Source organism: Manis pentadactyla, chromosome 4 (genome assembly GCF_030020395.1).
Source record: "Manis pentadactyla isolate mManPen7 chromosome 4, mManPen7.hap1, whole genome shotgun sequence".
Classification (NCBI taxonomy): Eukaryota; Metazoa; Chordata; class Mammalia; order Pholidota; family Manidae; genus Manis; species Manis pentadactyla.
Window position 1 is genome coordinate 76,802,526 of NC_080022.1, and position 144,179 is coordinate 76,946,704.

General features: G+C 38.0%; 1 protein-coding gene, 1 long non-coding RNA gene and 1 other non-coding gene across 4 annotated transcripts; 2 read left to right on the forward strand and 1 right to left on the reverse strand.

Moving 5' to 3' along the window:
- Positions 1-14,183: 14,183 nt before the first annotated feature.
- Positions 14,184-90,228, forward strand: ZNF326 (zinc finger protein 326). 2 transcript variants are annotated; one of them, XM_057500403.1, is made up of 14 exons: positions 14,212-14,390; positions 16,701-16,745; positions 24,928-24,963; positions 25,059-25,170; positions 27,284-27,444; positions 27,573-27,689; positions 30,066-30,264; positions 47,044-47,155; positions 50,942-51,089; positions 52,136-52,235; positions 54,209-54,339; positions 55,658-55,753; positions 59,906-60,095; positions 89,151-90,227. In XM_057500403.1, exons 4-14 carry the CDS (start codon positions 25,131-25,133, stop codon positions 89,339-89,341), a joined length of 1,485 nt encoding a protein of 494 aa, XP_057356386.1. In that variant the 5' UTR covers positions 14,212-14,390; positions 16,701-16,745; positions 24,928-24,963; positions 25,059-25,130; the 3' UTR covers positions 89,342-90,227. The 2 variants fall into 2 exon arrangements, with proteins under 2 accessions (XP_057356385.1, XP_057356386.1); XM_057500402.1 differs by having other exon boundaries at positions 14,184-14,390; positions 27,284-27,689; positions 89,151-90,228.
- LOC130683379 (uncharacterized) lies at positions 84,109-88,932 on the forward strand. Its single transcript, XR_008997060.1, has 2 exons — positions 84,109-87,772; positions 88,736-88,932. It is a non-coding gene; the product is annotated as an uncharacterized LOC130683379 (long non-coding RNA).
- A 7,211-nt stretch (positions 90,229-97,439) lies between the features above and the next one.
- LOC118928803 (U6 spliceosomal RNA) lies at positions 97,440-97,546 on the reverse strand. Its single transcript, XR_005031353.1, has one exon. It is a non-coding gene; the product is annotated as a U6 spliceosomal RNA (small nuclear RNA).
- Positions 97,547-144,179: the final 46,633 nt, after the last annotated feature.

Genomic DNA, 144,179 nt, shown 5'->3' on the forward strand with positions numbered 1-144,179 from the left:
TTGAAAAATGGGAAAGAGAAGATTCTCTTGTAAATGTTTCATCACATACTTGAACCCCTTGCTAAACATTCAATAGACTAGTGTAGATTCTTTGTAAATTTTCATGTATATACATATACACAAGTATATAAATATATACCATGCATATATATATAGAATATATATAAGTATATAGAATATATACAAGTATAAGAATATATAATATATACTGTCGAGTAACCTATCTTTCTACTTCAAATGTTGTAAACATCCATATCAAATGTGTATATCTATCCTAACATTTTTAATGGCTATACAGTGTTCTATAGTATAGATTCATCATAACTGATGTGACTAAAATCTGTTAATGAATATTTAGGTTGCTTCCTGTTATTTGCTATTTTTTATTAGTTCTTCAATAACATCTTAGCAATTCCCCGATTATTTTTAAGAAATAAACTGTATTATTGCTTCTTTTTAAAATTAACTTTATTGAAATATAGTTTATATTCAGTAAAATGAACTCACTGAAAGTGTACAGGTCCATGAGTTTTGACAAAAGTATCTGTCCATATAATAGAAACCACAATCAAGCTATAGAAAGTTTCCATCATCCACATTTCCTCATGCTGCTTTCCAGTCCTCCACCTCTGGCAACTGTTGCTCTACTTCCTGTTGTTATAGATTAGTTTACATTTTCTAGAACTTCATATAAGTGGAATTATATAGTATGTACCTTTCTGAAACTGGCTTCTTTCCCTTAGCATAATGTTTTCCAAATTCATCCCTGTAGTTGTTTGTATCAGTAGTTATTTTTATTGTTGAGTACTATCCCATTGTATGGATGTACCACCGTTTCTTTATCCATTCACTTACTGAAAAATATATGGATTGTGTCAAATGTTTGGCTGTTATAAATAAAGGTGCTATGAACGTTTGTGTAAAAGATTTTGTATAGACATGTTTTCATTGCTGTTGGATATGAACTTTAAAAGAAACTGCCAAACTATTTTTCAAAGTGATTATACCATTTTACATTCCTACCAGCAACGTAGCAAGGTTTCAGTATTTTTGCCAAGATTTGACTTGTCTCTCTAATTTTAGCCATTCTATTAGATGCATAATAGTATATCATATGGCTTTAATTTGTATTTCTCTGATGACTAATTGTGTCAAGCATCTTTTCATGAGCTTTTGGCCATTTGCATATCTCATTTTATGATGCGTCTTTTGAAATATGTTGCCCATTAAAAAAAATTAGGTTGTCTTCTTATTACTGCATTGTAAGAGTTCTTTATATATTCTCAAATAAGTCCTTTGTCACATCTGCATTGCAAATTATTTTCTTCCTGTCTATGGCTTGCCTTTTCATTTTCTTAATGTGTTTTCTAAAGAATGAAGGTTTTACATTTTAATAAAGACAAGAGTAATTATTTGAAACTTCAAAAAATAAAAGTAAAAAGAGATTAAAAAGTGGTTAGTGTAGATTCTGTATTAAGTGCATACAATATTTCAATTCCTTGGAAGAAACTAACTTTGTGTTAATTAGCGTATTGGACTAATCAAAACACCCCTTTTTCTTATTGCCTGGGGTAACAGAATTTGCCAATACTGCCTTGAGTGACAGAATATTTTTGTGTCCTCATGCAGTGATTCTAAAATGTCATCTTAAACCTTTTTTTTTAAAAGTAAAAGTGACTTAATTGGGAAATGAAGAGAAAAAGGAATCAGATTTCTATTGACCATTTGTATCAGAATATTTTTTCCCCAAATGAGTAATACAGAAAATTCTGTCAAGAGTAATATATGAAAACATATACTGAATGCTTACTAGATATCAGGCACTGTGCTAAATGGGTTACTTCATGTAATCCTCACAACAGTGACCCTATGATTGATTGGTCACCATTTTATCCCATTTATAGATAAAGAAACTGTTCAAGTTCACTCAACTTACTGTAGATCTAGGACCCAAGTCCCAGATGTATATTTGCCTATATTTTTGACTTCACTCATTCTGTGAGTTTCCTTTGGTGCATTAAAATAAATGTATTATAGGTCAATCACACAATGTAATTTAGCAATGTACTAAATTGTTGCACCCTGAAATTACTACCCTATTCATATTTTGATTTCCCAACATGTCCCCCAATGTTTTTAACACTCATATTTAACATTTGATATGGAACATGTTAGTACTAGTGCTCTAATGACTGGATATTGCATCTCAACCATATGTTCCTGATTTTTTTTTTTTTTTTTACATATGTTCCTGATTTTTTAATATGGCTGCACCATCATCCTTATTTAAGCATTGGTTGGCTTTCAGGTTAAACCATTTTTAGATTTTCAAATCATTTCATCCTCAAAAAGAATTGTTTTAAGATGGGGACTTCTACACTAATCAAGACAATTTGGTACTGGCACAAGAACAGACCCATAGATCAATGGAATAGAACAGAGAATCCTGACATAAACCCACACACATATATGGCCAATTAATATATGATAAAGGAGCCATGGACATACAATGGGGAAATGACAGGCTCTTCAACAGCTGGTGTTGGCAAAACTGGACAGCTACATGTAAGAGAATGAAACTGGATCATTGTCTAACCCCATACAGAAAAGTAAATTTGAAATGGATCAAAGACCTGAATGTAAGTCATGAAACCATAAAACTCTTAGAAAAAAACATAGGCAAAAATCTCTTGGACATAAACATGAGTGACTTCTTCATGAACATATCACCCTGAGCAAGGGACACAAAAGCAAAAATGAACAAGTGGGACTATATCAAGCTGAAAAGCTTCTGTACAGCAAAGGACACCACCAAGAGAACAAAAAGGCATCCTACAGTATGGGAGAATATATTCATAAATGACAGATCTGATAAAGGGTTGACATCCAAAATATATAAACAGCTCATGCACCTCAACAACCAAAAAGCAAATAACCCAATCAAAAAGTGAACAGAAGATCTGAACAGGCACTTCTCCAAAGGGGAAATTCAGATGGCCAACAGGCACATGAAAGGATGCTCCATATTGCTTGGGAAATGCAAATTAAAACCACAATGAGATATCACCTCACACTAGTTAGGATGGTCAACATCCAAAAGACAAACAACAACAAATGTTGGGGAGGATGTGGAGAAAGGGGAACCCTTCTATACTGCTGATGGGAATGTTCAACCATTGTGGAAAGCAGTATGGAGGTTCCTCAAAAACATAAAAATAGAAATACCATTTGACCCAGGAATTCCACTCCTAGGAATTTACCCAAAGAAAACAGAAAACAAAAAAAGATTCAAAAGGACATATGCATCCCTATGTTTATTGCAGCACTATTTGTAATAGCCAAGACATGGAAACAACCTAGGTGTCCATCAATAGATGAATGGATAAAGAAGAGGTAGTACATATACAGAATGGAATATTATTCAGCCGTAAGAATAAAACAAATCCTACCATTTGCAGCAACATGGATGGAGCTAGATGGTATTATTAAAGTGAAATAAGCCAGGTGGAGAAAGACAAGTGCCATATCATTTCACTCATTTGTGGAGTATAACAACAAAGCAAAAACTGAAGGTACACAACAGCAGCAGACACACAGACTCCAAGAAGGGACAAGCGGTTACCAAAGGGTAAGGTGGTGGGGAGGAGGGGCAGAAAGAGAGGGAGAAGGGGATAAAGGGGCATTATGATTAGCACACATAATTTAGGTGGAGCTTGGGGAAGGCAGTATAGCACAGAGAACACAAGTAGTGACTTTATAGCATCTCACTATGCTGATGGACAGTGACTGTAATGGCGTATGTGGAGGTACTTGATAATATGGATAAATGTAATTACCACAATGTTGCTCATGTGAAACTTTCATAAGATTGTATATCAATGATACTTTAATTAAAAAAAAGGGCATGCCAATCTTACATAACATTAATAGTTTTCCTAGCAAATACATTAAAAAATTTTTTTTTATTTTGGTATCATTAATCTACAATTATAGAAAGAACATTATGTTTACTAGGTTCCCCCCTTCACCAAGTCCCCCCCACATACCCCTTCACAGTCACTGTCCATCTGCGTAGTAAGATGCTGTAAAACCACTACTTGTCTTCTCTGTGTGGCACAGCCCTCCCCATGCCCCCCACGCACTATACATGCTAATCGTAATGCCCTCTTTCTTTTTCCCCGCCCTTACCCCTCCCTTCCCACCCATTGTTCCCAGTCGCTTTCCCTTTGGTAACTATTAGTCCATTCTTGGGTTCTGTGATTCTGCTGCTGTTTTGTTCCTTCAGTTTTCCTTTGTTCTTATACTCCACATATGAGTGAAATCACTTGGTACTTGTCTTTCTCCACCTGGCTTATTTCACTGAGCATAATACCCTCTAGCTCCATCCATGTTGTTGCGAATGGTAGGATCTGTTTTTTTCTTATGGCTGCGTAATATTCCATTGTGTATATGTACCACATCTTCTTTATCCAGTCATCTACTGATGGACATTTAGGGTGCTTCCAGCAAATACATTTTTAAAAGAGGAAAAGAAAAATTAAATGGGGACTTTATTTTTGAACTCACATTTGCCGATATACTTAAGTAAAAAATTAGAAGATTATAGTATGAACTTTCTAACTCTCTGGCAAGGTATAGCTCAAAAGACAAGACTTTTGAAGGATGGAGAGAACTTGCCAAGGAGATGAGGGCTGTCCCTCATCACTAAGACATCTGGCTGAGTTGCAGCTGCCTTATGTCATTTTCAGTTAAAGTAAAGAGAAGTAGTGGGGGCATGCAGAGGTGAGGCTTCAGAGGAGCTCAGAGCTGACTCCTGGGAAGGCACCGGGCACTGGCCACATGGGAATCGCAGGATGGTGATAGTATATTAGTACTGTGGTTTTTGATGGTGGAATATGGCTTTGTTATTAGGTTCTCCATTTACATCCCCCCAGAGGTACACTACCAGTTGCTCTAGGGGAACATGTCTGAGTAGGGTAACAGAAGACAACTGCAGGACACAATGTAGGACCTTTTCCTCATTACTCTGTGTTTTAAAAATTAAATAAACAGTCAAATTTACTGTGAACATTTTTCTTCCTCCTCTTAAGTTTCCTGAAGGAAAAAACAACAAAGATATTAAAGGGTATGGAAAAAAATTTCTTTTGCCTCATATCAATTACTGAACTAAACATAAGATTATGACTTTCTTCCCTTAGTAATTTGTATCACTGGGAATATTTAAGTGATAAGAAAACTGGAGAGACTCTAAGTCTGTACTAGAGGATGGTATATTAGGCACATCTACTACCTGCTGGGGGAGCCATCGCTGATTCCTAGGGCTTGGCCACATATTTTGTCAGAATAACTAGAGCCAGACCATGCTGTCTGAGGTCTCCCTCTCCCAGGCAGGTAAGGGAGTGGGTGAAGGGAGAAGAGTTATGTCCTCAGAGTAAGTTCTGTTCACTGATCCCAGCCAAAGCAAGTAGCTTCCTGGAAAAAACAGGGACAGACTCCTTCCCAACCACAGTTCTCTTCTCCTACTCCATCCTGCCTTTCTTTCTTTCCTTCTTTTTTAGAGTTCCTGGAAAGGATGTGGTTGGAGGGGAAGAGCTTGTAGAGAAGCAAGAGGAAAATAGCTATTCAAGACTCAGGGTGAGGTGTGTGTCAGAAAGCTCCTCGAGCTAGCCTACTCATTTTCCAGTCTTACTGCTTGCACTTATCAGCTGAGTGACCTTGGATAAGAACCTTCACCTCATTAAGGCTGCTTGCGCTCATCTGAGGAGTCAGGGATTTAGATTAGAGCTAGACGCGCTCCAAAAGCCTTTCAGGACCTCACATCATGACTGAGATTCCTGTAGCACCATCTGCTTCATCCACAGCAATGCAAAGCAGCCTGTGCTTTTGTGGGGTCTGTTAGAAAAGATCCAGGTGCCTTTCTTTCAGAGCAACTCATTTTCCTACAATCATGTGTTTCTTTAAAAATAAGTAAGAGAATTGGATCCAAACTAAGTAAGAGAATAATATGCTACTAGAGATACGTGGTGGCAAGGAAGGCCATTGGTTAAATGCACTATTTACTTCTCCTCAAGAACGACCTATCGGAGTATGACTCCATGTGGTTTTCCTTAGAGCCAGATCTCAGCTGGTGCATTCTTAGTGAGGAGGAGGAGGAGGCTGTATGAAAAGTGAATTAAGCTTCTCTTTCAAGGCAGTAAGGTGCACTTATCTGCACTTACCTTCCCCCTTGACTCTGCTGAAGAAAAGTAAGCAGGTGCAAAAAAAAAAAAAAAAAAGGATATGATAGGAAAGGCTAGAGATTTCAACAAATTTCTAAAGGAAAAGTGAAAGGGGAGGGTTAATGGTTGAACTGGGTAGATAATGCCACAGACTAGAATACACAAGATAAAATGACAACTAGGAAATTGAGAAAAAATAAATTCTGAACAATAAAGTCACAGACCACACATGAAGCAAACAACAGCCAGGCCTGAATATAAGCAGTTAACAGAGTGTAAGAAACAGTAATTCATTTGATTCTGATGCTAAAAAAAAGCCTCATTTGAGAGTCTCAGGGATTATGACACTGAATGCATGGAAAATGTCACCTTTAGCATATTAACATTGAAAAATATTTATATTGTTCATAATAAAGCATATGCAGTATATTGGCTTATTGCCATTATTTTTATATACGAATAAACTTAATTTTTAGAAGTTTTGGATTTATAGAAAAAATTGTAAAGGTAATACAGAGAGTTCCCCTATTATTATTATCTTACATAAGTATTGTCCATTTGTTATAATTAATGAATGAGTATCGATACATTATTATTAACTGAAGCCCACACTTTATCAGCTTTCTATAGTTCCTACCTAATGTCTTCTTTTATCCCAAGACCACATGACATTTAGTCATCCTGACACCTTAGACTCTTCTTGGCTGTAACAGTTTCTTAGACTTTCATTGTTTTTGGTGACCTTGACGGATATGAGGAGTACTGGTCTGGTGTTTCGTAGGCATTTGCCATTTGTCTGATGTGTTTCTTATGATTATATTGGGGTTATAGGTTTTGCAGGGAAGACCACAGAGGGCAAGTGCCATTTTTGTCAAAGCAAATCAAGTGTACATACAATCAACATGACTTAGCCCTCTTCCCGACCTTGATAATCTGGTTGAGGTGGTGTTTGTCAGATTTCTCCAATGTGAAGTCACTCCTGCCTCCACCTTTTCATATTGTACAGAAGGAAGTATATAACCTTTTAATTTCTAAAGTCAACTTATAAAGTAGGAAAGAATTTTTTATGGTAGCAGTAGAGAATGAATATATTAACAGTTTTGTGGTGGTAAAATGTTGCTGACAAAAATGAAAGGGAGAGAAAAAAGTGGAAGAATGGAAAGGGGAGTCAATCCCTTCATTTTATAGAATAGGAAATCCACAGATACTGTTAAAAAGAAGTAGAAATTTGAGTCCTTATCGAAAAACATTGAAGTTTGGTTCCAATAGAGGAAATAAAACACTATCATTGCTATTAAACATTGGAAAGAACAGGGTAGTGTGAGATACATGCTTATTTTTATACTGTGGAATCAACTGATATTGGCTGCAGTTGGTAATCCAAGAAGAGAGATACAATGAGTTAAGTGGAAATAAACACTAAATGGTCTCACCCCACATAAAACCAATTTTCCTTTGGTAGTGGGTACTGGAATTAAGCAAGGAGAAAAGGAAAGGCTGTTGCCTTTCATTGGAAGTTCTTTTATACTATTTGATTTATTACCATGAGCACAAATCATTTGCTTTAACCAAAGATGATGTGTTTGATGGTGCCTGGAGTCATCCTGGACCACCTAGTATGATCCCTTTTGTGTAGAACCTGCCATCAGTGAGTCTAGCAAACCAGCCAACACCTAAACTTCCTTCACACAAACTGTACTACCATGGGCTGTTTTGTTGAGGCAGGAACCTCACTTCTGAGAGAGTAAAGGAATAATCTTCTTAGGTCTTTGATTTGTAGGAAAGGCATTAAAAAAAAAACAACAACTCCTTTTGTTTCTCTTGGAATAAGGATTAGGAAGATTTCAGTTGCAAGAGAGAAATTGGCCAAAAGATGCATCAACCATCTCTGGTTGAAAAGTATTGGCAGTCAGTGGAAATCCTCTGTGTGTTTACTGTGTTTAGCATTTATAAAACATGTTTCAGTTTAAAAGCCCTTTACTGTCATTAGCTAATTACCTCCCAAGGGCTGCAGGGTAGTTAGAGGGAATATTGGAACAAAGCCAGCTTTCAGAACTGTGAGACATATATGTGTCTGTACCAGCACTGATTCAGGGTGTAGTTGTTACACCATTTCCCACACATGGACATTGATTGGTTTATGGGTGGCTATTCAATCTCTAAAGTTCTTTTTCAAGATGCAACATTTTCTCAAGAAGTACAAGTTGCTGAAACAGAAAACTTATTCCAGGTAGCATCTCTTGTAAGTGTCTTGAAAATCAACATTGGTCAGTTTTAGGTTCATCATTAAATCAGGATCTCCAAAGTGAGGCCTGAATACTGGCACTTACTAAAAGAGCCCCGGATGATTTTAGAGCCAGGCTTGAGAACCGCTGATTAAAATGGTCAATAGATGATTCCCTCAGCAGTAGCTATATCTACAAAGATAATAAAATACACTTATGTGGCTAAGGATAACTTTGTATCAACACTAATTGTTAATAAATATTACATCTTGTTTTGTATTAAATATATATTTTATGTTATGAAAATGCTCAAGAAATTTGCAGAATACAAAAGAGTAAATGTGCAATGCCTAAATGTATATAAAGTGTCATCACAAACAAGAATCACTGTTTACGTTTTAGAATTTTATTACCATTTTATCTGTATGCTTTGTCTTTAAAAAATATTGACATTGCTGTTATCAGATTCCATATACAATTTTGAGTTTTGCTTTTCAAATTCACCATTATAATAAACATTTTCCATTGTTCCAGGTTTTAAAAGTCACCTCTGAAAACAAAATCTAGTAAAATGAGGCAAACAGGGCAATTTATATCCACAATTGAACCCAAATAGAAATTCAGGACCCTGTAAAGCACAAGCCCATAGGAATATTCTCTACTCTGTGTTCATTTAGCACATGTCAGACCAGCAGGAACTGGAACATGTGCTCAATTTCTGTAGTCAAATCTTGGCTATATTTGGTGTGTGGTGCCCTCTGCTGGCTCTTCTGGGATTGTGGATTTTTCTGTTTGTAAACTGCGTGTTGGGTAGACACTAAATGAGGGATTTGATGTGTATTCTACTTCATAGGCCTTGTGATATTCCAGCAGAAGAACTTGACTCCTTGTAGATCCGTGTCCTTCTCTATCTAGGAAACACATCCTTTTCAGTAAAGTGTGCGGCTTAGGGAGATACACAGGTGGCAGGGTCAGCAAGAAAGAGCATACCTTTCCAGCAGGGCTGATCCACCAGATCAGTTCTGACAATCAGTGGGGTTGACAGATGTCACAGTTTGCTCTCAGTTTATGTAGGAAACTAAAACTTATGATGGACTGTAACAGATTCATACGATAAAATGAGTGGCAATAATCCAGAGGTTTAATTGAGCCCCTTATAAGGGAATAAGTCTCACTTTTTGAAATGTATACTTAATATAATATGTACCTGAGACAGGGACCGTGGATGTAGTCAGAGAAGGGTAAGGGCCTCCGGAGGGGGCAGGGCGGGATATTTGCAGTCAGAGCAATGTAACTACATGCAAGGAAATCCCCCCTGCTAAAACTCTATGTTAAACATTGAGCTCTAGAATCATTCTTCAGTAAAATCAGTTAATGTTCCCAGATAAAGAAGAGTAGCACATGTTTTATTATGCTAATCATTTATAATCATGTGTAAGGTTCTCTTTAGCATACTAAAAGGCCCAGGCCTATGTGCTGTCTTCCTCCTTCAGATCTGAAGAAGTGATTTTGCAAACTGGGCAACTAATTTAGCAAGTAAGCCCAGGCATAAACAACACAGTAAAAGGCAGGAAGGATTCCACCTTAAAGATAAGATTGCATTTTAATACCCAAGAAGTTAAGACGTTATAACTTCTTAACTTACTCTTTAGCAAACAATACCCTGGCCCACCTTGGGGGCTGAGCAGGTGGCCTTGTTTCATACGCTCCCAGACCAAGATGTTGGTATCTCAGGGAGAAATCATCAGAGGAGGTTGCTTGTGTTAAGTTAATTCTAAATATTCAGAGACCACTTAACAAGTCCACACCCCTAAGTTTTTTTCATGTTCTCGAAAAATCCTCAGCTGCCTATAAAACCCCCTGGACAACGCACCACTACGGACTCTCTTGTCCCCTCCTGGCGTGAGCCGGAAGCTCTGTCCTTTCACTGTATCTCTAAATAAAAGCCTGTACCTCGCTCTCCTACCTTGACTGTTTGTGAAGCTCATTCTTTGGCTCCGCAAACAAGAACCCCAGCATCATACCTATGAAACAAAAGTAACTATTACATTTTTATAGCACTTTTGCCTTTGGAACTTTACTTTGCTTTTGGGGAAGGAAATGCATATGAATTAATCAATTTTTTCTAGTCCAAGGAACGTCTAAAGCACAGAACGAAGTGGGGAATCTCTGAAGTATTCATGATCACTTATTTTAGTATGTAGTCTCTTTGTATGCGAGTATGCAAGATGATTAGCAAAGATTAGCAAAGCCCCCCAGCTTTTTATAAATTTGAAGACCCTGATGCTAATATTAGGCCTACAAGTTTGGCCCTACACATCAACAGACCTAAGCATGACTATACAATATTTATCATGAATATGGAACCAGCAATTGCTGGTGTGTGGTCTTCATGAATAACTTAACTTTCTTTTTACTTTTCTTCATTTGGAAAGGATATGACCCGCCTTTTTGTAAGAATTAGAAGTCAGGCGTGTAAAATGTCCATCAACATTCCTGGGACACAATAGTTGCTCAGTAGAGCACTTACGCTTCAAAATAATTGTAGGATGTTGTGGTTTTGTGCAGATGAAGCTCTGGGCACCCAATTTTGGTCTGATTTAGGCTTTTCTTCAGTGGGGGTTTGTACTTCTCTCCCCCCCTTAATATATAGTGACAATGTGCTCCATACAAGCCATAGGAAGGTGTACAAAGAAGGGTCTCCACACCCGTAAGGTAAGAACGAAGAGTTTGACAAGGATATAATTAACTAACTCATTAATTACAACAAGAATGGAAATGTGGTAACTGTAATTAAGATAACATAGAGGGAAGGGGATTTTGACTGTGAGCTTAGGGAAAAGTTTTAAAAAGAAGCAACACGAATATTGAACCTTGAAGAACAGCAGAGGAAGAGAGGAAACACAACAGAAGCAGCAAGAACAAGACGAGCAAAGGCACAGAGATGTGAAAATGCTCAGCCTGTTTGGGGAAGGGCAGATGGTCTTGTGTTGTTTGGGTAGAAGGTCTGTGGGCAGAGGGTTAGGAGATGAAGAACAAAGGTCCCTGGGAATCCGCTCACCTAGCTCTTCTAAAGTTCTGGGGAGTGGGATGGCAGGGCTGCTCTCACAGCTCCCTGAGGACCAGGGCTTAGGTGGGGCCTCTCATTTCCTCCTGTTCCTGGCATCTTCCTTTTGTCCTCAGCCCACACATCCTTTTAGCCTGTGCACTTAAAAAACCTCATTCTCTTATTTTCAAATAGACTTTGCTGGTTGGGCATTTCTTAACCTGCCTCCTACTGTGAAATATATCAAAGATGAAAGGCTTAAGACTTGGTCCAGAACATTGCCCTTCAGGGTAGAAATATGAGCCTAACAAAGTGGCTGGAAGCCAGGCCAGGAAGCCTGGCTACATTCTGAGGGTATAACAGGAAAGAGATAACAGTGAAATAAGAAAATGATATTTGGCACAGAATTGGTGCTCAATCAATACTTGTTCAATAAATGAACTAGGGGATGGCTTGATGGACTTAAGGTGTTGGTACCTGCATCTGTAAGAACACCTACTATTTGGGAAAGAGGAAGGAAGGGGCTAAGAGACCTGTGTATCTGGCACCAAAGGCACTGAGGCCAGGTTTCTTCCAGAGTTAGGAGTTCCTTGTCTGGCAGTTTTCATTTTCAGGGGAAAAAGAAGTGTGTGTGTGTGTGTGCACATGACACACAAATATAAATAGTGACCCAGTATTTGTTTCCTTCTACTCATGCCAAGACCTGAAGACCTCAGGTTACCAAATCTTTCCTTTGCCCTGAGGACAAGATAAAAGGAAGACTTAAAAAACATCAAGGAGAGCTCAGTTTTACTTGGTAACATATGTGTGTGGTACTTATAAAAAAAAAAAGACTTGGTTCTATAATCGCCAAGGGCTTTTAACATGGGGAGACAAAAAGCCAGAGTATTTCATGCAGGGGTGACACTGATATACAAAGGTCAGCCTGGGGAACTCAGAGGAGGACCTTTCAATGAGCCCAGGACCTTGCTACTCAGGTGTATTTTTCCTACCGGCAGCAGCATCTCCTGGAAACTCACGAGAAATACAGACTCTCACTGCAACCCAGACTCTGACTGAATGTGAGTCTGAGTTTTAATGAGATCCCTAGGTAAATCATACACACAATTGCTATTTCAGAATTGCTGGCCTAGAGGTGGGGGTGGGATGTGGAAGTGTTTTTTAGAGGAAGTAAATCCTTTGCTGTGTTTTGAGGATGAGTAGTGTTAATAAGGTGGTGTTCCAGCAGAGAGAAAGACATAAGCAAAAGTTCGGTGGCATGAAAAAAAGAGGGAACTGCAAGTAGCTTAAAATTGCTGAACCAAAAGGAGAGGGGAAGAGGGAGAAATGTAGGAAGATGGCAGGTTAGGCAGTGGCGGGATCCTACTCCACTCTAAGGCGGGATCCTTAGATCCTAAGGAGGTATGCCTTGATCTAATTCATGATAGAGATGCATGATGACATGTTCAGATTTGTGTTTAGAGCACTGCAGCCCTGAGGAGCCTGGCAGTTGAAAGACTTCAGTATGTATTGGGGGTGGGAGGGTGGGAGAAGTTTGAGTCTTCACAGGATGAGTCGCTGGCTCCTGGCTGGGATTAGTGAGTGGTTGCTCATGATGGCACTAACAGACATGAAAGAATAAAGGAGGATGAGCAGGTTTGAGGAAGGAAATTATGAGTTCAGTTTTCAACATGCTCAGCTCAGGTGAACAGACAACATGTATAGGAGGAAAAAAAAAGGAGTAAACAAGAACAGGGTGGAGAATTGGGTGACTCAGTCAGGTGGAGAAGGAAAGTGATGAGGAAGAAACAATGCCCTGCCCAGATCTGGGGCTATAATAATGCACACAGCATATTGTGAGTTTTTCCTCCAGTTGTATTTCCAGAGGCTGCCTTCTTGGAACTTGGTTCCAGCAACTGGCTGGACCCTAAGGAGGAGCAAATGGTTTGATTCATGATTTCCTATCCTATGATCAGCTTGTTACTGACATCATTTGTTCTATGAAAAAAAAGTTTAAAAAAAAATCCTAGAGATCAAAATGCTCCAGGGTCAGGATGACCAACCAGTTAGTTGTCTTTTTCCATATTGCCCTGCGAGTCAATAACTTTGCCCACTGTCCCCAACACTATTTCCAAAGAGGCAATAATACAAAGCCAATTTCGGGGTTGGGGGGTTGAGGGGGAGGGCGTGGTCCTGCAAGTTTTGGACGACTTCTGCCACAAATCTTCTTTGTGAACTTTTACAACGTTTTTATTTCGCACCTCAAAGTCTGGAACTTGATAATAGCCTGTCTTGGATCACTCCCATAATTGTGTCCTTTTTAGCAATCGGTTCTCCTCTGCTCACAGAGTTCGGAAAAACTTCTGGGACTTTGGCGTTTACAGGGCAGAAGTCCCTAAGTATTTTGATTTTCTGATCAGTTATCATCGGCCAATAAAAAGCAGAAGGTCGGCACGTGGTTTATTAGCTTGGCCAGGAGGAAGGTATTCCAACCAGATCCTTTCGCTCTTGCCAGGATCAAAAATGGCGGGCCGCAGCCAGCCTTTCCAGGAGACGCAGCTGGCTTTCCAGCAACCCCAGCCAGTCTCGGCACTCCTTTCTTTCTTCACCTTCCTTCCTCCACGGACACTCCAGAAGGGTCAGCACCCGCGAGCTTGACAGCGGACCTGCTTCGCGCCCCCACTCGAGGGCCCGCCCACCAACCCGCGCCAGCCAATCGCAGGCCGCGCTGCGGCGGCCGAGCGCCGGCCGGCTCCGCCCCCCAGCCTCACCGTGGCCTGCGGCTCCCGGGCCGGCAGCGCAGCTCTTGGTCTCGAGGACTGGCGGTGTGGAGCCGCGCGTCGCGGCGCTCTCCTCCGGCCACAGCTCAGCCCAGCGTCGCCGAGCCGTGGGCCAGAGCCTTCAACATGGACTTCGAGGACGGTAAGCGCAGCCTCTGGCCGGGTGCCGCGGCTAGCGGGAGGCGGGGTGGCCGCCCTGGGGGTCTGTTTACCGTCTCAAGATGGCCGTTGCGGGCTTTGTTCTGTGGGCCCGAAGGCCGCCCGCCCGCCCGCCCGCCGCGGGCCCGGCGCTCGTAGTCAGCCTCTGGGGGCCCGCCGCCCGGATCCCGGCGCTCGGGACCTGGCGTTCCGTGCCGGCCCGGTGCGGAGGAGGACGCGCCCGGCCCTCGGCGGCCTCCCTTCTCGGGCCCTGGACTAGCGCCGGCCCGGTGCGTGGAAATCGCCCCGGCGCTTCCAGCTCCCCGTCTCGGGCAAAGGGGCAGGTGGGGCCTCCGCCGCCTGGCCTCGCCCTCGCCCCACGGGGCGGCGACCCAGCTCGTCCTTTTGGCAAAGCCTCAGTCCCTCCTTCCTTCTCGCCAGGTACAGTTTTCAGAGACTTGTTCACAACGATGTTCCTGGTTGTCTCCGTTTAAGTTGAGTTTAAAGGGCGTGTGTAAGCGCTAAGTATGGGTAGATGTCTATACAGAATGGAAAGTAATATATTTTTGGTTGGAAAACTAGGGTGTTTATCCACCCAAATGACCTGACCGTTAATTCCTAATTAGAAATACTTATGTGAACCCAAGCATTTTTCTTCGGATTGTGTATGAATGGGACTTAAATTATCAGAATTCTGGCGCAGTATCGCATGCCCTTCAAATTAAGACCTATACACAGATGCCTGGGTGGGTTTACTGTTTAGATAAACTGCATTTTAGCAATACTTTCAGTCGTCTCTCACACCAGTTCTTTACACCATTTTCACAGGGTCACAAAGTAAAATTAATTTGGTCTTCACCTTGTCTTCAAATTTCTTCAAATTTGTCTTATAATTCCATATAAACCAACTTTTATAGGAATTTGTGCCAAGATACGTTAAATAAGGGCATGAATGATTAAACTGGATTTCATCCTGAGTAACCAAACATTTCTAAATAAAACCAGTTCAGTTAAAAACTGACTAGTTGTGAGCTTCTAAGCCAACCAGAAAATTATCTTTAATATTAAATGTGGAGTGATTTCATCATGTAAATGATCTCAGCATGTTAGTCTGACTTAATGAACTATTGAGCTTTGATTTGATTTTGTATCACAAAGAGTTAAGGCTGCCAAATCTAAGTGTGTGAAGGTGGATTGAAATATTCTTTTGTGGACACTTTTAAGTTACTTTGAAATAGGAAGTTATTAACAGAAGCACACTCTGGTGTTTTTGTTTGTTTTAGTTGGAATTTGACTCATTTTGATGTGGATACTGTTAAATTTTGTTTATTTGAAGGGCCAGAATTGGGAATGAAATTTAAAAAATACTCCTGTGTTTTCTTGCCAAAGTTTGATGACAGTACCAATGCTCAAAGTCTAGCAGAAGCTACTCAAGTAGGGGAAGGGAGCCATCATGAGAATGGTCCCTTTTCCTCATAAGGGAATCCATTTTCTGTAGAGAATTGAAAAACAGTAATAAAACATTGTCTGCTTTTTATTATCATCATGTGCCTACAATTCTAAACAGTGTCAGTGATAAAATTGTAAACCATGTCAGTGATAAAATACCTCCTCTCTCCTGCTCCCTCCTCACCCGTACCACTATATTTGACAAACTGTGTATCTTAATCTAATCCTGTGTATTATAGCTGGATTCTGTTGTATCCAAATTAAATTCCTTTCTTTCAGTATTTATTAGTAAAATTAACTAAAGGATTTAACAATTGCCAAATTAGTTTTGACAGGAAAATTGCCAATAATGTTTTTCCGTGATAACACATCCTAGATATACATAGCACACACCAATACAGCCATAAGCATTTCTCAAGTAAGATCTTGAGATCTTTATAAAGCAAATTAAGTGATAAAGCAATATCAACTTTGAAATAATTATATATCACATAATATCAATTTTCAGATGTCTCTGCTTTTTGCATTAGTTGATACATAATTTAATCTGTCTGCCTTTCTTGTTGTCATTCCATATAAACCAGTACTGGAGCTCCTCTTTCGGCTTTTATTATATATCAGGTGTTATAAATTGATTTTTATGTTACCATAATTTCAATGAAAAACCTGCTATTTGGGGAGATAGTGACAAGAAAGAGATGTATGTTATCCCAGATGAAATATTCATAATTGTATATACCTATTTTTACAGATAATTAAGTTAATGGCATTTAAAAATATGTGTTTGTTTTGAATAGATGCGTGTATAATTTCAGATTTTTGCTAATATTGCACTAATTCCTTTCTGTTAAATGTGTCTTCATAGATTATACACACTCTGCTTGCAGAAATACTTACCAGGGCTTTAATGGTGAGTATCCTCTTTCGTTTGCTCTTAACTACATTAAAGGAATACATTTCAGTTTTTCTTTGAACACATAAAGTAACAATGTAAAAAGCCAGCAGTCATTGTTTTGTCTATTAATGTTTCACTTCTAAGTGTTAAACTATATGTAATACAGGAATTAGGGAATGTGGGATCAGAGTAAATTAGGGCTATTCAGATAAGTTTGGCTCTTTGTTTTATTGGAATTATGACTCCTTTAATTTATTCCAAAGGACCCTAACTACATTCTAAGTGATGAGTTACAAGAAAACTAGCTGAGTTACTGTTGTTGAAATAGAGGCTTTCATATTGAGTAAAGTGGATTAAGTGGATTATTGGCTTGGTTCAATATTGCTTCTATTTTAATGCATTTTGACCTTGTTTTTGAGGTCATTTGTTTTAATGTGTCCAAATGTTTTAGTATATAAAGATCTGTCTTAGAGGAGCACAGGAAGAAGCCTGATTATTGACATAAGCATGATGTTTGGGTGTGACTGCATTGAGCATAAGAGGTATGCAGAATGCATTTGGATGGTATTTTGGTAGTTATTAAAGTTAAGGCTTTGCCGGACAGGATGATAGCAGAAAAAAGAATATAGAACAATTCGAAGAGGTTAAAAAAAGGCATTATATGAAGGGCCTCAGAAGAGGAGTTAAATATCCTGATTGCCAGAGAAATGTAAAATTCATCTGTTATACAGAATATAGTATGTTTACAAAATAGAACTGAAGCAAATGTACTTTAGCAAATAAAGAATACTATATCATTTTATGGGAATAATTACCAGCCAGTCAAGTTCTGAGAAACTTTGAAGTAGGCTAAAAAGACTCAACATACAGGAAGTAGTCATTATACTTTGAATGCTGAGGAGTATATTTTTGAGCTGGAGAATGACATAAAATTACCAATGAAAGCTTAATTTGCATTTACATTTAGGTTAGATTGAAAAACTGTAAAATTAGATACAAAGCTTTTTCATAAACTTAGGTGTAAGGATTTTAAGACCCAGAACTTGGGAGGAGACAATACTAATTTAAATAAATATTAAGTTGTTTCTAGAGAAAATTAGCAAAACTTGCAGGCTGACTAGTAGTGAGTAGAAAATTAAAAATGATGAATATAAATGAACCCAGGATTTTAAATTGGAGTAAGTAGGAGTAGTACTTTTATCAAAGAGATAGATTTGAATTGACAAAAGGCTGTGATCTCCAGTAGGATTTATCAGAAAGTTGGACTTAATATCTAAATGTAAGACTGAGATATAGTATTATACAGGGCCAGAAGTTTATTTTCTTAATGTACACTGTTGCAAAAACAGCTTCAGATATTTCTATCACGAATGTTATAACTTATTTGGTTTGTTACAAGATGCACTTTATTTATTATTCATGTATAATTTGACATATACTAGTTGCAGGTGTAAAACATAATGATTCAATATTTGTAAACACTGCAAAATGATCACCACAATAAGTCTAGTTATCTGTCACCATACATAGTTACATATTTTTTTCTTGTAATGAGAACTTTTAAGATTTTCTTAGCAACTTTAAAATATACAATATAGTTTTGTTAACTGTAGTCACCATGCTGTACATTGCATCCCTGTGACTTTATAGCTGGCAGTTTGTACCTTTTGACTCCCTTTACCCATTTCATCCGCCTCTACCACTTCTTTCCTCTTGCAACCACCAATCTGTTCTCTGTATCTATGAGTATAGCATCTTGTTTGTTTGTGTTTTGTTTAAGTTCCACATATATATGAAATCAGGTGGTATTTGTCTTTCTGTTTGGCTTATTTCACTTAACGTAATGACCTCAAGGTCCATCCATATTGTCACAAACGGAAATAGTCCATTCTTTTTTCAGGCTGAATAATATTTCTGTGTGTGTGTGTGTGTGTGTGTGTGTGTGTGTGTGTGTGTGTGATTTCTTATCTATTCATCCAATATTTCTGTGTGTGTGTGTGTGATTTCTTATCTATTCATCCAATATTTGTGTGTGTGTGTGTGTGTGTGTGTGTGTGTGATTTCTTATCTATTCATCCAATATTTCTGTGTGTGTGTGTGTGTGATTTCTTATCTATTCATCCAATATTTCTGTGTGTGTGTGTGTGTGTGTGTGTGATTTCTTATCTATTCATCCAATATTTCTGTGTGTGTGTGTGTGATTTCTTATCTATTCATCCAATATTTCTGTGTGTGTGTGTGTGTGTGTGTGTGTGTGTGTGTGTGTGAACAGGCTGCATGTATCTTTTTTGGTTATTGTTTTACTGATGTTATGACTGTTTTTCTGTTAATTTTAGTTTTAACAGTGGTTCTCATTTGAGGGTGATTGTTAGACTCCCCTAGGGAGCTATTTCAAAGTATGTTTGTTCAGGAAATACTTTAGTTCTCTGAAATCTTAATTTTATGGCAAGTGGTTCCTGGCTGTGTATGTTATGAAAAAGTATTCTGAATGATTTTGGAATTTACTGTTGGTTAAAGACCAGTGCTTGACAACATTTCAAGTCTGAATTATGTACACTTTATGAATAAGGAACTTAATTTCAGGGATGTAATTTGACTTTATTCAACAGATATTTATTGAATCACTGTTCAGATATTCAGATACTGTTCTGGGAACTGGCAATATAATAGTGAACAAAAGGGACAAATATTCCTGCCCTTGTGGAGAGTACAGTCTGGTGGGATGAAATAGGCAGTAAACAAGATGAAGAAGTAATAAGTAATATATATTGTATGTTAGGTAGTAGTCATTGCTAGGAAGCAAAGTAACACAGGGCAGGGGTGTGTGTGTGTGTGTATCTGTTAGAATTATAAAGAGAGTAGCTGGGAAGGACTCACTAAGAAGGTGACATTTGAGCGCTGATTTGAGGGAGGTGAGGATTCAAGCTGTGAGGCTATCTAGAGGAAGAATGTTACAGGCTTTAGGCTATAAGAGGTAAGTAGTTACCAAATGACACCAGCAATATAATCCACTGTTAACATTGTATTCTCCAGCAACTGAAATGAAGTAGAAGGCATGGGAAAACGGGAAGATACAGATTTCTTCTGCACCATTTCTTGGGAGGAAGTTGTATTTCCAGTGTCTCCATGTTCCATAATACCTCTTTTATAAAAAGCAAACGAAAAAGGGGAGAGCATTCCAGATGCGGGAAAGTACAAAGTTCTAGCTGAGTGCATTGTGCTTCCGAGATATGTAGAAGACTGGCTGACTAAAGCAAATGCAAATGGTTTTTGCTGAGAAGTCTTAAGGTCAGAATGATAAGTTGTTACCAGAAGATATTGAAAATCAAAGATAATTTGCATATATCTAAGAAGCAATAGAAAGTGAAGACCTGGAAGAGTTGAGGGAGTGAGCAGTACAGATACAGAAGAGCATTCTGGGCAGAGGGAACAGCCGGTTCAAAAAAGGGCATATGCCAGTTGTATTCTAGGAATAGTTAATGGGCCTAGTATAGTTGCACTATAGTGAATAAGGGGAATAGTAGAAGATGAGTTTAAGAGGGGGTGGGGTGGATCATATATCGCGTAGGATTTCTCAACTTCAGCACTATTGACGTTGTACTGGATAATTCTTTATTGTGCATTGTCGATGTTTAGCAGCATCCTTGGCTTCTGCATTAAATGTGTGTAGCACTTGCCCTTCAGTTGTTACAACCAAAAATGTTTTCAGACATTATCAAATGTCCCCTGGGACACAAAATTGTCCCTAGGTAAGAACTGGTATAGAGCCTTCTAGCATATTTTAAGGCTTTGGCTTTTATTTGGAGTAAGATGGGAAACCCATCAGAAGGTAGTGAGCATGGAACATGATTTAGGTTATATATTAGCAGAATTATTCTGGCTATTTTCTTCAGAATAAGCAGAAAGGGAGCAAAAGTGGAAGCAGGAAACCAGTTAGAAGGGTATTGCAATAATGTAGGTGGGAGATGCTCGTGGCCTGCGTGAGGATGCTAGTAGTAGTGTCGAGGTGGTAAAAAGTGGTGCCATTCAAGATTTAGTGTCACACAACTCAGTTACTGTAATAATAAATCAGTTGTTTTTTCCTACTACGACACAACTCCTTCCTTTTGATTAATTGTAAATGAGTTTTAACATTTGTTAATCTATCATGGTAGAGTAATCAAAGTGATAGATTTGATATTAGGTCAGTTTTATTTTTTAGTGAATTACTTATTTAATAGTAGAGATAATGTATTCTTTTTTTTTTTATTATGGTATCATTAATATACAATCACATGAGCAACGTTGTGGTTACTAGATTCCCCATTATCAAATCCCCACCACATACCCCTTTACAGTCACTGTCTATCAGCATAGTAAGATGCTATAGAGTCACTACGTGTCTTCTCTGTGCTATACTGCCTTCCCTGTGCCCACCCCATATTATGTGTGCTAATTGTAATGCCCCTTAATCCCCTTACCCCTCCCTTCCCATCCACCCTCCTCAGTTCCTTTCCCTTTGGTAACTGTTAGTCCATTCTTGGGTTCTGTGAGTCTACTGCTGTTTTGTTTTTTCTTTGTTTTTTCTTTGTTATACTCCACAGATGAGTGAAATCATTTGGTACTTACTCTGCTGGCTTATTTCACTGAGCATAATACCCTCTAGCTCCATCCATGTTGTTGCAAATGGTAGGATTTGTTTTATTCTTGTGACTCATTAATATTCCATTGTGTATATGTACTACATCTTCTTTATCCACTCATCTACTGATGGACAGTTAGGTTGCTTCTGTTTCTTCACTATTGTTCATAGTGCTGCAGTAAACATAGGGGTGCATCTGTCTTTTTGAATCTTGAATCCTGCATTCTTTGGGTAAATTCCTAGGAGTGGAATTCCCAGATCAAATGGTATTTCTAGTTTTAGTTTTTTGAGGAATGGAGGTTCCTCACCTTCATACTGCTTTCCACAATGGTTGAACTAATTTACATTCCCACCAGCAGTGTAGGAGAGTTCCCCTTTCTCCACATCCTCGCCAGCATTTGTGGTTGTCTGTCTTCTGGATGTTGGCCATCCTGACTGGTGTGAGGTGATATCTCATTGTGGTTTTAATTTGCATTTCTTTGATTAGCAATGTGCATCTTTTCATGTGCCCATTCGCCAACTGAATTTCTCCTTTGGGAGATACAATGTATGCTTATAGTTTGTTTTTAAAATGATTTTTAAGTTCATTTGATAACCTAGAAGAATAGTGTTCATATATAAATAGTCATCTTATACAATATATCCCTATAATCACATTGATTATATACAGTATGAAGACTTTTCTTTTTTTTCTTTTTAATTAACTGAATTGTAACAGTACTGTGAGCAACAAAGCAAAGTCATTGCTATATAAAGGTAACTGTTAATTTTTGTACTCCACAGTGCCTGGCACAAGGTGAGTGTTCAATAAGTACTAGTAATTTATGACTCAATAGTGAAATAAAAACACAAAAATAAAAAAACTGAAGGAGTTAATATCCAGAGGCAGTCTCTGCTAACTCAAAATAGCAACTAGCAGAAATAACAAAATACAGGGTTTTTTTGCTTTGTGTACCTGCCTGAACTCTAAGATTCTTTTTTAATACAAGGCTTTAGAGGAAAGTTTTTACCCTGAAAACTTTATTTTAATCTCAAAATTGTCTTTTATATGAGAGATAAGAGCACATATTATACTACGTACTTATCAACTCTAAACACAAATAATGGACTGTTTAGTTAGTCTAGAACTGTGTTGTCTCATGGTTGCTACTAGCCACATGTAACAATTGAGCACTCACAACATAGATAGTCTGAACTGAGATGTGCTATAAATATAATTACCTGGTTAGAAGTCTTCGTGTAAAAAATAATGTAAAATAACTTATTAATGCTTTTGTATGTTGACAAATGGCTTGTATTCTGTTGTATTAAAATCCATTGGTATGTCTTAAACTTTGCATGGGTCTTTTTACCATGTATGATCCTGTAATATCAGGCATTAGTTACTTGGAAAATACTGGTTTACTGAGTTACTCAGATTTTCCAAATATTGACAGATTGTATTGTACAATATAAATAAAGTTACATTCATTAATACCACTATTGATTTTATCAGAAAGCCTTTAAGTATTAGAAAGCTGTCTGGTTTAAGGTAGTACTTGCAAGTTTTATAAAATTCTAACTTTACTTGAAAGCTTAAATTTTGTCAGTGACAATTACTGTCACTTGTTTTTCTTAGTGACATTTTCACTTCGGTTTACTTTGAGAAAATGTCTGCCCAGATGTCCATGTCTGAAAGCCATAGTTTTTGAATGTTAGTCTTTCTAGTAAAAGTGGTATTCCTTATAAAAAGTCACTAATTCAGTTCATAAACCAAACACTTGTGTAATGCCTTTTTCTGGAGAGAGCTGTGATACTTTAGTATGCAGCCAAATTGCTTTCTGTGTACTTGCCACTTTACTACACAGAATATCAGAAAGGAAGTGCACTCAAAGGTCATGATTTAATAAAATTAATAATTCTTCATTAACTACTTCATTAAGATCATTTGAAGTGCAGGTGACATTTTAATTTCATTAGTTTTTACTGCAAGGGTGCGATGTTGGAAAATACAGTGACTACTAACACAGTCTGGTGTTATGACACCAGTAGTTTTACCCACCAGTGCTTTTGCATTTTCAATGAAACTATCAACACTGAAAGAGGCAAATAATGTCTTAGTATTATTTATGAAAATATTTTACCTTTTGGACCACCTGAAGGGGTCCTGGTAACTCCTAGTGGTCAACAAATTGTTCCTTGAGAACTACTGCTCTAGGGTATATAAAAATAAGTAAAAATCAGACCCTGACTACAGAATCTAGTATACACTCAAGGTGAGGCCCACAAATACAATGTAAGGCAGGTATCTCGAGTATTACATGAGAGCTACAAGCTTTTGTAGCTTTTCAGAAGAAAGATGATAATTTCAAAAGTGTTTTTGAAAGGATTAGGGTTTGAAATGAACTTTAAAAGATTAGAAGATTTCAATAAGCAGGTATTTGGGGTGGAAGAGTAGAATGTTTGATGTAGAAGCAACAGCATGAAGCTAGAGGGGTCACTACTTCTGGGATTTTGGGAAAATCGTTTCATCTCATTGAACCTAGTTCCCTTATTTATAAAATGAGAAGATTAAATTTCATCATTTAGGTCCCATTCAGGTTTGAAGTAGGAAGATTCTGAGTAGTATTTTTGTAAAATTGTTACTGCTGTTAATGATGTTGCGAATACCAGAAATATTTAAATGATTGTAATTAAAATTTAGTGTTTTTAAAAATATAAGTTAACAGTATTTGCTCTGTGTATGCTATTGTATTAGTCTGTAAAATTTGGGGAGAGTGGTAATGAAGGTTTTTAAAGAACTTTATAGGAAACACATTCTAAATGGTTTTAAAATTTTCTAATTTCTATAATCATAGCAGATTCATTTTATTACCTGTTGTGTTTAATTTTCATATCGTAAGTTGGAGTATAGGTGGAATTAGAAGTGTAATAAAACATACCAAATACTCTTACTGTATTAAGTTTTTTTTTAGTGTTTGTATTGCTAAAATTTATATTCATACCCTTTACTCAGAGTATTTGAGGATTTAAATATTTGTTGAGTTATTATTATTTGCAGGTACAGTACCATAGATTGTTCCCATTCTGATTTTACTTTTTAAAAATACCTATTTCAGTTATTACATGAATTAATTGAAATTAGGCTAATTGAAAATGTGTCTGGTTCTGAGTTTTCAGACATTTGAGAGTGGTTAGCTGCAGAAAAATAGTAACAAAATTGTTCCCTTTTGACATTATTAAATGCTGACTTCTTGAGGAAGGAATTACTTGTTATTAATTATATACTATATAGTACCTACAGGACCTTACTGTAGTTCTCTAGTCAAATAACTTTGTAGTTAAATTGAAACTAATTCTAATATAGAGCTTTTTAATTAATAATGTTCTTCTTAGAAAAATTGGGTTTCTAGGAAATTTGATTTTTCAGTACATTATCATCTGTGTGTTTTCCTTACATGTCTAGTGTGAGTTTAGCTTAAATGTTAATGATGAATTATTATCTTAGTATTGATATGACAGTCTCATGCTTTATGCAAAGATTCCTGAAGAGAACTTTATACTTTACTGACCTTTTGTAATTGAATCTTTTTTTAGGAATGGATCGTGATTATGGCCCTGGATCATATGGAGGTCTGATATTCAAGGATATTTATCTAAAATTTCTTCTTTTGAGTGCCAGTAAAGGTGAGCATCATTTAATTTTTTTCTTTTTAAACTCTTTGTAGGGATGGATCGTGACTATGGCCATGGATCCTATGGGGGTCAAAGATCCATGGACTCCTACCTAAACCAGTCATATGGCATGGACAATCACAGTGGTGGTGGTGGGGGTAGCAGGTAAATTGCTTAATCATTTGGCCAAATAATTAGATGATTGTAAGATTCTGGATATTATAATTTAAGTATTCCTTAAAGAGTGTTATGATATGTGAACTTTATTATTTGATATTGAATAATCACCTTAAGTGTTTAATGGTCTTAATATTTATAAAAATTATCTCAGGGTCACTGGCAGGCATATTTTAAGTAAACCTCAGAGTACTATTATCATTTTGATAGAACAGTGAAATTTTCTGTCTTTAGCAGTGAACTTTTTATTTTTTCTTTTACTTCTAACTCATGAATCAAAATGTTCTGAACAAATGATGCAAAAATGTTATTGGAAATATTATTCGTGAAGCTTTTTCTTTATGATTTTTAAGAAATTTATACTAATGTGGGGTGCTCTGTAAAGCAGAAAAGCAGTCTGACTAGAATGGGTTTAAGTGAACAAGTCTAGTAGCATTCAATTTCTAAGAAATATTGAAGATAGGTATTTTTAAAATTTAAATTTTGAAGTAAGTTGCAAGAGCATTTTATAATAACAATTTTCTTTAAATCATGAGTAGGTTATTTATTGGTAGGCACTGCTTACACCAGCGACACTTGTGCTCTAGTCTAGGAACATTGTATTAAAGCCATGAATACTATACCTTTACTTATTTTAATGCACTGGAGTTTAGGTTGTATTTATACTTCATTGTTGATACTGTGTAAAGCTTAAACTAGTTGAACTACTGCAGGCTTTAGGGTTGACCACATTTCATGCAAAGGGGTCTACTTTTTGAGGCACAAAGATTCCCACTAGTAAGTAAAACTAGTTAGGAAACACTGAAAATATCATCCTTCTTCATAAATGAAGGGTCCGGATTCCTTAAGACTGTATGTACTGAATGATACTTACTCTCCTTTCTGCCTCGAGTGTGCCACTATGGTTTACAGTAGGAAAAAAATCAAGAAAATAAACAGATACAATAGTTTTTCTTATGTGATAGATGTTCTGAAAAATGTAGTTGGAAAGAGGAGTAATTTTTATATGGTTCCTAGGATTCAGAAGCAAATAGTACCTTCTATTTAGTGATGTGTAATAATCTAAGTAATGTAACACATTTAAATGTTTTAATATAACAGTTATTGCCCTGTTACATTGTAAATGTAATGTACATAAACTATGTAGATGTTATTGTTTATCTTGTATAATTGTGGGCCTTTGCATATCTATGTTGTAAGATATCAAGCAACTTCTGTAATTCATGCTTTAGATTTGTGAGATGATTTGTTTCTTCTGCTGACTTGATTAAAACCTGGAGGAGACTGTGTACTCCCTTTTTTTAGAGTAGTTTTATGTGATAATTTCCTGCCAGTAAATAATTTTTCAAATAATAGAACACATTATAAAATGTATTGTTTCTCATCTGCTTTGAAAAGTCATATGCAGGGGATATATGTTGGTGGTCTTTTATGTGCTTATCCTTCTAGATTTGTTAGATTTTCTAGTCTATATGTGAAAAGTGACTGAGGATTGATTATTGACCTTAGCCAAAGTTTGGCAGATTGTCAAGTTTTATAACCAGAGATAATTCTCCAAAATTTGACTCCTACAGCCACAATGAATCAGTTTTGTGATATAGATTATTGGAGGTGCAGAAGGATCTCTTATGTGTCACAAATAACGTATTTTGTACATCTTTGTAGTCTTGAATTTGTTTCCCAACTGAAAGCCAAAATACTGTAAATATTTTGTATTTTCTGGTATTAGGGATGGATTCAAAGAAAGTTTGAATAGTTTGTGAACTTTAGCAAATGACTTTTTCCAAGACTAGCGCTGGGCTTAAATAATGAGAGACAAATCTTCTTTTTGATAACAATAGAAAAGCTGCTAAAAAGCAGATTTTTAAGCTAAGGCTTACTTCACTCAAATCATATTTAAAAACTGACTCAGGTAGCTTTCTATCTGGTCTCATGTTGGACTGCCCAGCCCTAATCAAGTGTGAACAAAAGTAGAACTGTGCAAACTAGTATGGTATAAATGAATTTTAGTTGATAAATGTCATCTGATAATTTGTCTTTTGAATTGTCTAACATTAGTAAGCTTACTTTTGTTTTTTCCCTCACTGTGCAACTTTTCCAGGTTTGGACCTTATGAGTCTTACGACTCCAGGTCTTCTCTGGGTGGGCGAGATCTGTACAGATCTGGCTATGGTTTTAATGAACCCGAACAAAGCCGCTTCGGAGGTAGTTATGGTGGTCGATTTGAGAGCTCCTACCGGAATAGCCTTGACTCTTTCGGAGGTAGAAACCAGGGCGGGTCTAGCTGGGAAGCACCTTACTCCCGTTCAAAATTGAGGCCTGGGTTTATGGAGGACAGAGGAAGAGAGAATTACTCTTCCTACAGCAGTTTTTCTTCACCCCATATGAAGCCTGCACCTGTAGGCTCTCGGGGGAGAGGAACGCCTGCTTATCCTGAAAGTACGTTTGGAAGCAGAAACTATGATGCTTTTGGAGGACCATCAACAGGCAGAGGCCGAGGCCGAGGAGTAAGTACAACAGAATCTTTTCAGATTCTTTTCACTAGTCACTCTTTTAAACCCTTTCAAGACCATGGTTTTCAACTAGAGTAAACACTGTTCATCCCAGTGTATTTTGAAGCAAAAGCTGAGTTATAAGCATAATTTTTAGATTTCTTGTAAAAGTTTTTCCAGCACCTTAGAAAATAAATGCCAGTGTGAGATGATTGTTCATAAAGTTTTGCCAAATCTCCCTTTATTAAAAAGGTGAGGATGTTCGGTTTGGTCTAAAAGGGGTTAAAAGGAGTTGCATTTTTCCTTGTAAACACTAGCAGTTTTGCTGGTGGGACAGTTCTTGGATAATTATAAAAGGTAACTGAACCCTTTTGGAGTTTTTGAGTAGGTTAAAGGTGCAATGTATGATAAATGTTTATATTTTGCTGCTAAACTCTAGCATGTAGGATTTCTTCAGAGCTCCATATTTCACATTAAACACAAGAGACCAGAAGTTGGTGATAGATGAGGGTAGCTTAGCCATGTTTACATGGTGAAAAAGTTGACATGTATAGTAGGTTATAGAATGATTTGTGGTCAGTATAATTTGCTAACTCACTCTCTTAGATTATGTTCTATTGCTGGGTGTTCTGTTTTCCATGTGTCACTAGTTTTACTATTGAGAAATAATTTCCTACCTGTACAAACATGTCTATGAATCCTTCCTAGGAAGTAATATTTTGTAAATTATTTCTTCAATGAATAAATACGCTAGTCTTCAAGTGTTTACTTTCAGGGTATATAGTATAAAAATTATGCCTTATTTTCTTAGGTAACTTAACTGACATGAAGTTTTACCTAGTAAGTGTATATAGATTGTGGATTTATTATGTAGTTTGATCATATAAGGAATATTGTATTTTGCTATAATGTAAGAAATGTTTTTATTTTTTAAAAGTTAGTTGCTCTTAATACTCGCTTTGCAGAGGAAACTACTTCTGATAAAAAATATAGTAGGGCACACGTTTTTGACTGTTCATGAGCCTTTGGTACATCAGTGTAGTTTGTCATACTTGTGTAGCAATTTTGCATTTATAACAGTTAACTCTTTACTTATGTAAAATGCATTGCACCTTTAATGGATAACTAATGAAGATTTTTTTGATGTGGCTATATAAATTACCTGGTAACACCAACTTATTCAAGTCTACTAGGTTAGATAGGTATTCCTAAGCATAATATACAAATACAAGCAACTGGTAAGTTGCTATTCCACCTTATTTTATGATTGTAGGTTAATTGAAAATAGTTGGGAGTAATAGGCTTTGGTTTTGACATAAAAAATCTATTCCAGTTTGAAAATTTGGAAAACACTTAACATTTTCCATGCTGTATATTACCTTTGGCAAATGATTTTTTCCTTAGTGGGACTTCCAAATATCAATTTTGTTTTCCTGATAGAAAAACAGGTATTCCTGTACTTTGTATTCACCATTCTAGTCTGAATGGACTTTTCTTTCTTTCCTCCTGTAATGAGGTAGATGAACCAATAGGGTTTTCTTTTTTAATCTTCACTTGTACAATTCCCACTGGATCCTTCTCTTCAGATTACTCCTCATGTCTATCTTCTAAAAGTAAGGTTAGCAGAATAAATTTCTATGGACATATGGCCTCTTGGTGTAGTGGATTTTCCTAATGACAAGAGAAGAGGAAGGGACACAAAGAGTCGTTTGGATGCATGACTCTTCGTCTATAAACTTTTGCTTCTTGGGCTTCTGGGTGAGGATATGTTTCTTTAGGTAAGAATGTGAATGGAACGTCAGATGCAATTCTTTATCTGAAGTGTGTCTTGGAAGTTGACGCATGGTTATGCTTTAACTCTCCTATTTCATACTAATGTTCCATCTAGCCTTCTCATTCCCTTTTTTCAACAGGGAGAAATCCTAAATGATTTCAGGATCTTTTTTACTTCAAACTTCAAATATGGTGTTCTTTGTGTTTCTTAGTTTTAAGCCAGGTTTTAGTAAAATAAAGATTTCTTTTAAGGTCTTTTCATGGGAAAACATCAACTAGGAACTCTGAAGAGGAGTTGTCAGAGAGTTGTACAAGTGGTAACATTCTGACAGGCACATGTGTTGGTTATAATCTCAATTAATTTTGAATTGTAAAAATATAATAGGTAGGAAACATCTGTATTTGTTCTATTGGAAATAATACTAATTCACTGGATTTGAGTTCAAGTAATAATCTACAGAGTGTTTCCATGTGTATATTCAGAGTGGACATGTAAAATTTAGTTACATTCTGGGGAATTTTCAGGTGAAAATTGTTAGATAACATTTAAATTTTGTATGAATTCATGTTTTATTTTTGGACATTATGCTAATGTTTCTTGATTTCACAAATTTGCAGCATATGAGTGATTTTGGAAGCATTCATAGACCTGGAATTGTTGTTGACTATCAAAACAAACCCACCAATGTGACAGTTGCTGCTGCAAGAGGAATAAAGAGAAAAATGATGCAACCATTTAATAAGCCTGGTGGAACCTTTATTAAGAAACCCAAGCTAGCAAAACCTGTGGAGAAGATGAGCCTGAGCAAATCACCTAGTAAGTAAGAAACCATAATTGCTATGGTTCTAGATATATATATATATTTTTTGGTATTATTAATGTACATTTACATGAGCAACGTTGTGGACACTAGACTCACCCTATTAACAAGTCCCCACCACATACCCCATTATAGTCACTGTCCATCAGCATAGTAAGATGCTATGGAATCATTACTTGTCTTCTCTGTGTTATACTGCTTTCCCCATGTCCCCACCCACTACATTATGTGTGCTAATCGTAATACCCCTTTTCCCCTTACCCCTGTCTTCCCATCCACCCTTCCCAGTCCCTTTCCCTTTGGTAACTGTTAGTCCGTTTTTGGGTACTGTGAGGCTGCTGCTGTTTTGTTCCTTCAGTTTTTTTCTTTGTTCTTATACTCCACAGATGAGTGAAATAATTTGGTACTTGTCTTTCTCTGCCTGGCTTATTTCAGTGAACATAATACCCTCTAGCTCCATCCATGTTATTGCAAATGGTAGGATTTGTTTTCTTATGGCTGAATAATATTCCACTGTGTATATGTACCATCTCTTTTTTATCCATTCATCTGATGGACACTTAGGTTGCTTCCATTTCTTGACTATTATAAATAGTGATACGATAAACATAGGGGTGCATATGTCTTTTTCAAACTGGGATCCTGCATTCCTAGGGTAAATTCCTAGGAGTGGAATTCCTGGGTCAAATGGTATTTCTATTTTGAGCTTTTTTTTTTTTTTTTAATAGATGTGATCTCTGAACAGTGAGATGATAGATTTTTAGTTTTCTTCTCTATATCATTTTGTTTTTCTGAATTTCTGAATCACAGTGAGCACGTATTATTTTCATAACCAGTAGGGAAAAGCTCTAACCCTATACAGAAAAAAATAAAAACAAGTTCGAGAGAAACAAATGTGTCTTGTTAGTATTCGTCATTCTGCAGAATTACTCTTCATCTCCTAAGGCTTTAGAATGACCCTGGAATACATATGTTGTATATAATATGTGTCGCTTATAATATATTTCAGACTACATATATGCAAAGACAAAAAACATACCATTAATATGTGTAATATGGCACATGCTTCATGATATGTGTGTTTATACATACATCCATATTGTGTATAATTTATATGCATGTATCTTGTCCTTTATTCAGTATATTGTTTTGCCTAATTAATTTTTCCATGTGAAATAATGCAATGCACATCCTATTCAGATAATCAATTCACATTGTAGTCCTCCTCATTACACCTGCTGGAAGTGAGCACCCACGAATGGTTGGGGTTGCCTTTTTTTTGAGAGGGCATCTCTCATATTTATTGATCAAATGGTTGTTAACAACAATAAAATTCTGTATAGGGGACTCAATGCACAGTCATTAATCAACCCCAAGCCTAATTCTCAACAGTCTCCAATCTTCTGAAGCATAACGAACAAGTTCTTACATGGTGAACAAATTCTTACATAGTGAATAAGTTCTTACATGGTGAACAGTGCAAGGGCAGTCATCACAGAAACTTTGGTTTTGATCACGCATTATGAACTATAAACAATCAGGTCAAATATGAATATTTGTTTGATTTTTATACTTGATTTATATGTGAATCCCACATTTCTCCCTCATTATTATTATTATTATTATTATTTTTATTTTTATTTTTAATAAAATGCTGAAGTGATAGGTAGATGCAAGATAAAGGTAGAAAACATAGTTTAGTGCTGTAAGAGGGCAAATGTAGATGATCAGGTGTGTGCCTATAGACGAAGTATTAATCCAAGCTAGACAAGGGCAACAAAACATCCACGGATGCAGAAGATTTCTCTCAAAACAGGGGAGGTGAGGTTCCAAGCCTCACCTCTGTTGATCCCCAATTTCTCAACTGATGGCCCCCCTGCGACTGTGCCTGTCTTAGGTTGTTCCTCCCTTGAGGAATCTTACCCATCTCTGGCTAACCAGTCATCTTTCGGGGCCATACAGGGAAATGTTAAGTTGGTAAGTGAGAGAGAAGAATATTGTTTGAAAAGGTTAGCTTTTTACTTCTTTGCAGATTTATGCCCTATGGCTTCTGTGCCCAGCATTTGTCTTGAGGTATCTTTACCACTTGGAAGAATTATGATACTCGGTAATTTCGTTATGAGGCACGAATTCTACTTAAGGGTTGTAATTAGGAAGGAAGAAGAAAAGCTATAGAAGTAGCAGGCGGAAGAAAACATGGGAAGATTGATTATTTCTTTGACATATCTTCTTGTAGAGTAACATAAGCATGTATAGGTTTTAAACTACTAATTAAATTGTGCACACACATTAACATAATAGGAATACAGCTACATAACCAAAGCAGACCTACAATTACCAGCCATATCCAGTGAAACCAAGAAAACCAGTTAGGCACCCTAAGCATTTGTGAAAACTTACCAATGATATGATGGATATTGTCTAACTGAATTTGAATAGTTGGAGAAAAATCAAACAAATTAAAACAACACATTCCTGGGAACTGTTCACATCCCATATGTTCTTTTAACAGTAGATAGTCTGTAGTCGCAAGATTTTGGAGTGCTGCAACTTGCACTTCTAATTCTTGGTTGAGTTCCGACAGTATAGATCCAGTCAAATTTGTTGTTTTACTGTATGCACAGCCCAGCTTAGATATCTCCTTCATTCCAATGGCAAGTCCAGGAACCGGTGGGATGAATGCAGCTACAACTGCAACAGTGCCAGGATCTTTGTTGAAGTTTTTTGATGATCATCTTCTGGAATGACTCTTCCAGAGAATGTTGATGTTGGAAGTTCTTCTTCATATCGTATCTTAATTCGTTTTCTGGGTAGCCAAATTAGGCTTTGATCCTCTATATAAAGACAAACAAACCCTTTGCCCACACTTTGATATGCCCTTTATATCATTGTGAAGAACTTATTGGAGATCACCACACAGGAACTGCTTTTTTTTTAAGAGAAAGGAATATTATCAGAAAAAATGTACTTCTATAGCTGATCATCTGACACCCTTTAAATTATCAAAATTAAGGATATTTAAAGCATGCATTAATCGTTGATTTACAGTTAGTTTTGTCCTATCAGGGAGTAATCCCCCTTTTCTTTCTTTTTTTTTTTGTTATCATTAATCTACAATTACATGAAGAATATTATGTTTACTAGGCTCTCCCCTATACCAGGTCCCCCCCACAAACCCCTTTACAGTCACTGTCCGTCAGCATAGCAAAATGTTGTAGAATCACTACTTGTCTTCTCTGTGTTGTACAGCCCTCCCCTTTCTCCCATCCCCTCCATTATGCATGCTAATCATAATACCCCCTTTCTTCTCCACCCCCCCTTATCCCTCCCTACCCACCCATCCTCTCCAGTCCCTTTCCCTTTCATACCTGTTAGTCCATTCTTGGGTTCTTTGATTCTGCTGCTGTTTTGTTCCTTCAGTTTTTCCTTTGTTCTTATATTCCACAGATGAGTGAAATCATTTGGTATTTCTCTTTCTCTGCTTGGCTTATTTCACTGAGCATAATACCCTCTAGCTCCATCCATGTTGTTGCAAATGGTAGGATTTGTTTTCTTCTTATGGCTGAGTAATATTCCATTGTGTATATGTACCACATCTTCTTTATCCATTCATCTACTGATGGACACTTAGGTTGCTTCCAATTCTTGGCTATTGTAAATAGTGCTGCGATAAACATAGGGGTGCATCTGTCTTTTTCAAACTTGAGTGCTGCGTTCTTAGGGTAAATTCCTAGGAGTGGAATTCCTGGGTCAAATGGTAAGTCTATTTTGAGCATTTTGAGGGACCTCCATACTGCTTTCCACAATGGTTGAACTATTTTACATTCCCACCAGCAGTGTAGGAGGATTTGCCTTTCTCCACATCCTCACCAACATTTGTTGTTTGTCTTTTGGATGTTGGCCATCCTAACTGGTGTGAGGTGATATCTCATTGTGGTTTTAATTTGCATTTCTCTGATGATTAGCGATGTGGAGCATCTTTTCATGTGCCTGCTGGCCATCTGAATTTCTTCTTTGGAGAAATGTCTGTTCAGCTCTTCTGCCATGTTTTAAATTGGCTTTTTTGCTTTCTGTTGAGGTGCATGAGCTCTTTATATAATTTGAATGTCAACCCCTTATCGAATATGTCATTTATGTATATATTCTCACATAGGATGTCTTTTTGTTTTACTGGTGGTGTCCTTTGCTGTACAGAAGCTTTTTAGTTTGATGTAGTCCCATTTGTTCATTATTGCTTTTGTTTCCCTTGCCCAGGAAGATATGTTCATGAAGAAGGTCATGTTTATGTCCAAGAGATTTTTGCCTATGTTTTTTTCTAAGAGTTTTATGGTTTCATGACTTACATTCAGGTCTTTGATCCATTTTGAGTTTACTTTTGTGTATGGGGTTAGACAGTAATCCAGTCTCATTCTCTTACATGTAGCTTTCCAGTTTTGCCAACACAAGCTGTTGAAGAGGCGGTCATTTCCCCATTGTATATGCGTGGCTCTTTTATCATATATTAAGTGACAGTATGTGCTTGGGTTTATGTCTGGGCTCTTTAGTCTGTTCCATTGGTCTGTGGGTCTGTTCTTATGCCAGTACCAAATTGTCTTGATTACTTTGGCTTTGTAGTAGAGCTTGAAGTCAGGCAGCATAGTTCCCCCCACTTTATTCTTCCTTCTCAGGATTGCTTTACCTATTCAGGGTCTTTTGTAGCTCCTTATGAATTTTAGAACTATTTGCTCTAATTCATTGAAGAATTCTGTTGGTATTTTGGTTGGAATTGCATTGAATCTGTAGATTGCTTTGGGCAGGATGGCGATCTTGAAAATAGTAATTCTTCCTATCCATGAGCATGGGATGTGTTTCCATTTATTGGTTTCTTTAATTTCTCTCATGAGTGTCTTGTAGTTTTCAGAGTATAAGTCTTTCACTTCCTTGGTTAGGTTTATTCCTAGGCATTTTATTCTTTTCAATGCACTTGTGAATGGAATTGTTTTCCTGATTTCTCTTTCTGCTAATTTATCATTAGTGTATAGGAATGCAACAGTGTTCTGTGTATTAATTTTGTATCCTGCAACTTTACTGAATTCAGGTATTAGATCTAGTAGTTTTGGAGTGGATTTCTTGAGGGATTTTTATGTACAATACCATGTCATCTGCAAACAGGGACAGTTTGACTTCTTCCTTACCAATCGGGATGCCTTTTATTTCTTTGTGTTGTCTGATTGCCATGGCTAGGACGCCTAGAACTATGTTGAATAAGTGGGGAGAGTGGGCTTCCTTGTCTTGTTCCCGATCCTAGAGGAAATGCTTTCAGCTTCTGGCCGTTAAGTATAATGTTGGTTGTGGGTGTGTCATATATGGCCTTTATTATGTTGAGGTACTTGCCCTCTATACCCATTTTTTTGAGAGTTTTTATCATGAATGAATGTTGAATTTTGTGTAGTGGATGATGTAGTGGATGATGTTGATGGATTTTTGAATGTTGTACCATCCTTGCATCCCTGGGATGAATCCCACTTTATCATGAGGGATGATCCTCTTGATGTACTAATATTTTGTTGAGTACTTTTGCATCAATGTTCATCAGGGATATTGGTCTGTGATTTTCTTTTTTTGTGGTGTCTTTGTCTGGTTTTAGTATTAGAGTGGTGTTGGCCTTGTAGAATGTGTTTGGGAGTATTCCTTCCTCTTCTACTGTTTGGAAAACTTTAAGGAGGATGGCTATTAGGTCTTCACTAAATGTTTGATAAAATTCACCAGTGAAACCACCTGGTACAGGTATTATGTTCTTAGGTATTTTTTTGATTACCAATTCAATTTCTTTGCTGGTAATTGGTCTATTCAGATACTCTGTTTCTTTCTGGGTCAGCCTTGGAAGGTTGTAGTTTTCTAGAGAGTTGTCCATTTCTTCTAGGTTATCCAGTTTATCATACAATTTTTCATAGTATTCTCTTATAATTCTTTGTATTTCCATGGTGTCCGTAGTGATTTTTCCTTTCTCATTTCTTATTCTGTCAGTGTGTGTAAACTCTCTTTTTCTTGATAAGTCTGACTAGTGGATATCTGTTTTGTTTATTTTCTTGAAGAACCACCTCCTGCTTTTATTGATTTTTTTCTATTGTTTTATTCTTCTCAATTTTATTTATTTCTGCTTTAGTCTTTATAATGTCCCTCCTTCTTCTGATGTTGGGCCTCATTTGTTCTTCCTTTTCTAGTTTCATTAATTGTAGTTTAGACTGTTTATTTGGGATTGTTCTTTCCTGAGGTATTCCTGTATTGTAATATATTTCCTTCTTAGCACGGCCTTTGCTGCATCCTACAGATTTTGTGGTGTTGAATTATTGTTGTCATTTGTCTCCATGTATTGCTTGATCTCTGTTTTTATTTGGTCGTTGATCCATTGATTATTTAGGAGCATGTTATTAAGACTCCATGTTTTTGTGGGCATTTTCATTTTCTTTGTGTAATTATATATAGTTTCATACCTTTGTGATCTGAGAAGCTGGTTGGTACAGTTTCAATCTTTTTGAATTTACTGAGGTTCTTTTTGTGGCCTAGTATATGATCTATTCTTGAAAATGTTCCATGTGCACTTGAGAAGAATGTGTGTCCTGTTACTTTTGGAGGAAGTGTTCTGTAGATGTCTGTTAGGTCCATCTGTTCTAATACGTTGTTCAGTGCCTCTGTCTCTTTTTTCTTATTTTCTGTCTGGTTGATTTGTCCTTTGGAATGAGTGGTGTGTTGACGTCTTCTAAAATGAATGCATTGCATTCTATTTCCCCCTTTAATTCTGTTAGTATTTGTTTCACATATGTAGGTGATCCTGTGTTGGGTGCATAGATATTTATAATAGTTATAGCCTCTTGTTGGACTGACCCCTTTATCATTATGTAATGTCCTTCTTTGTCTCTTGCTACTTTCTTTGTTTTGAAGTCTATTTTGTCTGATACAAGTACTGCAACTCCTTTTTTCTCCCTATTAGTTGCATGAAATATCTTTTCCATCCCTTTACTTTCAGTGTGTGTATGTCTTTGGGTTTGAAGTGAGTCTGTCTTGTAGGCAGCATATAGATGGGTCTTGTTCTTTTATCCATTCAGTTATTATACGTCTTGATTGGTGCATTCAGAGCATTTACATTGAGGGTGATTCTTGATAGGTATGTACTTATTGCCATTGCAGGCTTTAGATTTGTGCTTACCAAAGTTTCAATGTAATTCCCTTACTATCTAACAGTCTAATTTAACTCACTTTGTATGCTATTACAAGCACAACCTAAAGATTCTTTTTCTTTTCCTCCTTTTTCTTCCTCCTCCATTCTTTGTATGTTATGATTCATATTCTGTATTCTTTGTCTGTCCCTTTGGTGACATCTATTTAGCCTTAGGAATACTTCCATCTGTAGGAGTCCCTCCAAAATGCACTGTACAGGTGGTTTGTGGGAGGTAAATTCTCTCAGCTTCTGCTTATCTGAAAATTGTTTAATCCCTCCCTCAAATTTAAATGATAACCTTGCCTGGTAGAGTATTCTTGGTTCAAGGCTCTTCTGCTTCATTCCATTGAATGTATCATGCCACTCCCTTCTGGCCTGTTTCTGTAAGGGTTCTGTTGAGAAATCTGATGATAGTCTGATGGGTTTTCCATTGTATGTGATATTTTTTCTCTCTTGAGCTGCTTTTAAATGTCTTTCTTTATCCTTGATCTTTGCCATTTTAATTATTATATGTTTTGATGTTGTCTGCCTTGGTTCCCTTGTGTTGGGAGATCTGTGAACCTCCATGGCCTTAGAGACTATCTCCTTCCCCAGATTGGGGAAGTTTTCAGCAGTTACCTCCTTAATGATATTTTTATCCCCTTTTCTCTCTTCTTCTTCTGATACTCCCATAATGTGAATATTGTACTGTTTAGTTTGGTCACACAATTCTCAATATTCTTTCATTCTTAGAGATTCTTTTTTCTCCCTCTGCCTCAGCTTTGTATTCCTCTTCTCTAATTTCTGTTCCATTTACCGTCTCTTCTACTACATCTAATCTGCTTTTAAATCTCTCCATTGTATGTTTCATTTCAGATATGGAATTTCTTAATGATTGAATCTCCATCTTAAATTCATTCCTGAGTTCTTGAATATTTTTCTGTACCTCCATAAGCATGTTTATGATTTTTATTTTGAAGTCTCTTTCAGGATGATTGGTGAGTTCAGTTTCATTTGGCTCTTTTTCTGGAGTTTGTGAGATTTTGGTCTGAACCATGTTCTTTTGACATTTCATATTTTTGTGTGGTGCCCTCCATTGCCCAGAAGCTCCAGTCTGTGGAGCTGCTCAGCCCCTAGAGTGAGGTTGGGGGTTATAGGGGAGCGGAGCTGGTGCCTGGGGGGAGGAAAGATTTGTTTCTTGATTCCCGTCTGCTGTGCCTGTCTCCTGTGTCAGAGCCAGGGGGCTGAGTACACAGGTGTAAACCTCTGTGCTTTGTGTCTGTAGCTGTTGTAGGCGGGGCCTCCCTCTGTCTGGCCTGATGCCAACACAGTGACTGCCGGTTTGAGATCTGGTGCTGTCATGCCAGGAGGAAAGCTCTGCAGGCTGCGTATCACAGTGGGGGGCCTCGGAGCCAAGTATCCAGCCAGGGGGATGGAGCGCCTGAAGCTCCTCAAAGTTCCTAATCTGCTGGACAGAGTGCTCCTAGACAACCTTGTCCCCCATCTCTTCTCCCGCACAGCAAGCTCCGTGCAAACCCCACCCCTTCAGCAGCCCTCTTGCTGCTTGGAAGCCTCTCAGACCACCTGCCTTTCCCTTGTCCCAGAGCAGCCGGGTGTGGATCCCCCTCCTCCACAAACGTCTGGAATCTGTCTCTCAAGCACTCCGCCTGTCCCAGCTCTCCATCTGCCAGAGCACTACTCAATGTAGGTTTCTGTTGGCAAAGCAGATCTCCAGGGCTAGGTGTTCAGCAGTCCCAGACTTCCATCTGCTCCCTGCTCTGTTTCTCTTCCTCCCGCTGGTGAGCTGTGGTGGAGGTAGAGCTTGGATCCCGTCGGATCAAGGCTTTGATCCTGTTTCGTGAGTTATGCTCTGGTTGTAAGGTCTATATGCAGTCTGCTTCAGCCTTCTTTCCTGTTGCTCTTTTAGGGTTAGTTCTATTAACTATATATTCTCACTCTGTGGTTTTGGGAGGAGTTCTCTGTCTCACCTCTCATGCCGCCATCTTGAATCTCAACCCGCTAGTTAGGTATTCTACACCTGAAATTAACACTTAACTGGTGTCGTGGACCTCACTGGCCACCCTTTCTGTGATGCGCAGGCCAGGCCCCGCCAGAGGCATCTGGGGTGGAGCTGAGTCTGCCAGGGAACAGTCCGCAAGCCCGTCTGCCCAGCGGGCTCCCAGTGTCAGGTGGCGGGCAGGGCTGACCTCACCATGCCGTTCTGCTCCCCCAACCCATTCTGGGCCCACCCGCCGTGCTGCTGGCCCGGGGCTGCAGATCATCTGCCCTGCAGAGGGAGGCTCTGTGCCCAATGAGCAGATGCCCGCACAGCAGGAGCACATGGGCGGGAAGTGGCCACGCCTTCTGTTTCCAAGCCTCTCTAGGCGTTGCAGTCCAAGATACTTTTTTAAAAATTCAGTGCTTTTAAATAATTTGTTCATGTTTATCTATAGATAAATAGCATAATAATTAGAATTATGGAAATCAAATCTGGGACTACTCTAGTGTAGTTAGTAATCATTGATGAACATCAGAATTACCAAAAGATAACTTTTAAATTTACATGCCCTTGTTCACCCCTGTTCCCTATATCCTGATTTAGGGTGGAGCCAGAACATCTATATTATAAAAAAGGCCTCACCTATGATTTTGATTCAAACTCCCTTCTTGGGTATTGTATTTATTGCTGGAGGTATTACTGAAGAAGTGGTATGTCAAGTTACATAGAATCCCCTTTATGAAGACAAAGGGAAGAAATTTTTCATGGTCCTTGATACCAGGAAAAGCTGTGTTTCTTCTAGAAAATTTGCTTTTAATATTCTGGACATTATGACTTTTAGAGATGGTAATATTTCCATTTTACAATGTTAAAAATTGACAGCCACTCTGAAAATGGAATTAAGAAAATAATTTCATTCATATTAGCATCAGGAAGAATAAAATACTGAGGAATAACTTTAACAAAAATGCAAAGCTTATACTTTGAAAACTATAAAGCATCACTGAAAAAAATTAAAGAAGATCTAAGTAAGTGGAAAAACAGACTTAACATTGTTAAGCTAGTAATACTTCCCAAACTGATCTACAGATTCAGCATAATCTCTATCAGATTTCCATCTGACTTCTCTGCAAAAATTGACAATTTGATTCTAAAATTTTTGAGGAATTAGCCAAATAGCCAAACAAACAGCCAAAACAATCCTGAAAAAGAGAACCAAGTAGAAAGACTCATAATACTTCATGGTTTCAAAACTGAATACAAAGCCACAGTAATCAAGACAGTGTGGTACTTGAACAAGGACAGATAGATCAGTGGAATAGAATTGAGGGTCAGAAATAAACTTATAAATCTATGGTTAACTGATTTTCAAGAAGGATGCCAAAATTATTCAGTGGGGAGAGAAAATAGTCTTTTTTCAACAGATGGTGCTAGGACAACTGGATAGATGCATGCAAAAGTTAAAATACAAGACCTAAATGCAATAACTAAAATTTCAAAGGTGTTAGAAGAAAACGGGGGTAAATCTTCATGCCTTTGGAATTTGGCAGGGAATACTTAGATGCGACAGTAAAAGAATGAGCAACAAAGGAAAAATATAAAATGGACTTTATCAAAATTAAAACTTTTGTGCTTCAAAGAACACCATCAAGAGAGTGAAAAGACAACACACAGAGTGGGAGAAAATGTTTGCAATTCATGTATCTAGAAAATTATACAGTAGTATTATGCAGTGGTTAGATCTTAAATGGAGCAACATGTCCATATCTAGGCAACAGATTTTTAAAACTTTAATATACAAAAGCATTAAAAATTAAATTCAATAATTGATAAGAATTACCTGTTTTCCACTTCACTAGACTCTGATAAGAGACTTGTATCTAGAATATGTAAAGAATTTTTACAACTCAGTCCAATTGAAAAGTAAGCACAACAGCTGATTAGACATTTTTCCAAAAAAGACACACAAATAGCCAAAAAACATGAAAAAATGCCCAACGATTAATTATTAGGGAAGTGTAAATAAAGACCAAGATGAGATATTACTTCATACCCACCTTAGCAAGGATGGGAGAAATCAGCTTTTATACACTGCTAGTGGGAATGTAAAATGGTGCAGTCACTTTGGAAAACAACCAGGCAGTTCCTCAAATGATTAAACAATTACCACATGATCTAGCAATTCTACTTTTGAATGTAAATCCAAGAGAAATGAAAACATGTCCATACAAAAACTTACATACAGATGTTTATAGTGGTATTATTCACAGTAGCCAAAAGGTAGAAACAACCCATATATTCATCAGTTGTTGAATAAACAGGTGGTATGTCCAAATAAGGATTATTTTTCAGCTGTAAAAATGGTATGAGGTACTGGTAGATGCTACAACTTGGATGGACCTTGAAAAGATTATGCCAAGTGAAAGAAGTCCGTCACAAAAGCCCACATCTTACGTGTTTCTTCTCATGGGAAAGTCCAGAGTACAGAAATCTAAAGAGACAAAAAGTAGGTTAATGGTTGCCTTGGGGCATGGGATGTATATGGAGTAATACCCAAAGCCTACCGGGTTTCTTTGTGAGTTTGAGTTGATGAAAATGATCTAAAATTGATTATGGTGATGTTTGCACATATCTATGAATATACTAAAATCCATTGTATTATACCTTTTAGATGGGTGAATTGTATGTGAGTTATTTCTCAAGCTTTTTAAAAAAAAAAATTCAGAGCCAACTTACTCTGTTACTTTTTTGTTATTATTCTACTTTTTAACTTCATAATGTATCTCTAAAGGAAATCAAGTGCATTTGATCAAATTAGAGTAAGTCATTACATACATAAATTAAAGCTAAGAAAATGTCTTTTTCAGCATTGTTTATGAAAACATACAATAGCAAAATAATATACAGAAGATATTTTGCCTATTTTTGAGTAGCTCAATGCATGAAATTATTTTTTGTTTTTGAATATGTTACTCAATTTTTGCTTTGGTGACTGAGAAGTGTTTTGTCCTTTCAAGTTAGGTGATATTGCAGGGATGTAAAAATTACTCTTATTTAGAATTAATATTTGATTATTTGATTAAGTCAGGACTGAAGAAGGTTTAAATAATTGTGATGAGTTAATATTCCAAGTTTTCTGATCAAATTTTTCAAGTTTTTTATGCCCATTTAAAAAAGATCTATTGAGCATTATAATGATTTATTAGAATGTATTCCTTTAATGTTGGAGGTGTTAAGTTGTGATAGCCTTCAAATAATTGTTAAAAGGGGAGAAGAGGAGCAAGGATGCCTAGATAAGTCCTAGTTCATTTCAAAACGGTATTTTTTATTACACATTTTTGGGTACTGACAGTATGTTTTGTTTTTTGAATTTCATTTCCACTTGAATTGCTTAAGGATTAATACATGTATCCAATTTGATAAAAGTGGAGATTACAGTAATCATTAATAATAGTAAGCTAGCACTTAAACTGAGGGCTTATCGTGTACTAGGCATTGTGTTAAAGAGCATAACATACATTTCTTAACGTAATTCTCACATCAGCCTCTATAGGGATGCATATCAAACCTTCTACAGCTGAGAAAACAGGCACAGAGCACATAAATAACTTGTCGCCCAGGTCAAACAACCAGTAAATGGCAAAGCCTGGATTTATCCCAGGATAGGTCTTGCTCTAGAAACCTTTTGCTTAAACCTCCATGTGACTGTAATAGAAAATTGCTTTGTATTATTTCTTCTTTTAAAACAACTTTTTCTGATTACAGCATTATAAGCATTTTAATGTATTGTTTGAAAAAAATAACTGAATTTGCAAATGTTAGATTTTTTTTCCTCAAAATGTATGAACTGTAACATAAAACCCAGGAAAGGTTTCAAAGCTATTCATAAATCTACCTTCCTGCCATGCTTTGCAATTGATACCTATACTGTTTAATAAAAAAGAGCAATATTCTGGAATTCTACAAACATGATCCCAAGTTAGTGGAATATGTATTGTGGGGATACCTTTTATATTTTGTTAATGGGTAGATTGTCATTCACCACTCTAGGTATTACTAGAATAGGCAATTCAGTTGATCCTCTCTCTTGGGGCAGATTTCAAAGATATATTTTGCAATTAAATTAAATAAATACTGCAACATTTGATAAACTGATTTGCCTTTAAATCAGATATGTGTGATTCAACCTTTTTTTAACAAAACTTGAGAATATAGCTAAGAATGAGGCTGAAATTCTATAGTCAAATCAGGCTCTCAGTGTCACATGTGAGGTGGGCATATCTGTTTAGTATTCAGAAATACAAGGTCTTGCTACACTGTAGTATAGACTATGATTTGTTGAAAAGCAGTAGGAAAGGAACCATATTCTGTCATTTGGAGGTGCAGTGTATCATGAAAGGCAAAGAAATTACTTGTGGTTTAAGGTCATATACAAGTGGATTTCCATAGAGTGAAGATTTGAGGGAAACTGAATAAGGATATTGAAAATAGTTAATAAAGTATGAATGTACATTTAAGCTCTTATAAAATGAAAATCAAAATAATCTTAAGGTACTGGTTTTATATAATTTTGAAATATCCCACTGTATATGTAGTAAGTGGTTAATATTCACTGTCAAATTTATGAATCCCCAGGTGTTAATGATTTTGTATTAGATATTTTACCAAAGGCAATCCAAAAGGGTGAGCAATGCATAAAAGGAAAATTTAAAGGCAGATAAGTTTTTTTTAGTCTAAAGTTAAATGGTATTATAAGAAAGAACCTGCTCACAATAAGGTACCATTTCACACTGTGTAAAGTGGATGGCCATAATAAAAAAGAGGTTTTGGCAAACTGGACAGCTACATGCGAGAGAATGGAACTGGATTATTGTCCAACCCCATACATAAAAGTAAACTGAAAATGGATTAAATACCTGAATGTAAGTCATGAAACCATAAAACTCTTAGAAGAAAACATAGGCAAAAATCTCTTAAATATAAACATGAGCAACTTTTTCCTGAACACATCTCCTTGGGCAAGGAAAACAAAATAAAAAATGAACAAATGGGACTACATCATGCTAAAAAATGCTTCTGTATAGCAAAGGATGCTGTCAGCAGAAAAGGCCTCCTACAGTATGGGAGAATATATTTGTAACTGACCTATCTGACAAGGGGTTAACATCCAAAATATATAAAGAACTCAACATGCCTCAACACCCAAAAAGCAAATAACCCTATTAAAAAATGGGCAGAGGATATGAACAGACACTTCTCCAAAGAAAAAATTCAGATGGCCAGCAGGCACATGAAAAGATGCTCCACATTGCTAATTGTCAGGGAAATGCAAATTAAAACCACAATGAGATATCACCTCACACCAGTTAGGATGGCCAACATAGAAAAGACTAGGAACAACAAATGCTGGTGAGGATGTGGAGAAAGGGGAACCCTCCTACACTGCTGGTGGGAATGTAAACTAGTTCAACCATTGTGGAAAGCAGTATGGAGGTTCCTCAAAAAACTGAAAGTAGAAATACCATTTGACCCAGGAATTCCACTCCTAGGAATTTACCCTAGGAATGCAGGATTCCAGTTTGAAAAAGACATATGCACCCATATGTTTATCGCAGCACTATTTACAATAGCCAAAAAATGTAAGCAACTTAAGTGTTCATCAGTAGATGAATGGATAAAGAGGTGGTACATATACACAGTGGAATACTATTCAGCCATAAGAAGAAAACAAATCCTACCATTTGCAACAGCATGGATGGAGCTAGAGGGTATAAACTCAGTGAAACAAGCCATGCAGAGAAAGACAAGTACCAGATGATTTCACTCATCTGTGGAGCATAAGAACAAAGCAACAACTGAAGGAACAAAACAGCAGCAAACTCACAGAACCAACGAACAGACTAACAGTTACCAAAGGGAAAGGGACTGGGGAGGGTGGATGGGAAGGGAGGGAGAAGGGGAGTAAGTGACATTACAATTAGCACACATAACATGGGGGATGCGCGCAGGGAAGGCAGTATAGCACAGCGAAGAGAAGTGACTCTGTAGCATCTTACTATGCTGATGGACAGTGACTGTAATGGGGAATGTGGTGGGGACTTAATAATTGGGGATATCTAGTAACCACAGTGTTGCTCATGTGATTGTATATTAATGATACCAAAATAAAAAAATGCATATATAAAAAAATTTAAGGAAAAGAACAAGTGTTGGTGATGATGTGGAGAAATTGGAACCCTTTCACATTACTGGTGGGAATGTAAAATGATGCAGCTGCTGTGGGGGAACAGTTTAGTTGTTCCTCAGATAATTAAAGATGACCCTATGACCCAGCAGTTCCATTTCTAAGGATATAGGTAGAAGAATTGAAGTTTTCAAAAAAACTTGTAATCAAATGTTCATAGCAGCGCTATTCACAAAAGACAAAATGTGGCAACAATCCACATATTCATCAACAGATGAATGGATAAAAAAGAATGTGTCTCCATACAGTAGGATATTCAGCCACATAAAGGAAAGACATACTGATACATGGTACAACATATGATGAACCTTGAATACAATGCAAAATAAAAGAAGCCAGACAGAAAAGGCTAGGCCACATATTGTACTATTCTGTTTATATGAAATATCCAGAATAGGGGTATCAATAAAGGTAGAAAGCAGATGAGAAGTTACCAGGGACTTGTGGAAAAGGTAATTTGGGAGTGACTGCTTAATAGATACGGAGTTTCTGTCTGGGGTGATGAAAAAGCTCTGAAACTAAATAATGCTGATGGTTGCACAACACTGTGATGTGTTTTGATGCCATTTAATTATTATAGACTCTGAAATGGTTAAAATGGTAAATTTTGAACCATGTATTTTATTACATTTATTTACATAAAAAAGTTTTTTTTTTTTAAAGGTGACCTGCCTTTATTTTAGAGTTTTTACATTTAAAACATTTTGAGAAGTTGCTATAATATATACAAGTTTTCATATCCAGGGCTCTCCAGTGTTCACTGAAGTTAATTTTCATACAGGCTCAGGTCACTTTAGTGTTTCCCAAACTGTGGTATTCATAATGATTTTAGGTAATATGGATATTATTGCTTAAAATGAGGAGAAGAAAAAGTGGGCATATTAGGAAGAGTTGTATTTTCAAAAATATATGTCGTTTTGGGAGGAGATTTCCGCTGCTCTACTCATGCTGCCATCTTGGCTCCGCCCAGCTGAAAAGTGGGCATATTAAAAGAAAAATACATTAAAAGCGAATAACCACATGCCTGCAGTCCTGTGGGCCAAGTGCTGGGGCTCAGCTGCTTTCTGTTAACATTTCAGTTTACTACAGACATAGACCCTTAAAACACCAAGAGAAACAAACAAACAAAAAAAAGCAAATAAGCACATAGATGAGAATTAAATATGGCAGATTTCATGATGATGGTATTCAAATGAATGGAGTTCCAGAAATACTGGGTAATATCAAACTGATTTTTCTGGTAAGTTCAATTTAGATTATGATCATCAAATAAGCCTTGTATGTCTGCTTTCTGAACTGGGAACTATAAAGGGGAAAATGATTTTTAGCTTTGGCTTTTTTGTCCAATATTCTAGCAAAAACTGATCCTAAAAATGAAGAAGAAGAAAAGCGACGTATCGAGGCTCGGCGAGAAAAACAAAGGCGCAGAAGAGAAAAAAACAGTGAGAAATATGGAGATGGATACAGGTTTGTGCTTATTTTAGCAGAGCCTGAAAATTGGGCTTATTAAAAATGAGTTTCTTACAAAAGACAAATACATCCGATGGGATATAAAAAAATTCCTGAGAGACAAATGAAAAGGTTTGATCAAAGATACATAGGAATGCCCTTGAGTTTTTATACTTACATGTAATCACCACTTAGAAAATATAAGAAGAGTCCCATTCATAATGATAATCCCAAAATACAAAGTACCCAGGTATATACAGTATTCTTAAAAAGAAATACTTGTCATAACATAAGGAAAACCACAAAGTCTTCTTGAGATTTGACTTGACTTGAGATTTGACTATATGGAAATATACTGATATTCTTGGATAAGAAAACTAAACAAACATATCAGGTCTTCCCAGTGTTGATTCAAGGAAATTCTGAAAAAGAGTAAATGAGTAGGTATTAACTTTTCTAGATATTGAAACATTAGTAAGTTATAATAGTTAGAAATACATGGTGGTGTGAAAAAGTAATCAGTGTATCAGAATTATTAATGAGTAAACATACATTATATGTAAGAATGTTATATATAGTATAGAAGATACTGCAAGTGAAAGGGGAACTGCTTTAACAAGAATAACAAGAAAAGTAATTCAGATCCTCTTGAACCAATGTGGATGAATCTAAACCAAAAAATGGGAAGTAACAGGAAAATAAAATTGAATATTTTAATCACTGCAAGAAGACTTTTTTCTCAGGCTTAAAAATTATAGAATAAATTACAAAGGAAATGATGAAATTTGTTTAAAGAAGTTTAAATCTTGAAAGCAAACAGACTTGGAAAACATAAACCTGAGAAATGATTAATATCTAAGTTAGGTAACCATCACCCAACCAGAACATTTTAAAAGTAAGGGAAGATTCCTGAAACACAATTTGGTGAAGGAACAATAGTAGCTAGTTAATAATTTTAAAGAAAGTGTTGAAACTTACTGTTCAGTTAAATAAACTGAAACTTCATATAATATGGCATTAGGAGAAAAATGATTTACTAAGATACAGTTAAAGAACACTTAAAATTTGCTGGTGACAATATAATATGGTTATAACTAATAGGAAGTAATTTTGCAGTTTTAAAAAAGTCTTGAATTTTTTATACTCAGTTTATACTTGCATTCCCCAAGAAAATAATCTAAAAATATAAAAAGAAATTTAATCTAAAAAGACATCCATAACATTATTTATAATAACTCCAACCATGAAACATATCAGCAGCAGGGAGTGAATAAGTATGTGTAAGACTGAACACATCCCTTCATGGGCTCTTAGGCTGTTGTTAAAAATGAAGATTATAAAGCCTGTAATAAAATGGAGAAAATGCAGGCAAAATAGGAAAATATATATGTAAGATGTGAAATTATACATAGAAAAAAGACTAGGAAATTTTTTTAAAAGGATAATAATTGATTTTTTTTTCATCTTTTTTCTCTGAAATATGTCTAGGTTCTGCTTCTGCTTAGAAAACAAAGAATATAAAATTTAAAAAGTAAATTCAGTGTATTCCCTGCTCAAAATGGAGTTTTCCTTTTTTAAAAGTTCATTTGCTCATGTAGAATAAAGAGAACGAAATATTTCACTTCAGTGAATTTTCTAGATGTCTAAAACTTTGTCTTAGTCAAAAGATAACATTTTAAGAGGAGAATCTGCAAACCTTCCCATGGAGATATTTTAAAAATATGAGTTTCCTTCCATATTAAATAGGATACTCTGTGTTATTACTTGGTTTTAATATATACATTGGTTTTATTCATGTAAAATGTAGTAAAATAAATTCAGTTGCACCTAAATTTCTATGTTTTTGTTTAGTCTTTGATTTTAGTCTATTGTGTTTTACTTGTATAATCTTTGCATCTAGCTTTAATGACCTTTTCCTATGCTCTTTTTGGTTTGTTGTACCTTGTTTGTTGGGACTTGAGAAACAATAGGATTAAGCTTATTAAAAATTAACCAATAAAAGGAAATTCAGGTTTTTAAGAGGAAGCTGTTTTTGGTCCTTGTGAGTATCTCTCCCACTGTGCATTCTTTTGACAAAGGTCAATGGGCTTAGCTACTTTGGTGCAGAAAAAAATTGAAACAAACTCTGTATCAAATGTGTAGGAGTCCAAAAAGATGATTTCATATTCTAAGATTAACTTTTTTATTTAATTGTCCTATGAATAGTTTCCCCATTAAAAACTATATGTTTGGATATGACATATCCGTGTTAATATAATAAATGTAGTGATTTGGAGAAACTGAACTTTCATTTAGCTGTTTGCTCCATAACTCTAAATATAAACCTGATGATATAACCAAAAAATTGTCAGTTCAATTAAGTTGTAATTTTAAAATAGTCTTAAATTATTTAAATTTACCAGAGCAGTTTTACTTTGAGTTATGAGGGTAAGAGATTGACAGTAAATAACTATTATATGTGAGAGGTGTAGACAAACACAGAATATAGTGAAGAGTGCCAAAGAGAAGTATAAAATGGTCTTATAGGAGATAACTTCTAAATAGAAATGCAGGCAGATCAGGGAAATGGGCAAAGGTGGTATTTCAACTGATTGAGAAGTGGTAGTTGTTAGGCAGCCCGGGTAGAGGGCATGGCTTGAAGTATAAGCAAAGAAACAGGAATGTTTCATTGATATTCAGGAAATGGAAAGATGTGTGGATTGAAAATGACTCTAGTGAGGTGAAAGATATAATGTAATTTAAACATTTAATGGAGACATATTATGTGCTAGATAATGCTGAAGGTATTAGTGGTTAAAGCCAAAAAGGAGAGATTAAGAACTTTCTTAAGTGGCATCTGAAAATGTTTTGACTTTGTTTTTTGAGCCTTAAAGAGCCAGTGAAGTCTTCTTCGCAGTAATGTGCTATAGTCTCCTTTAGGAAGTAACAGTAATTAATTGAATAATTACTATGTATCAGGAACTCTTCTAAGGCTTTATATTTATTTTTAAAAATCTTAATGATACTTCTATGAGGATTCTTACCTCATTAAGATAAGAAAACAGCCCAAGGTCACACAAGGGGGCTAGAATAAACCCAGCAGTAAGCTTCAGATCCCATATTATTAACCAGGAAAATAAATACAATAGTAGTGTAAGGAATTTTTAGAAAATGGAGATTGGAGGCAGAGAAGCCAATCAGGAAACTGTTGTTGTAATTCAAGGAAAAGGAAATAAGAATACATAATGCAGGAACAATTAAAAAGGAATAAAAGGGGAAATTTTCTGCAGTGGCTCCTGAGCTTCTAAATGTGTGCATTTGTCCAGACTTCATCCTGAAGTCTTTTGGGGGTAGGACTTGATCACCTAAGACCTCCAAAGGAGTGAATTACTGTTGGTGTTCCATGGGGCGTTGTTGGTACCAGCTTAGTGGTTTGGAAGTTTGAGGATCAAACAGTGTTTAAGTGGTGGAACTTTGGAACTTGGTATGTCTTGGGGTTAACTTTGGCTTTATAACTGGTCTGGGCTTGAAGTGGATAGTTTAGGATTAGATTCACTGATTCCATCTTTCATTCTCAGAAGTCCCAGGGTTGGCCAGAAATGCAAAGTGATGTAATGACTATTGTCCAAATAGGTACTTAAAGAAATACTGTTTCATTTATTTATTCTTTTTTTTTCCTTTGATGTAAGTGAAATTTACATCAACCATAAAATGGAAGAATGGAAATCCTTTATGCTTGTAAAATTAATTTCATTGTTATAGTCTTATGAACTCTTTCTAAGTAAATGAGGTAATACTTAAAGAAAAACTTTTTTTCCCTTATAGAATGGCATTCACATGTTCATTTTGTAAATTTCGAACATTTGAAGAAAAAGATATTGAACTGCATCTGGAAAGTTCTTCACATCAGGAAACATTAGATCATATTCAGAAACAAACCAAATTTGATAAAGTAGTTATGGAGTTTTTGCATGTAAGTAGCTGTTTTTGACATTTGAATTTCTTGTATTTTCATAGTTCCCTGTCTCACATTTTATGTTTCTAAGAATTTACTATTTACTTAGAAAAAGAGTTGCTTTAAAATTAGCCCAGAACTGAACTGGATTTGAATTCCCCTGTAGTAGATTTTAGATTTGTTATTTAAAAGACTTGTACATCTCTCAGTTTCCGGCAGAGATGTCAGTAAAAGAATTCCTTTCACAAGTATTTATTGATGCAGAATCAGCTATCATCCTTTGAGAGTACAGGTGCCACACTTTGAAAGCACAGCAACCAGCTGTTGTGCTGGGTACTTTGACTCATTATTTCATTTGAGCCTCACAGCAAATTCTTTTTACTATGAAAGATGATGCTCAGAGCAGCTTAGTGACTCTTCTCAGTTAGCAGCAGTTTGAATTCAGAGCCAGAGCTAATGTCCTTGGCTTAGTCATGAGTTCAATTTTTTTTGAATATTTACAAAAGGTGGTATGCAGGCACTGAAGACACAGGCACTACACTCAGTGAACTAATAATACTTGGAAATAGAATATACTCACAGATGACAGGGGAGGATAATTGGCACTGGGGATGTGTAAGGAAGTGAGTAGCTGGATGTACATACAATTAATTTGAGCAAAATAGATGGAATTGTTAGGAGGTTAGAAGTACAGTGATCATCCACTTCTCTATATTCTTGCAGAACTGGGTACCTTAGTTAAAATTTTTCTGTAACCTTGTTCCTTAACTATTTCCTAACTGTAATGTAATGAAGGACTTAAGTACTCACCTGTTCTGCCTCTTGAGTATTTTAGCTGTTTTTGCTCCTTATCTATATGCCTAAAATACATTTTGAAAACTGAATACTTCTTGTAGCCTCCTAGTATTTTATGACAGTTTTTCAACTAATTGTAAGTGCCTTGACAACAGGTGTTAGTTCTTTTATACAAGAGACATTGTTATTTTCCACTGGACAGGCATTATGTGTGGCATATGCAGATGCTCACTAAAAACTGTTAAGATTCTTCCTATTGTATTTTCTAGGAATGTATGGTGAATAAATTCAAGAAAACATCTATTCGTAAGCAACAGACAAATAATCAAACAGAAGTAGTCAAAATAATTGAAAAAGATGTCATGGAAGGTAAGTATTTAAACAAATTGTTTTAGAAATTTAAATGTCTGTTTCACACTCCGTCTCCTACTCCAGTGTGCATGGTGCCCACTAGAGTGACAGAGCACACAGCCGTCTGTGATGGCCCTGAATGCACTAGCAGGGATGGACTCCTTCGACTTCCTGTTTTCACATTTACAGATTTAGCTGTACCTACCCTTATATCTTTCACTTGAGTGTTAGAGGACAAATCAGCTTTTCCTCCAGATAGAAGACACTTTTCTCTCCCATCTCTCTTATCCCTTCTTATTTTGAGGACTTTTGCTCAAATAGTGAATGTTTCTGTTTTTCAGTCTTTCCTTCTCTTTTGATACCACCTCTGAAACCTATGCTCTTATCTTTAACAAAAACAAAACCCAACCAAACAAAACCAAAAAAATCCCAAAGGAACAAAAGAAAAAAAATAGATACTAGTTTCCCTAAAAACATCTGCTTTTCAGTTTAAACAACCAAACATCTTAAGCATAGTCATCACTCCTCTCTGTTGCTTCACTTGTTATTTATTACTTCACCCACAGGAGACAACTTTCTGCCACCTTTAGTCTACTGAGACTGCTCTCATGGAGGTTGCCTGTGCCAACTTCAGTTCTTTTGACTAACTGTCTTCTGCAACAATTTTCACTGATAACTCTGTTCTTTGTAAATCTGTTTTCTCCCTTGATTTCTATGGTATCTCAAGCCCTGATCTCTTTATTCCCTTGTCATTTTTTGCTCTGCTTTTCTTTCTCTATCAGGGTTTTAGAAATTGGTATTTTCCAGTATTCTGTCATTAATCTCATGATCACCTCTCTTTATATTCCTTCTTGATGAATTCATTTACTTACAGAGCTTAAATTAATATCTATATGTTGATTACTTATACATTTGTATCTCTAGCACAGATCTCCTGAACTCTAATCTCATACATCCAACTGCCTTGTCATGTGTCTGAAGCAGTCTCACAAAATGAGCACACTCTAAATAAATATTCTCTCTTTGAGCATCTCCCACCCAATAAAAAATAAATAAAACAAAAACTCAACAAATAGCTCCTTACTATTATCTTGGAAAGTGACTCCAACACCAAAGTCAGAAGTATGATGTTAATTCTAAATATTTTTACTTTACTCTTATCTGTAGCATTGTGTCATACTGTTTCTGTCTTTCAAATATCCATCAAGTTTGTTTCTACACCTCCCCTTTAAATTTTGCATTTGCTCAAATCTTTGTTCTCTTGACAACTAAGTATTTTCCTAATTAGTTTCCTTACTTTGGTCTTTTTTATCTCTAATTCTACTTGGTTTCATTACTTCAGGGTTTTCCAGTGGCTCCCGCATTCTCTTCAGGGTGAAGTCCAGATTCCAAGGCATGGGACACAAAGCTCTCCATATCTAGTCCCTGCTCTTTTTCTCTCTTTTGCCCCTTTATATTCTGTGCCCTAGCCATATTGAATTACTTGGCAATTCCCAGAAGGTACCATTTTCTTTGACATCTATGTCTTGCATATAGTTAAACCTTTACCTGCAGTAAACTTCAGTCACCATTTGAAGATCCAACATTTATTTTGTTGTTTTGTTGTTATGAATTCAATTTTAACATCTTTTCCCCATCCCTGCCCACCCACATTCATAATCATGGAAATTCTTATTTTACTGCACAATCAACGTTTGTTTTCATTTGTATTACATTTTTTAGGGGTGAACTTACAGGCCTCAGAGCATAATTGTATAACTAATTAGGAAGTACAATGTAATTACATGTTTTAATTTTAATGTTGCCATGTATTTTAAATCTATATATGGAGATTTATGAGATGTAGTTAGAAACACTCAATGTATATACTCTGATCCTTTTTTTGGAAGAAAGGGTATAATTAATCATGGAAACAAAATAGTGAAAGTTTTATCAGAAATAAGATACGTAAATCATCACTTTTCTTACTAGTAAATGGATTTCTTCTGTAGGTGTTACTGCAGATGATCACATGATGAAAGTAGAAACTGTTCACTGCAGTGCTTGCGGTGTGTATATTCCTGCTTTACATAGTTCAGTTCAGCAGCACTTAAAATCTCCTGATCATATCAAAGGGAAGCAGGTAGGTTTTGATCTATTGTAGTGAAGTCATTGAATTGTTCATCAGTCCCTTATTGTCCTTTAAAGGCTGTTGTGCTGTCTACTTGTGTATGGTCCTGTTAATCTCATGTGGGAACAACTGTGAAGATATCTAGAGAGGCATTGTGGCATAGTGGTTAAGACTGTGGGCTAGAGCGAGAATTCCTGGGTCTGAAGCCTGGTTCAGTACATAACATAAGCAAGTAAATTAACTTTTGTCTGAGTTTCTTTATCTTTAAAACGGCATTGATAATCATTCTACTCTTATGTGACTGTTTAAGGATTAGGTTAATTAAGTATAAAAGGCATTTAAAATAGTGCCTGGCACACAGTAAGCATTAAGGAAATCATAGCTGTTGTTAAACTGTTCTTTTTATTGTTCACATTTTTTTAAGTTGGTAGAGAGTATGTTTATGAGTGTGTGTGTGTGTGAGAACAAAAAAGAAAGGAAAAATTTGATTATAACATTTTCTGATGTTTGGGAAAAGTAAATTAAAAACTAGCATTACCAGTTACTATCTATTATATTTTTGAGTAGAATTTACTAAAAAACTCTAGGAAAAATTTTCTGTTTCTTTTTGATTTATGTTTTTCTGCTTCTGTATTGATTGTTTTTTTTTAAAGTCAAATTTACTTCAAATAAAAAATGTTTATATTGTGAGAAATTGTTTGAAAGGCAAATTAAAAAATTTAAATGTTAAAGACTTAAGTGTTAAATATGGCATATCTGTCTTAAATTCATATTTTGTGTTGAATGAATCTCATTTAACTCAGACTTTTAGCCACTTCGAACACATAATCTTTTAAAAATCTTTGTCTTTTCTCTTTTTTGATATTCTCTTGACACCTTTTTGACAACTGAACATTCCATTTTATAACTTTTCCTATTTTGTATGATACAGTCTTATGCCAGCTACAGCGCAGAGGAAGACTAATTACTCTGGCAATGTGAACAATTATTCTTTCTATTTTGATAGCATGAAAATGAATAGTTGGAGTAGTTGGGGCTGGGTTTCGTGGTTGTAGAGTAGAAAGGAGAGACAGCAGTGTCTAGGAGACCTAGACTTACAGTATTTGGTGATTGTTTTTTAATTGAAGCTAATCAACTTCCTGCATCTTCATTGTTTTAATCCATAGGTGATTTAAATTGTGTTCACAGTGAATGTTGCTTTGTAGCTTAATTTAGCAGAAAGCAAATAATTTAAATATCAGGATTTGAGCGTACAATGCCATTTTAATTAGGAAAATATTTTCATTGCATGGTTCTCAAATACCTCAGCTGTATATTCTGTTTTTCATAGGCTTATAAAGAACAAATAAAAAGAGAGAGTGTCTTGACTGCTACAAGCATTCTAAATAACCCAATAGTGAAGGCGCGATACGAACGTTTTGTTAAGGTAAGATTTTGGGGCACACTTTTTAGACTACATTGTAGTATTTTTATAATTAAATGGTGACATAGTAATTGTGATATTTAAGGATAGTACACCATCAGGAAGAATTCTACGTAATATCTTGCATATAGGTAAACATCTTTTTTCCTAATTGTTGGGATTGGTGGTTAGAGGGAGCAATAAACCATTCCTCTCATCTGCTTTCTAGCTCAGTATGATTAGAGAGATACACAGGAGTCTGATAGGAGATCAAAATGTCAGCTTCTTAATTTTTAAGAAAAGGATGACTTGGAAGATATGTTTTAGGTGTGTAATTACTGTGGACCTTCTTAATATTTCACTCCTACATTAGGTAGACTTACCCTCCCCCAACCTATTACTGGTTCAGCTGGACAGCAGCAGGCTTCCTTTGTTTTTCCGCACGGCATAGAACAGACTGGAATGTACTCTTCCTGTTGCTAGGAAAACCCTAAAGAGGGGACCCCAAAGGGATTGAGTTGTGAATGCCCATTTTCATCCAAGCATACTAATTGCATAAGTCATTCTTCTTCCTTGGATAAAAGTTAGATGGAAGGAGGGAGATCAGACATGTGCTTCAGAAAGAGCTCCCTCATGGAATTAGGAAGCCAGGAGAAAGGAGGTTTGCTCCTACTATCAGGAAACTCAGATGTAATTTAGGTATACCTGGCTCACGTTTCTTTCTCAGAACTTTTACCATGTTATTGGGGTAGTACATCTTTACATAAAATTCTTTTTTATGTATTAAGAACATTTCATGTACAAATAAGAACTTAGGAAATGAATAGAAGTTTTAAGAGGTAAGTTTTTGAGTCTTTATAAAATAATCCTTCGTTAAAGTCATCCTAGACTGAAAAGAGCTGTTATGTTGAAGATTTACAAAAGTCTGTTATTTACATTAGTAACAAATATTTATATTATAGATTAGAAAAGTTTTGTTCATTTTGGCTGTTGTGATTAACAGGTACCCTGTGAAGAAGACTAATACATATTTAATGGTCATTAAATCATTCCACAATCAACTGACTTCCAAGCTGAATAAATCTCATTTCTTTGTTCCTTGTTCCTTGTTCCTTGTTCCGATTTGCTGTACTTGTCACTATTGACTACATTCTTGACACAATTCTTTAAAATTGAATGCAGCCCTAACTGAAATTTAATTTTATGGGAGATAGGGCATCAGAAAGATGAGAGCATCAGCTAAATTAGTAAAAACTAGGTTTTTATCCTTACTATGTTACAGATGTTCAAGAAGCTAATGGTTTTATTGATGTATGAAAGTATTTTAATGAGAGAAGAGTACAAATTAGAATTTCTAAGTAGGGTTTCCAGGCTACAATTTGGAGCCACTTCGTGGAATGACAGACATCACTGGTGGGGTGTCTTGCTCATGTGCATATTGTGGAGAAAGTAACTGAACTGAGAAGAACTCGTCTGAAAGGTTGTTACTCTGAACTTGTTCTGTGCACCAGCAGTATTCGCATTGCTTGGGAGTTCATTAGAAATGCAGAGTTTCAGTTCATGTCTAGGTTTATTGAGTAAAAACCTTCATTTTAACAAGACCCCAGTTGATTCACATACATGTTAAAATTCAGGAAGCACTGGTGTCACATAATCAGTGACAGGCTTTTGCCAGCTTTCCTGTTTGCTCTGCTCCTTGCTGCTTCTTCCCAGAGCATCCTTTGCTCACAGCTTTTCTGGTCGTGGCTTAAAACTTACCTTCAAGTGCTCTTAGTCTGACAAAATACCCGGTCTCGTCTTTGTCCCATCAAGATTCTTCCAATTCTCCAGCTGTATCATCTTACCTACTTTCACTCCCTGGCCTGGACACTCATGGTTGACCCTGACAACAGTGGTAACATGGCTAATCTAAAATTCCATATTCTTCCACCACTTCCCAGTTGCCAGCGCTATGCCACCTATGCTTTATTAACTGTCCTGCGGAACATACCATGAAATTGTGCCAGTGCTATGTTAGCCAGATTATCCCTGCACTTTGCATAAGTTAACTTATTAACAATCAATGCAGTGTGCTTCCCACAGTGACTGTTTCAAACCTTCTTTGCTCTTCACCATATTTCATCCTTACTCCTTTCATCTTCCCATATTCTTACCTCTTCTTTTCCTTTCGGGAGATTGAGACCATTACATGTGAACCCAACTCCAGAAGTTTTCTTCTTTCTGTCTTAGATTTCTGTGTTTTTCCCTCACCTTAATTGTTACCTGTTAAGGAAAGTGACTTTTTTTTGCCCTTCATGGGTATTCTTGTTTAACCAGTTCTCTCTCTTTACTTGCATCTGATCTTTTTTCCTGTTTATTATTTTACTGTTTTCCAGTCATGCTTATGAGTTCCCTGAATTAAAAATGACTTAATCTATCCCAGACTTCGGCCTTTTCCCATTTTGTTCTCTCTCCTCTTGTCCTGCTTTGTATTCTTTACTTCCTCTGTATTACGCATTCTTTAACCTAGTCGTTCTCAATTGGAGATGCGTAATTAGAATCTCCTATGAGGCTAAAATCAATAAAAGCTGCCTAGGCCCTTTGTAAGACCTTCTGAATTAGGGTTTCCCAAACTTTTCTGATAAATATCTCCTGAAATGTGTCTTAAATTTGTTGGATACTAGACTTCTTCCCTGGATATTTTGATTCAGGAGGTCTGAGATTGAGTCAGGAATTGTTTTTAGCAAGAGCTCTACTATTGACTAAATGTGGGATCTGAGCCTTTTTCTTTGAGCAGAGGAAATTGTGAAGTCATTCTGGGGCACTCGTTGCAGTCTAACTACATTTACATCACACTTTCGAAACTGCTCTTTCTTTTAAGATTATCAGTGACTTAGTTTTCACATAAGAAATTTTGATGTTTTATTGTTTGTGATTTTAAACATATGAAAGTAAGGGTATCATATAATAAATCCCTCAAGTACCATCACTCAGCTTTAATAATTATCACCTTAGTGACCTTTTTCAGTTATTTTCTCCTGTTACTGTTTGTATCATTTGACACTATTGATCTGTTACTTACGCTTAAAACTTTGTTTTGCCAGATAATATTTTGCCATTCTGGATTTTTAACTGCCTTGAGTATTCCTTTTCCAACTTCTGTCTCCATGTATAGGCATTCTCAATGGGTTTTGTTCTCAGCCTTTTTTCCTATGTGCTTGCCAGCCCCACCCCAGACTATCCCATTTAAGACCCTGGCTCCGCTATTGACTCTGTGCAGGCAGTTTGCAAATCTGAGTGTCTCACTTTGAACTCTTCTCTTCGAGTTGCAAATTCGTAGCTGCTTATTAGACTAAATTTAGACATCTTAAATTCTAATTATATGTAGCATACACCTGCTTCTTTCCCTTCCCCATCCTAATTTATTTACTCTGTTAGTGGTGTCACTACATCTTTTACTTTCCTTTCCCAGGCTTTTAGAGTAGCCCCCTCACTAGGATTTCTTTTGCTACTTCATTTCATCCTGCACATTCCTACCTGGTATATCTTGAAATATAGCACTAGTTTTGTACTGTACTGTTCAACAGCCTTCATTACCTTTTCATTTCTTACTACATTAATGTAGCCTTCTAATATGATCCAGTTTATGAGGCTTAATCCAGATACATAATTCAAATATTTATAAAAAATAATAAAACAAAATTGCATCTGTGAATGTGGAGTGAATTAAAGATTTGTCTACTTTTAAAAGTAGGCATGATAACTAATAGGTACCTGATTTTCATTTGAGTTTTAAAAAGTATTTAATTCTCATTTGAGGTTTTTAAAGGTTTTAAATCCTGCAACAGTAGTACATTGAGTACCAGTGTAATTAAGCTGGAACATATATCTTTGCTTCATATGCTTTGTTTCTACCAAAACCTACATATTTGGCTTTGTCATATATACATATGTAAAGTTAGAAATTCAGTTAAGAAAATACAGCCTTTAAGAATTCTGGTTTATGGAGTATATAGTTGTAACTTTAATAATTTATAGACCCACATTGGTATGAAATAGGTAGTCAAATATTTAATGGTTATTATAAATTAAAATAAAAAGCCACAAATAGTATTTATTTTGAATGATATAGCAAATAAAAATTTCATTAAAAATGAACGTGCTGATTTAAAAAATGATCGTTCCTTGTGTTTTTAGGGTGAGAATCCTTTTGAAATTCAAGATCATACTCAAGATCAGCAAATAGAAGGAGATGAGGAGGAAGAAAAGATTGATGAGCCTATTGAGGACGAGGAGGAGGAAGAAGAGGAAGAAGAGGAGGAAGTAGGGGAAGTAGAAGAAGTAGAAGAAGTAGAAGAAGTGGAGGAAGTTGAGGAAGTAGGAGAAGGTGGAGGAGTAGAGGGAGTGGGAGACATAGAGGAAGGGGGGAACCTGGAGGGAGTGGGGGAGGGGGACACAGTAGGGGAAAGAGAGGCAGTAGGGGAAGGAGAGTGAGTGAAGGAAGGAGAGGCAGTGGGGGAAGGAGAAGTCAAGGGAGACCCTGTTGGCTTCCCTGTTGACCAACCCGAAGAAAATTAAATATAAGGTATTAGATTTAAAAGAAGCTTTACATTTCTGTCCTAATGTGGAAAAGGGTAAGAATTTTAATAGTTTAAAATACGAGAGTTAACACCCATGTTGCATGCATTCCACACGTTAAATTTGTTTTATATTATTTCTAAATGTTTGGCATTTGTTTAATAAAATGAAGGTAAGATTATTTTAGTTTAGTTTTTATAGCTACCAAACTTAGATTCGATAAATTGTTTGTATAATTTTTAAGCTTAATTTTTATTACTTTATTGGTGTTAAGGATAACAGATGTGTATTGTTAGTATATCTAATCATTTGAACTTAAATGCTGCTGTTGGGAGTATATATTCAAGTGTGCATTAAGTTTTGAATACTTACCCTAGAATAGATAAATTGGGCAAGTATTTTGTGCTCTGTGTATTTTTTTACTGCATTGGACATTGAATAACAATTTGCGTTAAGATACGCTTAAAAGCTTTTTGTGACCACGTTTCCCTTTGTAGCAATAAAAGGTTTTTCACAAAATTTCTCTCCCTGGATTAGCAATTTTAAATGAAAGAGTTCATTAATGAATATTTTAATCAGGATTTAATGAGTATTTAAAATGAGGGTTTGCCTTAATGTATGAGTTCTGCTCACATATTTAAAGATGATTGAAAAGACTTGAATTAAAGGAAAAATTTACCTCAATCATATTTTTTTAAAGTGTGACTAAATATTTTTTTAACATATTTCAAATAAAGGTCAGTTTATAACTGACTGTTTATTTTGTTTAATTCATTCCTTTTCTCTGTGCTGTGTCAGATTTTGGAATCTTGAAAATACACTTGAATGCAAATAATTTTTCATAATTGTGCTAGTTCTTTTGTCATGTCAATTTTTGGCTGAAGAACCAAGAAGAAAACTATAATTAAAAAAATATTCTCTTGAATATTTCTCTGCTTTTTAAACTTTATATAAGCTCATATGCTTATATACTCAAAAAGAGAAGATGAGACTGATAGATGATACATTTTCAAAGGACCAGCTATATCACTAAAAAGCAGTACTCATTTCTTTGAATCTTTACTCTGGTCTCTTTTGAGAGGGGAGGAACTCTTTCAGTGAAATTAGCTTCTCAAAATTTTGAGTCATTGATTGAAGGAATATGTGGTTAAATTAGATAATTTTAAGGCACTAAGTGGATGGATATGTAAATGTAGAATTTCACAGATAATATTTTTGCAAGCTTTAAAATACATATAAAGTATGTTTTGGACAATATGGGTTAATTGTTGTGGGCTAGATTTGTTTATCTTTACGCTGGGAAGATCCAACTGACATTTGTTGGGCATTTTTCATACCCCACTTGTAGGGATTTGGAGCCAAGTAAGAGATGGTTAGTTACGACTGGACAAATTTGGCTAGAGTCTGTGTTTGCTTAAACAGGGTTCACAGAGCCTTTGTGCTCAAGAGTTCAAATTTTAATGGTAATAGGACTTAATCAGGACTGTTGTTTCTCCTGTATTATAAATTATTTGTGGAAGGGCTAAGGTAAAAGAATGGATCCTTTTGGGTTTGAATTAGAGGGTTCTTCTGGCACTCAGGATTTTTTCTTAAAAAAGTGTTCTCCGTATTTTGATTGAGATGTGAAACTTTGAGAATACTATATAACAAGAGTCTGTGTACTGACTTGTAAGTAAATGTTTTGGAATGAGAGGTAAGAACATCTAAGTAGTAATTTTTTTGGAAAACGTGTAAAAATTTCTTCAGACTAACTTATTTGCAAGGTATTAGTAAAGTGTATTCTGTGCTTAATTCAGAAAGCCAAGTTTATGTATTTCCTATTGGATAATTTGTAGATAGCCAGTTTAGGTTTTTTCATAGGCAGGTTAATCTTTATGATCCCCAGTGTTTATATTTTTAATACTTTGATGATGAGGATTTGTGTAATATCTTTAATAACCTTTCAACTGATGTCCAAGTATTATATACTTACTAAAAAGCTGAATGAGTAGTTCTGGTAACCAAAGAAATTTGTTTGCAACTTACACAGTTGTTTAAGCCAGATGCTTGGGACTTGTATTTTTTCCCATTGAATCACCTTTTACCTCCAGTTTCTCAGAAAGTTTGTTTTCTATTTCCACAATTTATCTGCCACTCTTATACCTCTTCTGGTACTAAGCCCAGTCCAAGTCTCCATCATCTCTTTCATAGACTGTTGAAATAGCTTACTGACTAGCTTCCCCTCATCCCCTGCTAGATGTAGTTTTCCACACAGAGGTACAATCTTTTAAAAGTGTAGTTCAGATAATGCTTGTCTCCTGCTGCTTTGTGTACCTGTGCAATCCAAATTCCTTGGCATGGCAATCAAGCCTGGCCTTGCTTTCCAACTTTGTATCATGCCATTCTTTTCACCAGCCATGATGGTCTTCCATTAGTTTTAAATGAAGCTCTTCCCTGATTCCAGACCTTCGCACTTCCTGTAATCTAAACTGGTCAGCTTTCCTTGGAAGACTCTTTATCTTTCAGATCACCTTCAATGTTACAAGATGCTTTTCTGAGGAAACTTAAGGGCAGTAGCTCTTAAATTTTTGTAAAAGTGAGGATTTGTGGCCACCTGTGCCCCAGATTATATCACCTTCTTTGGAGATGGTATATATATTTTTTAATTTAAATTTTGTTTTATTTTGATAATCATTAATCTACAATTACATGAGGAACATTATGTTTACTAGACACCCCCCATCACCAAGTCTCCCCCACATACCCCATTGCAGTCTCTGTCCATCAGCGTAGTAAGATGCTATAGAGTCACTACTTATCTGTGTTGTACAGCCCTCCATGTGCCCCCCCCTCATTATACATGCTAATGATAATGCCCCCTTTCTTTTTTCCCCGCCTCATCCCTCCCTTCCCACCCATCCTCCCCAGTCCCTTTCTCTTTGGTAACTGTTAGTCCATTCTTGGGTTCTGTGAGTCTGCTGCTGTTTTGCTCCTTCAGTTTTTTTCTTTGTTCTTATACTTTCACATGAGTGAAATCATTTGATACTTGTCTTTCTCAACCTGGCTTATTTCACTGAGCATAATACCCTCTAGCTCCATCCATGTTGTTGCAAATGGTAGGATTTGTTTTCTTCTTATGGCTGAATAATATTCCATTGTGTATATGTCCTACCTCTTCTTTATCCATTCATCTACTGATGGACACTTAGGCTGCTTCCATTTCTTGGCTATTGTAAATAGTGCTGCGATAAACATAGGGGTGCATCTGTCTTTTTTCAAATTGGGCTGCTGCATTCTTAGGGTAAATTCCTAGGAGTGGAATTCCTGGGTCAAATGGTATTTCTATTTTGAGCTTTTTGAGGAACCTCCATACTGCTTTCCACAGTGGTTGAACTAACTTACATTCCCACCAGCAGTGTAGGAGGGTTCCCCTTTCTCCACAACCTTGCCAACATTTGTCGTTGTTTGTCTTTTGGATGGTGGCGATCCTTACTGGTGTGAGGTGAGAGCTCATTGTGGTTTTAATTTGCATTTCTCTGATGACTAGCGATGTGGAGCAGGAGGTGATGTATTTGTAGTAAGTATCTCAGGTGATTCTGATGTTCATCGTCAGCGATTGCATTTGGAGAACATTCATAGTGCCTTCAAGCAAATTTCTAGTGCCTGCAACTCCCATAAAAAAAGCAGGAGTTTCTGCCCGTTAATATATAAGCATGGGGGATTCTTCACAATAATTTCCAGAAGCATTGGAATGAACTGTTAACAGACTTCTGGGAGTCAGAAAACTGGAACTAGTTCTTGTTTTTATTGTTTTCCCCCATTAGATACTTAATTTTCACAAGCATACCATGAAGTCATAATAGGAATAGCAGTTTTCCCATTATAATAAACTCTCTCTTGTATCAGTCCCCTACTTGAAATCCTTCATTGGCTCTCCATACCAGTCAGTATAACATCCAAACCCTTTTAGTGTGGCATCCATGGCTCTGTGTTTTTCCTTGCCTGGTTCTCCAGTGTTATATCTTAGTCTTAACATTTATATTAACTGCCTGTCCCCATAAATATTTTAAGTTATGATCCTGCTTCAGGAGACAGAGTGATTCCTAGAGTTGCTAAAGTTTGACCATAACCTGTCTACATTATAACACCTGGATATTATATTTATATGTTAATAAATATAAAATATATTTTAAAATTGCATATTATACAATAACTTACTTATATCTTATCTATTATATTTTATAATAACATACTAGTATATAATAGCCAAAAAATCTTTAATCCTTTCTATCCTAAGAATTAGGCGAAAACAGTTACAAAAATTTATGTACTTAAAGTCATGGACATGCAGAAAAAAGAACTACAAAGGCAAATGTTGGTAGTGCATGTTAAAATATATTTGAGAATTCTGTTTTTATTGGCAAGGTTCTTACTGTAGAGGTAGATAGTATCAGGGTATATTTAATTGTTACCAAACTTACATTATTTAACATTTGCTTTGCCTACCAAATTGTCCTTACTTTGAATGCATTTTTTTTTTTTCACTTAAAGATGCAACACATTTTTTAATGGTTCTACATTTCTATAGTACATTGTATTTTGCAAAGCTCTTTTCAACTTCATTTGATCCTCTTGGCCATGAAGTTGAAGTAGGCAGGGCAGTTACTATTATACCCATTCCGTTCTGCAGAAAAAGAAACCAGAGGTCCAGTGCTCTGTCTAGCCCACCACTCTGCTTTATTTTATGCTGCCCAGACCTTGTGCCATCATCCCACCCAGGTCATCCGAGAATCCACTCCTGTAGGCCTCTGAATTCATTGAATTGAGTTCATTAATCACTCACTGAAAAAAGGAACTGAGACATGGTGGGGCATCCAGCATTCACAAGGCATTTTTTTTTTTAACTGAAGGATCGTTGATAAACAATCTTATGTTGGTTTCAAATATACAACACAGTCAGTGGTTCAACAGTTACCCTTATTATATCCTCACCCCCTATAGAGCGGTTACTATTTGTCAATGTAGAAAGGTGTTACAGAATCATTGACAATAATATTCTCTGTGCTGTACTACGGTCCCAGTGACCAACTTTTATTGTGACTGTGAAATATTGTGCCCCTGTATCCCCCTCGTCTTCCCCCACACCTGCCCCAACCCCTCTCCCTTTGTAACCACTAGTCACTTCTCAGAGTCTATGAGTCTACTGCTCTTTTCTTCCTTCTATTTTGCTTTGTTTTTATATTCCTCAAATAAGTGAAGTCATATGGTATTTGTCTTGCACTGCCTGGCTTATTTCACTAAGCTGCAAACATTTTTTTTGTATGTGTAAATATATAAGTAAAATTTACCATCTTAACCATTTTTGAGAGTACAATAGAGGCATTAATGACAAGTAAACTTTTGATTACACTTTGGCATCCGTTGTAGTTTTGCTGATGGACAGAAAATGGAGTAGTTATGCTGGTAGAAGTGTTAGTCCATGTGACAGTTACAGTTCAGATTATAAATTAACAATTTGACTTTATTTGGTAAGTATAGTCCCTACCCTGATAGCTGGATCTCCATTTGGTATACAAACAAAATTACAGAGCCTGCAAGACTAGAGGGCAGATTTTTGGCAGTTGTAAATTCAGTTAGTACTGCCATGATTTGGGGCCTTCTCAGAAACAGTAATATTAGTCTTTTCCCACTCCACCCTACCCTGCCTCCTGATTTTCCTATTTTTGTTTGTTTTGAAAAATTAAAAAGAAGTTGTATATTAGGGGTAAGGTTGAGGTAGTGTTGATGGTGACAGGAGATGACCCCCCTTTTGACTGAAAGTATGGAAGGGAACTGTAAGCAGCTTAGTTATTAGACGCAAAAAAGTGTGAATTGGGGGAGCATTTCAGATCAAAATGGCATACGTGATTCAAGTCATCTTCTAAAGTTCTCTTAAAATTACAGAAGACAAGCAATGATAAAAAACTACAGTAATGAACTCATAATCACACTGGAAAGACAACAAGGATGCTGTGAGACATTTCTAGTTATAAAACAGGAATCTCGATCTTGTTGAAGCAAAGAGAGCCACATACTTGTACAGATGAAAATTAAGGAATTACCTCCATGTTAGTGGTGGCTGTAGTATGGTAGGCCAAGTTTTTTTTAAAGGATTGAATAGTTACGCTATGCCTTGGCTCAGAGCTGTTGGTCCATAGCATTTCTCCAAGCTTAGCCCTAACACAGCTTGCTATTTGCCAGATGGAGTAGACTTCTGATAGGGTAGATTCCTAGAGCATATTTTATAGGGGTCATCAAAGTGTGGCCCCTGTGCTTTGTGGATATCACAAGGAGCTTTGATTCCTCATACTTAGAAAATAGGCAAACAAAGCAAAGCCTGGTGGCTGTCCATTTCCCATTTTTCCCTCTGACTTCTTCTCCCTCTTTCCTCCACAGTTAAAATGCTAGGTTCCCTGTAATCAGAATCTACCAGAGAATTTCACTCCCCCCACTGAGAAAATAAACTCCAAGTAACAATACTGAAAAATCTAATAATGGGCAAACTATCATATACAAGCCTCCTGTTTTTGTATGGGTTCTACATTTGTAAAGGGTTGTAGAAAGAAAAAAGAAAAGGGAGATACCTAATGTGGCCCTCAAAACCTAAGACACTGGCCCCTTATAGAAAAAGTTTGCTGATTCCCAGGTTCTCATTTACCAATACAGACAGACAACCCAGAAGCAGCAAACATTAAAGGAAAAGAGCAACATGAAAGATAGGCAGTAAACTTAAGCAGAACTGATTCCTGGGGAACCAATGTAGGAAAAGAACTTTAGAATAAGTATAATTAGTATTATGTGTTATAATAATTAGTTTTGTTATATAATGCTTAGATACATTATGTATCAATCTTCAAAGAGATTTTAAAGGTTATCACATTAACTTAAAAATGCAAATTGCTATGAAAAATATCTTGGAAATAAAAAACAGTTGCTAAATAAAAATCTTTATTTTAGGCTAAGTAATTGAATAAATATGACTGAAAATCAAATTACTGAGCTAGAATTTTGAGCTGAAGGATACTCCCAAAATTGTATAAGAAGCGGTCAGATAGATAGACAATATGAGAAAAGAGGCATAGAAGATCCAGGTGAATACCGTCCAGTAAAAATTAAACTTCATGAGGTTAGAAGCCATATTATAGAGAATTGACCACTGAATATTCTGCAGATATCATAGTGCCTGGCACAGGGTAAGTGCTCAATAAACATTTTTGAATGAATGTATGTATATATGTATGTACAGGCCTTCCAGGAGGTGAGAACAGAAAACAGTGGAGAGAAAAAAAAAACTTCTGAAAGACTGACCTCTTATTAAAAGGCCTAAGTACAGAAAAAACAATGAAAAAGAGACACTTAAAATCCTGACAAAATTTATGTAACCCCAGGAAATAAAGCAATCTTCAAAATGTCTGAATAGAAACTTATAAAGGGAAAAGAATCACATTGTTCTCAGGCTTCTCATCTGTGCATTGGGATGCTAGAAGATTATTAAAGTTATGAGGGAAGTTAATTGAATTCTATCTTGAGTCAAACATCATTTTAAGAGCGAGGGCACAGTAAAGAAATTATCTGATGAAAACTTGACGAGAAACTGGCAAGTTGCAGTCATAGCTAAGCATTTGAACAGCTCTTACTAGGTGAAGAGAGTTCAAAGGTGAGGACATGGGTGTTGAATCATAGAATTCAAAAACTTTAATATAGTGTTTGTTTTGATACACCATGAGAAGATGAGCATGAAGCAGAACACAGATCATACAGGCTCCATCCTATTATCACAGTGCTATAAACTAGAAATTAACAGTGGATAGCAGGCAATAAAAATCTAATTAAATATGAAACACTTTCTAATGCTTGTATTAGAAATAAAAATTTACAAAATTTTAAGAAAATTCATATTTAAGCTGTATCAAATTCAGGATTCTGAAACACTTCTCAGTTTGGTCTCTGAGGCTTAGCATAACCATTATTCCAGAATATTGTCCATCAAAGATGACCATAAACCAATCTCATTTAAGAACAAATGTAATCATTGAAAAAGACATTAGCAATTAAGTTTAAAAAATGCAACATGGCAAGTAGGGTTTATCCAAAGAATACAACAAAGTCTATTAATGCAATGCATTAAGGTACATATTACTGTACCTTAAAAGGCAGATTGAGAATAAAATAAAAGTGATAATCTCCACACATGCTGGGAAAACATTTCCTAAAATTTAACATGCCAGATTTAAATCTTGACAGGCAAGGACTAGAAAGAAACCTTTTTAATTTGGCTGAGGACATCTACCAGAGACCTTCAGCAAACATCTACATTCAATGCTGGATCAAGCCTGCTGGCTATAGAAAAATTACTTAAAACAGAAATACTAGGAGAGACAACACAATCATTATTTCAGGAAATGTGATTGTCGAGAATCTATTGAAAAACTATTAGAAATAGTAAAATAGTTTTGTTTAATAGTTAATAAAAAATCTTTAGTTTTCTGTAGACTAGTATCAGCCATTTGGAAATGTAATTTAAAAATTGTATGTGCAGTAAAAATCTGGACTACCCTCTCTAGGAATAAACTTAACGGGAAAAGTGCAAGATCCATGTGAGGAAAACTACACTTTAACGAAGGGAACAAAATGCCTGAATACATAAACATTCTACCTTCCTGTTTGTAAACTCAGCGTTGTCCAGATGTCTATCTTCAAGTGAATTCACAAATTGATCACAATTTCAGTGTGATTTTCTTCCTTAGAACTAGTGTGGGCTGTGAGAGAAAGTTAAAAGTAACAGTGGCGTAAGATCGCAATGTTTTCAATATAAAAGTTCAGATGGGCACTGCAGGGCTGGTGGTTCCTTCACAAGTGTCAGAGACCAAGTCTCCCTCTGTATGGTTCTGCCGACTTCAAAGCTTGTAATCTCCAGTCATCCTGTCTATATTCCAGCCAGTGGAGAGGAAGAAAAAGTCACACACCTTCACTTTAAGCACAGGTCCCAGAGATCGCACATACATTTTTACTAAACCTATTGCTTAAAACAGCCATATGAACATACCTGCCAAGAAGACGGGGAACTATTTATTCTACATGGCCATGTTCCTCGCTAAAAAGCAGGAGTTACGTTATAGGAGAGGGGAAATGCGTATTACGGTACTACCAGCAGTACAGACACCTCAGAGAGATTGCAGATTTGGTCCAAATCATTGCAATAAAAAATACTGCAATAAAGCAGGTCAAAATTTTTTGGCTTCCCAATGCATATGAAAGTTATGTATATACTATATTAGCAATAGAATTACCTGAAAAACAAGTTCATACCTTAATTAAAAAATACTTTATTGCTAAAAAAATAATAACCATCACCTGAACTCTCAGCAAATTAATCTTTTTCCCGGTGGAGGTTCTTGCCTTGGTTTGATGACTGCTGAATGATCAGGGTGGTGGTTGCTGAAGGTTGGGGTGGTTGTGGCAACTTCTTAAAATAAAACAATAATGAAGTTTGCTGTATTGATTGATTTAACCTTGATGAATGAGTTCTCTCTAGTATGTGATGCTGTTTGATAACACTTTATCCACAGAACTTCTTTCAAAATTGGAGTCAGTTTTCTCAAACCCTACTGGTTTATCAACTAAGTTTAATAATAATATTCTAAGTCCTTTGTTGTCATTTCAGCAATCTTCACCAGGAGTAGATTTCATCTCATGAAATCACTTTCTTTGCTCATGCATAAGAAGCAACTCATCTGTGAAAGTTTTATCCTGAGATTGCAACAATTCAATCATTCTACAGGCTTAACTTCTCATTCTAGTTCTTGTGCTATTTCTACCACACCTGAAGTGAGTGACTTCCTCCACTGAAGTCTTGAACCCCTCAGTCATTCATGAGGGTGAAATCATCTTCCAGACTGCTGTTAATGTTGATATTTTGACTTCTTCCCATGGATCATCAGTGTTCTTAATGGCATCTGGAGTAGTAAATCTTTTCCAGAAGGTTTTCAATTTACTTTGCCCAGGTCCATCACAGGAATCACTATCTATGGCAGCTATAGCCTTAGTGCATTTCTTAAAAATAGGACTTAAAAGTTCAAAGACTTCTTAATCCAAGAGCCACAGAATGGGTGTGTTACCAGGCATGAAAACAACATGAGCTTGATTGTGCATTGCCACGAGAGCATTTGAGTGCCCAGATGTATTATCAATGAGCAATAATATTTTGAAAGGAATCTTTTTTTCCTGAGTAGTAGGTCTCAACAGTGAGATTAAAATATTCAGTAAACCATGAGCTGTCATCTAGGCTTTGTTGTTGCTCTTACAGAGAGCAGGCAGAGAGACTTGGCATAATTCTGAGGGCCCTAGGGTTTTTGGTATGGTAAATGAGCATTGGCTTCAACTCAAGAGTCACCAGCTGCATTAGCCTCTAAGAAGAGAGTCAGCCTGTTGTTTGGAACTTTGAAGCCAGACATTGACTTCTCCTTTCTAGCTATGAAAGTCTAAGATGGCATCTTTGCTCAATAGAAGGCTGTTTCGTCTACATTGAAAAATGTAGTCACTTCATTATCTTAGCCAGATCTGGATAACTTGCTGCAGTTTCTACATCAGCACTTGCTGCTTCACCTGGTACTTTTATGTTACAAAGATGGCTTCTTTAAACCTCATGACCAACTTCAGCGAGCTTCAAACTTTTCTTCTGCAGCTTCCTCACCTCTCTCGCCCTCCTAGAATTAAAGAAAGGCCTTGCTCTGGATTAGGTTTTGGCTTAAGGAAATGTGACTGGTCTGATCTCTCCAGACCACTTTCTGCATATCAGCAGTAAGGCTGTGTTGCTTTTTACTCACTTGTGTGTTTCACTGTATTAGCACTTTGAATTTCCTGCAAGAACTTTTCCTTTGCATTCACAACTTGGCTACCTGTTTGGCACAGGAGGCCTGGTTTTAGCCTATCAGTTTTTGACAAGCCTTCTCCACTAGGCTTAATCATTCTTGGCTTTTGATTTTAAAGTGAGAGATATATGACTCTTCCTTTGACTTAGACACTAAAGGCCATTGTAGTGTTTTAAATTGGCCTAATTGTAATAGTATCATGTCCCAGGGAATAGGGAAGAATTGGTGGAGCACTTGAAACACACAACATTTATTGATTAGGTTCGCTGTCTTGTGTGGATGCAGTTCATGGTGCCCCAAAACAATTATAATAGTAACATCATAGGTCACCAATCATAGATCACCATAAAAAAGTAATAATAAAGTTTGAAATATTGTGAGAATTGCCAAAATGTGACACAGAGACATAAAGTGAGCAAGTGCTGTTGAAGAAATAGTATAGATAGACTGACTTAATGCAGTGTTGCCATTTACAAATCTTCAGTATGTAAAAAATGCAATATATGTGAAGCACAATACAGCACAGCACAATCAAACAAGCTATGCCTGTACAGGCCATGCAAGCGGTTCAGAAATTCATGTGCAAAGTAAATAACCAAACGCAAACTTAAAAAAGAAAACAATGAGGAGAATCTGGCTTATGTTTCTTGGTAAATATGTAGAGCAAAACTGACAATATATCAAGGATAAGTAGGTAAATTGAACAATGAAACAAAGAAACAGACTCTTGTAATGTAGATACACAGTATATAAAAAGATACCATTTTGAATCATGGGTAAAATATCAAATAGCCCATGAATGATTGGAACACAGTAGAATAGTCACACTGGGGAAACACATGCTGTGTCATACTATGCACAAAAATAAATTTAAAGTGGTTTAAAGATATAAATGCAAAAATAACCCATACAAGTACTAAACAAAATGTAGGAAAATCATAATTTGGGGGTGGAGGTCTTTCTAAGCAAGACAAACCACAGGAGACAAAAATATTGGCAAATTTGATAAAGAGTATTGCAAGTGAAAGACCCCCTAAGCAAAGTTGAAAGCAGGGGACCACGGGGAGAAAAATACCTGCAGCATGTGTAGGAGACCATAAATTAAGTCAAAAAAGAGCTAAATATTAAAAGATTTATAATAACCACTTTTGTTGGGGAAACCAGGCCCTCTCCCAGATGGTTGATGGCTGAATAAATTTTTTCACCTTATTTGGAGGGCAATTTGGAAGTAACTCACCAAATTTAAAACGCATATGCTATTTGACCCAGCCATTCCACCTATAAATAGCTTTTCATTTACCTGAGAGCACAAATGCCTAAAATGCACATAAATACAAAGGTAAGTTACTTCATCTATTCTTTTTTTCTTTTTTTGTAGATAATTATTTTTTATTGAAGGGTAGTTTACACAGTATTACATTACATTAGTTTCAGGTGTACAACACAGTGATTCAACATTTATATACATGATAATTCTAGGTACCAGCTATCACCATACCAAGTTGTTACAATATTTTGACTATATTCCTTATGCTATACATTACATCCCGGTTACTTATTTATTTTACAATTGGAAGTGTGTACTTTTTTTTTTTTTTTTTGGTGAGGGCATCTCTCATATTTATTGATCAAATGGTTGTTAACAACAATTAAATTCTGTATAGGGGAGTCAATGCTCAATGCACAATCATTACTCCACCCCAAGCCTAATGTTCGTCAGTCTCCAATCTTCTGAAGCATAACAAGTTCTTACATGGAGAACAAATTCTTACATAGTGAATAAGTTACATGGTGAACAATACAAGGGCAGTCATCACAGAAACTTTCGGTTTTGCTCATACATTATGAACTATAAACAGTTCAAATATGAATAGTCATTTGATTTTTATACTTGATTTATATGTGGATACCACATTTCTCCCTTTATTATTATCATTATTTAATAAAATGCTGAAGTGGTAGGTAGATACAAGATAAAGGTAGAAAACATAGTTTAGTGTTGTAAGAGAGCAAATGTAGGTGATCAGGTGTGTGCCTGTAGACTATGTGTTAATCCAAGCTAGACAAGGGCAATAAAACATCCACGTATGCAGAAGATTTCTCTCAGAATGGGGGGGTGAGGTTCTAAGCCTCACCTCTGTTGATCTCCAATTTCTCACCTGATGACCCCCCTGCGACTGTGCTTGTCTTAGGTTGTTCCTCCCTTGAGGAATCTTACCCGTCTCTGGCTAACCAGTCATCTTCCGGGGCCATACAGGGAAATGTAAAGTTGGTAAGTGAGAGAGAAGCCTTATTGTTTGAAATGGTTAACTTTTTACTTCTTTGCATATTCATGCCCTGTAGCTTCTATGCCCAGCATTTGTCTTGAGGTATCTTTACCACTTGGAAGAATTATGATACTCGGTAAATTTGATATGAGGCACAAATTCTATTTAAGGGTTGTAAGTAGGAAGGAAGAAGAAAAGCTATAGAAGTAGCAGGTGGAAGAAAACATGGGAAGATTGATTATTTCTTTGACATATCTTCTTGTAGAGTAACTTAAGCATGTATAGGTTTTAAACTACTACTTAAATTGCACACACATTAACATAATAGAAGTATAGTTACATAACCAAAGCATACCTGTAATTACCAGCCATCTCCAGTGAAACCAAGAAAACCAGTTAGGCACCTTAGGCATTTGTGAAAACTTATCTATGATATGGTGGATATTGTCCAACTGAACTTGAACAGTCTGAGAGAAATCAGACAAATTAAAACAACCCATTCCTGGGGACTGTTCACATCCCATATGTTCTTTTAACAGTAAATAGTCTGTAGTTGTAAGATTTTGGAGCGCTACAATTTGCACTTCTCCTAATTCTTGGTTGAGTTCCGACAGTATAGATCCAGTCAAATTTGTTGTTTTACTGTATGCACAGGCCAGCTTAGATATCTCCTTCTTCATTCCCATGGCAAGTCCAGGAACTGGTGGGATGAGTGCATCTACAGCTGTAGCAGTGCGTGGATCTGGGGTTTTTTTGATGATCATCTTCTGGCATGAATCTTCCAGAGAGTGCTGATGTTGGAAGTTCTTTTTCATATCGTATCTTAGTTCATTTTCGGGGTAGCCCAATTAGGCTTAGATCCTCTGTATAAACACAAACAGACCCTTTGCCTACACTTTTATTTGCCCTTTATACCCTTGTGTAGAACTCATTGGAGGTTACCAGACAGGAACTGCCTTTTTTTTTTCCTTTTTTTTTTGGTATCACTAGTCTACACTTACATGACGAATATTATGTTTACTAGGCTCTCCCCTATACCAGGTCCCCCTATCAACCCCTTTACAGTCACTGTCCATCAGCATAGCAAAATGTTGTAGAATCACTACTTGCCTTCTCTGTGTTGTACAGCCCTCCCCTTTCTCCCGCCCCCCATGCATGCTAATCTTAATACCCCCCTACTTCTCCCCCCCCTTTATCCCTCCCTACCCACCCATCCTCCCCAGTCCCTTTCCCTTTGGTACCTGTTAGTCCATTCTTGAGTTCTGTGATTCTGCTGCTGTTTTGTTCCTTCAGTTTTTCCTTTGTTCTTATATTCCACAGATGAGTGAAATCATTTGGTATTTCTCTTTCTCCGCTTGGCTTGTTTCACTGAGCATAATACCCTCCAGCTCCATCCATGTTGCTGCAAATGGTTGGATTTGCCCTTTTCTTATGGCTGAGTAGTATTCCATTGTGTATATGTACCACATCTTCTTCATTCATCTATCGATGGACATTTAGGTTGCTTCCAATTCTTGGCTATTGTAAATAGTGCTGCGATAAACATAGGGGTGCACTGATCTTTCTCATACTTGATTGCTGCATTCTTAGGGTAAATTCCTAGGAGTGCAATTCCTGGGTCAAATGGTAAGTCTGTTTTGAGCATTTTGATGTACCTCCATACTGCTTTCCACAATGGTTGAACTAACTTACGTTCCCACCAGCAGTGTAGGAGGGTTCCCCTTTCTCCACAGTCTCACCAACATTTGTTGTTTGTCTTTTGGATGGCAGCCATCCTTACTGGTGTGAGGTGATACCTCATTGTAGTTTCAATTTGCATTTCTCTGATGATTAGCGATGTGGAGCATCTTTTCATGTGTCTGTTGGCCATCTGTATTTCTTTTTTGGAGAACTGTCTGTTCAGTTCCTCTGCCCATTTTTTAATTGGGTTATTTGTTTTTTGTTTGTTGAGGCGTGTGAGCTCTTTATATATTCTGGATGTCAAGCCTTTATCGGATGTGTCATTTACAAATATATTCTCCCATACTGTAGGGATCCTTCTTGTTCTATTGATGGTGTCTTTTGCTGTACAGAAGCTTTTCAGCTTAATATAGTCCCACTTACTCATTTTTGCTGTTGTTTTCCTTGCCCGGGGAGATATGTTCAAGAAGAGGTCACTCATGTTTATGTCTAAGAGGTTTTCGCCTATGTTTTCTTCCAAGAGTTTAATGGTTTCATGGCTTACATTCAGGTCTTTGATCCATTTTGAGTTTACTTTTGTATATGGGGTTAGACAATGGTCCAGTTTCATTCTCCTACATGTAGCTGTCCAGTTTTGCCAGCACCACCTGTTGAAGAGACTGTCATTTCGCCATTGTATGTCCATGGCTCCTTTATCAAATATTAATTGACCATATATGTCTGGGCTAATGTCTGGATTCTCTAGTCTGTTCCATTGGTCTGTGGCTCTGCTCTTGTGCCAGTACCAAATTGTCTTGATTACTATGGCTTTATAGTAGAGCTTGAAGTTGGGGAGTGAGATCCCCCCTACTTTATTCTTCTTTCTCAGGATTGCTTTGGCTATTCGGGGTCTTTGGTGTTTCCATATGAATTTTTGAATTATTTGTTCCAGTTCATTGAGGAATGTTGCTGGTAGTTTCATAGGGATTGCATCAAATCTGTATATTGCTTTGGGCAGGATGGCCATTTTGACGATATTAATTCTTCCTAGCCACGAGCATGGGATGAGTTTCCATCTGTTAGTGTCTCCTTTAATTTCTCTTAAGAGTGAGTTGTAGTTTTCAGAGTATAAGTCTTTCACTTCTTTGGTTAGGTTTATTCCTAGGTATTTTATTTTTCTTGATGCAATTGTGAATGGAGTTGTTTTCCTGATTTCTCTTTCTGTTGGTTCATTGTTAGTGTATAGGAAAGGCACAGATTTCTGTGTATTGATTTTGTATCCTGCAACTTTGCTGTATTCTGATATCAGTTCTAGTAGTTTTGGGGTGGAGTCTTTAGGGTTTTTTATGTACAGTATCATGTCATCTGCAAATAGTGACAGTTTAACTTCTTCTTTACCAATCTGGATTCCTTGTATGTTTTTGTTGTGTCTGATTGCCGTGGCTAGGACCTCCAGTACTATGTTAAATAACAGTGGGGAGAGTGGGCATCCCTGTCTAGTTCCCGATCTCAGAGGAAATGCTTCCAGCTTCTCACTGTTCAATATAATGTTGGCTGTGGGTTTATAATATATGGCCTTTATTATGTTGAGGTACTTGCCCTCTATACCCATTTTGCTGAGAGTTTTTATCATGAATGGATGTTGAACTTTGTCAAATGCTTTTTCAGCATCTATGGAGATGATCATGTGGTTTTTGTCTTTCTTTCTGTTGATGTGGTGGATGATGTTGATGGACTTTTGAATGTTGCACCATCCTTGCATCCCTGGGATGAATCCCACTTGGTCATGGTGTACGATGGTTTTGATGTATTTTTGAATTCGGTTCGCTAAAATTTTGTTGAGTATTTTTGCGTCTACGTTCATCAGGGATATTGGTCTGTAGTTTTCTTTTTTGGTGGTGTCTTTGCCTGGTTTTGGTATTAGGGTGATGTTAGCTTCATAGAATGAGTTTGGGAGTATCCCTTCCTCCTCTATTTTTTGGAAAACTTTAAGGAGAGTGGGTATTATGTCTTCCCTGTATGTCTGATAAAATTCTGAGGTAAATCCATCTGGCCCCGGGGGTTTAGTTCTTTGGTAGTTTTTTGATTACCGCTTCAATTTCGTTGCTGGTAATTGGTCTGTTTAGATTTTCTGTTTCTTCCTGGGTCAGTCTTGGAAGGTTGTATTTTTCTAGGAAGTTGTCCATTTCTTCTAGGTTTCCCAGCTTGTTAGCATATAGGTTTTCATAGTATTCTCTAATAATTCTTTGTATTTCTGTGGGGCCCGTTGTGATTTTTCCTTTCTCGTTTCTGATACTGTTGATTTGTGTTGACTGTCTTTTCCTCTTAATAAGTCTGGCTAGAGGCTTATCTATTTTGTTTATTTTTCTCAAAGAACCAGCTCTTGGTTTCATTGATTTTTGCTGTTGTTTTATTCTTCTCAATTTTATTTATTTCTTCTCTGATCTTTATTATGTCCCTCCTTCTGCTGACCTTAGGCCTCATCTGTTCTTCTTTTTCCAATTTCAATAATTGTGACATTAGACCATTCATTTGGGATTGTTCTTCCTTTTTTAAATATGCTTGGATTGCTATATACTTTCCTCTTAAGACTGCTTTTGCTGTGTCCCACAGAAGTTGGGGCTTAGTGTTGTTGTTTTCATTTGTTTCCATATATTGTTGAATCTCTATTTTGATTTGGTCATTGATCCATTGATTATTTAGGAGCGTGTTGTTAAGCCTCCATGTGTTTGTGAGCCTCTTTGCTTTCTTTGTACAGTTTATTTCTAGTTTTATGCCTTTGTGGTCTGAAAAGTTGGTTGGTAGGATTTCAATCTTTTGGAATTTTCTGAGGCTCTTTTTGTGGCCTAGTATGTGGTCTATTCTGGAGAATGTTCCATGTGCACTTGAGAAGAATGTATATCCTGTTGCTTTTGGATGTAGAGTTCTATAGATGTCTTTTAGGTCCATCTGCTCTACTGTGTTGTTCAGTGCTTCCGTGTCCTTACTTATTTTCTGCCCGGTGGATCTATCCTTTGGGGTGAGTGGTGTGTTGAAGTCTCCTAGAATGAATGCATTGCAGTCTATTTCCCCCTTTAGTTCCGTTTGTATTTGTTTCACATATGCTGGTGCTCCTGTGTTGGGTGCATATATATTTAGAATGGTTATATCGTCTTGTTGGACTGAGCCCTTTATCATTATGTAGTGTCCTTCTTTATCTCTTGTTACTTTCTTTGTTTTGAAGTCTATTTTGTCTGATATTAGTACTGCAACCGCTGCTTTCTTCTCGGTGTTGTTTGCTTGAAATATGTTTTTCCATTCCTTGACTTTTAGTCTGTACATGTCTTTGGGTTTGAGGTGAGTTTCTTGTAAGCAGCATATAGATCGGTCTTGCTTTTTTATCCATTCTGTTACTCTGTGTCTTTTGATTGGTGCATTCAGCCCATTAACATTTAGGGTGACTATTGAAAGATATGTACTTATTGCCATTGCAGGCTTTAAATTCGTGGTTACCAAAGGTTCAAGTTTAGCCTCTTTAGTATCTTACTGCCTAACTTAGCTCACTTATTAAGCTGTTATATACACTGTCTGGAGATTCTTTTCTTCTCTCCCTTCTTATTCCTCCTCCTTGATTCTTCATATGTTGTGTGTTTTGTGCTGTGCTCTTTCTAGGAGTGCTCACATCTAGAGCAGTCCCTGTAAGATGTTCTGTAGGGGTGGTTTGTGGGAAGCAAATTCCCTCAGCTTTTGTCTGTCTGCGAATTGTTTAATCTGACCATCATATTTGAATGATAGTCGTGCTGGATACAGTATCCTTGGTTCAAGGCCCTTCTGTTTCATTGTATTAAATATATCATGCCATTCTCTTCTGGACTGTAGGGTTTCTGTCGAGAAGTCTGATGTTAGCCTGATGGGTTTTCCTTTATAGGTGACCTTTTTCTCTCTAGCTGCCTTTAAAACTCTTTCCTTGTCCTTGATCTTTGCCATTTTAATTATTATGTGTCTTGGTGTTGTCCTCCTTGGATCCTCTCTGTTGTGGGTTCTGTGTATTTCCGTGGTCTTTTCGATTATTTCCTCCCCCAGTTTGGGGAAGTTTTCAGCAATTATTTCTTCCAAGATACTTTCCATCCCTTTTCCTCTCTGTTCTTCTTCTGGTACCCCTATAATACGGATATTGTTCCTTTTTAATTGGTCACACAGTTCTCTTAATATTGTTTCATTCCTGGAGATCCTTTTATCTCTCTCTTTGTCAGCTTCTATGCGTTCCTGTTCTCTGGTTTCATTTCCGTCAATGGCCTCTTGCATCCTATCCATTCTGCTTATAAACCCTTCCAGAGTTTGTTTCATTTCTGTAATCTCCTTCCTGGCATCTGTGATCTCCCTCCGGACTTCATCCCATATCTCTTGTGTATTTCTCTGCATCTCTGTCAGCATGTTTATGATTCTTATTTTGAATTCTTTTTCAGGAAGACTGGTTAGGTCTGTCTCCTTCTCTGGTGTTGACTCTGTGATCTTTGTGTGCCTGTAGTTCTGCCTTTTCATGGTGATAGGAATAGTTTGCAGAGCTGGGATGAGTGACGGCTGGAAGAACTTCCCTTCTTGTTGGTTTGTGGCCCTCCTCTCCTGGGAGAACAGCGACCTCTAGTGGCTTTTGCTGGGCAGCTGCGCGCAGACAGGGTTTCTGCTTCCTGCCCGGCTGCTATGGAGTTTATCTCCGCTGTTGCTGTGGGCGTATCCTGGCTCGGGCAGCTACTCCAAAGTGGTGGAGTCGCGTTGGAGGGGGAGTGGCCTGGAGGCTATTTATCTCCGTAAGGGGCCTCCCTGTTCCCTGCAGCCCAGGGGTTAGGGTGCCCAGAGATCCCCAGATTCCCTACCTCTGGATTAAGTGTCCTGCCCTGCCACTTTAAGACTTCCAAAAAGCACCTGCCAAAACAAAACGACCAGAAAAAAAAGAAAAAAAAAATTTTTTTTAATTAAAAAAAAAAACGTGGCCGCTCGTTTTTCTTTATTCTCCGGCGTCAGCCTCAGGCATCTGCTCACTGGTCTTGCTGTCCTGTTTCCCTAGTATTGGGGTCCCTATCCCTTTAAGATTTCCAAAAAGCGCTCGCCAAAACAAAACAGAAAAAAAATAAATAAATAAAAATGGTTGCTCACTTTTCTGGTGTCCTCCGGCGCCAGGCCTCCAGTGCCCACTCACTGTTCTTGCTGCCCTGTTTCCCTAGTATCCAGGGACTCCCTCACACGCACTGTGTCTGCACTCTGGCCCGGATGGCTGGGGCTGGGTGTTCAGCAGTCCTGGGCTCCGTCTCCCTCCCGCTCTGCCTGCTCTTCTCCCGCCGGGAGCTGGGGGGAGGGGCGCTCGGGTCCCGCGGGGCCGGGGCTTGTATCTTACTCCCTTCGCGAGGCTCTGGGTTCTCTCAGGTGTGGATGTGGTCTGGATATTGTCCTGTGTCCTCTGGTCTTTATTCTAGGAAGATTTGTCTTTGTTATATTTTCATAGATATATGTGGTTTTGGGAGATTTCCAATACTCTACTCACTCCGCCATCTTGGCTCCCTCCGACCTCATCTGTTCTTTAAGTGTACTGAGGCTAATGCTTTTTTACTATTACCAAAAGATGTCAAAAGAAAGGCTTTTATGCAAAAATACCACCTGACTGACAGCAATGTAAGATTTCCTCAATTGTAAGATGCATACCAGCCCCAGAGGGCAGAGAATGTGCGGAAAAAGGAGTGTCTAAGCATTGCTGGAGCATGCCTGAAAGAATGGTCTTTGCAGCATTAATTCAAATTGGAAACAACCTAAATATTCAGCAATAAGGGGAATAATTACATCATGGTAAAGTTGAATACTCTTATAGCTATTAGAAAGGATGAGAGTGATCTGTGTTTTGACATGGAAAAATCTCTTAAGATACATAGTTAAGAGGATAAACGTAGTACAATATGTATAGAGTTTCACTTAGAGAATCTATATATGTATATATGTAAATATGTAAATTCTGAACTATATGTATAGAATGAATATTTTAAAAAATAAAAGTAATATATTTACGTAGAAAAAAGTCTGAAAGGATACATAAAGAGTGTTTTACATGTGAGGGAGGAAATTACATTGGGAAAGAGGTAACTTAAAAAAATTCTACCTTTTTTGTGTTTTAATAATGATGTAATCATGTATCATTATAATGTAAATGCTTAAGAATCTAAACAATTCTTATTAGAGAAATACAAAGAATAAAAAAACCCTAGAATACAATCACCCAGATAATAGTACTATTAACTGTTTTTGTGTATTTCCTTTCAATCTGTTTTTCTTTGCAGCTCAGTAGATGTTAGTAACTGTTCCTGTGGTAGGAAAAATAAGAAGAGCAGATTTAGGTGAGGAAGATGATAAATCAACTTGGGTGCATGTTAAGTTAGTTTTGCCCATGGGGCACTGAAATGGTGATATCAAGTAAGCAACTGGCATGGAGCTTAGAGGAGCTCATGATCAACAGAATGCTTTCTCTTTCAACTGGTGAATTTTAATATGTGTCGGACACAAATAAAAATGTAACTTCTGTGGCATCACAGTTTAACACAGCTTTATTAGCCTTGGGATTCAAGATCTTCCTGCCCTGCTGTTCCCCACCCCCTACCCAGCTGTACTATTTTCCAGTTCAGTCCGTCTTGGGAAAAATATTTAAATTAAAAAAAGCCGTTTTCTCATCTATAAAATGAAAATATACTACCTTCCTTGCACGACTGTGGCAAAGATTAAGTGAATGTAAGTAAACACCTCTCACTGTGTTCACCATATAAGTTTTAGTTTTCCTACTATTACCTAAATATCAGGGCTTATTTATTTATTCTTAATTAGAAATAAAAGCTAAAAGGATGTATTGGCTTGGTAAATCCTTTTGTAAAATTACTGCAGGAATTGAGGTTTTTTTTCACATTCCTTTTAACCTAGTCTTGATCTTTCATAATGTGTTTTGAAGGTCACATTACATCTACTGTTTTCAACATAAGGTTTGTATGAGCCTGGTCAAAATTAACAAAATCACAACCTGATAATTTGATAAGAGGAAAATAATCATGAATGTCTCATATAACAACTAATCATACTTATTCTCCGTAACTTTTCCCTTTGGCATCAAACGTCCTCAGCTGACAAGGATATTAATAAGTTGCTAATATTAGAGTTCCATATTCAGCCACCGCAAAGAGTTAAATAACTCTCCTCAACTGGGATTTGAATTGCTTGTCAGTGCTGAGGTCGCTACCACTGTTAAATGACAGATGTTTTTCTGAAAATCCCTTGCATTTCTTCTTGTGATATAAAGTTTAGTGCCTGCAACAACAGGGTGGTCCTTAATAACTGTTAAATTTATTCTTTGGAGATTTTACAAAGATGTCCTATTGCTCCTGGAGGACTCCCTTGACACCCAACTCTGCATTTTCTTTTGCATAATGCCTACAATTTAGAACCACTAGGCTCCCAGTTTGTACAGCTCCTATATTCTTGTTTCAGTATAACCAAAATACTCATAAATCTCCCGTTCTTCCAGTAGCTTCCTGCAGCAGCTGGGGTATGACATTGATGTCCCTTATCTATAATTCCAGAGAGCTCTAGGGTGAACAGATAGGCCAATTCAAAGCTACTACGTCAGATAAAGTGATGTTGTTTGCACAACTCAGTGTCCTCAAGAGGTAGTCATGTAATGCTCCCAATTTGTATTCTGCATAAAACTCCTTTTACAAGTTATAAACTTCCTATAGGGAGCAAGCATACCCAGCTAAAGGATGTGAACATATGACTATGTAATGTAATTTTAAACTCAAAAGGAATGGGCTAAGCCTTTTCCATCTTAGAAGCTGAAAGCTATAGAAGAACTGACAATTTCTATTTAGGTATGACATTCTTTAATTTGGAATGCTAATCAAGTGGTGTTTTCCTGGGACCCTGAGTTTGAAATGTGGTGCTAGGAATATGACTAATATAAATATTTGAATTGCATATATCATGAGAATTAAGTGCTTTATTCATAGTCATCACAAAATTTTAATTGATTGTCATTGTGCTTTATTTACAGTTGAGGCAGCTTTTAAATGGTTCCTATTACCACATTAATTGTGTTAGAGTAACCTTGACTAAATGATGTACTTGTGTTTTTATTTGCATGGTGCTTTCTGAATCCTCTGTCATTTTAGATCAGGGATTCACAGTCTTGACACTGTTGACATTTTGAACTGGATAATTCTTTGTTGTGGGAGGCTGTCCTATTATTTTAAGATGTTTAACAACACCCTGGCCTTTACTTAATAGATTCCAGTAGCATATTGCCAGTCTTGACAATCAAAAATATTTCCAGACATTGGCAAATACCCCCTGGGGGGACGAAAGTCTCCCCCAGCTCAGCACCACTGGTCTAAATACATTAAAAGCAGTTAGGTGTGGAATTTGAGCTCTAAGTGTTCTGCTTGAAGATGTTAGGATAAAAAAAAAAGCCACCTTAGATTCAGCTGTCGTGTGGAATTTGAGCTCTAAGTGTTCTGCTTGAAGATGTTAGGATAAAAAAAAAAGCCACCTTAGATTCAGCTGTCCAAGAAAGCATTCCTTGGCTGTCTTGACCTTTCTTCCCTCTCACCAGTAAATGGTGTTGCAGGTGTTTCTCCACTCTACACAGTAGGCCTCTGTTTCCCAGAAAGGTCTGTCTTACTCCTTCTGTCTCCAGCTAGCACAGTGCATAGCACATGGTAGATGCTCAAAAAATGAACAGGTTGGATGAATGTGTGTCATGGTTACTCTTCTCTGGTAGTACGTATCTGTAATATACGGACCTTTAAAAAAATACACGTGTCTGACTATTTTGCCTTGTGCTCTCTCTACTTTTTATAAGCCTGTGAAACTTCATTTTCACAAAGCATTCACCAAGTTCTTGTGCATGCCAGACCCTGATGCTAGCTGCTGAAGTTGCAGTTACAAACACATCAGACATAATCCTTGTCCTCAGGAGCCTCACAGATGATTAAGTGGTGATTACAATTCAGGAATCTCCTGTTCACTTAGGTTTATCTGACAACACTGGTTTCCAAACAAATAAAAATTTTGTAGGGCCTAGAAACCACCTCTAGAGACACATTAGGAATGTGGCCTGTACACTTCTGGAGTTGCCTTTCTGCTTCAGAGATGCTAGATAGTTTCTTCTGGCTTTTCCCATGCTCCAAAGCACCAGGGAAGGGAATCTGGAGTCACTCGGAGGCGGTTATCACTAGGAAGTAATGAGGCGGTCTCTGTTCCTCAGCTGGCCCCTTCCTCACCTGAAGAGGCAATGTTCCAAAACACGATATTTTGAGTGACAGAAAGAAAAAGTATTGAATAGCTTTCTTTTTCCTCTAGTAACATGTGCATCCCTAAGTTTCATTAGGGTCAGTCAGCTATCTTGAGTGCTGTATGTTCATGAGTATTTGCTCACACTGCATATGTCATTGCCAGACACGGAGGTCTCCCTCTGCATGACATCTCTAAAAATCTTCATTGAACCTACATTTGGTGTCACCCAGCAATACCCTATGTGATCCTACAAACATCTCCTGGCCTTATCTCCACCTCACTCATGCCACAGGTACACTGGCCTTTCTGCTCTTCATATGTCATGCTTGCATCTATCTCATGGCCAGTGCATTTATTTCCTCCCTCTAGAAGGCTCTTATCCCAAACCATTGCATGACTGGGTCTCATTCAGCTTGGTTAAACTGCAACTTTCTCAGAGAGGACTTCCCACATAGTCGTTCCCTACCCATTACCCTTTTACCTCTGACCCCTATGTAAAATCACTTGCCTCCTTCACTAGAATGTAAGCCCCATGAGAACAGGAATTTTTTCTCTTAGCACTGCATCCTTGGCACCTAGAATGGTGGTGGGCACTCAGTAAATAGATGCTGGCATAGCTAATTGACCAGTCAGGGCTGCCACAGATGGACAGGAGTCTTCACACTGTGCAGAGATCTAGGGCAAAATGGGAAAGAATACTTCATCTGTATTTGTATTATGTGCTAAAGCTTCTTCAGCCTGAACACCATTGCCGTTTTGGACAGGCTAACTTGGGGGTGGGGGGCTGTCCTGTGAATTGTAGGATGTTAGAAGCATTCCCAGACTCTAGATGCTGTAACACCTCTCCCCAGTTTCAGACAACTAGAATGTCTCTAGACATTGCCACATGTCTGCCAAGAGGCAAAATTGCCCCTGCTTGAAAACCACTTGAACTTGATGAGACAGATCCCAAGCAGGGCAACTTGTGCACCACGTCTTACAGAGTTTCTGGAAGTATAGTTTTTTTTAATAGTAAACCATTTTTATAATAATGCTGCATAATCTATCCAAAATGCAGTGGCCTCCAGCTGTATATACTTGTTGTTTCTAGTTTTTTGTCTTAGGTGTGTGCAGTTTGGCAGCTGTGGGGCAGATTGTGGTCAGGTTTCGCTAGATCTCACTTCAAGCGCAGATTTAATCACGTCCTGCCAAATCTTTCTCCTCCTTGGGTCAGCGGCTACTTGAGTCATGTTCATGATGAACAACAGATGGCCAAAAGGAAAACTCAATCATGCTAGCATATTTCAAGCTATATTCTCAAATATATCACTAAGGAGATGACAGATGATTAAAGTCAAAGAGCAGAGAAATACGCCACCTACAGTGAAAAGTAGAGGAGACTGAGTATTTGCTGAATGGTAATTCGAATGATTACACACATCTTTCAGATTTCACTCATGGCTGTCTGTTTAGTCATAGGACCAATAGAGCTAGAACAGGAGACAGATCTAAGTGATAATCACAGTGAAATCGTCCTTGACAAAATTTTCTTAATAGGGGCTTCTAGTTTTTTCCCATAGGATTAGTTTGTTTCAGCATTAGTTTGCTTAGTTTAATTTGAAGCCCTCTTAGACTTTGAAGGTAGAACCCCTCTTACACAAAGTTTTGATAAAATGTTTGACTTTGATGCATTGAAGAATCTTTGATCAGAGCTATTATTAACTTACCTTTTTATGTTTTCTTATCTATACCACAAACTGCTTCAGGACATTGAATCAGTTCTAGTTGTTTTGCCAATGGGTTTCAGCCCAGAGCAAGTTCACTACCGATTCAGTGAGACCGAGGAATGACAATGAGGAATGACAATGGAACGTTCTAGGGGTGAAAGGGTTTTATTACCCGGCTTGGTCTCCCAGTGACAGGTCGAGCACTAGAATTACCTCTGCATCCAAGAGCCTGCAACTCTAATCCTCCTTCGTCTCCGCCTCTGGCTCTTTATATAATGACTCAGCCAATAGCGGCTTATTGCCTACAGGTGTGGAAGCAGTAGCCTAGCAGCAGGCCAGTTACATCATCAAGTAGTATTGGTTCAGCTGCTCATTGTTATCCGCGTCATCATCTTGATTCTTTTGGCCTTCCGCTCATCATCTCAAGATACTGTTGCAGCTCCAAGTAATGAATGTACATTTAAGGTAGGAAGAAGGTATGGTGGAGAAGGCAGTCCCCACAAATACCATCTCTGTTACTGGGAATGCAAAAATTTTTGTGGAAACTCTCCAGCAGACTTTTCATGTTTTCCTTTTCATGCATGTTTCTTTGGCCAGAGCTGGATCTCTTGGCCATCCCTACCTGTTAATAGTGGGAGACGACAAGGAAGAAGTATGTTGGCAAAGACTTGAGTCAATTTTCCAACAAGCTCTGGGGAATGGATTTGAAACTCTCTGATTCAAAGCAAAACAATAGTGACAAATAACAATAACAAATAACAAAACTTTTATCAAAAGTTGACATACCAGGGATTTTGTTAGTTGCCTTGCATGTATTATGTTATTTAATTCTCACCCTAACTCAGATAAAGAAACTGAGGCTAGGAGTAGTACCTCCTGAATAGTAATCCTGAACCCATCTTAACCTAGTTCGCTTGGCTGGTAAACAGCAGTGCTGTAATTCACACTAGTGCTCTCTGATTCCAAAAATTGTGCACTTAGCTGTTGTGAGTACAGTTTAAATAGCAAATAATTTCTCAAATCAGGGAATCCATAAAATTTGTTAGATTCTCAAACTTAATCAGTTACTTGAGCTTGGGAAGTGGGTAATGCCCCTGAAATCCAGTAACATTTTATAATTTTATTAATTTATTCAAATACTTTTGAACAGCAACATACACAATGTACTCTGCTAGGTACTATGCGTGAGAGGCATGAAAAGTGAATGAATACCTGAGACATTGGTAGTGCACTTATAAAAGTTTCAGTCTGGAAGGGAAAGTATGATATGTACAGAACAAGAACAAAGTTGGAAAGTGATAAATAGGAGACTGTAAGATACATAAGGGTAGTGACCATGCCTATTTTTGTTTGCTCCAATGTGTCCAGACCTAGTGTATTTCTACATACAATAGGAACTCAATAAATATTTGTTCATTTGAACAGAAGAACAGATAAAATGTCTGGACTTCAGACAGATTTATTCCAGGTGAAGGAATTAGGGAAGGATTCGTGGAAGAAGAGACATTTGATCCAGGACTTGAAAGATGAAAGTGGATTGGACATAAAGAATTAGGGCTGAGGGAGGTGGTGAAGGAAAGAGCCCAAGGAAGAAGTCTCAGCAGGAGCAAGGCACAGAAGAAAGTTGTGGACTGTCTCAAACAGCATGTGCTTCCCTGTGGCTGCAGGGTAAGGCACTTTAATATGGCGGTAGAATTGGTTGCTTGCAGAGAGCAGAGCATGGAGGACCTTGAATGCCAGAGTAAAGGGTTTGGAGTTGATTTTATTCTGAGGCAAGGAGACAGCAGAGTGACAGAGTTGTACTTCAGGAAGATAAATATGTCGGCAATTTCAAGATGTGCTGGAATGAAGAAAAGCCGGTATGAGGTGGAGACTGCACTTAGGTTAGTGTAACATTCCAGATGGAAATAACAGGGGCCCAAAGAAGGCCTAACCCAGGGTAACAATGGAGAGGAAGCAGCAGGCTTGAAAGATGTTAGCAAAAGGTGGTACCTGCAATTCCTTTGATGCAGGGAGCCAGTGAGAGGAAAAAAATCAAAGCTGGCTTAAGATGTTTTGACTTGAGTGACTGGGGAATAGTAGTGGCTTTATTAGAAACCAAGTTCACTGAAGGAAACCCTTCCTGTTGGTTGTGAGGGAAAATGCTCTTTGGTTCTGTCATGTTGAGTGTGAAGGCCTTGTTGGATATTCAGGTATGAGCAAAGCTTGGGCAGTGAGGGCTGGAATTCTCCATCAACGTGGCCGTGATGTTTCATGTTGGAGTGTTGTACCAGGAAGAGCAGACGGCAGATGATCGGAGCCGGCCCTCCAGCATGCTGCCACCATGGGGCCTCAGGTAATAGTGGGGTTGAGGTGAGAGAGGATATTTTTTGAACCCCTGAGTTTTGGAATGTGTATGTGTGTGAGAAAGGTACTGTCCAGTGACGTGTGACTTCCACTTCCAGCTTAAGCAGTTTTTGTAGTGGAAGGCAGGGGGCAGCAGAGTCCCACTTTTCAAAGGAGAATCAGGTTGTAACTTGTAAAGAAAGGTGATTTTCTCCCCCTTACATCTCTTTTGTCAATGGAACCATACCCACTTTTTGAAAGCTGGAGAATCTGAGTTGATTCTTACAGTGCTGTCTTTGGGTGCAGCATATGGATCGGAAGCTTTACTTTGGGGGAGCGTGTCTCCGAGCTGATTATATGTCAACCTCTTTGAAAGAAAGGAGTTCAGGACTTACTGGTGAGCGGCTGATGCTATTTCAATGGAAAGCTTGGGGTTATACTTGCAACGGGGCATTTTTAGCACGAAGGTAACTCTAGCCTCAAGACTATGGCTTCTATTTAAATTTAAAAAAAATTAGGCCCATCACAGCAGCGACTTGTAAGTCACGTTTGCCGCTGTAGTTACAGTCAAGGTAAGTGCCCTCCGCGGTCCTCGTTGATGCTACCGACTGGGTTTCCCCAAATCTGGATGACTAGGTAGAAGGGTGGGAAATGGAGCCACATGTACCAATACAGCATCTGTCTCTGGCTTTTGATCTAACTCATGTCACTGTCCCTCTAGGGCTTTCCAGTCCCTGTCATTTTACCCCTCAGCCTCCATCTAGCGTCTACACTGTCTGTGAAGCTGGTGCCATGAGGCTTCTCCTGTTCCTGCTCGGCTGTGCTGTCTTCCGCCAGGCGATGTCACACTGGGCCCTGCAGTGGGTCCTATCGCTGCCCTTCAGGGTGCCAGTCACGCTGGGCCCTCGCTGAGCCACAGGACTTCCTTCTCGGTTTGTGCGATGCTGTTTTAAGCAGACGAGGACCATATGTACGCCTGAAGCCACTGTACTTGTAGCCCCAGCACTATGCCTGCTGTGGGACAGGTGCCTGATCATTGCTTTGTTACCGAATAGGCACTAAAGCATTTTCATGTCAATGTCTTATGGAATTTTGAATAAATTTTCTTTAAAACAACAGTTTTTTCAGCTCTCGTACTTACATTTCTCTTTCTAGGTGTCAGACAGTGTCCATGACAGAGTACAAAAGGCAAACTGTGGGTCCTAGGAAGAGGGTGGGAGCAGCATGCAGATAACTGCGGGCTCAGTGCCGGTGGCTGAGCTGGGGTGAGACTGCCTGCAGGGATGGCACGTGCATTGTGGACATTATTCTTTGTTCCGGTCTCACCTCACTGTCTTCAGCTCTTCCATTCCCCTGAAATCCCTGGGCCTCTATTCGTACAGTTTTCCCCTTAGAATGTCCTTCCTGTTTTCTGTTTCCTGAACTTCTCTTTCCTGCCCTACTTTCTTCCTCATAGAATTTGTCACCTTCTGTCATGTTATGTAGTTTATCTATTCTGTTGTCTGTTCTCCCGTTCTCCTACTCAAATGTAAGCTCCAGGAAAGCAGGGATCTTTGCTTTGTTCATGGATAGATCCCAAGCACCTAGGATACTGCTTAGAACATAGTTGGTACTCAATAAATATTTGTTAAATGAACAAGTGGATCCTTGAAGACTCAACTTCCATGCCATCGCTTCAGTGAAGCCTTCCAAGCTTGACTTACATTCCCAGTCCTGGATAAAATCTATCTGTCCTCTATATCCCAATAGCACTGTGTGCATATTTGCATTATAGCACTTAACCTCTCTCGATGATAGTTGTTTTTTATTTCAACAAAAATGATAATAAAAGCAATGTAACAAAATGTTAAATTGGGAGTTTTGACTGAGGCACCAACATGCAGTAAGTATGAAATTTCAAATTGAAGTAAAATCCAAAGGTGGAAATTTCCATGAATTTTTTACTTAAAACAACTCAATCACATGGTTATTGAAGCATCAAGGGAGTGGAGATGAGAGGTTTGATGGGGAGGATTTCTTTTGAAAGAGGTGTGCTATGAGTCCTCCAGCCCCACCAGGAGGCTGCTGCTTTCTACCTTCAACTTGAATTAAGAGGCTTCAGAGGGGCTGCATGGAGATAGGGATCTCTGGCAGACAGGAAGACGCACAGCAGCTTTTTGAGTCTCTCCTAGGAATTGTAAAAGGCAAAGAAGCCTGGCCAGCTGCTCTGACGACAGGAGCAAGGAGACACTCCCAGAGTTTGCTGGGGGAAGCTGAGAGTTTCCCTTGGAGCAAATGTGAGACATGGGAGACTGAGCCAGTCTGGAGTCATTTAAACTCCTTCCCAAGATTTCTGCGTGGAGGCTCCTTGCCAGGGTGGCTGCAGTGGAAGGAGTGGCCAGCCAGAGTAAGAACATTACCGTTGTCAGATGGCAGAGCTGTCAAGTACTCCTAAACAAATTTTTTTGGGGGGGAGGCTTTAAAGAATCCGTTCGAGAGAGACTGTTTTCTTCAAACACTCAAAGCAGAGAAGTCCCAAATGCAAGAAACTGGCCCCAAAGAGAATCAGTCAAAAATAACCTCTGCCCCTCTTCACCTCTCCAGCATCCCACTTTCTTTGCCTCTGGCAGGGTGAGAAGCCTAGTGCCAAGCTAGGGGACAGAAGAAATGCTGAGCGCTGGGAAGCACTGTGGGGAGAAGGAAAGGGGGAGCTGCTCTTGCCACTAAACGCTGTCAGGCTTCAGCAAACCCTCCCGGGGAGGATTTAATGTTCAAACAGGTTACAAGTGTACATCCTGCATGGGGCTGGATATTCTGATATCTGAATTAAGGCAGATTGTAGAACTTAAAGTGATCTGAATGTTCTTCTTAATACCTAGGAATCTTCGGAAGTGTGATGATATCTGCAGTTTTGTCCAGGACCAGTGGAAGTACTACCCTCTCTGCATATATTTTAAAGGAACAGTGGAATCATGCTTTGTGATTACCTCCCGTGAGCCCTGGTTACTCACAGTGTCAGTGACAAGAATCACATTAGCTAATGTTTATTGTGTGTCCACTGTTTCCAGGCACTGTGCTACCTTTAATGTGTTCGTCTCATGATTCTTCCCAACAATAATGTGCAGTAGGAAATCTTACCCTATTTCACATGCAGGAAAGCTGAAGCTAAAAAACATTAACTAACATCCCTGAGGTTTACACACCAGTTAAAAGTAGAGTTAGCACTTACATCCAGGTGATCTGACTATGCTTTATTCTTTCCAGGTTTAGATGTCCTCAGGAATAGGGCTGTATTCACGCCCACATCTCCCATGCACAGCCCCGGGCCTGATATTTAGTGCTCTACAAAAGTTTTAATTAATGAACAGTACAAAAATGTTGTTGGTAAAATTTCAAATACAAAATTCAGTAAAATATGGTAATGAGAAGCTTAGGCTTTGAAATCAGTGTACATGGGTTTAAATCCTGATTCCAACTTCTTCATAGCTGTTCTGCCTTTGGGAAAATTACTTAACCTCTCTATGCTCCAGTTTCCTCATTTGCAGAATGGAATGATAATGTCTATATCATAGTGTTGCATTAAGGACCAAAGACAATAAATATATAGGCAACTAACAGCACCTAACATTTAGTACACAATAAACATACTGGTTACGGCATGAGGCTCAATGGTATGCTGACATTTACATATTTGGGTTTTGAGTTAGCAGAGGTAGAGTTTAGTAATGGTAGACAGACCCGACCCTAAGCAAAATTGTGCAGTGCAACTGAAGCTCATGACCAGTCTACATGCTGTCTGATGGCTGTGGCTGCTGGATGCTCCTGTCAGCAGGCTGCTCTCCCATGTGCACCTACTCCCTTTGTAAGGTGTCTGATTACAGTGGGTCCCAGTGCTTGTTCATAACTCTGCTTATTTGTCCTTGTAATTACATAATTTAATAAAAAATTATTGAAATAAAGTAGGAATGTGAAAAGATTAGAGCACCTCTCACTTTTATTCTGGTGCCTTTCCTTTTCCATCTAGTTAGAGGAAGAACTCTGCTCTCATGCTTTCTTCTCTTCCTTTTCTTAAGAGAAAGAGTTGATGAAATTCAGTCATACTGGCCCCAAAGAGAATCAGTCAAAAATAACCTCTGCCCCTCTTTACCTCTCCAGCATCTCACTTTTTAAATTAAGTGAATAAAAGGCTGTTGCCCCTCTCACAGTCAACTGCATTTTAATAGGAGTTGAATTCTCTAGCCAAAGAAAGAAAGCCCTAATTGTGAAAGCTGGGCACTAAGGACAGGGTGACTGTTTCACCCTGTCCAAAAACATGTCCTAAGCTGTCTGTGATCCCTACTCTTTATTGGTGGAAGTAGGGTGCTGCTTCTATTTTCTTTTTTTATTAAGGTATTATTGATAGACACTCTCATGAAGGTTTCACATGAAAAAACAATGTGGTTACTACATTCACCCATATTATTGAGTCCCCCCCCCATAACCCATTGCAGTCACTGTCCATCAGTGTAGTAAGATGCCACAGATTCACTGTTTGTCTTCTCTGTGCTACAGTGTCTTCCCGGTGACACCCACACACCATGTGAACTAATCGGACTACCCCTCAGTACCCATCTCCCTCCCTCCCCACCTGCCTTCCCACACCCCTCCCCTTTGGTAACCGCTAGTCCCTTCTTGGAGTCTGTGCTGTTTTGTTCCTTCAGTTTTGCTTTGTTATACTCCACAAATAAGGGAAATCATATGGCCCTTGTCTTTCTTGCCTGGCTTATTACATGGAGCATAATATCCTCCAGCTCCATCCATGTTGTTGCAAGTGGTAGGATTTGTTTCTTTCTAATGGCTGAATAGTATTCCATTGTGTATATGTACCACCTCTTCGTTATCCATTCTTCTACTGATGGACACTTAGGTTGCTTCCATATCTTGGCTATTGTAAATAGTGCTGCTGTAAACATAGGGGTGCATATGTTGTTTTGAATCTGAGAACTTGTATACCTCGGGTAAATTCCTAGGAGTGGAATTCCAAGGTCAAATAGTATTTCTACTTTTAGTTTTTTGAGAAATCTCCATATTGTTTTCCACAATGGTTGAACTAGCTTACATTCCCACCAGCAGTGTAGGAGGGTTCCCCTTTCTTCGCATCTCGCCAGCATTTGTTGCTCTTAGTCTTTTCAATGCTGGCCATCCTAACTGGTATGAGATGATATCTCACTGTGGTTTTTATTTGCATTTCCCTGATAATTAGTGATGTGGAGCATCTTTTCATGTGCCTGTTGGCCATCTGAATTTCTTCTTTGGAGAATTGTCTGTTCATATCCTCCACCCATTTTTAATAGGGTTATTTGCTTTTTGGGTGTTGAGGTGTGTGAGTTCTTTATATATTTTGGATGTTAATCCCTTGTTGGATATGTCATTTACAAATATACTCTCTCATACTGTAGGATGCCTTTTTGTTCTGTTGATGGTGTCCTTTGCCTTACAGAAGCTTTTTAGTTTGATGTAGTCCTATGTGTTCATTTTTGCTTTTCTTTCCCTTGCTCGAGTAGATGCATTAAGGAAGAAGTTGCTCATGTTTATATTCAAGAGATTTTTGCCTATGTTGTCTTCTAAGAGTTTTATGGTTTCATGACTGACATTCAGGTTTTTGATCCATTTTGAGTTTACTTTTGTGTATGAGGTTAAACAATAATCCAGTTTCATTCTCTTACATCTGGCTGTCCAATTTTGCCAACACCAGTCGTTGAAGAGGCTGTCATTTCCCCATTGTATGACCATAGCTTCTTTATCGTATATTAATTGGCCATATATGCTTGGGTTTATATGTGGGCTCTCTAGTCTGTTCCATTGGTCTATGGGTCTGTTCTTGTGCCAGTACCAAATTGTCTTGATTACTGTGGCTTTGTAGTAGAGCTTGAAGGAAGGGAGTGTAGTCCCCCCAGCTTTATTCTTCCTTCTCAGGATTGCTTTGGCTATTGGGGGTCTTTTGTGGTTCCATATGAATTTTAGAACTATTTGCTCTAGTTTGTTGAAGAATGCTATTGGTATTTTGATACAGATTGCATTGAATTTGTAGATGGCCATTTTGACATTAATTCTTCCTATCCATGAGCATGGGATGTGTTTCCATTGCTTTCATGAGTGTCCTGTAGTTTTCAGAGATTAGGCCTTTCACTCCCTTGGTTAGGTTTATTCCGAGGTATTTTATTCTTTTGATGCAATTGTGAATGGAATTGTTTTCCTGATTTCTCTTTCTGCTAGTTAATCATTAGTGTATAGGAATGCAACAGATTTCTGTGTATTAATTTTGTATCCTGCAACATTGCTGAATTCAGATATTAGATCTATTAGTTTTGGAGTGGATTCTTTAGGGTTTTTTATGTACAATATCATGACATCTGCAAACAGGGACAGTTTGACTTCTTCCTTGCCTATCTGGAATCCTTTTATTTCTTTATGTTGTCTGATTGCCATGGCTAGGACATCCAGAACTATGTTGAATGAAAGTGGGGAGAGTGGGCGTCCTTGTCTTGTTCCCTATCGTAAAGGAAAAGCTTTCAGCTTCTCGCTGTTAAGTATTATGTTGGCTGTGGGTTTGTCATATATTATATGGCCTTTATTATGTTGAGGTACTTGCCCTCTACATCATTTTCTTGAGAGTTTTTATCATGAATGAATTTGAATTTTGTTGAATGCTTTTTCAGGATCTATGGAGATGATTATGTGGTTTTTGTCCTACTTTTTGTTGATGTGGTAGATGATGTTCATGAATTTTTGAATGTTGTACCATCTTTGCATCCCTGGAATAAATCCTACTTGATCATTATCAATGATCTTTTTGATGTATTTTTGAATTCTGTTTGTTAATACTTTGTTGAGTATTTTTGCATCTATGTTCATCAGGGATATTGGTCAGTAATTTTCTTTTTTTGTGGTATCATTGCCTGGTTTTGGTATTAGAGTGATGCTGGCCTCATAGAATGAGTTTGGAAGTATTTCCTCTTCTACTTTTTGGAAAACTTTAAGGAGGATGGGTATTAAGTCTTTACTAAATGTTTGATAAAATTTAGTGGTGAACCCATCTGGTCCAGGTGTTTTGTTTTTTAGGTAGTTTTTTGATTACCAATTCAATTTCATTGCTGGTAATTGGTCTATTCATATTTTCTGTTTCTTCCTGGGCCAGCCTTGGAGGGTTGTATTTTTCTAGCAATTTTCCATTTCCTCTAGGTTATCCAGTTTGTTAGCATATAATTTTTCATAGTATTATTTAATAATTCTTTCTATTTCTGTGGTGTCTGTAGTGATTTTTCCTTTCTCATTTCTGATTCTGTTTATATGTGTAGACTCTCTTTTTTTCTTGATAACTCTGGTTAGAGGTTTATCTATTTTGTTTATTTTCTTAAAGAGCCAGCTCTTGTTTTCATTGATTATTTCTATTGTTTTATTCTTTTCAATTTTATATATTTCTGCTCTAAATAAATAGAGCCTCATTTTTTCTTCTTTTCGTAGTTTTGTTTGTTGTGAGTTTAGACTGTTCATATGGGACTGTTCTTTCCTGAGGTAGGGCTGTATTGCAATATACTTCGCTCTTAGCACGGCCTTCAGTACGTCCCACAGGTTTTGCGTTGTTGAGTTATTGTTGTCATTTGTTTCCATATATTGCTTGATCCCTGTTTGTATTTGGTTATTGATCCACTGGCTACTTAGGAGCATGTTGTGAAGCCTCCATATGTTTGTGGGATTTTTCATTTTTTTTGCATAGTTTATTTCTAGTTTCATACCTTTTGGTCTGAGAAGCTCGTTGGTACAATTTCAATCTTTTTTAATTTACTGATGCTCTTTTTGTGGCCTAGTTTATGATCTATTATTGAAAATGTTCCATGTACACTTGAGAAGAATGTGTATTCTGTTCTAATGTGTTGTTCAGTGCCTTTGTCTCCTTACTTATTTTCTGTCTGTTTGATCTGTCCTTTGCAGTGAGTGGAGTGTTGAAGTCTCCTAGAAGGAATGCATTCATTCTATTTCCCCTTTTAATTTTGTTAGTATTTGTTTCACATATGTAGGTGATCCTGTGTTGGGTGCATAGATATTTATAATGGTTATAACCTCTTGTTGGACTGACCCCTTTATAATTATGTAATGTCCTTCTTTGTCTCTGTGACTTTCTTTGTTTGGAAGTCTATTTTGCCTGAAACAAGTACTGCAACTCCTGCTTTTTCCTCCCTATTAGTTGCATGAAATATCTTTTTCTATCACTTCACTTTCAGTCTGTGCATGTCTTTGTGTTTAAAGTGAGTCTCTTATAGGCAGCATAAAGTTGTCTTATTTTTTATATATTCAGTGACTCTATGTCTTTTGATTGATGCATTCAGAGCATTTACATTTAGGATGATTATCAATAAGTATGTACTTATTGCCATTGCAGGCTTTGGATTTGTGGTTACCAAATATTCAAGGTTAAGTTCCTTACTATCTAATAGTATAACTTAACTCACTTAGTATGCTATTACAAACACAACCTAAGGGTTCTTTTTCTTTTTTCTCCTCCTTTGTCTTCCTCCTCCATTCTTTATATATTAGGTATCATATTCTGTACTCTTCGTCTATCCCTTGACAGACTTTGGGGTAGTTGATTTAATTTTGCATTTGCTTAGTAATTAATTGTTTTACTTTCTTTACTGTGGTTTTATTACCCCTGGTGACAGCTGTTTAGCCTTAGGAACACTTCCTTCATAGTAGTCCCTCCAACATACACTGTAGAGACCCTTTGTGGGAGATAAATTCTCTCAGCTTTTGCTTATCTGAAAATTGTTTAATCCCTCCTTCAAATTTATGATAATCTTGCCAGGTAAAGTACTCTTGGTTTGAGGCCCTTCTGTTTCATTGCATTAAATACATTATGCCACTCCCTTCTGGCTTGTAAGGTTTCTGTTGAGAAGTCTGATGATAGCCTGATGGGCTTTCCTTTGTATGTGATCTTATTTCTCTCTCTGGCTGCTTTTATTTTATTTATTTATTTATTTAATTTTGATTTTAAAAAAATATGGAATGCTTCATGAATTTGTGTGTCATCCTTGCACAGGGGCCATGCTAATCTTCTCTGTATCGTTCCAATTTTAGTATATGTGCTGCTGAAGTGAGCACACTCTCTGGCTGCTTTTAATAGTCTGTCCTTATCCTTGATCTTTGCCATTTTAATTACTATATGTCTTGGTGTTGTTTTCCTTGGGTCCCTTGTGTTGGGAGATCTGTGCACCTCCATGGCCTGAGAGACTATCTCCTCCAGATTGGGGAAGTTTTCAGCAACTACCTCCTCAGTGACACTTTCTATCCCTTTTTCTCTCTCTTCTTCTTCTGGTACCCCTATAATATGAATATTGCTCCACTTGGTTTGGTTGCCCAGCTCTCTCAATATTCTTTCATTCTTTGAGAAACTTTTCTTTCTGTGCCTCAGCTTCTTTGTATTCCTCTTCTCTAATTTCTATTTCATTGATCATTTCCTCCACCATGTCTAATCTGCTTTTAAAACCCTCCATTGTATTCCTTAATGATTGGATCTCCAACCGGAATTCATTCCTGAGTTCTTGAATATTTTTCTGTACCTCTATGAGCATGTTTATGATTTTTATTTTGAAATTTCTTTCATGAAGATTGATGAGATCCATTTCATTTGACTCTTTTTCTGGTGTATGTAGGATTTTGCTTTGAACCAGTTTCCTTTGACATTTTCATATTTGTATGTGGCGCCCTCTAGTGTACAGAAACTCTACTCTCTGGAGCTGCTCCGCCCCTGGAGCAATGTCAGGGGTTGCAGGGGTGTGGTGTTGGTATCTGGGGGAAGGAAAGAGCTCTTTCCTGCTTCCTGGCTGCTATGCCTGTCTCCACTGCCAGACCAGTGGGCCAAACACAGAGGTATAAGCCTCTATGCTTAGCGATTGTAGTTGCTGTAGGTGGGACTTCCCTCTGGCTGACCTGATGCCATGTCAGGGGCTGTCGGTTTGTGAGCCAGGGGTGGGTTGGCCAGAAGAAGGTGCAGCAGGCTGCGTATCATGGTGGGGGGCCTTGGAGCTGTGTGTCCAGCTAGGGGGATGGAGTGCTTAAAGCTTCTGAAAGTTCCCAACTTGCTGGGCAGAGTGCACCCAGACAATTTTGTCTACCTGTCCTTTCTCCTGAGCAGTAAGCAGCCCTTTTGCTGTTAGGAAGTCTCTAAGACTGCCTGCCTTTCTTTTGTCCCAGAGCAGCCAGATGTGGATCCCTGTTTTCCACAAGTGTCTGGAATCTCAGTCTCTCTAGGTGTTCTGTCTGTCTTAGATTTCCAACCCCACTAATCACCAAAGCACCATGGAATGTAGGTTTATGCTCTCAGAACAGATCTCCAGAGCTAGATGCTCAACAGTCCCAGGCCTCCACTTCCTCCCCACTCCGTTTCTATTCCTCCTGCCAGTGAGCTGGGGTTAGGGAAGGGCTTGGGTCCCACTAAATCACGGCTTTGGTATGTTACCCTGTTCTGTGAGGTCTGCTCTGGTCTCTAGGTGTATGCAGTCTGGCGCAACCTTCTTTCCTGTTGTTCTTTCAGGATTAATTGTATTAATTATATTTTCATGTTATATGCGGTTTTAGGAGGAGGCCTCTGTCTCACCTCTCACTGTGCCATCTTTCAGTGTGCTGTTTCTGTTACAGTTGTACATTGTGCCTACATGTTTATTTATCCCTCTGGCCAGAGTAAATGTAGGGTAATTGTCTAATAGGCATTTATCTTATTTCACTGAGAGTGCTACAGTATACATTATAATTAAATTTGTAAGTGAAACCTGTAATATAGCTTCTTCAGCCCACAGAATGTTCCCAAATTTTATTCATTTGTGGCAAACCCCAGCTCCAGAGCTACTCACAACATTTAGTCTGTCTACTGTCTTGTGAATTCCCCTGTTTTTATTTGTCTTTGCACACTGCCTTGGTAAATGATTATGAAACAAAAGACTTAATCCCACTTAATGTATGTCCATTTTAACTTTCTTTTAATGCAGAATTAAGAACATGATGTAACTGGAATCATACAATTGGAAATGGCTTCATGAAGTTGTAGTCCCACTACCTTATTTTATACATGAGGAAATTAAGCTAAAAAAAGGGAAGTGTCTTGACTAAAGTCATACAGTGAGTTAATTCCTGACCTGGATTTAGAACCCAGGTCCTCTGGCTCCTAACCTGGGGTTCCTTTGCTGCCCTTGCTGCTATATTTGAAAATGTATTAATAATATCCAATATTTATCAGGTGCTTACTCTAGTCCAGGTATGATTCATAGGTCTTGATATTTATTAACTCATTTCATTCTCACAGCAGCTCTACTAAGTGGGTACTATTATCATCCCATTTAACAAATGAATAAACTGAGGCATGGAGAGGGTAAGTAACTTGTCTATGATCAAATGGTAGAATCAGATATTGGAACTAGAAATTTTGGCAGAAGGTGCTATGGATAGGAGATTTATTTGATTCCTCTTTTTTAAAAAAATTGTGATATAACTGATACATAACACTCTATTAATTTCAGAGGTACAACATAATGATTCAATATATGTGTACATAGTGAAATGATCAACACAATAATTCGAGTTAACATCTGTCACCACACAGAGTTAAATAATTTTTTCCTTTGATGAGAAATTTTAAGATTTACTCTCTTAGCAACTTTCAAATACACAACGATTACATCTGCAGGGCTTATTTATTTTATCACTGAAAGTTGGTAGCTTTTATCCACCTTTATCCAATTTGTCAACCCCCCACCCCAACTTCCTGTAACTGCCATTCTATTCTCTATATCTATAAGCTTGTTTTTTTTTTCCCTCCATATTCTACAAATAAGTGAGTTAATAAGATTTTTAGCTTTTTCTGTCTGACCTATTTAGCTTAGCATAATGCCCTCAAGATCCATCCATGTTGTAAATGGCAAGATTGCATTCTTTTTTATTGCTTAGTAGTATTTCATTATATATCTCATTCACATTTTCTTTTTTCATTCATCCATCAATGGGCATAGGTGTTTCTATGCCTTGGCTATTGTAAATAATGCTGGAATGAACATGAGGGTGCAGTTGTCTTTTTGAGTTAGTGTTTCCAGTTCTTTCAGATTAATACCCACAAGCATAGTTTCTGGATCAAATAATAGTTCTATTTTCTGTTTTTCGAGGAACCTCTGCACTGTTTTCCACAGTAGCTACAAAAATTTACATTCCTACCAGCAGTGCACAAGGTTTCGCTTTACTCCATGTCCTCACCGACACCTGTTACTGTCTTTTTGATAAAAGTCATTCTGAAAGATGGGAGATTATAGATAGCTCCTTATGGTTCTAATTTGCATTTCCCTAATGATTAGTTATGTGGAGCATCTTTTCACATATCTGTTGGCCATCTGTATGTCTTCTTTGGAAAAATGTCTTGTCAGGTCCTTTGCCCATTTTTTATGTATTTTTCTTTATTTTGCTGTTGTGTTGTATGAGTTCTTCATATATTTTGTACATTAAACACTTATCAACTATCTGATTTGCAAATACTTTCTCCCATTCAGTAGGTTGCCTTATTTATTATGCTTCTGTTGCTTTTGCTTTTTGGGGTCAAATCCCAAAAGTTGTTGCTAAGACTGATGTGAAGGAGCTTACCACCTGTTTATTTTTCTAGGAGTTTTATGGTCTTAGATCATAAACGTTCAACTCTTTTAATCTACTATGGGTCAATTTTTGTGTATGGTGTATGATAGTGGTTCAGTTATATGATTATTGTTTTTCTCTGCAATAAGCTTTATTGTTCGTCCACAGCTTGGGAGAGGGCTCCAGGATGGTTAAAGAGCTGCCTAGTGACAGCAGAAGCCCTGACACCTGGGGCATGTGGAGGGATTCCTCAAAGATTGCTGAGCACTGGTGGCTTCTAGTCATGCTTGAAGGTGAGCCTTTCCAAAAGACATGTGCCCAGCCCAATCTGGGGGCCGGCCCACTGCAGAGGGTAGTCAGGTTGTCACCCATCCTCCTGATGAGTTTCGCCTCCTAAGAAGTGGCTGTCCAGGAAGTCACAGAGATGAGGGTCTGTGTGCACAGAACTCAGGGCATGCAGATCCAAAAAGGCTCCATTGCCCTCAGGCTCTTCTCCAGGACCATGATGGCTTCCATGGCGCCTAGGGTTTTTTTTTCTTCATTATTATAGTGATTGCCATTTTTATCTGTGACTGTGTTTTCATGTTTGGTAGTGGAGTGACACAGCAACAAGAAGTGGGAAAGAAAGAATTAAAAGAAAGAAAATAAAAGAAAGAAGAAAAGAAGAGAGAGAGGAGGGGAAGAAAAAACCCATGTTCACTTTCTCCAACAGCAAAGGGTGTCCAGTGCAGGGGATCGGTTTCAGTTCACTCATATTTCTCAATCAGCTGGGGAACCGCTCGTGGCACTTGCAGTGGCCCAAGGCAGGACGGCCCCTCCGCTAAAATTTCCAGGGGCCGGGAACCAGTGCAACCCGTGTCAGAAGGTGGGTGTGGAGGAGCCCTTCTCTCCCAAGGCAGATACCCCTGCCTGGTTCTGTGATGGGGCTCGACTGACCTGAGCTCCTGAAAGGACCACTGGGGGCACCCTTCAACCCCTTGCATCCTCATCAGCCCCCTTCACTAGAGCGCGGCTTTGTCTGTCATCTAGAGTCTTATCCTGTTTATCTTGGAAGGGCTTTTGGAAGACGATGCGACCACCGGGCTAGTTTTACATCTTCAAGAGATACGGGGGCACCCTCTGCTTCTCTGTTTCAGCCAACTTATGGAATATGTGGCCCATGCCCTCTAAAGCCACGACATCTTGAAATAGAAGCCCAGAAAGAGGAGGGTTTAGGAGGCCATGAGTGTAGGTTGACCACGCTGTTGACTGCAATCTGCATCTTGGTGGGATAATTCTGAAAAATCTGGGAGCTTGTGGTTGGTCAGCAATAAGAAGCTAACTGCATTAAATAACCTTAATTTTGATCACTTAAAGGGTGTCAGATGATCGGCTATGGAGGTACATTTTTCTGATAATATTCCTTTCTCTTAAAAAAAAAAAATTCAGTTCCTGTGTGGTGACCTCCAATGAGTTCTACACAATGGTATAAAGGGCATATCAAAGTGTGGGCAAAGGGTCTGTTTGTGTTTATACAGAGGATCAAAGCCTAATTTGGCTACTCAGAAAATGAACTAAGATTCGATATGTAGAAGAACTTCCAACATCAGCACTCTCTGGAAGAGTCATACCAGACGATGATCATCAAAAAACCTCAACAAAGATCCAGGCGATGCTGCAGTTGTAGCTGCATTCATCCCACTGGTTCCTGGACTTGTCATTGGAATGAAGAAGGAGATATCTAAGCTGGCCTGTGCATACAGTAAAACAACAAATTTGACTGGATCTATAGTGTTGGAACTCAACCAAGAATTAGGAGAAGTGCAAGTTGTAGCGCTCCAAAATCTTAAGACTACAGACTATCTACTGTTAAAAGAACATATGGGATGTGAACAATCCCCAAGAATGGGTTGTTTTAATTTGTCTGATTTCTCTCAGACTGTTCAAGTTCAGTTGGACAATATCCACCATATCATAGATAAGTTTTCACAAATGCCTAGGGTGCCTAACTGGTTTTCTTGCTTTCACTGGAGATGGCTGGTAATAATAGGTCTGCTTTGTTTATGTAACTGTATTCCTATTATGTTAATGTGTGTATGCAATTTAATTAGTAGTTTAAAACCTATACATGCTTAAGTTACTCTACAAGAAGATATGTCAAAGAAATAATCAATCTTCCCATGTTTTCTTCCATCTGCTACTCCTATAGCTTTTCTTCTTCCTTCCTAATTACAACCCTTAAATAGAATTCGTGCCTCAAATCGAATTTACCGAGTATCATAATTATTCCAAGTTATAAAGATACCTCAAGACAAATACTGGGCATAAAAGCCACAGGGCATAAATCTGCAAAGAAGTTAAAAGCTAACCTTTTCAAACAATATTGCCTCTCTTTCACTTACCAACTTTACATTTCCCTGTATGGCCCTGGAAGATGACTGGTTAGCCAGAGATGGGTAAGATTCCTCAAGGGAGGAACAACCTAAGACAGGCACAGTTGCAGGGGGGGCCATCAGGTGAGAAATTGGGGATCAACAGAGGTGAGGCTTAGAACCTCACCCCCCCTGTTTTGAGAGAAATCTTCTGCATCTGTGGATGTTTTATTGCCCTTGTCTAGCTTGGATTAACACTTAGTCTACAGACACACACCTGATCATCTACATGTGCTCTCTTACAGCACTAAACTATGTTTTCTACCTTTATCTTGCATCTATCTACCACTTCAGCAAAAATAATAGTAATAATAATAATAAGGGAGAAATGTGGGATTAACATATAAATCAAGTATAAAAATCAAACAAATATTCATATTTGACCTGATTGTTTATAGTTCATAATGCATGATCAGAACCGAAAGTTTCTGTGATGACTGCCCTTGTACTGTTCACCATGTAAGAACTTATTCACTATGTAAGAATTTGTTCACCATGTAAGAACTTGTTCGTTATGCTTCAGAAGATTGGAGACTGTTGAGAATTAGGCTTGGGGTGGATTAATGATTGTGCATTGAGCATTGAGTCCCCTATACAGAATTTTATTGTTGTTAACAACCATTTGATCAATAAATATGAGAGAAGCCCTCTCAAAAAAAAAAAAAAAAAGAAGAAGATAACTGCAAAAAACTGTGTTGACTGGTCCCAGAGGTAGAGGATGGTGGAGGGGATAATATGGTCCTGGACACTGTGGCTGGAAGGTGGGAGGGCATTCAGAGGCTGGAAGGAGAGTCCCCAGGTCTGTTCTGTCCCAACACTGTTGAAGCAAGTGACAGATCTCTGGAACCAGGCTTGCTGCTCAGTTTCATTCTTTTGCATGTGGCTGTCCAGTTTTCCCAACAACATTTAATGGAGACACTATCTTTTCCCCATTATATATTCTTGGCTCATTTGTTTTATCTTTGATTTTTCTTAATATTCCTTATCTACATCTTTTTTTGATACTTGAGAATTGACTCAATAATTTCCTTGAACATCAAAGTGTGATCATCCTGGCCATTTTATTTAGCATGAATTACCCTGAATGAAAGTTATCTCACACTAGGGTTCAGCTGCACTCTGAGACTTGGTATGTATCAGAATGTGCTGGTTAAAACTATCCAGATAATCCTTACTTTTCTATTGTTGATACCTCCTTGTTTTTTTCAGAGCTTATATAGTTATAATTAAGAAAAGGTAGCAATGAAGTAACATGAGCTGTTACTCCCTATCCTGAACTCAACATGGAAACTGTGACAACATGAAGAGGGTTGTTGGATCTGAAAAGAATATAACAATTATGACAAATCTCTTGGGAGGGACAAAGTGGTCATGCCCATTTAAGGGAAAGCTGATTGTGGTCCAGAGCTGAAGAAGGCTGTATGCCAAGGACAGGCAATAGGCAGAGGAAATCTTTCCAATTGTGCCCTTCCCCATTGCCCTCAGTAGGTTGTGACCTTCCTTATCATCAAAAAATTGCAGCAGAAGCCCAGCAACTGGTTGGAATAGGAAAGTAACATTAGAGTTGTACTTAAGCAAGACTAGGGATGGAAGCAGGTAACAAAAGCCAGAAGACTCTACACTGCCCCACACCCACCCATAACACAAGGGCTGGGTAATAGGAAAGACCAGGGTGGGAGTTCCTTCTGAGGCACAGTTATATGGTGCAAAAAATATGAGTAGGGAGTAGTCAAATCTAGATTTTAATTCCAGACACTGTCTACTGGAATGTAATTGTCCCACTTCTATTTTTCCTAAACTTACAAAAAAGAGAATAAGTTGTGACCTGAGCTTTAGCTCTTCTCTTCCATGTACACAATGCTGACCAGTGAGTTGGCTCCCTAGGGGAACAAGAATGGCAAAAGGAGAATATCAAAGGAGCAAAAACAGTATGACAGAAAGAAAATCATCTGTACAACTTATACCAGATAAAAGCAGAATTGGTGAAACCAATAGAATAAGAATTTAAAATAACCATAACAAATATCCTCAAATAGATATGGAATATACTGAAGCTATGTAGCAGTGACAAGAAGAAGAGCTAAACTGACTAGCAATGTGAATATAGCTAAAGAATGAACTAGTTAATTAGAAGAGGACAAAGAAGTCTTTGTAGGCATTAAGAAAGATAAAGAGATAGAAAGTATAAAATAAATGTTAAGAGATATAGAAGAATGACATAGAAATTTCTATATCAGTGTATCAGGTGGGTCCCTGAAGAAGACAAAAGACACACTAGGCTGGGAAAAATTTAAAAGACCTTAATGAAAGCACTACTTAAATAATAAAATTTAAGGTGAAAAATGTCATCAGAGTCAAAGAGGGACTTGTATATTGGTAATAGAACAATAAATTAAGAACATTTAATAGTAAAAAGATATGATTGACAGATTATGGAGAAAAATTAGATAAGTTAAACATTATTACTGGAGATACTGATGTATTCCTTTCAACAACTGATAGACTGAGGAAAACAAAAAGCAAATAAATATCTGGTAAAAATAATATAGTTAATAAGCTTGAACTAATATATGTACATACACATGTAAACAATATAACCCTACTCTCAACAGGGAGTACAAATTATTTTCTAGCAAGGATGGAACATTAAGAATCTTTACTATCTGCCAAATACAAAGAGGTCCCCATAAAGCCCAAATAATCAATACTATTTAGACTATATTCTCTGACCATAGTATAGTAAGAAATCATTTTAAATAAAAAAATAATTCAGAAAGAGGTAATCATAAGGGAAATTAAGAAATACACAGAAGTGAAAGACAATGAAAAGACCACATAGTACAATTTACTGGACATAGCCAAAATAGTACTTAGAAAGTTATAGCTGTAATATAACAGAAAATAAAATAGGTTAATATTTCAACTTGGGAACTTGGAAGAAAGATGGCTAATATTCCAGCTTGGGAAGTTGGAAGGAAGATAAGTCAAATTAAACTACACTTAAAAAAAAGAAAGATGGAGGCGGAGCCAACATGGCGGCGTGAGTAGGACAGTGGGAATCTCCTCCCAAAAACATATATACTTTTGAAAATACAACAAACACAACTAGCCCTAAAAGAGAGACCAGAAGACGCAGGACAGTGGCCAGACTGCAGCTACACCAGCGAGAACCCAGCGCCTGGTGAAAGGGGTAAGATACAAGCCCCGGCCAGGTGGGACCCGAGCGCCCCTCCCCCCAGCTCCCGGCGGGAGAAGAATAGGCAGAGCGGGAGGGAGACGGAGACCAGGACTGCTGAGCACCCAGCCCCAGCCATCCGGGCCAGAGTGCAGACACAGTACATGCCCAGGGGGCCCTGGATACTGGGGGAACAGGGAGTAAGACCTCTGAGCGGGTGCTGAAGCTGATGCCCCTGTGACAAAGAAAAGCGGGGGCTTTTTGAAAGTCTTAAAGGGACAGGGACTTAACAGCTTGACGGTAACAACCCAGGTCACAGTACAGCAGCTGGAAATTACAGGGAAAACCGGGTGCACTAACCCCCTGGGCAACAGCTCTGAGACCCCTCACGGAGGCAAACAGTCAAGCATCCCCATCCATTACCCCACCGGGCGCTGCGAAAGCAGAGAAGCAGCCTGAGACAAACTCCGCCCACAGAAAGGGAAATTTCTCCCTTCCGGCCAGGCAAGACACAAAGACCCACTCTACACGCAATTACCCAACACAAGCCACTAGGGGTCGCAGTTGTCCCAGTAAAGAAAGGCCAGTAGCAAGTGAAAATTTTGGCCCTCCCAGCTGACAGTCAATAGCACCTGTCAACATGAAAAGGCAAAAAAATATGATCCAGACAAGACTAACCCAGACAGCTTCGGCATCTGCTACATCTTCCCCTGAGAAGGAACCTGGGGAGATAGATTTAGCCAGTCTACCTGAAAAAGAATTCAAAACAAAAGTCATAACCATGCTGATGGACTTGCAGAGAAATATGCAAGAACTAAGGAAGGAGAATTCAGAAATAAAACAAGCTCTGGAAGGACTTCAAAACAGAATGGACGAGATGCAAGAGACCATTAATGGACTAGAAAACAGAGAACAGGAACGCAGAGAAGCTGATGCAGAGAGAGATAAAAGGATCTCCAGGAATGAAAGAATTTTAAGAGAGCTGAGTGATCAATCGAAAAGGAATAATATAAGAATCATAGGTATTCCAGAAGAAGTAGAAAGAGAAAAGGGGATAGAAAATGTCTTTGAAGAAATAATTGCTGAAAATTTCCCCAAACTAGGGGAAGAAATGGCCTCTCAGACCACAGAGGTACACAGAACTCCCATGACAAGGGATCCAAGGAGGGCAACACCAAGACACATAATAATTAAAATGGCAAAGATCAAAGACAAGGACAAAGTATTACAAGCAGCCAGAGAGAAAAAAAAGGTTACCTACAAAGGAAAACCCATCAGGCTATCATCAGACTTCTCAACAGAAACCCTACAGGCCAGAAGAGAATGGCATGATATACTTAATGCAATGAAACAGAAGGGCCTCGAACCAAGACTACTGTATCCAGCACGAATATCATTTAAATATGAAGGAGGGATTAAACAATTCCCAGACAAGCAAAAGTTGAGGGAATTTGCCTCCCACAAACCACCTCTACAGGGCATCCTACAGGGACTGCTCTAGAGGGGAGCACTCCTAAAAAGAGCACACAACAAAACACCCAACATATGAAGAAGGGAGGAGGAGGAATAAGAAGGGAGAGAAATAAAGAATCATCAGACTGTGTTTATAATAGCTCAACAAGCGAGTTAAGTTAGACAGTAAGACAGTAAAGAAGCTAACCCTAAACCTTTGGTAACCACAAACTTAAAGCCTGCAATGGCAATAAATTCATACCTTTCAATAATCACCCTAAATGTAAATGGACTGAATGCACCAATCAAAAGACACAGAGTAATAGAATGGATAAAAAAGCAAGATCCATCCATATGCTGCTTACAAGAGACTCACCTCAAACCCAAAGACGCGCACAGACTTAAAGTCAAGGGATGGAAAAAGATATTTCAAGCAAACAACAGAGAGAAGAAAGCAGGTGTTGCAATTCTGGTATCAGACAAAACAGACTTCAAAATAAAGAAAGTAACAAAAGACAAAGAAGGACATTACATAATGATAAAGGGCTCAGTCCATCAAGAGGATATAACCATTATAAATATATATGCACCCAATACAGGAGCACCAACATACCTGAAACAAATATTAACAGAACTAAAGGAGGAAATAGAATGCAATGCATTCATTCTAGGAGACTTCAACACACCACTCACTCCAAAGGACAGATCCACCAGACAGAAAATAAGTAAGGACACAGAGGCACTGAACAACACACTAGAACAGATGGACCTAATAGACATCTACAGAACTCTACATCCAAAAGCAACAGGATACACGTTCTTCTCAAGTGCACATGGAACATTCTCCAGAATAGACCACATACTAGGACACAAAAAGAGCCTCAGTAAATTCCAAAAGATTGAAATCCTACCAACCAACTTTTCAGACCACAAAGGCATTAAACTAGAAATAAACTGTTCAAAGAAAGCAAAAAGGCTCACAAACACATGGAGGCTAAACAATACGCTCCTAAATAATCAATGGATCAATGACCAAATCAAAATGGAGATCCAGCAATATATGGAAACAAATGACAACAACAACACTAAGCCCCAACTTCTGTGGGACACAGCAAAAGCAGTCTTAAGAGGAAAGTACATAGCACTCCAAGCATATTTAAAAAAGGAAGAGCAATCCCAAATGAATGGTCTAATGTCACAACTATCGAAATTGGAAAAAGAAGAACAGATGAGGCCTAAGGTCAGCAGAAGGAGGGACATAATAAAGATCAGAGAAGAAATAAATAAAATTGAGAAGAATAAAACAATAGCAAAAATCAATGAAACCAAGAGCTGGTTCTTCGAGAAAATAAACAAAATAGATAAGCCTCTAGCCAGACTTATTAAGAAGAAGAGAGAGTCAACACAAATCAACAGTATCAGAAACGAGAAAGGAAAAATCACGACAGACCCCGCAGAAATACAAAGAATTATTAGAGACTACTATGAAAACCTATATGCTAACAAGCTGGGAAACCTAGGAGAAATGGACAACTTCCTAGAAAAATACAACCTTCCAAGACTGACCCAAAAAGAAACAGAAAATCTAAACAGACCAATTACCAGCAAATAAATTGAAGCGGTAATCAAAAAACTACCAAAGAACTAAACCCCCGGGCCAGATGGATTTACCTCGGAATTTTATCAGACATACAGGGAAGACATAATACCCATTCTCCTTAAAGTTTTCCAAGAAATAGAAGAGGAGGGGATACTCCCAAACTCATTCTATGAAGCTAACATCACCCTAATACCAAAACCAGGCAATGACACCACCAAAAAAGAAAACTACAGACCAATATCCCTGATGAACGTAGACGCAAAAATACTCAACAAAATTTTAGCGAACCGAATTCAAAAATACATCAAAACCATCGTACACCATGACCAAGTGGGATTCATCCCAGGGATGCAAGGATGGCACAACATTCGAAAGTCCATCAATATCATCCACCACATCAACAAAAAGAAAGACAAAAACCACATGATCATCTCCATAGATGCTGAAAAAGCATTTGACAAAGTTCAACATCCATTCATGATAAAAACTCTCAGCAAAATGGGAATAGAGGGCAAGTACCTCAACATAATAAAGGCCATATATGATAAACCCACAGCCAACATTATATTGAATAACGAGAAGCTGAAAGCATTTCCGCTGAGATCAGGAACTAGACAGGGATGCCCACTCTCCCCACTGTTATTTAACATTGTACTAGAGGTCCTAGCCACGGCAATCAGACAAAACAAAAAAATACAAGGAATCCAGATTGGCAAAGAAGAAGTCAAACTGTCACTATTTGCAGATGACATGATATTGTACATAAAAAACCCTAAAGACTCCACCCCAGAATTACTAGAACTGATATCGGAATACAGCAAAGTTGCAGGATACAACATCAACACACAGAAATCTGGGCTTTCCTATATACCAACAATGAACCAACAGAAAGAGAAATCAGGAAAACAACTCCATTCACAATTGCATCAAAAAAAATAAAATACCTAGGAATAAACCTAACCAAAGAAGTGAAAGACTTATATTCTGAAAACTACAAGTCACTCTTAAAAGAAATTAAAGGGGACACTAACAGATGGAAACGCATCCCATGCTCATGGCTAGGAAGAATTAATATTGTCAAAATGGCCATCCTGTCCAAAGCAATATACAGATTTGATGCAATCCCTATGAAACTACCAGCAACATTCTTCAATGAACTGGAACAAATAATTCAAAAATTCATATGGAAACATCAAAGACCCCGAATAGCCAAAGCAATCCTGAGAAAGAAGAATAAAGTAGGGGGGATCTCACTCCCCAACTTCAAGCTCTATTATAAAGCCATAGTAATCAAGACAATTTGGTACTGGCACAAGAGCAGAGCCACAGACCAATGGAACAGACTAGACAATCCAGACATTAACTCAGACATATATGGTCAATTAATATTTGATAAAGGAGCCATGGACATACAATGGCGAAATGACAGTCTCTTCAACAGATGGTGCTGGCAAAACTGGACAGCTACATGTAGGAGAATGAAACTGGACCATCGTCTAACCCCATATGCAAAAGTAAACTCAAAATGGATCAAAGACCTGAATGTAAGTCATGAAACCATTAAACTCTTGGAAGAAAACATAGGCACAAACCTCTTAGACATAAACATGAGTGACCTGTTCTTGAACATATCTCCCCGGGCAAGGAAAACAGCAGTAAAAATGAACAAGTGGGACTATATTAAGCTGAAAAGCTTCTGTACAGCAAAAGACACCATCAATAGAACAAAAAGGAACCCTACAGTATGGGAGAATATCTTTGAAAATGACATATCCGATAAAGGCTTGACGTCCAGAATATATAAAGAGCTCACACGCCTCAACAAACAAAAAACAAATAACCCAATTAAAAAATGGGCAAAGGAACTGAACAGACGGTTCTCCAAAAAAGAAATACAGATGGCCAACAGACACATGAAAAGATGCTCCACATCGCTAATTATCAGAGAAATGCAAATTAAAACTACAATGAGGTATCACCTCACACCAGTAAGGATGGCTGCCATCCAAAAGACAAACAACAACAAATGTTGGCGAGGCTGTGGAGAAAGGGGAACCCTTCTACACTGCTGGTGGGAATGTAAACTTGTTCAACCATTGTGGAAAGCAGTATGGAGGTACATCAAAATGCTCAAAACAGACATACCATTTGACCCAGGAATTGCACTCCTAGGAATTTACCCTAAGAATGCAGCAATCAAGTATGAGAAAGATCAGTGCACCCCTATGTTTATCGCAGCACTATTTACAATAGCCAAGAATTGGAAGCAACCTAAATGTCCATCGATAGATGAATGGATAAAGAAGATGTGGTACATATACACAATGGAATACTACTCAGTCATAAGAAAAGGGCAAATCCAAGCATTTGCAGCAACATGGATGGAGCTGGAGGGTATTATGCTCAGTGAAACAAGCCAAGCGGAGAAAGAGAAATACCAAATGATTTCACTTATCTGTGGAATATAAGAACAAAGGAAAAACTGAAGGAACAAAACAGCAGCAGAATCACAGAACTCAAGAATGGACTAACAGGTACCAAAGGGAAAGGGACTGGGGAGGATGGGTGGGTAGGGAGGGATAAGGGGGGGCAGAAAAAGAGGGGTATTAAGATTAGCATCCATAGCGGGGTGGGAGAAAGGGGAGGGCTGTACAACACAGAGAAGACAAGTAGTGATTCTACAACAGGTTGCTACGCTGATGGACAGTGACTGTAAAGGAGTATATAGGGGGGACCTGGTATAGGGGAAAGCCTAGTAAACAAAGTATTCGTCATGTAAGTGTAGATTAATGATTAAAAAAAAAATGCAGTTCCTATGTGGTGACCTTTAATGAGTTCTACACAATGATATAAAGGACATATAAAAGTGTAGGCAAAGGGTCTGTTTGTGTTTATACAGAGGATCAAAGCCTAATTTGGCTACCCCGAAAATGAACTAAGATACGATATGAAAAAGAACTTCCAACATCAGCACTCTCGGGAAGACTCATGACAGAAGATGATCAGAAAAAAAAAAAAAAAAAAAAGACTTCAACAAAGATCCACACACTGTCACAGGTGTAGATGCACTCATCCCACCAGTTCCTGGACTTGCCATGGGAAAGATGAAGGAGATATCTAAGCTGGCCTGTGCATGCAGTAAAACAAAAATTGGACTGGATCTATACTGTCGGAACTCAACCAAGAATTAGGAGAAGTGCAAATTGTAGCACTCCAAAATCTTACAACCACAGACTATTTATCGTTAAAAGAACATATGGGATATGAACAGTCCCCAGGAATGGGGTGTTCTAGTTTATCTGAATTCTCTCAGACTGTTTAAGTTCAGTCGGACAATATCCACCATATCATAGATAAGTTTTCACAAATGCCTAAGGTGCCTAACTGGTTTTCTTGGTTTCACTGGAGATGGCTGGTAATTACAGGTATGCTTTGGTTAGGTAAAAAAAAAAAAAAAAACAAAGTATATATGAAAACTTGATTTATGATAGAACTAGCATTATAGAATATAGAGGAAAGATACATTTTTCAATAAGTGGTCCTACAAAAATTGATATTATCCTTAACAGAAAAAAATGAAACTGGACTCTCTGCCTCAAGGGTATGTAAAATTGATCCAAGGTAGATTAAAGATGGAAATGTGAAACACAAAATTATGTAACTCTAAGAAAATAACATAAGAAAGTATCTTTTTTATAAAAGTGGAGGGAAGTTGTATGGCCCCGGAAGATGACTGGTTAGCCAGAGACCAGTAAGATTCCTCAAGGGAGGAACAACCTAAGACAGGCACAGTCGCAGGTGAGCCATCAGGTGAGAAATTGGGGATCAACAGAGGTGAGGCTTAGAACCTCACCACCCCCTGTTTTGAGAGAAATCTTCTGCATCCGTGGATGTTTTGTTGCCCTTGTCTAGCTTAGATTAATACGTAGCCTATAGGCACACACCTGATCATCTACATTTGCTTTCTTACAGCACTAAACTATGTTTTCTACCTTTATCTTGCATCTACCTACCACTTCAGCATTTTATTAAAATAATAATAATAATAATAATAATAATAATAATAATAATAATAAGGGAGAAATGTGGGATTCACATATAAATCAAGTATAAAATCAAACGAATATTCATATTTGACCTGATTGTTTATAGTTCATAATGCATGATCAAAACCGAAAGTTTCTGTGATGACTGCCCTTGTACTGTTCACCATTTAAGAACTTATTCACTATGTAAGAATTTGTTCACCATGTAAGAACTTGTTTGTTATGTTTCAGAAGATCGGAGATTGATGAGAATTAGGCTTGGGGTGGATTAATGATTGTGCATTGAGTCCCCTATACAGAATTTTATTGTTGTTAACAACCATTTGATCAGTAAATATGAGAGATGCCCTCTCAAAAAGAAAAAAGATTATAATCTTATATATATCATCTTTTAAAAATAAAAAAATGCATTTATATGTTTGCCTAAAAAAAAAAAAAAAAAGAAAGATGGAAACTGAGATACAAAATTAATAAACTGTAGAATCCCACCAAATCAGAGAAGATAAACAAATCCAAAAATATGTTCTTTGAAAAATCCATGAACTAAACAAAACAATGACAGCTAATGCTTAGATAGTGCTTCCTATAGTGTAAAACTTGTTAGTGCTTCTGTACTGTTCTAAACATGTTACATCTATTAATGCATTTTATCCTCACAATAACCCTATGAAGTAGGTACTGTTTTCTCAATTTTACAGATGAGGAAACAGAAGAGGCTAATTAAACTTTGCAAAATACAGAATGTAAAAGGGAAAACAGTTGCAGAAATAAGAGATATTATGAAACTTATGCTAAAGAATATTATAAACAATATTCACCAAAATGTTGAAAACTGAGGAAAAAAACTTCAGGATTAATGCAAAATGTGGGACTTGCTTCAAAGAGAAATAGAAAATTTGAAAAGGCAAAAGATCAAGAAGGAATCTGAAATTATTGTTCCAAATTCATATGGAACCACAAAAGACCCCCAATAGCCAAAGCAATCCTGAGAAGGAAGAATAAAGTGGGGGGGGATTACACTACCTTCCTTCAAGCTCTACTACAAAGCCACAGTAATCAAGACAATTTGGTACTGGCACAAGAACAGACCCATAGACCAATGGAACAGACTAGAGAGCCCAGATATTAATCCAAGCATATACGGTCAATTAATATATGATAAAGGAGCCATGGATATGCAATGGGGAAATGACAGCCTCTTCAACAACTGGTGTTGGCAAAACTGGATAGCTATAGGCAAGAGAATGAAACTGGACTATTGTTTAACCCCATATACAAAAAAAAGTAAACTTAAATTGGATCAAAGAGCTGAATGTAAGTCATGAAACCATAAACTCTTAGAAGAAAACATAGGCAAAAATCTCTTAAATATAAACATGAGCAACTTTTTCCTGAATGAATCTCCTTGGGCAAGGGAAACAAAATTAAAAATGAACATATGGGACTACATCAAACTAAAAAGCTTCTGTATAGCAAAGGACACTGTCGGCAGAACAAAAAGGCCTTCAACAGTATGGGAGACTTTATTTGTAAATGACATATCCGACAAGAGGTTAACATCCAAAATATATAAAGAACTCACACGCCTCAACACCCAAAAAGCAAATAAACCTATTAAAAACAGGCAGAGGATATGAACAGACAATTCTCCAAAGAAGAAATTCAGATGGCCAACAGGCACTGGAAAAGATGCTCCACATCACTAATTATCAGGGAAATGCAAATAAAAACCACAATGAGATATCACCTTACACCAGTTAGGATGGCCAACATTGAGATTGCTGGCAAGGATGCAGAGAAAGGGGAAGCCTCCTACCCTGCTGGTGTGGTTGAACTAGTTCAACCATTGTGGAAACAATATGGAGGTTCCTCAAAAAACTAAAAGTAGAAATGCCATTTAACCTGGGAATTCCACTCCTGGGAATTTACCCTAAGAATGCAGTATCCCAGTTTCAAAAAGACATACGCACCCCCCTGTTTATCACAGCACTGTTTACAATAGTGAAGAAATGGAAGCAACCTAAGTGTCCATCAGTAGATGAATGGATAAAGAAGAGGTGGTACATATACACAATGGAGTATTATTCAGCCATAAGAAGAAAACAAATCCTACCTTTTGCAACGACATGGATAGAGCTAGAGGATATTATGCTCAGTGAAATAAGCCATGCAGAGAAAAAACAAGTACCAAATTATTTCACTTATCTGTGGAGCATAAGAACAAAGCAAAAACTGAAGGAACAAAACAGCAGCAGACTCACAGAACCCAAGAATGGACTAATAGTTACCAAAGGGAAAGGGACTGGGGAGGGTGGATGGGAAGGGAGGGAGAAGGGAAATAAGGGGCCTTACGATTAGCACACATAACATGGAGGACATGCACAGAGAAGGCAGTATAGCACAGAGAAGACAAGTAGTGACTCTATAGCATCTTACTATGCTGATGGACAGTGATTGTAATGGGGTACGTGGTGGGGACTTGATAATGGGGGGAATCTAGTAACCACAATGTTGGTTACTATATTGTGTGATTGTATATTAATGATACCAAAAAAATAAGGTATTATAAATAAATCTAAGAAAAGAAAATCTAGCAGTTTTAGTAGCCAAACAATTAGAACTGATAAGAGTGTTCCACAGTATTGTTGGATACAAGATTAACTTGAAAAAAATCAAAACTGCATACCAACCATAACTAGAAAATATGATGGAAATGAAGGTATTCACAATAGCAGCAAAAACTAAGAATTGACAAAGAAAGCATCCTTAGGTCCTATAAAGAGAAAAATTTTGAACTCCATTAAGGTACATAAGAAAGATCAGAATATATGGAGTATTGAAGCATATTCATGTATGGGATAATATAAAACTAACAAATTCTTTCTCTATTAATCTATAAATTTGTTTAATTCCAAAAAAAATTCTAATAGTATGTTTTTCAATAACTCACCAAACTTATTTTTAAACATATATGAAATCTATGAGTAATTATCTTTTTTTGAAAAAGTGTAAGAAAGAGAAAGGACATGTGCAAAGCTCTTCTATAATAAAAATTACTCAGAGAGGGGCGGAAGATGGCGGCGTGAGTAGAGCAGCGGAAATCTCCTCCCAAAACAACATATCTATGAAAATATAACAAAGACAACCCTTCCTAGAATAAAGACCAGAGGACACAGGACAATATCCAGACCACAACCGCACCTGAGAGAACCCAGCGCCTCGCGAAGGGGGTAAGATACAAGCCCCGGCCCCGCGGGAGCCGAGCGCCCCTCCCCCCAGCTCCCGGCGGGAGAAGAGCAGGCAGAGCGGGAGGGAGACGGAGCCCAGGGCTGCCGAACACCCAGCCCCAGCCATCCGGGCCAGAGTGCAGGGCCCTCGATACTGGGAAAACAGGGCAGCAAGAACAGTGAGCAGGCACTGGAGGCTGGGCGACAGAGGACATAAGAAAAGCGCGCGACCATTTTTTTTTTTTTTGCTTTTTTGCTGCTTTGTTTTGGCGAGCGCTTTTTGGAAGTCTTAAAGGGACAGGGACCCCAATACTAGGGAAACAGGGCAGAAAGACCGGTGAGCAGAGGCCTGAGGCTGGCACCGGAGAATAAAGAAAAATGAACGACCACCTTTTTTTTTTTAATTAAAAATTTTTTTTTTTTTAATTAAAAAAATTTTTTTTCTTTTTTTTTTTGTGGTCGTTGTTTTGTTTTGGCGGGTGCTTTTTGGAAGTCTTAAAGGGGCATTGCGGGTCACTTAATCCAGAGGTAGGGAATCCGGGATCTCTGGGCACCCTAACCCCTGGGCTGCAGGGAGCAGGGAGGCCCCTTACGGAGATAAATAGCCTCCCAGCAGCTCCTGCTCCAACGCGACTCCACCACTTTGGAGTAGCTGCCCGAGCCAGGCCACGCCCACAGCAACAGCGGAGATTAACTCCATAGCAGCCGGGCAGGAAGCAGAAACCCTGTCTGCGCGCAGCTGCGCAGCACAAGCCACTAGAGGCCGCTGTTCTCCCAGGAGAGGAGGGCCACAAACCAACAAGAAAGGAAGTCCTTCCAGCCGTCACTCGTCCCAGTTCTGCAGACTATTCCTATCACCATGAAAAGGCAAAGCTACAGGCAGACAAAGATCACAGAGACAACACCAGAGAAGGAGACAGACCTAACCAGTCTTCCTGACAAAGAATTCAAAATAAGAATCATAAACATGCTGACAGAGATGCAGAGAAATACGCAAGAAAAATGGGATGAAGTCCGGAAAGAGATCACAGATGCCAGAAAGGAGATCGCAGAAATGAAACAAACTCTGGAAGGGTTTATAAGCAGAATGGATAGAATGCAAGAGGCTATTGATGGAATTGAAATCAGAGAACAGGAACGCATAGAAGCTGACATAGAGAGAGACAAAAGGATCTCCAGGAATGAAACAATATTAAGAGAACTGTGTGACCAATCTAAAAGGAACAATATCCGTATTATAGGGGTCCCAGAAGAAGAAGAGAGAGGAAAAGAGATGGAAAGTATCTTAGAAGAAATAATTGCTGAAAACTTCCCCACACTGGGGGAGGAAGTAATCAAACAGACCACGGAAATACACAGAACCCCCAACAGAAAGGATCCAAGAAGGGCAACACCAAGACACATAATAATTAAAATGGCAAAGATCAAGGACAAGGAAAGAGTTTTAAAGGCAGCTAGAGAGAAAAAGGTCACCTATAAAGGGAAACCCATCAGGCTAACGTCAGATTTCTCAACAGAAACCCTACAGGCCAGAAGAGAATGGCATGATATATTTAATACAATGAAACAGAAGGGCCTTGAACCAAGGATACTGTATCCAGCACGACTATCATTCAAATATGACGGTGGGATTAAACAATTTCCAGACAAACAAAAGCTGAGGGAATTTGCTTTCCACAAACCACCTCTACAGAACATCTTACAGGGACAGCTCTAGATGGGAGCACTCCTAGAAGGAGCACAGCACAAAACACCCAACATATGAAGAATCGAGGAGGAGGAACAAGAAGGGAGAGAAGAAAAGAATCTCCAGACAGTGTATATAACAGCTCAATAAGCGAGCTAAGTTAGGCAGTAAGATACTAAAGAGGCTAACCTTGAACCTTTGGTAACCACGAATTTAAAGCCTGCAATGGCAATAAGTACATATCTTTCAATAGTCACCCTAAATGTTAATGGGTTGAATGCACCAATCAAAAGACACAGAGTAACAGAATGGATAAAAAAGCAAGACCCATCTATATGCTGCTTACAAGAAACTCACCTCAAACCCAAAGACATGTACAGACTAAAAGTCAAGGGATGGAAAAACATATTTCAAGCAAACAACAGTGAGAAGAAAGCAGGGGTTGCAGTACTAATATCAGACAAAATAGACTTCAAAACAAAGAAAGTAACAAGAGATAAAGAAGGACACTACATAATGATAAAGGGCTCAGTCAAACAAGAGGATATAACCATTCTAAATATATATGCACCCAACACAGGAGGACCAGCATATGTGAAAAAATTACTAACAGAACTAAAGGGGGATATAGACTGCAATACATTCATTCTAGGAGACTTCAACACACCACTCACCCCAAAGGATAGATCCACCGGGCAGAAAATAAGTAAGGACACGGAAGCACTGAACAACACAGTAGAGCAGATGGACCTAATAGACATCTATAGAACTCTACATCCAAAAGCAGCGGGATATACATTCTTCTCAAGTGCACATGGAACATTCTCCAGAATAGACCACATACTAGGCCACAAAAAGAGCCTCAGAAAATTCCAAAAGATTGAAATTATACCAACCAACTTTTCAGACCACAAAGGCATAAAACTAGAAATAAACTGTACAAAGAAAGCAAAGAGGCTCACAAACACATGGAGGCTTAACAACACGCTCCTAAATAATCAATGGATCAATGACCAAATCAAAATGGAGATCCAGCAATATATGGAAACAAATGACAACAACAACACTAAGCCCCAACTTCTGTGGGACACAGCAAAAGCAGTCTTAAGAGGAAAGTATATAGCAATCCAAGCATATTTAAAAAAGGAAGAGCAATCCCAAATGAATGGTCTAATGTCACAATTATCGAAATTGGAAAAAGAAGAACAGATGAGGCCTAAGGTCAGCAGAAGGAGGGACATAATAAAGATCAGAGAAGAAATAAATAAAATTGAGAAGAATAAAACAATAGCAAAAATCAATGAAACCAAGAGCTGGTTCTTCGAGAAAATAAACAAAATAGATAAGCCTCTAGCCAGACTTATTAAGAAGAAAAGAGAGTCAACACAAATCAACAGTATCAGAAACGAGAAAGGAAAAATCACGACGGACCCCACGGAAATGCAAAGAATTATTGGAGAATACTATGAAAACCTATATGCTAACAAGCTGGGAAACCTAGGAGAAATGGACAGCTTCCTAGAAAAATATAACCTTCCAAGATTGACCCAGGAAGAAACAGAAAATCTAAACAGACCAATTACCAGCAACGAAATTGAAGCGGTAATCAAAAAACTACCAAAGAACAAAACCCCCGGGCCAGATGGATTTACCTCGGAATTTTATCAGACATACAGGGAAGACATAATACCCATTCTCTTTAAAGTTTTCCAAAAAATAGAGGAGGAGGGGATACTCCCAAACTCATTCTATGAAGCTAACATCACCCTAATACCAAAACCAGGCAAAGACCCCACCAAAAAAGAAAACTACAGACCAATATCCCTGATGAACGTAGATGCAAAAATACTCAACAAAATATTAGCAAACCGAATTCAAAAATACATCGAAAGGATCATACACCATGACCAAGTGGGATTCATTCCAGGGATGCAAGGATGGTACAACATTAGAAAGTCCATCAACATCATCCACCACATCAACAAAAAGAAAGACAAAAACCACATGATCATCTCCATAGATGCTGAAAAAGCATTTGACAAAGTTCAACATCCATTCATGTTAAAAACTCTCAGCAAAATGGGAATAGAGGGCAAGTACCTCAACATAATAAAGGCCATCTATGATAAACCCACAGCCAACATTATATTGAACAGCGAGAAGCTGAAAGCATTTCCTCTGAGATCGGGAACTAGACAGGGATGCCCACTCTCTCCACTGTTATTTAACATAGTACTGGAGGTCCTAGCCACGGCAATCAGACAAAACAAAGAAATACAAGGAATCCAGATTGGTAAAGAAGAAGTTAAACTGTCACTATTTGCAGATGACATGATACTGTACATAAAAAACCCTAAAGACTCCACCCCAAAACTACTAGAACTGATATCGGAATACAGCAAAGTTGCAGGATACAAAATCAACACACAGAAATCTGTGGCTTTCCTATATACTAACAATGAACCAACAGAAAGAGAAATCAGGAAAACAACTCCATTCACAATTGCAACAAAAAAAATAAAATACCTAGGAATAAACCTAACCAAAGAAGTGAAAGACTTATACTCTGAAAACTACAAGTCACTCTTAAGAGAAATTAAAGGGGACACTAACAGATGGAAACTCATCCCATGCTCGTGGCTAGGAAGAATTAATATCGTCAAAATGGCCATCCTGCCCAAAGCAATATACAGATTTGATGCAATCCCTATGAAACTACCAGCAACATTCTTCAATGAACTGGAACAAATAATTCAAAAATTCATATAGAAACACCAAAGACCCCGAATAGCCAAAGCAATCCTGAGAAAGAAGAATAAAGTAGGGGGGATCTCACTCCCCAACTTCAAGCTCTACTATAAAGCCATAGTAATCAAGACAATTTGGTACTGGCACAAGAGCAGAGCCACAGACCAATGGAACAGACTAGAGAATCCAGACATTAACCCAGACATATATGGTCAATTAATATTTGATAAAGGAGCCATGGACATACAATGGCGAAATGACAGTCTCTTCAACAGGTGGTGCTGGCAAAACTGGACAGCTACATGTAGGAGAATGAAACTGGACCATTGTCTAACCCCATATACAAAAGTAAACTCAAAATGGATCAAAGACCTGAATGTAAGCCATGAAACCATTAAACTCTTGGAAGAAAACATAGGCGAAAACCTCTTAGACATAAACATGAGTGACCTCTTCTTGAACATATCTCCCCGGGCAAGGAAAACAACAGCAAAAATGAGTAAGTGGGACTATATTAAGCTGAAAAGCTTCTGTACAGCAAAAGACACCATCAATAGAACAAGAAGGATCCCTACAGTATGGGAGAATATATTTGAAAATGACACATCCGATAAAGGCTTGACGTCCAGAATATATAAGGAGCTCACACGCCTCAACAAACAAAAAACAAATAACCCAATTAAAAATTGGGCAGAGGAACTGAACAGACAGTTCTCCAAAAAAGAAATACAGATGGCCAACAGACACATGAAAAGATGCTCCACATCGCTAATTATCAGAGAAATGCAAATTAAAACTACAATGAGGTATCACCTCACACCAGTAAGGATGGCTGCCATCCAAAAGACAAACAACAACAAATGTTGGCGAGGCTGTGGAGAAAGGGGAACCCTCCTACACTGCTGGTGGGAATGTAAACAAGTTCAACCATTGTGGAAAGCAGTATGGAGGTATATCAAAATGCTCAAAACAGACTTACAATTTGACCCAGGAATTGCACTCCTAGGAATTTACCCTAAGAACGCAGCAATCAAGTTTGAGAAAGACAGATGCACCCCTATGTTTATTGCAGCACTATTTACAATAGCCAAGAATTGGAAGCAACCTAAATGTCCATCGATAGATGAATGGATAAAGAAGATGTGGTACATATACACAATGGAATACTACTCAGCCATAAGAAAAGGGCAAATCCAATCATTTGCAGCAACATGGATGGAGCTGGAGGGTATTATGCTCAGTGAAACAAGCCAAGCGGAGAAAGAGAAATACCAAATGATTTCACTTATCTGTGGAATATAAGAACAAAGGAAAAACTGAAGGAACAAAACAGCAGCAGAATCACAGAACTCAAGAATGGACTAACAGGTACCAAAGGGAAAGGGACTGGGGAGGATGGGTGGGTAGGGAGGGATAAGGGGGGGAGAAGTAGGGGGGTATTAAGATTAACATACATGGGGGGGTAGGAGAAAAGGGAGGGCTGTACAACACAGAGAAGGCAAGTAGTGATTCTACAACATTTTGCTATGCTGATGGACAGTGACTGTAAAGGGGTTTATAGGGGAGACCTGGTATAGGGGAGAGCCTAGTAAACATAATATTCGTCATGTAAGTGTAGATTAGTGATACCAAAAACAAAGCAAAAAAAAAAAAAAGGGCAGTTCCTGTGTGGTAACCTCCAACGAGTTCTACACAAGGGTATAAAGGGCATATAAAAGTGTAGGCAAAGGGTCTGTTTGTGTTTATACAGACGATCAAAGCCTAATTGGGCTACTCCGAAAATGAACTAAGATACGATATGAAAAAGAACTTCCAACATCTGCACTCTCTGGAAGACTCATGCCAGAAGATGATCAGCAAAAAACCCCAACAAAGATCCACGCACTGCTACAGCTGTAGATGCACTCATCCCACCAGTTCCTGGACTTGCCATGGGAATGAGGAAGGAGATATCTAAGCTGGCCTGTGCATACAGTAAAACAACAAATTTGACTGGATCTATACTGTTGGAACTCAACCAAGAATTTGGAGAAGTGCAAATTGTAGCGCTCCAAACTCTTACAACTACAGACTATTTACTGTTAAAAGAACATATGGCATGTGAACAGTCCCCAGGAATGGGTTGTTTTAATTTGTCTGATTTCTCTCAGACTGTTCAAGTTCAGTTGGACAATATCCACCATATCATAGATAAGTTTTCACAAATGCCTAAGGTGCCTTAATGGTTTTCTTGGTTTCACTGGAGATGGCTGGTAATTACAGATATGCTTTGGTTATGTAACTATACTCCTATTATGTTAATGTATGTGTGCAATTTAAGTAGTAGCTTAAAACCTATATATGCTGAAGTTACTCTACAAGAAGATTTGTCAAAGAAATAATCAATCTTCCCATGTTTTCTTCCGCCTGCTACTTCTATAGCTTTTCTTCTTCCTTCCTAATTACAACCCTTAAATAGAATTCGTGCCTCATATCAAATTTACCGAGTATCATAACTCCTCCAAGTGGTAAAGATACCTCAAGACAAATGCTGGGCATAGAAGCCACAGGGCATAAATATGCAAAGAAGTAAAAAGCTAACCTTTTCAAACAATAAGGCTTCCCTCTCACTTACCAACTTCACATTTCCCTGTATGGCCCCGGAAGATGACTGGTTAGCCAGAGACGGGTAAGATTCCTCAAGGGAGGAACAACCTAAGACAGGCACAGTCGCAGGGGGGCCATCAGGTGAGAAATTGGGGATCAACAGAGGTGAGGCTTAGAACCTCACCCCCCCTGTTCTGAGAGAAATCTTCTGCATACGTGGATGTTTTATTGCCCTGGTCTAGCTTGGATTAACACATAGTCTACAGGCACACACCTGATCATCTACATGTGCTCTCTTACAACACTAAAATATGTTTTCTACCTTTATCTTGTATCTACCTACCACTTCAGCATTTTATTAAAAATAATAATAATAAAGAGAGAAATGTGGTATCCACATATAAATCAAGTATAAAAACCAAATGAGTATTCATATTTGAACTGACTGTTTATAGTTCATAATGCATGAGCAAAACCGAAAGTTTCTGTGATGACTGCCCTTGTACTGTTCACTATGTAACTTATTCATTATGTAAGAATTTGTTCTACATGTAAAAACTTGTTTGTTATGCCTCAGAAGATTGGAGACTGACAAAAATTAGGCTTGGGGTGGAATAATGATTGTGCATTGAGCATTGACTCCCCTATACAGAATTTTATTGTCGTTAACAACCATTTGATCAATAAATATGAGAGATGCCCTCACAAAAAAAAAAAAAAAAAAAAAAAAAAAAAAAGAAGGACAGACTTCCAATGGTAAAATAAATTAGTAACCGGGATGTAATGTATAGCATAAGGAATATAGTCAAGATATTGTAACAGCCTGGTAGGGTGATAGCTGGAACCTAGAATTATGTATATAAATGTTCTACCACTGTGTTGTACACTTGAAACTCATGTAATGTAATACTGTGTGTCAACTACCCTTCAATAAAAAATAATTATTTAAAAAAAAAAAAATTACTGACTACTGTCATAAGAACAGACAAATGGGACAAAGGAGCAACAGAAAGCAAAAAAGCCAGTGCACATATAGTCCTGGATATCCAGTGGCATGAATGCATGTATGTATTCATGGATATCTAGTGGCATTGTAAGTTGGATTGGAAATGGTAGACTGTTTAGTGCAGTGTTTGCAGCACTGAAACACCAACTGTATCTTCAATGGAGTTGGATCTCTATGTCACATCAGGTACAAAACTACAGTCAAAAACCTAAATGTGAAATGTAAAACTAAAAGTCAAATTGAGTTTATTATGAATATTGATAGCAAACCATGTGGTATTTATAGCACTTGTGAATTTCACTAAAAGGAATTACAGATATTTTTGTGTTACTAGAACTACTAACTTACATTCTCAATGTTTTAATAAGTAAGCACACATATTGCTATGTCAAAAGTGAAAAAAATTTTATAACCATCTTTCAATAAGTTGGTTTCCTTTGAAATACCAAGTATTTTATTTTATGTATTTAAAGACAACATTCTGTGTAGTCCATAGGCTTTGTCTGACTGTCAAAGGGGTCTATGGCACAGAAATAAGATCGAGAAATTCTGATAAAGAATGATTTATGGGTCAGATGCTAAAGAAAGGTCAAGTGAGATAAGAGTGCAAAGGAGCCATCAGATTCGGCTGCCCTTACGGTAGTGACCTTCAAGAATCCCTCTGTGCAGGATGAAGGCAGAGGCAGAAGCTGGGTTGGAATGAACTGAGAAGTCAGTCCAACTGAGGATGTGAAATAGCTAGATAGACTGTTTCTTCGACAGTCAAGGGAAAGAAATGATAGATAAAGGAGTAACAGGATCAAGAAGAAAACCAAGAAGAAAAGCATGAGTGTTTATCTAAGTGAAGACAGAGGATCTGGTAGGAAGGGCAAGGTTGAGTGAGGAGAGGAGAGAGAGGGAAGAGGTCCCGTGTGAAGCAGGATGGAATGGCAGGGAGAGCGTGGAGAGATTAGCTGCAGGGTTGATGGGGAGGATGGGTTCAGATGTATATAAATTAGGGAAGAAAGGAAACAAAGACTTTCAGTATTTGATGGTTTCCCTCCTCACTCCTTCTCCCTTTCCCCCTCCCCACTTCCCCCCACCCCGTCCAGTATTCCACAAATGTTGGGGTGAGGATCCTTCACAGGCTTTGTGCTGAAGAGTTTAAGTGTGGAGAATGGGAAGGTTTCTGACTAGACGTTAGGAAAAGACTACCGAGCAGGTCTTGGGGATCTAGCACTCAAAAACCATTTTGTCGGAATGGAACCAACACGCTCAAAGTGAGAAGAGACCTACATCTCAGAGCAACTGTGAGTGGAAGTCAGGAGGGCAGTTAAAAAGAGACTGATCTGGAACTTTTTTTTTTTAACTATGCATTTCATTTCCTGTGAAGGATAAAATAATTTGCTTTAATCAATGATTACATTTTTTTTCTACATCCTGTTTAAAAGCCTTTATCATTTAAAATCATCAGGATTTTTAGGTCTGATGCCCTTGTTATTTCAGTTCTATATTCTTTCTATTATTTTTTAATGCAGAATGTTTTGCATTTATGTAGAATGTTATGTCGAATGTTCAAGGGAGCCTACGAAATGTGACTGAATCCTGACATATTTTTCTTCAGGGGAAGAGCATTGCCATTACATATAGCAAAATCTCCTATATTTTATGCCTTATTTTGCAGTTAAAAGTATTTTTCTTATTTGGAAATGCTCTTGTCTTTGGATTAAAAATAATAAAACACAAGAAAACTTAGGAATACTTAATTACTTTAGACTTGTAATTTTGGAAAATAAATTTAGCAATGACATCAAAGAGTTAAAATATTTATTAATGTCCTGATGAAAAATTCTGTGAGAGTCATAATAAAATTTTGTGTTCCATTCTAATTTATTTGTTTATAGAAAAGACTGGACATGTTAAAATTTTTTGTTTGATATATTGATTTTGTTATTTGTGTTTTAACTTGAAAAGCACCTTAAATAACGGAAAAATTAATTGAAATGGGGAAAAAAAAGAATGTGTCAAACTGAACCCAACTGTCTATATTTAACAAAGCTCTTGTAAAAAATAAAATGAAGACTTTAAGAATCCAATTGGAGACTCTCAGAAAAAGAAACTAATTTTTTACCAGCTGTAAAATAATTTTCAGTACATATGAGTATGAGTCTTTTCACAAAATTCAACTTGGAAATGCAGACACCCTCCTAGTGATGTCATCCTAATGCTGTTTGTAGAATTCCTTTTTTAGAATTTCTTCTAGATTCCGTTGCACTTTTTGTTGTTGTTTGTAATTATATTAGTCAAGTTGGCTCATAATATTAACTATGACAGTAATGTTTTCAGGAATGAAAAATCTTTCCGTTGGGGATAAGTTTGATTTTTAGAACTAGCAAAGGCCCTTCAGAAACAGGTCTGGTGAAATAGCAACCAGCGTCTTCTTGGTCAAAGACAAAAACATGATCACTGTGTAATAAGACTAACTTTCTTATGGTGGGGAAAAACTCAGAACTGGTTTTTAGGGTGACATTGGTCATATATATGAGCTAAGTTAGAAAGACAGGATTCAAATTACAGATGCTAGAATTGCAAAGCTAACGAGTTGGAATGTAATATTAAATTCAATGGGAGATCCATGAAAGGTTTTGAGCAGTAGACCGACATGTATAGTAAAGAGCGCATACAGGGGAAGTGAACAATGTTTGGGAAAACAAATCAAGTATCTTTCTGAGGTCTAGGACATTATGGTACTCTTCAGTTGTGCTGACATAACAACCCTTTTCAGGATTAGGAATCAATTTGATGTAATTTATTAGTGAACTGATAGTCTATCCTTTCAGGTTAAAAATAATTTCCTTTGATGGAAGAATTGGATCATTGTTTAAATGGATTAAGTCAATGATTAAATCATTAAGTTATTTATACTTTTAAAATTCTCTTAGAATGATCTTACAGACCCTTTCCTATGGTTATATACCATATTTTATTTGTATCTTCTGCATCTTTTATAATGTCTAAAATTTATAAGTAATATTTCATCAGGGCCTAGCTGAGGAGTGGTCATTTACACTTAAATGTTTCTTTTTCTATTTGAGAGTATCAACATTTACTGGGTCAAATTAGAAATTTCTGAGTTATCCTAGGCACTTTCCAATGCCATCGACATTAAATATGTAATCAAGTCCTATTTTGCCACAATATCACTGCCTTATTTTAGGTTCCCATGGACTGTCTATGAGCTACATGAATCTTATTGATCTTTTAAAATACAGTCTCAACTCCCTGCAATAAATTTATTTGTTCACTCATTTCATCTTGCAACTAACTACCAAATGGCTTCTATACCAGGAACTGTATTAGACTCTATACAATAATGAGCAAGGCAGGCATGATCCCAGATTTCATGGATTTATAATTTAGTGGGAAGATGGATGTAACCCTATATATGATTATGAATTGTAACAGGTGCTATGAAGGACTGAAAAATACAAGAATGACAGAGAAAATGACACTGTAGCAAAATTAATCTTTCTAAAGATCAAATCTGATCATGCTTAAAATCTTTCACTTACTCCCAGGTGCCTGCAGGACTAAATCTAGACCCCTTAAAGTGCTCACAGGGCACCTTATGTTTGTGCTTGAATATTCAGCATATTGCCAAACTCATAAAGGCTCAACATATGTTAGTGGAATGAATGAATGCTAAAACTTAAAAATTTTTTAATTGAAGTATAGTTGATATATAAAAACAGTTTTAAGACAACCCTACAATTTTTTACATTAATAAAGCTTATTACTTTTTAATTGCCAAATACTTCATTAAAAGGAAAAAAAAAGCTTTTACCAATTTTTGAGCCTGGATTGCATTGGGAACTATTTTTTTCTGTCCTTGAAAACACTGCTAGAAATTTAACTGAAATATCAGAAATGTGTTATTACTATAATGTGTAAAACATTGTGTTTTTGTGTGTGTGGCAGGAGAAGTCTGTAGTAAGGGTGGTGAAAGACAGATTGACATTTGGTCATTATTTCTCATCAAGAGTGTTTTACTTGTAATGCTATTTGACAGCTATATTCTAGGTCTGACAGCATTGAACCAGCATAATTCCCACTGAACAGCTCTAAATAGGCAGTATTGCAATCAGTTTAACAACCCCTGGAGGCAATAAAATCTCTCCTTTGAACGAATACTCAAGGGGAAGAAATCTAAGATTTATAAGGGGCAGCAAGTATTCAAGAAAGGGGCAAAGTTTATGTGTGAGCCTTTAATTGATGTTTCCTTTGTTGGAAAAGAAAGCTTGAGGATGCTTTAAGAATCAATCTTTTAACAAGCTCTAATCTGCACTAACAAGTGTGCTCAGATGAGTGAAAGAGATATGTGATTCTGAGAGGAGAGATGTTTCCAGCCAAGTAAGAAAATTTGGAGGGATCATAAAAGTATGAGAAGGACCTTTTAAAATTGAACTGGAGGACTTCAGCCAGGTGTCTTGATGGCTGTGCCAGAGGGTCACCATCACTACAGACAGTGCTGGCTGGGCTTTATGACTGGCTCACAGTTTGTACTTGCTTAATACACATGTACCGAGATGAAGAAAATTTCAGTCAAATACAGTATCATCTCACTCTAAATGAACTTGGCAGTTCTACCTTTGTTGGTAGTAATTTGATTAAACACAATTTAAGCAGCATTTAAATTAAGACAATCCTACCTTTCATTCTCTGTTCCTATCACTCTTAGCTGTGTATGCTTGGGGATATTATACCATTACTCACGATTTTCGCATCTGTAAAATGGGAATGATACTTCTCACCAACTGGGGAGGTTTGAACGTATGTAGCTCAAGAAGAGTGCCTAATTTGATGTGGGCCACAGAGGACTAGCTGGCTTAACTGAGGCCTTGTTGGTGCTAAGCAACTAGGAGCTTCAAGCTGCTTGAACCTCAACAGTAATCAAATGAGCATAGTAGTATAGCAGAGAGGGTGCACCGAGGGCAGGGATATTGGGGTAAATAGGCTGTGGTACATAATCAACTCGTTACTTCTCTTGTATCCAGTCGCTAGGGAAGTGGCTTTGTCCCTGTCAGTGGACCCCAAGGAGGCTGGTCCTGAACCTCTGGAATGGGTGTCCGTACAGGGTAGTGGGGTAGGGACTACCATCAACACCATTTCTCCATTTTTAATATATGAGTGTGTGAGCTAATTACTGATTCTTTCAGCCCTGAGACTTCTTACCTCACCATTTATATCCACGCTGTCGGCTGCAGCTTCTGTAGCACTAATGGGACTAGGTAAGGGCATAAACTGCCCAGACATTCTTTATATAAATGGTTTCTTCTGCCTCAGATTCTTATCCTTCATCATCAGCTTAACTTATTAAGATCTATTCATCTTTTGGGTCTTGGCTTAAATATCCTGTCCCCCAGCAAGTCCTGGACTCATTGACGAGAAAGGCTGCCTCCTAAGTGCCCCGTGAAGCACCCCCCCCGCCCCAGTACTCCTGCCTGGCTGCTGTGGTAAATGCTCCCACTGTTTAAGAGTATCTGTTTCTTTCCTTCTGGGCATCTGAGAGGAGGACTGCACCTGCTCCCCTCCTTGAAGGTAGGTGTGGCCATAGACATTGACTTGGCTGATTTGTGAACAGAACGAACATAGTGTTACTGTGTTCAGGTCCCTCTCTCTTTTCCCCTGCCATGACGATTCGGAAAGTGTGTCTTGACAACAGAGGTGCAATGGTGAACCATCATATGGAGGATGGCTGCCACGGAGAGCTGCTGAGATACACAGCAGACATTGCTGTGTGAGATATATACCTCTGTTGCCTTTTTTGCCACTAAAATTCGGGGGATTTTTAGTTAAGGCAACATATCTTGACTGATACAGTCATTGCTGGGTGATCATCCCGCGTCCTCACCTGTCTACAGGTCTTACTGAGGAAACTAATTGTCTTGTTCATCATTCTATCCCCAGAGCCTTGTTACAGGACTGCCTGACATATGGTCGGCAACTAATAAATCATTCATGGATGAAATAATGATTCTATATGAAGGAAGGATCTATCTGAAGATTTAATTTCCACAGTAGCCTAACCCTTGTCATGGTTCTGATGTGAGGAAACGTCATAAACGAATGTGATTTGAGAGGAAAAATAATAATCAGGTTCCATACCTAAAGCTTTATAAAATAATTTATTTAGAAGAAATATTTTATCATTGAAAAAGAGCTATGCATAGACAAGAAATAAAATGCATACTTCTTCTTGATTAGTGGTTACCAAGGCAGAGGGTTTGGGTGGGTTGGTAGGGTGAAGGGGATAAAGGGCCACAATAATTTCAATCACAATATAAGTTGGTCTTGGGAACAGTAGTATAGCATGGCGGATATAGTCAGCTATTCTGTAACATCTTACTATGTTGATAGTAACTGCACTAGAGGGGGTGAGGATTTAATAATATGGGTAACTGTTGAACCACTGTGTTGTATACTTGAAACCAATATAAGATTGTATATTAATGATACTTTAATAAAAATTGGTTAAAAATGCATACTTCTTTGTTTATGGATAAACAGCCACAGTGAAATATGTCAGGAATTAGAGATAAAGGACCATGCTTTGAAGTCACATTGAAACAAGTTTTGACTAGATATTCATTCATTCCACATCATGTGCTAACTAGCCTTGTGGGCACTGTGGCTGGATGGGAAGAATACAATCTGATGCCTCTCCTTGAAGAGCTCACAGTCAAATAGAGGATAAACAGAGCCAAAGCTCAGAAGAACACAGTGGAATAAGGGCAATAATGGAAATGCTCTTGGAAAAGAGAAAAGCAGCAGCTTATATTACTTCTGAGTTGAGGGAGGGTGATGGATTTACGGAAGTGACATTTCAGCTGGGACCCTCCACTGGTATCACCACACCTTTCATCTCCAGTGACCATTCTCTCTGTGTTCATCTTCAGCCATGACCACAGCCATATTCTGGCCTTTGTCATCATCCAGAACTGTACAAACTCTGATATAATAAAGCCCACGATCCCATCCTCTGACCAACTCCACAAGTCTTCCCAGCTTATTCAGTTGTAACCAGTGCAGCTTTTCTTTCAAACTTATCAAGACTTTCCCAGCTCCCTCTGATTTTAGCTTCTCTCTTTTCCCAGCATAGACCTTCCCTGTGGCCGCTCTCCTGCTGTTATCTCCAACTCCTTTACTACTTTATTGTCCTTTTGTGGGTTCTACAGAGCCCACCTGGAAAAACTCCATCTTGGATGAAACAATTTGTGGCCTTCCCCATGCTTATATTTAGGCTGCTAAAGAAAATCATAGGTAGGATGGAAACATTTTATGTTTTTTTAATAGATGACATAAAATATTGCATTAGTTTCAGGTATACAACATAGTGATTCAACATTTATATACATTATGAAATGCTTATCATGGTAAGTGTAGTTACCATCTGTTATCATACGAAGTTATTCCAATATTATTGACTATATTCCTTATGCCATAATTTTCTTTTTTTTGGGAGACATTTTAAAACCATTGTTCCCAACTTTAACTAAAACCTCAACATTTCCCAGTTATCTGTTTGGGTTCCCTACTTAATCTTCTTTCCAATACTCCATGATGACTATTTCAAGACTTCTCTTCTTTCCAAATATTCTCAGGCCCTATCACCTTCTATCACATATTCAGTGAATGACTACATGTTAACTTTCAGGAAGCATATAAACTGTCCCATAGGTACTCTTTTAACTTCCTGCAACCAAACATAAAAAATGATTCCTGGTGCCAGCCATCCCTTTCTTCTTCTAGTCTGTTAAAATTAAAAGAGTTGGGCTTTTTGTCTATCCTACACTAATAATTTGGTATGGATTAAGATACCAGGTTGGGGGAAAGAGCGGAGATGTTTGTACAATAAGAAAAGGGCTTAGGAAAGGGTGCTGAGGAATAGCAATATTTAAGAGAGAGTTGGAGGAGGAAGAGCCCACCAGCAGAGCTGAGAAGGAGCAGTCGGAGAGGGCAGAGGAAAAGCAATTAAGTGTGAAGGTAAGGAAGCCAAGGGAAGTGCTTGACAAAGAGGGACAATGGGTATTTCCAATCCCTGGAACCTTGGAGAAGTCAGGTAAGATAAAACCAAAGAGGCTTCTTTTGGATTTGGCAGCAAACAGGCTATTAAGGACCTTGATAAGAATGCTTCACTAGAGAGACAGGGGCAGCAGCCAGACTGAGTGGTTGGGAAGTGAATGGCAAGCGAGGAACTGCAGATCCCAATTGCAGACTACTCTTTAACGGGTTCAGCTTTGAAGAAGAGGGGTGAGCAGGTCCGAAAGAGAGTAATGGGGTAGATAAAGCTATTTTTTTGATAATAGAAACTTAGTATATTTAAATGCCTATGGAAAGTCTAAGCTGAAAGGGAAAGGATAAAGAAACAAGTAAAAGAGGATAGGACATTTGATAGAATAAAGTCCAAGTGACAGCAGGAAAGAATAGAATCCAAAGCCTTTTGTAGCCTCCTTTTTTGTTACCTGTACTAGATCACCTCGTTTCTTCCTACTCCATACAACTCTGGTACATACATGGTTCAGGTGTTATCTACATGATAATGACTCCCAAATTTACAGCTTCATTCATCATCAATCTCTTGAGCTCCAGATCCTTTTATCCAGCTGCCTGCTGGACAGGCAGGCATCACATCTAAAACAGAATTTTCTGCCGATGTCTCCAAATATGCTTTCTTTTCATGCTTCTTATACCAGAAAAAGGCACCACTATCCAACCAGAATTTAGTAGACATCTTTGACTCTCCTTACCTTCCCACCATCTCTTCCCACTTTCTTTCCCTCGTAAGTTCCCAGTCTTTTTTTTTTAGGCCTGAAATACTAAGTTTATTATAACCAATGTTAGGCAGGAAAATAGGTATGAGTGGGATGGAAAGAGAAAAAGGGCAGGAAAGTCTACTAAAAAGATACAGTTACACAGAGTTAATCAACTAAAGCTCAAAAAGCCAGAAGCAGTAAGTTCCCAGTCTTGACTTAACTTTCCCCTCTTAGATTTCCAAGGAACCCACCCAGCCCCTGCAAGTCAGGAGCAGTGTTCTTCCTGTATGTCCTCATTGCATCATGTACATCCTCTGCATTAGCAATTAGGACTTCAGGATGTAATTGCCTTTTAACTAGGCTCCAGATTCTATGTTGATGGGCAGAGACTGTGTCTTCTTCACAGCTGCATCTCCAGGGCTTGGAACATAGTGAATGTTGAATGAATATTAGTAGAATGAATGAATAATTATAATTGCTAATATCTGTATACCACTTTAAAGCAGTTCTACATTTATTATCTAATTTTATCTTCATATACAACTGTGAGAGGTAGGTCTTATTTTTCCCTATTTCACTAATGAAGAAAAATGGGGCTAAGAGAGTCTAAGTGCCATCATCCACCTGGGAGTGGCAGAGTGGGCCTCTTGCTTTTTTTGGTATTTATCTCACAGCACTTGTCTCACCTGTGAGGTTCGACTTGGGCTAATACTGGCTTGAGACAGCAGGGGTTCTATGTGGAATGCCAGATGCTTTCTGGCTTTAGTCTGTATCACTCCTCATGATTCCTAGTGTAATGATTAATAGAAGAAAGGGAATGCTGGAATCAGGCTGCATATATGCATATATGCCACCCTGCCTGCTGTCACTTGTGAGCTTGGGCAAGTTTCATAACCTCTTCTAGCGTCAGCTTTCTCAGAAGTAAATTGGGAACAGTAGCACCTTCCTCATAGGGGCTTCTGCATGAAGCCCTTATCACAGAGCCTGGCCCAGGTTTGGCAGTAGTATTACCATGGTCACAGTCCTTGTGTTTGCAGTCAGTACACTGCTGCGCAGGCAATATGGCACACTCGGTGGGTCCTCTTTTCTAGAGCAAGAAAAGGATGTCGCTGTGGCAGCTCCTACTGGTGGTTAACTTGTGCAGACTGGTCTTGAGGTCAGACCACTCAGGCTCCCTCATGCCTGCTGGCACTCAGACGGAGTGTCTCCTTACAGGCATCAGACCGTGCAGCTGTGGCTCTCAGGAGGCCAGGCTGGATAGGATTGGAGCCTGTGGGCAGGTTCCAGTTCAGAATCTGGAGACCAGCAAATCTGGGGGAAGCATGGAGGAAGATGTGTTGGGTTGAGAGGAAAAGCCAACATTTAAGTCCAGTAAGAAAGAAGAGGTGAGTTTTGAATTAAAATATGCCAGAAAAGGTTTTAAATAGCTAAGACACCGATTGCTTAGTATGTGTCAGGTACTTATGTGTACTTATTTAGCTCTTATAACAACCCCTTGGACTCTGATGCTATCCCTATTACATAGTTAAGGAAACTGAAGCCCAGAAGGGCTCAGGAAGTTGCATGGGGTCTCCAGGTGGGGCCAACAGAAGAGCACACCTGGGGCCCAGAGCCAGAGCAGGGCCAGGGGTGCTTGGACATGGCGATCTGGAGAACCCCTCTGAGCAGGACGCTTGTGTTTCTGTGGCCCACACTGGTGAGCTTTATGTACCCAGTCCCACTCAGGTGGTCCCTTAAAGGAGTCAACAAGCCTGGATGCACATCACATTCCCCTGGGAGTCTGTTAACGTGCACATTCCCGGGCCATACTCCCAGAGGTTCTGACTCAGTAGGTCTCTGACGAGTTCAAGTCCATGTTTCAGCAATCACCTCAGAAAATTCTGAAGCACCTGGTTCCCTGACAGATGTTTAGAAACCACTACCTTGAAGCCACCCACCAGCTGGAGGCAGCATGGGGCTTCGTGCAGGCATTTACTCCTACAGGTACCCAGGGTAGTCCTAGCTAATTAACCCATTGATTACCCACTTCTGGCTGGGGAAGGGTTGGAACCATGCCAAAGAATTTCCTTTGTTCCCCAAATCCCAGGTTTCACAATGAAACTTGGGTCAATAGCCTGCATATGTACAATGCAGCGTGGCAGTAATGCTGTGAAAGGTATCCCTCTTAAACTGCCTCTGTCCTCCACCGAGTGCTGCTGGTCTGTCAGGGAAGCCCATCCTGACTACTGAGTTTGAGTTTCTCAGCAATCATTTGTGCTCTACATGAGTGAGGAAGCAATAAGCATTTTGTCTGCAGCAAGCTAAATCATCCTGAGGGAGCAGTTTACATGATTAGAATGTAATGAAATAAGTTGTCACCAGCAGCTGCCAACAATATTTCTGGTGACTTAGAGAAAGGTTATGTTTAGTAGATATTTTCTGAGTTGTATTTACTTTTGTGTGTGGAGGGAGGCCAGGTAGGCTGGCAAACTGATTTTCTTTCTGATTTCATGTACTCTTAATAATGGCTTGTCTGGGTAAGTGTGGACAAATCTAGTAAAGTACTTGATGAAATGCTTGATGTCAAAGCAATAATTTAATGCTTTACTAGGAGGCCTGAAGAGTCTGCTCTCCTCAGAGATGAAGTGTGTAGCATGCTAAATGCTATTCATCACCAAATTTTCTTATCCTATTATTTGGCACAGCAGTAAACACTCTTGACTAGGGGAGCCACTGCCTCGAAGCCGTTAGTTTTCTCCGCCTACATGGCCCACTCTGGCCCAAGCTACTACACTAGTCGTTGTCTAATAAACAGCAATAAACTCCTAACTGGTTCCCTATTGGTCTCCTTGTCTCTCTTGCACTTCTATATGCAGCTTAGCATTTGATGGCCAGAATAATTGTTCTCTACATAAATCTGATCATGTTAAGTGCTATTTCCCTAGCATTTCAAACAGTCTGGCATGTGGTATATGAATAGTAATTTTTTGTTAAATGAACGAATAACTATTACTCTCCTGTTAAACTCTTTCCAACCCTCTGTACTGCCTCCATATGGGTTATAAGCTCTGCTCTCTCACACACTTCTCCTTCCTAAACCAGCTTCAGCTGCACCAGTTTGCTGCCCAACCCCCTCTCTCCTCCCTTGGTCTCTGAACCTTTACACTTGCTATTCTGTCTGTCCGTATATCTTCCTTTCCCCAATTCTGCCCACTTTTCTTGAACAGGTAATTCATTGTCATTATTTTTATCTTTTTATTAGGGTATAGTCAATATACAATATTCTATTGATTTTATATGTACAACATAGTGATTCAATAATTATATACATTACTAAATGCTCACCATGGTAAGTGTAGTTACTTGCCCCTTGTTGCCACATAGCCAAGACATGGAAGCAACCCAAGTGACCACTAATAGATGAATGGATAGAGAAGATGTGGTACATATACACAATGGAAATTACTCAGCCATAACAAAAAAGGAAATCTTGCCATTTGTGACAGTGTGGATGGACCTAGAGGGCATTATGCTACGTGAAATAAGTCAGACAGAGAAAGAGAACCGCCATATGATTTCACTTACATGTGGAATCTAAAAAACAAAACACATGAAAAAGAAATAGGCCCATAAATACTGACAACAGACTGTTGGTTACCATAGGGGAGGTGGGTGAAGGGATTGGTGATATAGGTGAAGGGGATAAAGAGGTACAAACATCAAATTATAAAATAAATTAGCCACAGGAATGATGTACAGCATTTTCACTCTTCAGATCTTAGCCTAGATATCACCTCTTCCAGAAGGACTTCTCCGATTCTTCCAGAGTTGGGTTGCTTGGACCTCATTTGTGATCCTAACTCCCGCACTCCCCCACCACAGCTCTTGCTGCACTGTACCCTAATTGCTGATTTGCTTGCCTCTGTGTGCAACTCCTTAGGTGCAGAATGATATCTCTCTTACTCACCCCTCTACAGGTCCTATCAGCTAGCACAGGCCTTAGCACCCAGTACAATAACTACCATTACCTAATGTTGAATGAAAAAAATCAGATTGCTATGAAAGCACAGCCTTGGTTTTCCCTTTGCCTTTATCTGGAGGAAGGTCCTAAAAACACATTCATAGGCTCTCAGAGAGTCTGACTGGCCTGGTTCTCTCACTTGACACCTACACCACTACCTCTCTGGTTCAATCTACTATTACTCCATTAGTTAGAACATCAGAATCCTAACTGGTTTCCTTGTTCTTCCTGTCCCGCTATACACAGTTTTCCATTAAGAGAAGTCGAAGCCCAGAATGTTTGAATAACTTGTTCAAGGACTTACAATGATTTAGTAGCAAAACCAGAATGAGAAACCATTTGTAAGGAACAATTTTCTTCTAGTTGCTCTATATTCACAAACTTCTCCTGATTAAATCTAATTCAATTCTGATTCATACTTAAGTTTCATAAGATAGCAATGTTGTTCTAGTTCCAGCTGCACTTTTCCTTGAGGTCTTTGCACAAGTCCTGGAGATCATACTATTACTGCCTCCTTGCAATTCTGGGCATATCTGCTTTTCTTAATAAGCAACATCCTGTCCCTTACTCAGTATGCACTCTTATTTACAGAAAGAGATGTCGTTGACAGGAAAACATGTAATAAATCTTAAATCTGCACAGTACTTATAAAGGTTTGTGGGGGAAATAGGAGTTCCTGTGGCCAGGTTCCTCATCTGACCCTAAACTACTTGGTGATATAATTGACCTACTGCTAGGCTAATGCTTCCACACTCATACGCAATGAGCTATTACTGACTGAGTCACTATGTAAAGAGCTCTGCCCAGTGCTCTGGGCAGAGGCAGAGGCGCAGGTGGGTTATGGACCTGCAGACTGCTGGATGCAGATGTGATTCTAGTGCTCGACCTACTGCCATGAGAATAAAGCCAGATATCAACCCTTTTATCCTAAGAACATTCCATTGTCATTTTTCGGTCTCACTGAATTCATAGTGAACTTGGCTGGGGCTGAAACCCTCAGGCAAGACAGTTTTAATACCTTGAAAAATCTATGTTCTCAATGAGTATATTTTGTGTCTGTGTACTTAGTCTATGATGATACAAAATGGGAAGGGGAGGACTCTGAAGATTGTGCTCTCTCTATAATTTGTTCTTAGCAGATGTCTTCATCATTAATTCCTCGATATTGTTAGCTTGGTTCACTGAACACTCAGGGATCCCAATGGCAAAACTTTTCCATTTTTTTTTTTTTTTCAGGCAACTGTCCATTTGTTTCCATCATGAAGGTTTTTATTTTTCCCCCTTTCCCAGGCTGTTGTTACGATAGGGCATATTATAAAACACAGTGGAGTTTTGAAAGACAGAGAGTAATTTTTGGATTTGGAGCGATTTCAAAGACTTTCCCTCTTCCTTTTAGCTGTTACTTAAGACATTTGCTATATGCTCACTTGTAGTTTTACCCTGCTTCCATTTTCCTTCTCTCAGAGGTAGCACCTGGGGTTGGCCATGTGCCCCTGGGTGCACAGACCTATATATAAGTGTTCTTTGAAGAGGTGCAGAGTTAGTGTTAGGGTTGAGGTCCAGTGGGTAGTCACCTGGACCTGGGGCTTGGCAGGGGCAAGGATGGGAGGGTAGAGAGGAAGATGGTTTTAGAGGCCAAGCAGCTGGCATTACCTTCAGAGTAGTAGGCGACACATTCCTGGAGAATCTAACTGAAAAACTTTGCCTATGGCTGCTAAGCATACAAACTTAGGGCTTCTTTCCTAGCACACTCCCTCCTCAGAACCATAGCTCTTTTTTTCTTTTATATTTCATTTTTAGTTTTGAATTAATTTCAGGTTTACAGAAAAATTACAAAACTAGTATATTCTTTTATATCCTTCACCCAGGCTTCCCAAATGTTAACATTCTTACCATATATTCTTTATCATTCTCCCTGTATAGGTACATACCACACACACACACACAATTTTTTCTGAATCATTTGAGAGTAAGTCACAGACATGCAATTTTACTCCTATGTATTTCAGTGTGTATTTCCTAAAACCAATGACACTATCTTACTTAACCACAATATAATTATCAAAAAGAGGAAATTAACATGGAAACAGAAATCGTTAGTATCTAATTTGCAAACTCTACTCAAATTCTGTCAATTGTCCTATTAATGTCCTTTATGGCAAAAGAAAAAAAATTCTGGTTCAAGATCCAGTCCAGGATTACTATTTGCATTTAGTTGTCAGGTTTTTTTAGTTTTCTTTAATCCAACATAGATTTTCTTTGTCTGTCATGACCTTGACATTTTTGAAGAGTACAAGCTAGTTATTCTTTAGAAAGTCTCTCATTTGAGTTTGTTTGGTATTTCCTTATAATTAGATTCCAACTGTACACCTTGGGCAGGAAAACCACAGAAGTGATGTTGTGCCCCTCTTGGTGCATCGCACTTCAGTGAGGCGGGTGAGGTGAAAAATGTTCTCTTATTTGCGCATATGTGATCAACATTGCTCTGGAAAAAACAAACATTAGTATTCTATTTAGATACATATTGTTACACTACTGTGGTCTGAAAGTGTTGGCTAATATTAATTGGTATTCAAAAAGTGTTCTGTGGTAAAATATGCTGAGTATTTAATATGCTGATGGGTATTGTGACTTTTCAAGAAAAGGCTATAGCACAAGATTTCCCAAACTTCCTTGTCCTTAGAATCCCCTTTTTGTCCAGCATCTAGGTAAATTTGTGTCCCATGATATCGACTTTGGGCAATGCAGTTACACATGCATTCGCTCATACATTGAGTCACAATAGCATAGAGATCCCAGAAAATGTGATTTACTTTTGAGTTCCTGGACTCTACTGAATGAAGTCCTGATAAGTGGTTTGTATTTTCTGTAAATAAAAGAAGCCAAAAATGTGTGAGTTCCATTGTACTCTCTGCCCTAGATTTCTAGATCCATCGCTAGTATCTCCTGATTCCCTAAAGGTTCCTTACCCAACTTCTACCACAGCCTGTTGATCCCAGCTCCTGGAGTGAATTTTGGAAAATGCATGTGGGAGAGTATGGGATGACTGTCACAGAAGTATTAGTGGTAGAAATAAACTAATGCCACTGCATATTACATTTCCATTTATATTTCTTACTTAAAAAACTTACCAGAGAAATTAAGAGTTGATCTTCTTAAGAAATCCACACTTTTTACATTGATTTCATTTTTTCAGAAAGCCACAGAAAATGCAAGTTAAACTAAAACTTTTTGCAAGTACATTATATTATACTATATTTTACTATTTTATGCAGCCATAATAATGAATTTGACTATTAAATCTTTTTAAACTGGTGTTTGTCTTTGATTGATAGAGATGTTTATGAATGCTACTAAATACATTCCTCCAACATTTTTAAGAATCATGAACAAAACATTTTGGGTCCCTGAATGGGTATTAGATCTGTAAATCAATCCCATGGATCATTTTAAATTCCTAATCATAAGCAAATAGATAAGTAAGAATGACTATAAATTGGGTTAATTACTGTAGCTCAAGTTTTAGCTCATAATTTTGACTTTCAAAGGCTACACAAACCAATTTTGTACTCCTAGATTATAATGAGCAGTCTTTATTCTTTAATCAGTTCACCCCGTGTCTAGCTGTCTAGTGTAACATTCCTTTGAAGTCGAGAAAGATCTAACATAATTGAAGAAATGTCGAACTACTTGACTCTTTTTTTTAATATAAAGGAATTAAAGATTAATCAGGCATCTCAAAGATTAATGTGCATCTCAATTAAGCCAATTAAAATTATCACAGAATACAGTGCAGACTGCAATAGGTAGCTTTAATACTTGAATACATGATCAGCTTTTACCTGACATTCCCATCTTCATTATGTTTGTTACTCAAAAAGTAAATACCGACCTGAAGTCCCTATTACAAAGTCCACCAGTTAATGCAATCTGGCAAAACCCTGGCATCAGACACACTTAAAATACTTAAAAAGGTATTTATTCAACTACTGCTGATAGTGCTGGAAGTTACCTTAAATGTTTCTGCCAAAAAAGGGGTTCTAAAATTACGACGATGGCTGGTGCCTTCATCCTACAGCTATTCAATTTGCTTCCGTAACACCTGGGAAGCAGTTCTGGTCTTGCAGAGTATGGTATATACACAAAGTCCATATAATTACTAATAATTTGTAACAAGTGTTAATTGATAAACAACTCCCTCTGGTAGCTTAATTAAAGCTGTAGGATAGCTAGGCGATTTACAACTGGGATTGATCTCAATTAGTCAACAAAATCTGTGTAGTCTGTTCAAAGGAGAGTAAGGAAATTTAGCCTAGTGAGGCTTTGGGGATTTTGTCTTATCTTCCCCAATTCTTCTTCCTTCAAGCAGAGAACCATGATCGGACGAGCTGCGTGGCTTCGTGGGAAGCCATCTACCTGGCTCTCCTGGCATGTTACTTGTGGGCCCTTCATCATTTGTGCTTCCATTTGTTTATCCTCTGTCAGGCTGCTACAAAATATTCAAGCATTTGCTTTTATTATACCCAGTGCTGAATACCAACCCTGAGGGACCTAAAAGTCGAAGGAGGAAACAGTTTTAAAAAATGTCGGTTTTGATCTTGCAGATCTGTTTGCAAACTGGCATTTTGGGCCCATAATTAAAAGGAAACCCAGAAAAGGTGGAGATTCACCAGAGACTTGGCAGCCTGGGTATCTTGTAAAGTCAGTTTAACTGCTTCCGGACTCAACTAATTTTATCACGTGGGCTGATACAGTAAAAACCTAATCTAAGCATTGCTGAAATTGCCCCCATGGAATAGAAGAGGAAAAAAGTGTCATCTGTGCTCAGTGAGATCAGAGACTGGCTGCAAACAGCTGCTGAAACATTAATTAATCTGTTTGCAAATAAATTGTGGATCTGTGCTAGCTGAAATGGCTGTTATAAACAAGCTGGGATGCTGTACTTTCCAGATTTTTTGCCTGTATTTTAACATTTTTTTTTCATCTGCTGTAAAATCACCAGGGTCCAGATACTGTTTACTTCTGGAAGCTCTGAGCAACTGCACTGACATTACCACATAGATACTCAGCTGGGAGGCAATTCATACCAGTTGTGGTACTTTTGAAGGCTGTTACAATACTGTGTGAAGAGGTCTGCACCACATTTAAGTCAGATTTGTTAATCAAAGAGAATGAAATATTCTACAGAGCAAATGGATGTGGATTTAGTGATTTTGTAATTTAAAGCATTTCGTTAGTGTCACAGTTGCTTAATTTGTTCTAACTAGACTGTGGCAAACTCTAGTTGCCTTGACACTTAGAAGATTAATGTTGGTTTCCAGTGTTTACTCATTTTTCAAAAAGTGATAGAATGTGTAGCTAGAACAGAAAATCTAAGTTTGTTTTGCCAAAATTTGATGTTATGATGCTCTCTGTTCCCTGTCTTCTTGTCCTTTGTTCTTAAAGATTATTTTAATTTAGGGAACATTCATGTACTTACTGTTCATTTATTCAACTAATATTTTTGGAATGCCTAGTAAGAGCTGATTACTCTGCTAAGTGCTGAGAATATAAACTTTGCTCTCAAGATGCTTATGGTCTAGTGCAGGGGTTTTCTTAAAGGGCCACATAGTAAATAGTCTAGGCTTTGGGGCTTGATGATCTCTGTTACAATGTCTGACACTGCTGTAGGGTAAAAGTAGGCATAGCCAATATATAGATGAATGGGCATGATGGTGTTACAATAAAACTTTATTTAGAAAATTGTGGCAGGCTGCATTTATTCTTGGGCTTTAGTTTGCCAATCCCTGGTCTAGTGGGACAAGTAAGAAGCTGAACTACAACACAATATGGCAGGATCACTTAAAATTATAGGGTATTATTGGGGCACACTGAGGGGACACTCTGTCCAAGTTTGGTGGTGCTGGTGTTGGTGGTTGTAAATTAGGGCTAGGGTCAAAAGAGGCTTTAGTTGAACTTTAAGTGAAAACATCTGGATGAGAAGAGGCTATTCAGATGAAGGACAGACAAGGTGGGCAGTGTCCCAGGCACAGGAGAGAAGATGGGTCAAAGTCAAGGGTGAGAAACAGCTTGGTGTGTGTGGTGGTGTCATTAGGATTGTTCATCCGTTTTCTGATTGCCCTCCTTCCAAACACTCTGAAGGATCACACTCCTCCATCATCAGGCCCTACAGGTAAACATGGCCATGTGACTTGCTTTGGCCAATGAAATGTGATACGAAATGGCAGGGGCGGCCTCTGGGTGGAAGATGGAAGAGCCAGTGCTAGACTGACTCTCCACATTCATGTCTCTTACTGCCAGGATCATAGGAGCTTTTGTTGAGATGGGACCTCCATCTGCCTTGGTTCCTGAAAGATTCTGATGACAGAGCCCCCTTACAACTTGCACTGGATATGC

Bases quoted from the DNA above. Each gene is read 5' to 3' on its own strand.
- ZNF326 (XM_057500402.1), top strand. The intron at 16,746-24,927 runs GTGAGTATCCTC...ATCTTTTTTTAG, and splicing joins TACTTACCAGGGCTTTAATG to GAATGGATCGTGATTATGGC. The intron at 60,096-89,150 runs GTGGAGGAGTAG...CTGTCCCTCTAG, and splicing joins AGTTGAGGAAGTAGGAGAAG to GGCTTTCCAGTCCCTGTCAT.